Source organism: Pieris napi, chromosome 3, assembly GCF_905475465.1.
Source record: "Pieris napi chromosome 3, ilPieNapi1.2, whole genome shotgun sequence".
NCBI lineage: Eukaryota > Metazoa > Arthropoda > Insecta > Lepidoptera > Pieridae > Pieris > Pieris napi.
The window spans coordinates 3,989,456-4,097,128 of NC_062236.1; the positions used below are offsets into that span (position 1 = coordinate 3,989,456).

The following is a 107,673-nucleotide window of genomic DNA, read 5'->3' on the forward strand; positions in this document are numbered from 1 at the left end:
ATCCTGTCAACTTATCACGAAACACAATTGCGATGTAGTTCTTATTGCGCTGTCTATCAGCGCTTGATATTACTTTATATACAGATCCTTATAATGTGAAACGAATATTCAACATTTAAATCGTAATCATTACTGAATTATTTAGCTTCCCCGCTGTTATTCGTTGAAGCCCATTAGTAAAATATTTTTAATATACAAAACAGACTAATTAAATTTCTAAAATGTTTGTCGAAATTTTCGGTCGAGAATAATTTCTAATAGGATTAATTTACTAATATAGAACCAATCAATTGTAAACTAAGCTATCTCGTTGATTTCGTTTCATGTATTTTCACTCAAATAACGTATGAAACTAACTGATGCACGTGATTTTGTTTTCAAATTGGAATATATTATTTAAATTACCTTTTTAACAGACTTAAAGAAATACCGTTGGAACCCATAGCTTTATATCTTATCACTACGATATGTATTTTTTTTGTATACCTATAGTTTAGTTCCGTGGTCTTTGGACCATTGGGTCTAATGTTTCGGATTTGCAATAAAGATGTGATAGGATATTAATTAAAACTGTCATAACTTGGGTTTCAAAAATTGTAGTACACTCGGTTTTCAGCTTTTAATAACTAGAACGAGAGTTGAGCATCATAAACTACTATTAAAAAGTATCATATAAAGTTTTTCTAAAATTACTTCTTACCGACACTATGCCGCAAACTAGTAATTACAAAACAAATCAAAGTACGCCTTAATACTATTATAAAAGTGATAATTTTACGTACACAAAGATTACTCTTCACTTTTTATTAAAATATGCACTTCGTTTTTACTATCAACGAATGTTTGAAAAGAATAGAAGCGATCTACATTTTGAAGTGATACTTAGCATATAAAAATCCTTTATAACCATTTTCAATGATTTTCGTGCAATAGAATCTTAAATCCTCGATTGTTGCAATAGTTACCACATTTCTTATTGCGGCTGTAAACTAAAACTGATTAAATCTATTATAAATTTAGTGACTGAAAGATAAAGGTTTTGATATATAAGTACATCAAAACCTTTATTCTTTGTAATAATTGTAAAATTATTGGATAGAAGGAGGATGAACCTCCCACCTAAAGAGAGCAGAGGTCATAATACTTTGATAGCGCGATATTATGTAGATGTCACTTCACATTCTTGAATTTGTGGTCCTCGTGTAAATTAAAGACTTACGATTAGCCTCAATAGTTAATATTATTATCTTAATCAGCCTTAATGTTAAGAAATAAAGATTAAAGAATATTGATAGTGCATTTCTCATTTTAACATAAGCTCCATTCAGATTTAACCTAAAAAGTTTCTATTATTCACAACACATGAATGCGTAACATTCATACAACCGCACAATGCTCGACCCCACCAAATTCGTGTTTACGTCAGGAACACTGCAATGAAGTGTTTCATATTACTCCATATTAAAAATTCTTTTCGACTCTATTTTAAACGGCATAACAGCCTTTTTCGATTGTTGTCCTCCAAATACTCGAAACATCAATCTTTCCGACTCATCCATTCAGTCAATTTAATAGAAATAGAATGGAATACATTTGTTGCTTGGTGTCGTGAAGTCTGATGAATACGTTACTAATTGACGTATCGATTTTTTGCGAAATGCGTATAAAAGGTAAACAGTTTTTATTAGCATTTTAAATAGCTGCCACGAGGTTGTTGATAATTTGATTTCTCGGCTGTATATTTTGATATACATGTTACTATTTAGGAACATAATATATACCTACCACAATGTGAGGGCGTAAATTGCATTTATCATCGTTCATAGAGTTGGTTAAAATAATGATGATATTATAGTTTAATAGTTGACCCGACAGATACAGATAGAATAAAAGAATAGTGAAACTAAAAAATATTGTTTATGCTATATACAAATTATTATTATTAAGCCTTTATATACCTACCCAGTATAATATATTAACACTTATTTAAGTTACATAACCTAACTTAATCTAATACATCATATGACTCGTTTTTGATAATCAGCGTGTCCTGTGACACATAGGCCTCTTCCAGCTGCTTCCATTCTTTTCTGGTGTTATATGTGTATGCAAATTATAAACATACTAATATTTCTATTTAAAAGCGGCAATACGTATAAATTATTTAAAAAAATTATGAAGTAGGCTGAGGCCCAAAAATTTACTTAGAATATACATAACAAATTTTAGCAGTCACTTAAGAAACACAATATAAAAATTCCTTTATTATTATTTTTGCTTATAAAATTGAAATCATTATTAGAAGAGCAAGAACTGCGAAGTTTATGAGTTGTTTGATTACTGCGTGTATTTTTTATTCAGTTAGACAATTAAACTTTCTTGTTTCATTATTTATTTCGTAATTCTTAGGCTGTTTTTGTTTTAGTTGTTGGTAACAATTGTGTTCACCGTATTACACATTGACCAACCATTTCTTCTATTCTATCTATTAAAATTAAATACGCCAAGCGTATTTACGTCAAATGATACTAATAATGATAAGGTACAGGAAGGATCTTCGGAGTTATAATCGCTTGACATGAATTTTAGGAAAGGTGCGATTTTTTTGACGCCGAGTGTATTTGGAAAACCATTCTTATCCCAATACATAAGAAACATTTTCAAGAAATCAACTGAAAGTCAATGTTTGTAAAAAAGTTATAAAATCGTGAATGGCTTTATCATAACCAAAAATGTCAGATCATGAAAAATCATTTGCATACTTTCCTCCTATCAACCTATTCAAAAAGGTAATTCATTTGTCGGTGAATAATTGAATAAATCACACTAATGGACGTAGGTTTTAACGGATTTAAGCAAATGGATTCTCTATGAAAAAAGACAGCGTGTCAGCTATAACAACGCCCTATGCGCACGCAAAATTTTAATAATGGTAAAAATTGTAAAGCATAGTTTTGGCTAATTGCTAATAAACTGACTTATTTCTCATATCATCTTCGTAGCTGCTGGTCGTGTTAAAGTTACCAATTATACAGTTTCTATAAAAAGAAACCCTTAGTGCCTGGGTGATAGTAAAGTATGCAAGGATTTACTAGAATGTCTGCAGTGGAGTACACTGGGGGTCTATTAGTCCACTAATTCGCATTTTTCTGTAAATACTTCATATTTCACGATAAATTATCTGTTATATGTATTAAAATTTCATTTAATATATCGAGAGTACAAACCTCTTTTACTAATAACTAATTAAATAGCGTCACGATATAGAATTGATGTTCCACCGCCATATTAAGTCTGATTTTCTGTAGACTGCAACCCAAGTACTCCCACAGCGCAATAAATTGAGTCCACGACTGTAAATATGCCATATTAAGGCTATATCCTGATGTAAAACTGTTGTAAATTACAGTAAAGTAACCGTTTGTTGTTAACAGTGTTATAATTTTAAGTTGTTAGTTCTAACGGTATTTATGTTAATTAATTACTTTTGTAATTATTTTAAAAAATATTGTGAAATTAAATTACGTCCTTAGGATATAATATCTAAATCTCGAATAGACAATAATAGTCATATATTTAGTGAAAGCAATAAGAAGAGCCTGAACGCCCCCCTGCCTCAGAAGAGTACTTATTTATTGCCTGCTTTAGTCATACACCAGTTACATTAGAACATTTATACAATCGCAGTTATGAAGATTTTTAAACTACAATATCACCAAAGTCGTTAAATGGCTATTCTCAACAGAGGTAAGCAACCGTGGCCGAGAATAATCATACAATAAACAATGACAAGTATCGACAGATTAGAAGAAATAGTTTGTACAAAATAATTATCTAATAGTTAAGTTATTTATATATTCCCCACTTAGAAACGCAAAACAAGGCAAACTTAATAAGCTATCAAGAAAACAATTCCGCAGTCACCGTTTCTATTAGCTAAAGAAATAAATAAAGGTGAACTGAAAGGGAAGGGCGTTAATATAATCTTCTAGTGTCCGGATAAATTAATCCACACTGTCAGCACAAAATACCCGAACAATAACTGGATGAAGTGTTAAAGTCAACACTACTGTGTTTACCGTTTAAAATATGTGGATTTTTATTTTATTTTTATTTGCAATAAATAGATATTCAGCTCGTACTCAGGAAATGTTACCAATATACCTTACTTCTATCGTTATAATACTATAAATTTATTAAATTTTTATATATTTTAACTAAGATACATTCATTAAAATTAATAGATTGAATAGATCTTTACCTAACATCTACATACGAATAATAATAAATAATTTAAACAAATAAAAATAGTTTTTTAAACATGTAATTAGATATTAAAAAACACATCAACATTGATGTTAAACTACTATTACAATACAATTTATTAACATATTTTCTAAAGATATAAATGTTTTCTTCCCATATTAGGCAGTATTGATAGCCCATACAAAAAAAAACATTGTTGCACACCCACAGCTCAAACGATTTCAAGGTTGATCGTACATTTTACAGGCTGCAAAAATATATAACTTCGAAATTTCATTTACAACATATTCGCTTAATATAAATGAATACAGTTACTATTGGGTAATATTATTAGAACAAGAGAAAATGAAAAACTGTATTAAGATGTTTCCAAAAGATTGAATTTCACTTCACATCCGTTTAGTCTCATTGCTGAGTAAAAGCTGTTGTGTCTCAAGAAATTGCATTATAAACTCTTTCCTTCTCGTAGCACAGCTACGCGGTGTGGTTGCGTACATGCTACGTGCTACGACTGAAACCAGTACATGTACAAGATAATTGAAAAACTTCATGTGATCTAAAATTTCTCTGTAAAAATGGAAATTACTAGTTTACACTTTTTGCTTGTTGAATCTATTAAATGTATAAGCTTATGGTATAGGATACAAACATCTTGACCTGCAAAGTATATGTGCAGTCTTTCTAATAAGGAAATAATGATATAAAAAATTCTTCATAGAGACATCCGTCGATAATGATGTAAAACTAAACTGTCATTGTCAAGTGGGCTTTTGATTTTTGATATGAAACATCTATAGCCGCACGTAAAACCGATGTCTGGCGTGGCGACGCATGCCGTGGCGACGCGACGCAGATACGGAACAACAATAGATGCTGTATTTATTAGATATCTTGATAATGTCATGTCCAATACTTTTGTAATATTTTATTTTATCATTATGACATATTTAGTTCCTATCACAATCTGTTCTTTTCTGCATATTACTTTTACAAAATTATGTCGATGTTTCACATCTGCCAGGCGTCCCGTGACGGCTCAGATTTTTTTTTCTATTGAATAATTTTGTTGTTACCTATAAACGTGTTTTACTTATAAAGAAATTATCCAAATCATTGCAGGCGTCTTCACTTAATTGAAACGCTTAGCGAATTGAAAAAGTCCCTTTTGTTGATTGGAATTATAATTTATATTTATTTATATTTTTAAAAGGGGTATATCCCTACAATTATTTCAATAAGACGTCGCCGTATCCTCTTAATTTGTAGACCGTATCGTTTAATATCCTAGCATAAACATCAAATATCCAAAGGACTCCTAATATCCATGAAATGTCTCTGTAATTCTTATTGCTACCGAGTTTAACGTGCTTAATATTGTGAAACTGGTGGGATTGGGAATAGTTAGACCTCAGATAATTTGATCAAAGTTTTGATCAGTTTGGGATTTCAGTCTTGAGAATTGTTAATTCATGTAATCAAATCGAAGGAATTTGAGTCTTGCAAGTTTAAACACTTAATTAGCAAATCATTAATCGATGTTTTATTAATACTTTTGTTAAAAGAGTGAAAACGTAAAAAAACATCTTTCTGTCTAGTTAGACCAAACATTTGCCAACTTGTAATTAATAAATTATTGTTAGAAACAATATAACATTGGTCGATATTCAAACGCATGACTTGACATGGCTGATAGTCTCATGCCACTAGGCCTATTCAACTCTACAAAACAACCCTTTAAAAAGTAAGCAGTAGGGAATAAATTATTTATAAAAATATGTCTCATCTTAATAAAATATTTTTATTACAAGGCAGTTTAGGTAAGAGATTTTTTTAAGATCAAAGAGTTTCTTAAGCAGTTTTATGAAGCAAAAGCAGTAAAATAAAAACAATAATTTATTAATTATGCTTGTATAAAATACTTTCTTATACAAGAAAAGCGGTTCAGTTATATTTATGTAGACACTTATAATTTGTTGTAGAAGAAACGTTTCGGATCCCTTCAGCGAAATCAGGGCGGCAAAGTTTTAAAGTTACAGTCGGTTCCGAGCTGGACTTTGTGGGATTAAATTAAAATGTAGCAATTTATGGGAAAGGAGCCGTCATAAATTTCAGCTTCTAATTGGCATTGCACGGTAAACTGTTTGACGACTAGCGCGTTTTATTGAAAGATCGCGTTTTGTGCGTGATAATCTCAAACCTTGAACTCAAAGTAATGGGTACGAATAAACATTTACCCTTACATAAATGTACTATAGCTAGCAGCCCAGCTAGCCTCAAGTATCTACTGAATATGCTATCCTTATCACTTTCGAGCCATTGTAATAGGATTCCTTTCATTCAAGACATTTATGGTTAGGTTTCTACCTTCTTGTCCATTATTATCATAATCATCTTCGAGTTAAAGAGTATATTGTGCTAGTTTAGAACGTTTCTTGAATGTACGTCACGGAACAACAAAATATTTGTTGCATCCTACAAAAAAATCGACGTTTGTTTTAATACTTTATTATAATAATTGAATTATAGAAATATGGAATGTATTACTTTTATTCGCATTCTTTAATTTCATATTTAAGTATAAAAAAATATATTTAAGTAAAGTAGGCACATTTTCATAGCAAATACTTTAATTACTGCGTTAAAGCTATGCGTTTATAGTTGGAATTGTTCCAAAAGTTTTAATTAACTGACCAAATTAGGTTTCCTGCAAAAAATCTATATTGAACATGTGACATTTTTTTAACCATTTCGTATTTATTATACAAAGAAACGGTACATATAAATATAAAAAATCATTTATATTTAAGTGTATGATAATATAAATTAATGATAAGTATATATAAATATTTATGATTACAAATATTAAATATATTTTTCTATAAAGGAATGTCTTCATACGGCAATGAACAGACCTTTTACTCTGTTACTTCCGATCCCAAGGATACATCAGTGCTACGGTTATTGCGAGAATTAGATCGAACTTGCATATAAAAACGTCGGCCCAAATATATAATAACTTATTATGTTTATACATAAAACTTATAACCTTAAGAATTCCAAATTCAAATTTCAATTTGAAATTTTCATTAAATTTTGTAGCAATCAATTTAATACGGCATTCAATCTAAAAGGAATGCTTTGCATATTAGAAAATGTACAAGGCGATGTTTTGAGGACACTGGTTGAGGTGACCGCATTTTCATACAAGCCTTTTGTGTTCTATACATAAACGGCATTAAATATTTATGTGTACATACATATTTCACTACTGAAATTTCATTTTACGCCACGGCGTGAATGGAGTATCCAAAATAGATTTATATTGACGTTATGTTAGAAATTTCAAGAGTTATTTGCCATTATGTTATGGACTCTATTTGTATATTTTACTTAATTGTATTTTTGAAATAGTTCTATTGACACCTTCATAGAAATGATATGATTGAAGTAGTAGAGGCTTACTGACGTATTGATTCCGCCTTAGTTGCTTAGCTGGTAACGCACAAAATATACCTGTTTATTTATGCTTTGACATGTTCTTTGAAAGATTTTCATTTGTTTGTTTACCTTTTAAAAAATACTTCTTTTTTAATAACATTGCAATATCAATCACTGCAATCAAATTACATTTTTCATTGCCTTTATAAAAGCAATTTGCTTGATAATACAGCCTTAATCAAAGGTTTTAATGAGAAGGTATTTTTTATGGATCACGTTTATAACTTGACCCAAAAATATTTAATAAAATGAAACTTCACTGTTTTTAATTATAATACACTGTAGGCTTTACTGGGATATCGAAATAACTTGATCTGAATGAATGGTGTATAAATTAGGTTTATGCTGTATATAATATTTTAATAAAAAATATCAAATAATTTACGATATATATATTTTATCTTGTTTTCCAAGCTCTTTGAATCTGCCCTGTCCCATAATCTCCAAAAGTATTGACGGCTGTATCACTGATGCGCAGCATAGCATGAATGCCTATGACATAGTCAGTCATGACAACGCCGATACTAATTCAAAATATATCTTGGTTATGAAATTGGAGAAAACTTACTGAACTGGTTTAAGTCATATCTTCATTATAGGCCTCAGTCAGTAATTATTTCAGTTGCTGAGTCTACTCCCTACATTGCGTAATCTGGTGTTTCCCAAGGATCCCATTTGGGGTTGGGGTAACACCCATAATTACTTATTAATAGAAAATTAACATTTATATGTTAAGTAAATAAAGTAGTAATTTCATTACCAATATATGGAGACCCTTACATGCGATCGATTCGCTATGCATCGAAAGTATTTAAAGAACATTCACTCCACACCTTGCATTCATTAGTACAGGATTTTCTTATAAGCACCTGTACCATCAGCGACTTAGAAAATTTAAAATGCTTTCACTGTACGATTGGAGACGTCTAGCCGGTATTACGTTCTTTAAATCAATTCAAATGTATATGTATTTACAAAAATCAACCAAGGAAACAATGACGTCACTACTAAAAATAACTGGAAAAATCCAAAGTTATTAAACGAACCAACAGACCATAATCATTAGTCCCCTCGTTAGTACTAATCATATCAACGTCACTTGTCAGCACGGAATGAAATTCAGTCACCATTATTACCCATCAGCCATATACAAGTCGCGGCGTCAATTATGTTCGTTATATACAAGTAGTTGAAGCCTTCATTTGTCAAAATATTTGAAAGCCGTTTATTAAATCACTGGTAGCATTAATTAATTTTGAGGCTCGCACAATAGTAAGTAGGCTAGCGTATGTAAACGCTACGGCGTAGCACCTCTACGCTCTGAAATATTCTTGTTTATATTTCGAACAATAAAACGTAAAGCAAACTATGTAAAATAACGATGTTGTTGGTATTGTTTAATTAATTGTATAAATCTTCATGTGTTTTAAATGTAACATTGAGTAAGCCTGTTGAAGAGTACAACTTATAACCCGATACTCAAATAATCGTTTCCTGTATAACAGCTTAAGCATCTTGTTTTAACACAAAAATAAATTGAGGTAGTTGTTTGTTCATCTTCTTTGTTGTGTGCAATAGGTATTTAATACTAAACTACAGTTCTTTATCACAGTATAGTTAAAAATACAGATATTAATATTCAAATTATTAAAATACATCATATATTATTTACTGAAATGGCACTTAATATATAATATGTAGTTATGTACTTCGTATATAAAAATATTTATGGTTATTATATACATTGACATTAATATTAAATAGTTAGCCTAGTGGCTAAGCATGACCGTGCGTGGGTTTGAAGCCTAGCCGCGCGTCAACTCAATATTTTCATGTATGCGGCCAATTAATAAGGGAATAAATTGGCATGTTCCACACCTAAGGCGATGAGTCGCGTGAGACACAAACACTGAAGAATTTGGGGAAGGCCTTTTTGTTTTTTTTATAGAAAAGGGGGCAAACGGGCAAGCTCACCTGATGTTAAGTGATACCGCCGCCCATGGACATTCTCAATGCCAGAGGGCTCGCAAGTGCGTTGCCGGCCTTTTAAGAATTGGTACGCTCTTTTCTTGAAGGACCCTAAGTCGAATTGGTTCGGAAATACTTCAGTGGGCAGCTGATTCCACAAAGTGGTGGTGCGTGGCAAAAAGTGCCATGAAAAACGCTCAGTTGTGGAACGGCGGACGTCGAGGTATACGGGTGGAATTTCGTATTCTGCCTCGACGTCCGATGATGAAACTCAGCTGCAGGTATTAATCCGAACAACTCCTCTGAACACTCTCACCTATTAAAGGTGTAGCACAACTACATTGTTATTTACTATATTTGATATGCTCCTCGAAGCGAAAAAATTGATTCAACGGAAAATCGAAAAAACGCTCCAAGGCTTAGCTAAATTACTTCCTAGTTCAATGGCCAGCTGAATGTTATTTGAATGTGCGTTCCATTCAACCGTTTTGTGAGCGACAATGGAAAAAATGGCTGAAACGGGAAAATGCAACAGCATTGAAGCATCGCACCCGCTCGCCCGAGATCGTGTTACGCCAATGCCTGGCTAAATCGATTTTAATATTGTACAGATCGACACGGCTTACATTGAATTGTTTTACTAAATTGAGTATTGTTGCTGCATAGGACCTTAATAAGACGCGTTCAATTACGAAAACATTCGAAATTCGTATTACACATAGGTATATAATTATTTTCTAATACGTTCGAATTTGAATTCGTGTATTTATTTATAGTATTTCAGTAATAACTGAGAGATATTTTGGATGATTGCTATGAAATTTATGCAATCATATTAATTAAAATTAATAAAATAATTCTATTATTTCGTTGGTACCTCGCGTTAACAGAATATCGTTGAAAGCGAGAAATCCGGTCATAATCCGATTATAATAAATTGCATGAGGGTTTTCAATTTTATTTAAAGGTTTACTGTCCTTGATACAATACCGTTATTTGGAGATATTAATGAATTCAAAATTAATACATTATTAGGGGATAAATTATTTTTATAAGAACAAGCTACCGCCTGTTATACATGAATGATAAGACTTTTTAGCTGATTTTAGATCAACTTGCGAGAGACCAAAAAGAATATAATATATCTATAAGTACCTAGCACCCATACCTACCTACACCTATACTATACATGAATGTACATGAAGTTTTCTATTATTTGCCTCAAAAGACATGAGATTTAGTTGAAATTTCTTTCTACCTTACCTTTATACCTAAAGAATTATTATTATATATTTTTTTACATATGTAATAGGAGGCAAACGGGCAGAAGGCTCACCTGATGTTAAGTGATACCGCCGCCCATGGACACTTACATTGCCAGAAGGCTCGCAAGTGCGTTGCCAGCTTTCTTTTTTTAAACAATCGAGTTTACAGTAATATCTAGCTACTATGTATGTTAGTAAAGTTTTGTATCTATGAAATATTAAGCATTTCGTTTATTAAAGTCACACTAGAGCATGTCTTCATTTCTCAAATATGCTTTAGTATTGCAGTATTGTACTCCGACTCTTAATACCGATCAATGGTTTGATTCTCGTATTTCAACAGCGATAGAACTTCGAATTCTAGAGATTAAACACTAGATTTTGATATTTATGCCATACGTGATAAGGCCTATATTTGAACGCAATCTAAGGACCACAAGTGCCGATTTCAAATTGTTGAATTGCACCAAGTTGTTTACGAATGTGAACTTTATGTTCACCATATACAGTTAAATTTTTATTATCGTCGCTCTTACAAACCTCACAATCCTATCGAAGTTGAGTTATTAGAATCTAGACACAATTGTACGTCAAAGTAGCTCAAAGATCATCTCGGTTGAGAAATGAAACCAAAATGAGAAAAGTTTTTCGTCGATACTCTGCACTGGGATTCTATTGACGTTTCTTGTTAAAAATAAATTAATATTTCCCTTGAGATAATAAAATTACGATTGTCAGTTAGCAGTTATAATCTAATCGTTGTATTTAAAACTCGTTATATACATAACGACAAGTAGTATGCGAAGGAAGGTAAGGGAAACTGTTTTTTTATGAATGTTTATGTAAAATTTATGAACACAAGTGGAGCGTAAAGTGGTAACCCACCAATGACATGAAGACTACATATCGGTAGACTTTTGTGCTTTGTAGACAGCAAATTATTATATATTTAGTAAGATATACATTGATATATATGCATTATGCATGGTGTAAATGAAGCCACACTAAAAATTGTTCCACGTCTCTCGCTGATCGCGACTGCTGTACTAAAAGAGTTTATATTACCTGTTTATTTTAGCCCGATTGGGCTTTAAATAAAAGTATAAAATTCCACCGTTCTTTAAATGGGAATATAGAATAGCATATAGTTAACTAACTGACAAGAAGAAAGATTTTTGTTACTGCCCTGATTGCAGCTGTGAATATAGCTCTGGAAGAAATATTATCTAAAGCCTAGTGGTATTTGTAAACACTTATCATTATAAGCGAAGTAGTCTTTGGTGTAAGGAAATTATTATAATTATATGATAATAATTAGATTCAATTTATAATATCAAACAGTGACAACTTGGTGTGGCTCTCTTGGTAACCACGATTGCTGCAAAGTACTCGATGAGTTATGTGAATAATGTGATTTGCATTAAAATAAAGCAGCTTTATTTTAATTATAGACATTCTCAAATATGTTTTACATCCAATTAAAAGTATGGTATTCAATTATTTGATCATAACGTTGTGTAATTAAATTCTTCAGTGCGTGATGCATGTAAAATTGCCTATTAAACAAACAACAATATACCGAATTTTTATGTTACCACGTTAAAGCACCACAAAGTTAAACACTAATAAAGTTTTAAACTATAATAGAAATGGGATCGCTCACGAGCGAGGCTTAGACGAGAAAAGTTGAACGGGTCGGCCATCGCGTATGAGGAAACAACAACTTTTTAATTGTTACTACTTAAACTGGCTTATTTCTCTACACATATCTCTTGAAATAATTGAGTTTTACCCTTGTTTATTTACACTTAATTGAAAAAGAACTTATTGTTTTCATGATAAAAAATTTAATACAGGGAATAAAGCTTTATAATTTTAAAATGAATATAATGGACATATAGATATATTTAGGTACCTACTTAAAAATAATCGAGTGGCAATATATTGCCAACAAGAAAAGTGATGATGATAAGTCTTGTTCATAGATTGCATCAGTTTCTCTGATTTTTTTTCATGTAGCCTGAGCCTGAGCCTGAGAGATGCTGGTTTAATTTTGATGTTTCCCTTTAACGTTTGAGCAAGTGTTAAATGCGGACATAGAAATAAAATGTCCATTGGGTGCAACCGTCTTTTGAACGCAGCAGCTAAGAGTTGTAGGCCTAGGTCAACAATGCAATGCAACATAAGTAGATAGATGCTTAATATAATTTGTTTGTTTACGAAACAAAAATAGATGGCGAACATGTTGCACGGGCACGTGGGGCATACCTTGAGTTTGGATAAGTACTTAATTTCCATTAAGAACCACTTAGTATGTTTTGCAATATTAAAAACGTTAATAGCTTGTTTAAATATTACATGTTAAATAACTAGACAATGTTTGACTTTTTATCAATTACTAAAAACAACTAAATAATAGTGAACGCTACAAAACTGATGAATAAGATGACCTGTACCGAGTTATAATTTTTCTTGCAATGGATTCATAAATTGTCGTCCAAGACATGACTGTATGTATATGACTAATAGTAGACACTACAAAGCCTGAGAAAATAACCAAAGCCCCTTCAGAGATATTACCGTAAATAGAACCAGTTATTTTTAATTATATAACTATAGATATATGAAAAATGTCGTTATTATAATAACTTATTATTTAAATAAATACCCATTTTAGGTGAGCTTTAGAATTATTATTTCAGCGGAAGCAATATGCAATTTCTAGATTACAGATTAACACACGGTTCAAAGTGAGGACTGTTTTGAAACGCAGACACTTTTCAAAGCAAATCACAGAAAACCGACAATTTCATATTCGCATGATTACGTCCGCGTCGGCCATATTGTTAATGGGATTCTAATTTGGATTTCGAATTTGAAACTAACATCGGTAAATCCCGCGCGACCGTTGAATAGTTGGGCTCTACAGATGATTAATAACTCGATATTAATCAAAGCATTATTCTGTCGGACGTATTAAATTCCCAAACGAATGGTTGGTACTTTCTAATTGTACCAAGTAGGTTTTGAATTTTAGGTGCTGATCTTATTTACGAAATATCTTTTTAGAACGAAAGTTGTTTTGTTGCCCGGAAGATATCGTTTATTAGCAAATTTATTCATATACGAAAACACATAATCAGTTGTGAATGTGACTTAACTTAAATTATATGACTTTTTATCTATTGTTATTTATAGTCTGTGACTTCCAATAGCGATTTCATATCGAAGAGGCATTCAAAAACGTCGGGATCGGTATCGCTATTAGATTAGTTCGCGCTGGTTTTAGAAGGATTAGGAACTACACTCCGGGTTTTTATTTATTCTGATCATGGTAATAAAATATTTAGGATCGTGCCCAAACTATATTTGCATCGAAAATCAGTTTAAAAATATGTTCCTATTTCTTTAAATTCAAAACCCTTCAACGTTAGTATTACCTACCCATATATTAGCCATTAAACATTTTCTCTGGTAGATACAGTTCAGGGTAAAAAGAATGTTATAGTGTATATGGCAAATGAGATAGATGTCTACTATTAAAATATAGTGTGTGTGTGTGTGTGTGTGTTTACAAAGTCCTGGTATGATTGAGCATGAGCATGACAACTTCCACTACCAGAATGCTCGCGAGTGCGTAGCCGGTCTTGAAGTTATGTAGATATATACACATATTTTTTGATAATAACCTCTCGCTTTGGACGTTTCGTTTCAAAACTGAAAACAGTAACGCTTTAAACCTTGATATTGACCTCAGATTTCTGTATCTTATTTTATCTTAATTAAATAATAATTGTTATTCTTAATAAGAAAGTAGGTGATCCACCTTGATCCATACAATTAATTTCCGGCATGTCAATTCACTAAGTTTTCCATTATCGTACGAACGAGTTCAAAAGCCCATTGGTGCACAGCAGTGATTCGAACGCACGACTTTACGGTTGAGAGCCGCATGTTCAAAAGGGCTTAACTGCTTACGAGAACTGCAATAAAGAAAGATTAATAGGTATATTCGTTTCTTTATATTTTAAGCGGAATCAAATCCAATTTAAATGAAATTTAATTTCACCGCCGAAAATGTCCTATTTAATACCGCTTATTACTCTTGTAAAAAATAAAATGTAATGGTTGAACGTCCGGGGTCCTCACAGGGGTCGCTAATTCGCTTTTTATTACAATCGTTATACGAAAAAAATATTCAGAGTGAGCATATTCTCGCTATAAAAGGTTAAAATTTACTATAATGTTATGAAAACGCTGAGTATGCTAAAATTTAAGATTACCCTCTTGTTATGTGTGATTTTTGAGAAATTTTTTTTTATGGACAATTACTAAAATTTAAAATGTATATAAATTGTCACATGGCTTACACAGAAATTAGACCAGTGCCGATAATTTTTGAAACCTAAAAAAATTACAGTAGGATGAAACCCATTAGAAAATCAGGGGAATATGATCACAATGAAAGGAAAAATAAATTACGGTCGATCTGAGGTCGGGAAGGGGTCGGGGGGGGAGTTTTAAGGGTAAAAAACGGTTTATCTCGATTTCCGGCAAAACTAAAAGTCCTATCGAAGAAAGTTAAATGGCAAAGTTGTAGGTAATAAAAAGATTTACAACTTTTGTATTCACACATTTTTCACATAACCTCAAAATTTATGTGAAAAATTCAAAAAAACAAGTTTTTGGTTTTTTATTTTTATCTTTTACAAAAATATTTTTTTTTTAACGAAATTTGGTGAAAACTTACCTTTCTATGTCCCAAATACGCTGTAATTTATTTGATTAAAAATATTTATTTGTTCACCTTATTTTGAATTAATATCGAAAAAACACCCTAATTTTCAATCGAAAATTCTGACGTCAAAATTTCAGCTTTTTTCAAAAAGTTGGTGTGCTTTCAGTTCGTTGAAATCTCTACTTTCCTATGGTAAAAAAATATATATATATTACCATAGTAAATCTTCTCAGAAAACGCAAAAAATCGTATGCAGTTACGCCCAGACCTGTCATCCCCTTCCTTACTTCGAGATAAACCGTTTTTTACCCTTAAAACTCCCCCCCCCGACCCCTTCCCGACCTCAGATCGACCGTAATTTATTTTTCCTTTCATTTTGATCATATTCCCCTGCTTTTCTAATGGGTTTCATCCTACTGTAATTTTTTTCACTTTTTATTTATTTTAAAGGCTATCTGCACTGGTCTAAATTAGAATTGCTTTCAAATCGCAGATAATTTTTTTTTTACTTTGACAAATGAATTAAAAGAACATGACATATGCTACATGTTCTTTTTCAAACATTATAAGATTAACAAGCTAACGTCTATACTAGGTACCTAGGATTAATAATACTCTCTTAAACTAAATGTTCCTTCTCAAATTTAATTAGTAAATACTTACTTTTTTTAAATCATTAAAACATAAACGAACATGTAATAGAAAAACTACTTGTGAGCTTTTAGTTTAATAACTACACGTGTTGTGACACATTAATGATTAACGCAGAATAAAAAGGCAAGGAGTTAAAACTAAGCCTTTTCAATCGACAGATTAATGGAGCATTAAATTCTTTATACATTTATTATATAGATAGATAGGTGTGATAATTTATATATATCCCGATTAACGATATAGTGTCATTGACACGACGTATATATTGCAAATTTTCATCAAATTAAATTGATATTTGCGATAGAATTCTCCTTTTGCAGCATTCACTGAATGAATAATTAGTTTCTGAAATATGTATTTATGGAAAATAATTGTTTGTGAAACACACGAGTACCAATTTGTATTCAAGTTGCATGTTGCAGCGTGCGTGGAGCTTACGTGATGTAATTCTAATAATTCAACTCTCTTGTTTGGGATTTTGATCGTGTAATACATACTGTTCGATTATTTTTATCTGAACTTCGATATGATTGAATACAATTAATTAATAAGTTCCCAGTGAGACATGACACATACATGTTTCGATTTCACTAATAAAAGTAGTGTTGGCCTAGTGGCTTCAGCGTACCACTCTCATCCCTGAGGTCGTAGGTTCCATCCCCGGCTGCGCACCAATGGACTTTCTTTCTATGTGCGCATTTAACATTCGCTCGAACGGTGAAGGAAAACATCGTGAGGAAACCGACATGTCTTAGACCCAAAAACCCGACGGCGTGTGTCAGGCACAGGAGGCTGAGCACCTACTTGCCTATTAGAATGAAAAATGATCATGAAACAGATTCAGAAATCTGAGGCCCAGACCTAAAGAGGTTGTAGCGCCACTGATTTATTTTATTTTAATATTTCTTCTTAATAGCCAAGTTGCTCAGCAACAGCCTTCCAACACAATACAAGGTTTCACTAGAAGCCTAACGCTGTTTACATATTGATGATTATAGACTGACCATGAACACGGTAGATGGTAGAATCTTAAGTTTAAGCTTACAGAGAAACACATTCCTGTCTGCATTTACCTCTCTTCTCCTTAGGTCTTGGCCTCAGATTTCTGAATCTGTTTCATGATCATTTTTAAATCTTATAGGCAAGTAGGTGATCAGCCTCCATTGCCCGACACACACTTTTTGGGTCTAAGACATGTCGGTTTCCTCACGGTGTTTTCCTTAACCGTTCAAGATAATATTAAATGCGCACATAGAAAGAAAGTCCATTGGTGCACAGCCGGGGATCGAACCTACGACCTAAGGTATGAGAGTCGCAAGCTGAAGCCACTAGGCCAACACTGCTCGTATTTACTTAGTATTTTTTATTAAAATTTAAGATATAAGCAGTAAAAGAATAAGCACTCGCCCTGTGAAATCTTTAATAGTATTAAGAAATTTAAAAAAAACATTTTTATGTATCTACGTTAACATTCAAGACCTTCAGTTTATTATATATTGTGAAGTGATATAACTAAGCCCACCCCGCGACAGCTGACGTATATTCGCTAGAATAATTTATCTTAACATGTGGATTACGTGTGGGAATAAGCTCGGCAGATACGCTTATACATTTGTGACAGTTTTGATATCTTTCCCTGCGTTAATTATGACCTTAATTAACGATTGCTTATTTAACATTAAAACGCAAAGATATCGTTTCAATAGTAAACTCAACTCATGAAAAACCTTGTATTTGTAAAAAGCCTTTTTATTTTGCGTCCTGAAATGTTTCTATTTGACTAAATTTGTAACCGAATCGCGATTCTTCTAGTTGAACGCTTGATTAAGCAACAACTAAATCACTTTCCTGCTCCTAATGTTTGGAAAACAAAACATTATTGCACATAGTATTGTCTTTTATTGACATAACTTTTAGACATAGAAAAACACTTTTTTAACGGATTTGAAGTTATGTTTTATTATAAAAAGTATCACTGCTGTAGAAAAAGTTGTGTTATCTATATTTATCTCCCTGGAGTTGGTATCGACTAAAAGATTGAGGGTTTTGGCAGAAATAGCTCACGGTGTCCTCTATTTTCGCGGATTGTTTATCTTGAGATTTTAATTTGGATATTATTGGAACACCTGGGGTGTTTGACAATTTTAGGCCGTCTTCTCTATTGAAATCAAAAAAGACCCCAATTTTAATTTATGACATTCAACACCTTTTGTCTTCAGTCCCGTATATACGATGTAAAATAATTGTAAATTTAAAATCAAACATAACTTCAAATCCGTTAAAAAAGTGTTTTTTTAATATTATTGCACATTTTAGGATAAAAATCTTTTAACATAGTAATTAATAGACCAATTTTTGTGCTTAAATCACAAGTTCATATTAATTACTCGACCTCTTTAATTAGACTCCCACTTAATTTTGACATTAATTCCATTAGCCGTAATTTGATTCGTAAGTCTTTTGTTTCTTTAAGGAGTCTAATTTAATTCATGTTTGGGTTTGTAAGGCTCGCTTCTATGAGTGTGTCCTATCTGAGGTAGAAGTTACATACTAGGTATCATGTCATACTCGTGAACTACTTGTGGTGACTTGAACTCGATTGCGGTGATGTTAGTTAATTTGACTATGTATTTGCGTGTTGTTTCCACGATAATGTAAATGCATGATCCTATTTTACCTTGCCTCCTGCTGATACAGGACAAATCTTTGTCTTCAATTTATTTTACTATAATTAATTAACTATTAAATACTTAAGATGTCACGTGGAACATGGTGTAATGGTTGCAGCTCCTTACAAACATTGTGTAACACAACCAACTTGGTGATTCAAAAGATTGGAGGAGAGTTTATTGCCATATTGCTTCTCTTCCGTTCTACGCCCTTGATGTATTTCTTTTTTGACTTTCATAATTGTACGTTGTGTTACCTTTATGAATAAATGATTTTGATTTGGAATATATCAAATAATGTTACACATTATAATTAAAATGCTAATTTAATTAATAATAATACATCATGTGATGTGCGTTAGCTTGTAACGACATTGTATATTATCCAATGGAACTTTCTTGGGTCTAAAGACTCGCATGTCTTCACTATATATGCAACTCATATACACATAGACAGAAATATGGTTGGTGCACAACCAGAATTTGAACCGGTGCCGTGGCTTAAGAATCGCACTCTTCTTGAGCTAACGCTGCGTTTTTTATGGAGATTTAAAAATGCGATAAAAAGGGGTTAGGCGCATTAGGCATCAAACTTTAGTTCAGTTCAAAATCTTACTCACACTGAGTTAGATAAAGTTTTTGATTAAAGTCTTTGAAGTAAGATAAGTCTGAGGCGAATGCAGCTGACGGCAAATGTACATAAATATTCATTACGTATTTTATGAGTTATTCAATTTATCCTCGCTTTTATGCCAGTATCAAACATATGGAAGGATACAAGTTTTAATTTGATTCTTATTTAAATATTACTTGAATTGATATATGTTTGCTGCCTTTAAAGAATTAGCTAATAGTAACAATTCTACTAAGAATTTAAAATAGTAGCGTTTTCCACAGGACGTGAAATCATCTTATCACCTTAGCCTAGTATTTATCATATTAAGTCATTAAATAAATAACAAAAAAATAACTAACCTTAAAATATAAAAACTAAAATATATTATTAAAGGGAGTCCCTTTAGGCAAAGTTCCGAAGATACTGGCAGCGTTCCCCCTTTGAATAGCTAGACTAAATCTTTGTCCGAGGTAACTGCCAGCTCTTCGGTCTCCTGTGTCGCCTAACCTTTTTGCTATTTCCTTAAAAAGCCTTATAGCGCTAGTACCCCACGGACCAAGGGTCGTGTCCGAATAGGAAAAAAACATATTTGGAGCCTAGACCGCTGTATTCGCATGCTTTAGCTTTTTCAGCCGCTTCACAAGCCGCACCAGCTCTGTTTTTGGTTCTATTTTGATGGGAAGGTGCCGGCGTGTCTGAACAGGTTGCATCCCATACCAGAACCCGGCCCATCTTCCATGGAATCAAACTCATATAAGTATGGTATACTCATACTCATATTGATATATTTATATGTATATGCTTACTGCTTATATTTAAATAGCAGACATTATTTATATGACAGAATATAGTTCTATAATTAAGGTAATTAATAACCCGAATAGCTTAATACAATTTATCACAATTAGTTAATTTCTCGCATACTTGTTATTTTAACGAGTATCGGAGACATTATACTTTTAAAATAACTTGATCTGATAGTATCGATACGTACCATGAGCGCATTTATAATGTGCAAAGCAACTCAAGTTAACGCGGATAAAACCAAGGAAAACAGGTAATTATTGATATTACCAAATTCTGTTTTGTCTTTAATCAGAGATGTTGTTACACATGATCATCAAAATATCAAATCAAATCAACGTTTATAATAAGATATGTAGATAAGGTATAATTTAATAAGATAATGATCATAATTATCATGATTAATGTTAGATTAATTTGACAAGCGCCACATTTTGCGGTCACGCGCGCCATCAACGTCGTTTTAGACGTGATTAATAGATCTTACGATTAATATTTAATAGCTTTCAATGAATTATATAAAAACGGTAATATGTACATGCTATAAGTTTATATAAAAAAAATCCTTTGGCCAGATTTAAGGCCACTTAAAAATTTACAAAATATGATGTTTTTTTTAAATAAACTATTTTAGTAAAATTCGTAATTTGCAATTCAAGCTACTACAAGCTAATGTACGGTTGATACTAGCAAAATAAAATATCCTAAAATACTATAGTAGATCAGTAGTGTATCAAATGTGTGTATGTCTTACACGAATAACAAGATATCTGTCTATATATTCTACTTCTGAAAACAAGTCGTTATTCAAATCAGGACCTACGGAAAAATTAACTAAAAATAAAAATTTATTAATTATTTTATTGATGTTAACAGAGCAATAAATATTTCATTTATTATTAATACACAAATATTATTAGGACACGCAAATTGAAATGAATTAATATTCAAAAAGTACCTTTTGTTTATCAGGACTTTTATCACCTTTCGCTTTAACTTCCGTTCAATGATAAATACAGTAAAAACAAACCTTTGAAAATACCTCATTGACGCTGGTGGAGTTTACAAAAACAAATTGCAATTTGTATGATAATGAAGTATAAACAGGTATGCTGAGGACAATATATTCGAAATACCATCGTAATCGTCTTTTGTCATGTTGAAGTTGCTTCATTCTTAACTTCGACAACAAAGGAAATTACTAGTTCAGAGCGCATATGCGATGATATAAGTCACTGCGACTAAGGGTAGCCAGGCAACAAATTACTCTTTCAGCTGCATTTTATATTTGTTTATATATGTTAACGTAAAATTGTAAATACCGTCAGATTGTAATCTATCTTGCGAGATTATAAACTGTCGAAAGATTGTGAACCTCAGCGTACTGCATACAGCACAGCGTACTTTACGCGTTTTTTATTGAAGAGAGCAGTGTTGGCCTAGTGGTGTCAGCGAGCGACTCTCATACCTGAGGTCGTAGGTTCGATTCCCGAGGTGCACCAATGCACTTTCTTTCTATGTGTGCATTTAATATTTGCTCGAACGGTGAAGGAAAACATCGTGAGGAAACCGAAATGTCTTAGACCCAAAGAGTCGACGGCGTGTGTCAGGCACTGGTCACCTACTTGCCTATTAGATTTAAAAATAATCATGAAACAGAATCAGAAATCTGAGGCCAAGACCTAAAGACCTATTATTTTTTATTTATTCATTTTTTTATTGTAAAGATAAAATGTTCGATGATATGTCGTAAAATACTAGTCAGTAATAGGTAGTTAAGTACCCTATATTACTCGCCTAAGATTACTACTATTATTCTAAATAGACCCATTTCTAGTATATTTAAATTGCTTTAAACTAAATCTAACAGGAAACAAATCCTTATCAGAAAACAGATTGTGATTACGACGTAGCCGACTTTCTTGTTTCCACTTATAGAAGCATGTAAATAAAGACATAAAAATTAGGCGTGTTTGAGATTCAAATTGAGATTAAGTTAAAACATGTGATTAAAGGAATGTGTTCAGTCTCATTTATATGAGTTTTTGAAATAATATAAATACATACTGTGGCGGTAAAACCTTCAAAGGACCGCACATTTTTGTATTTTGCAGTTTCATTAACAATTTAGCAATATAGGCAAAGAAATTATTACATAATTATATTTCATATTCCAGCGCTGTCTGAGTGGAGCTCTCGAATAGTTCTCCGCAAGCAGTCACCAATTCCGCTTATGATATTGCTGCTGAAGCGTTTCCTCAGTTCTGTACCAAAACTCGATATGTTTGTGCCAGGTTTGGGAAGACAGAGATTTTGGTAGAAAAAAAATATTGGTTGTTTGTAAAGTAGGTTTACGATCGAGATGTTTACGTGATAACGTCTTATTGGTGATATAAGTTTTTGGGAAGTAAGGAATTAATGAAGATAACAATTTTTTCAAATTTTAAATTACATCTATCGTTTTATTCACACTTTTGATGATGAATTTCGGGTGTAAAATGACAAGTTTACTTATTCGACTATGATATACATTTTTCTTCATACATTCACGGAATGACTGGCAGCGCTCGAGATGAGACGGGAGATCGGTCCGTCTCTCTCTCGTTATACGTGCGATCGCGCTCGTGAGGTTTTGGTGTGACACAAGTTTCTGAACATTTAAAACGATTTTAAAGACGTTATCACGTCAAAAATAAGTAGAGTAATATAACTGTAAAAATATTACATACTGCACTATAATAATAATAATTTATTGCAAGAATATGGAACAAAAATGTGTAAGCTGGTACAATCGTAAGCTCGCATATTATGCCACATACAATGGCGCGCAAATTTGTCTTTAATTCCTTTCACATTATTAAACATATGAATTGGTCAGTTCTTATATTATTTCTATCGTACATATCATGTCATACGTTATTAAATTTATATCAACTACAGTTTCTCACGCAAATAATCATTTATTGAATAGTAGATTTTTTACAAAAGCAATGTAAGTATTATTAATATTATTTGGCATGTATGCTGTAAATAAATAAATACTTCATGATGAATACGTCGAAGATTTGGATTCCTCGCGATTTTTTCACCATAAGGTTAATAAGGTATTAATTGTGCATATGGAAAAAAATATTAGCGCAAAGGAGAATAGACGACATCAAAAACGGTTAATCCAAATCAATAACACAAAGCATTATATTAAGCATCTAACCACACTGCAGTACCAAATTTCCTATTAAGTTTATTATAATTAAATATAAGTACAGTTCGTTGAATATAATACACTAGACGTCTAATCAGAACCTAAATAATTGATCAACATAAGCCTACTATTCAAATTGATGTCATCTCCATACGCCGGGATTACGAGCACAATCGTAAACTGAGTGTAATTTTCACTTGGCCCATAAAACCTCCCGCTGTATGAAGCACTTGACCAGCATAATCATGTCAGTTTTTATTACCGCCATATTATTTCACGTATACCCTCATACAATATATTTTCCTATTTATTTTACTGCAAACATCTCTACGTTAATGCGTACCGACATTGCTACGATGCTACGGGCTACGGTCCTACGAAATACTCGTAGCACGGTGTTTTATTTGTTAATCAGTCTAGGCTGGATTCAATCACAGACAGGATCACGACGAGAACTACAGATTTTAATCTGCCCCAATGCTTTGTTGGTCTTGGTTTATTAAAGTTTTATCGGATTTTAAACCCAATTCGTGTTCTGTTTTGACGTGAAAATAAAATGGAATTGTATTTCTTCTATACCCAATTTCTTTCTTACCCCATTAATGTTCCACATATCAAAGATATTGGAATGGACAAAAACAATAATGATACGCCTCCGAATGTAATGCGAGACAAATTGATATGGAAATAGGACCCCTGAATCGAATATCATTCATGCTACATAACGCTATCTAGAGTGATACGAGTGAGTAAAATAAAAATAACGAGTTATCGTAAGTGTTTATCATATTCGTTTATCATTTTATTCTATAGCAATCGTAAATAGACCGTAGATGATTCAATGTTTTTTACAATTTAGTTTAGAATATAGATTCCAATACAAATCAAACAAAATATTTGTATTCTTAAATATTGGTTTAGCTACCAGTTTGTAGCTACAGTTTGTAGATTTACACCAATTTGAAAGGACAGAGCTCAAACCATGATGTCCATTAGCAACTTGTTTTTACATTAAGAACGTTTATTTCGCCTATATCCTATTTTTAAAAACCTTTAAGTACCAGTACCAGTATTGATTTGACAATTATATATACCCATGACTCCAGTGGCTTTTAAGATAACATTAAATCCTAGCCATTCTAGCTAAAATATGACTAATTTTGAAATTCAGGATCCAAAGGGTGATTTCTAGAACATTGGAACCATTTCAAGTATATATTGTCTTATCTCCAGAACATTAAGTTAAAGCACACTCCCTACGCATTAACAAAAGTCTGCAATCAATTCCTACATACATATATACTCTTTGCGCATGACGCGACATACTGAATACACATTAATTAATGCTAGTATACCTTTTAATTATGCGTTACTGTTAGAAATCAACTTAATCGGAAAATAATTATATTATTGAAGTGCAAAGTATTCTGCTTTGGAATTCCCTACCAATTGATATTATTTTTTTTGATCATTTTCTTTCTGCCTCGTAATTAGCTCTGCTTATATATATTATTGTGACTCTGTTAACCTTTTGATTGTATTTTAAATTTTTGTTTATACATATTTTTATTTATTATTATTCTTATTTCTTCGTTAGACTTTACATTATTTTATTTTAGTTATCGTAACGTGTTATTTTGAGTTTTTTTTTTACAAATTTTTGCATTTCTCTGTAGGTGTTTCTTTTTCATTGTTCCACTTTAGGGTTGCCTGGAAGAAATCGCTTGTTAGCGATAAGGCCGCCCGTTACTTCTGTAACCTGCTTTTTTATTATTGTTATGTGTATGTTTTTGAATAAGGTAATAAAGTATACATAAATAAATAATATTGGTCTGTGGTCATTTAACGTTCTTGGCGCGTAGAGCATCGTAGCTTGTTTGAAAGTAGGCAATTTTTTAGTAAAGCAATTCTAAGATTCTAAATATAAACAGTTCAATTAAAAAGCTATAACAATAACAAGCTAATTACTTTACAAGGAACAGAGCTGTGTGTCTCATGAATAATAGTCAATTCCCTTATTGAAAATGTTGGGTTCAAATCTCGGGTGATTAATGTCGAAATCAGATAGCTGTGTTAGCAAGTTTATGCATTAAATCCTACATTTTCTTTTCTATCAACTATATCTTAAAATAACATATTCAAAAACTTATGCCTTATTTACTAAAACTTATCAAACTTTGATTAAACTTATCACTGTTACTTAATAACTAAATCAATCTAGGTGTACACTTTTATCGCACTTGAGTCCTTTAATTGAAATGGTGAACTTGAATGAATTATTTTTTTATAAATAAGGCAGTTATAATTTAACCACTGATTAATAACCTATGTAGTGTAATACTGATTTTGTTTATATTTACATCATTCATTCATAGGTATGAATTCATAACCTATAAATTACATGTTACATACTCGTATATTTAGTGATTCGCACTGATTAATTGATTTCGTATTGAACTTAAAACTTGTTATATATTGACAAAAATATATATGACTCATTCTCGTTTCATTTTATATCTTCTCACATAGCTCACAGAACATTTGGTCTCACAACCGATCTCAGTAATAATTAAAACTATATTGTGGTTTATGTTTATGTATAAATTGACTATTTAAAGAAAACATTTATTAAAACAACTTTATTTAGTAAATAAATAAAATATGCCTTGATTAAAACAAACATTCTCTCTATGATAGTTAGTATTAGTTTGAAATTTTTCTGCTTTACAGCAGGCTTGTAACAATTAATTCTACTTCATAATTATCATATATAAAAATATGGATTGTTATACAAATAATTATTATTTATTCAGTACAATGTTCAGCATTGCATGCAGTTTATATTATGTTTGCAGGATAATGGATAGGTGCAAACCTAATTCGGCTGGGCTTCACTAAATAGTAACCACATTAAGCCTTTCATTGATTGAGCTGATCACTGTCAATATGAATGAAAAAATGGCTATATGCAAATAGTAAATCAATAAAAGTAATTGTAGTTATTAAATTTTAAAATCATCAATAATATCAAATGTCGAAGAACGAGGATCTAGTTGAATTTGGACGGTGAGAGCAATTTCATTGAAATACTATTCGTGAAAAAACGTGCGTTAAGAAACAAAATTCAAATTAAATTATAAGGTAATAATAAATTTAAATATAGTTAAAATTCCAAATGCAAATAATGCTCTACATCTATATAGTAATAATTACTCTACACTAGCGCAGCGACCCAGAGTGAGCCTTGGCTTCCAAAGGTAGAGAACGCAAGCTTTACCGATATTGTGCTACCGCTCTCTAATCGGCTACTTGGAGCTTCAGTTGGTCGTTCGTCGTCTTTCCAGCAATATCTGGGCCGTCGGTATTCCTACTGGAAAATCCTACTTTAAGAGTCGTATTTGGTGTCACTATTGAAATGAAACCCAGAGAATATAAACCAAGTAATTACATGCATCATAAAAAAATTAAAATTTGAAAAAGGTTGGTAAAGTTTGTTCTTGTCAAAAACTTAATCCATCTTTTTGTTTCTGATTGGATTACTTGCGTTTAATACACTTAGAGACAGAATTAAAAATAATGGAGGAGACACGATTATATTTTTTAATATTTATTGAAAAGAATTGAGAAGAAATCACTATTGAAGCAAAGACTTCATCATAAATAAATTAAAGCGGTTTTTCTCCTTCAAGTAGGATTCTGTGCCTGCTAACTTGAAATCGTTTTACCAGAACATAAACCCATGATCTCTGTTATTCATCATGAGAGTTAATCACTAAGTCACCGAGGAGGATGTATGGACACGCAGAAGTTTAAATTGTATGTTGAATAACACTGTTTTACTTTACGCTATATTTTTTGTTTGAGGGCTTATTCAAATCTATGATATTGCAGATTTCGCTATCCAAAATCCGTATTAAAACCACGATACGAGCCATTGTTAAAATTCATGAATGTTGTAATTCTGCCTTTTTTATCTTTATTAAAGTCCGCGTATCGCGACTGTTGTTAAAACGATTGGGAAACATTATTACCACATAGTTGATCTTACGTATATTTTAAATTATATGTACTATGAAGCTATATAAAAATAAAGCTGTCAAGAAAAGAAAAACATAAGATTTTTTTTAAAGATTTCCCTCATTAAGATTCTTTATTTGCAGTAGAACTTTCACATCCTTATACGCTCGCTGGAGAAAAAGTAAAAGAAGAAAAACGGTACTGTATATATTAGAAGTTTGAATATCTATCTAATATATCTTTAAAGACATTTTGAAGGCAAAACAGATTTTAAGTACAACATAGCGTACAAATAGTTCGAAGGCTTTTGTTTTGCAACATTCAAGTTAAAATGTCTATGTTATATACCAATAACATCACGGTGTCTTCATGTACGTGACATCTATATCTTTGATATTCGCATGTGGCCCTTATTGAGCACTCAAGAAAGCTCCCGACTGAGTTGAAGTGAAAACCTTGCACGCAATAAAAAGTACACGCAAACACGCGATCATCGCTCGCGTGATTCATGACACGCTCCCGAGTAGGTTGTGGGAATTATTTGATCAATGGTGCATGAGTGATTGCAACCATCCAATTTTCTCTATCTGATGTCGTAATTAACACTACGGTAAGTTTTTGTTTGACATGGTGAGTTTAAAGAATTGGTGATGTTCATAATTAGGTGATTTGATCATGACATTGTTGACAAGACAGTCTTAACTTACGAGTATATGAGATATCTTTAAAAAAAAATTATCACGATTTTTTATTACAAATTAAAAATATATAGATAAATATAAAATCAAACCAACGCAAAACCTTACCTGTCTACTGTTGAAGCCTATTCTTATTATACATATTTGAATTTTTCTATTCATAAATGTAGCATTAGAAGAGTTGTCAAAACATGAGCTTATTGAAATTTAATTAGTGTAGCAGAGAATGTGAATTGATCACAAAATATCAATTATTTATGTCGGCAACTTCATGTACACTTATGAAAAATAGGATCCTTCTAAATTTACATGTACTGTTCATAATTAATTATTATAATTTGAATATATATTTATAATAGAAAGCATATATCCATATATACCCGCGCTTGTAACTCTTAGGATAGATAATTGATAACGATTATTATTTGATAAAGTATGATGACCGGCAACAACATTTTAGAAATAGCCTAGTGCTTCTTGCATCCAACAATTGTCACCGGGGGGACTTATAGGAATTTATACAACATAATTTTATTCAGAAATCTACTAAAAGCCCCTACAGGTTTAATAAACTGTCGAATATATTTTCCAGAGACGAAACTAAATTCCACCCGTACCGTACCTACTTGTTCAATTATAGCTTTTGCACTGGGGGTTAGATTTTATTACTTTCTAGGCCACGACTTATAAACCCTTTTGATACGATTAAAAGATTAAACGTGTTTTCAATTATGAAAGGTTTATTTACTTTAAAGTGTTATTAAACTTAATTTATTTTTTATATGCCCTTTTAAGTGGACTACAAGAACATAAGCGGTTAATAAACTACAGAATCGTGAATGCAAGAGAAATCAATTTTATCAATAAGATCAATAAAATGTATAAGTAGCTCATTAAGAGTATTTCAATACTTTAAGTAGTATTTGAACAAATCAACAACTAATTAAATGAATAAAAGCGTACTATCAAATCAAACATCGTTAGTTAATCGTAAATCGTAGGTGAGTTACACAATTATTTATATATTTAATATTGTAATTCTGCTCTTACAGATAATATAAAGGACGTCTCGTACTACAACCTAAAGTAAAACAAAACCAGTGCCGCTACAACCTTTTAGGTCTGGGCCTCAGATTTCTGTAGTAAACGAGAGAAAGACCTACCTATGAGATCACAATACGTGATCAGCCTTCTGTGCCTGATAGATCGATATAGATTTTTGGGTCGGTTTACAAAAGCCCTATGGCTGGTTATGTTATGGTAATATTTTAGTATATCTTATTTCAAACATCAGATTATCAGATAATAAAAATTGGACTTAAAATTTAACTATATAATTGAATATTAATTTAATTATTAGTTAGATTAAGTTGGCATCAAGAAGCATCCTTAGGATAAAATTACAATAAATAATACTTTAATTAATTCTAGGAGACACTTTTCGCCTCTGGCTAAGATATCAGGTGAACTATCAGCATAAACTACTTAATGTTTGAAATTATCTTATCATAATCATTAGGTATATTGCAGAATAATTTTAGATATTAGATATACAAAAATGGATAAAGTGTTCCTTTGGTTTTATTGGTGCCAATTAAATACAAGCCAAAAAAAATTATAGCCCTTTTATTTTATGGAACATATATGTGTGTGATCAGCCATACAACGTTATAGAAAACGTAAGTTAAAGCAGTGTTGGCCTAGTGGATTCAGCGTGCGACTATCATACCTGAGGTCGTAGGTTCGATCCCCGGCTGTGCACCCATGGTCTTTCTTTCTATGTGCGCACTTGCTCGAAGGAAAACATCGTGAGGAAACCGACATGTCTTAGACCTAAAAAGTCGACGGCGTATGTCAGGCACAGGAGGCTGATCACCTACTTACCTATTAGATTTAAAAATGATCAAGAAAAAATTATAATAATTTGTTTTCTCCCATACAACATTTGCAACAAACAATAAGATTACAGTTGAGAAGATATTGGGAGATGGTTTCCAAATTAGGTAATAACCTGTGATATGGATAACCAGGCTTCCATTCCACAGCAAAGTCATATATACCCATATATAGGCAAACAAATTTAACGTTTTAAATAAGGAAAGAAAAACAAAGCAAAACAGTCAACTAGTTAACTAGTCTATTAAAGTAATCTCTTTACTGCATAATATTCGCTTCAGATACGGCGATTCCAGTGCTCAAGGAACTACAAATAGTTTGGTTTTTTATTTATAACTTTGAATGTGACTTTTTGTTAAAACCATCCATTACGTGGCATACGACCACACACACAACGTTAAAACCAAAATATACTCGACAATAATTTTGAATTATTAATTTAGTATCTACCATTGGTCACGAAGATTTTTACAGCCTCTGATTCTTGGCTTGATCTGAGGTTCTCGTTCAAAAGGCAAAAATTGTAGATTTCCTAATTGAGTCCAAAGAAACATATATCTACTTCATACCCCAAGATCGCTACATCAGCTAAGGCAGCATAATACAGCAAATGTCTGAAGTAAACATCAATCTAGTAGCTAAACCTTTGACTTGTGCAAACATGCGTTTTCACAGCGCTTATCTTGATTACTACCGGTAGTTTCCTTCGGGACCATTCCATGCATACTCCAAAATATTGAACTAACATTTGTGAATGTTTTGAATTAAATTTTCAACACTATGCACTTCTACTTCCTGATTGTAAGAGCCATATAAAAATAAAGTTATTTTAGAGACAGGAAAGTATATTTATCTACACTACATTTAAATATTGTCTGACAGTACGATGAATCTAATATATAAAATTCTCGTGTCACAATGTTTGTTCCGACCGATTATTATTATCTTTTAATAATTTTACTATTCATATATAATTTTTTTATATATACTATCTATCTTTCAAACCCCTAAATGTTTATATTTATTATCTAGACAAATTTTTTTTTTGTTTTTATTTTTTTATTATACAGAATACAAAAATACAATCACCCCTTAATTTACACCCCTCTACAAACAACCCCTATTTTTTAGTTGTTAATTATGACTTGAACTCTGAAGTTTATATAGAGAAAAATTCACAGATCAACCTAAAAAGTTTTTATTCCGGAAAACCGAACAGTCTCTGGGGTAGCATAGCAAAATGATCCATGTTGGTATGTACTAAAGAGGTAGGCTAAGAAATCCCATTAAGCTAGCTAGTAATATAATAAAAATAGAGACTAGAACATATGCGGTGCATTGATTTACATTGGCAAAATAGCAATTTGAATTTTGCATTTGACATCCGCAAAGCAATCTATTGAGGTCCGCACTGTGCCCTTTGTGATGACATCTATTTTGTGTAATACCTAAGGTATACTTTAGCCAATCAAATTTTCGAGATTGGCAGGCAGAAAGCAATCAACGGATTGCCTCGGAAGTCAAATCAAATGTCTGTTGACGTGGTTTTAGTAGTGCTGCGTCATATCCTGTGATATGCAGACGATAACTAGAGGTTTGTTTTGAATGATTCATTTAATTATGTCCCAAAATATATTTCATAATTATATTCGTTTCATTTTTGACAGAAATCTTGTTAACGAAATACTCACTTTATTCGCGTATTTCTGAATCTGTTCCATGATCATTTTTAAATCTAAAAGGCAAGTAGGTGATCAACCTTCAGTGCCTGACACACGCCGTCGACTTTTTGGGTCTAAGACATGTTGGTTTCCTCACGATGTTTTCCTTCACCGTTCGAGCAAATGTTAAATGCGCACATAGAACGAAAGTCCATTGGTGCACAGCCGGGGATCGAACCTACGACCTCAGGTATGAGAGTCGCACGCTGAAGCCACTAGGCCAACACTGCTCTATTTAAAAGCGTATTTTAAAGCTGGAAATAAAAACGGTACATTGTTTAGCTGACCACTAAAAACGTTAAAGGACGTAAAGTTTTTTTTAACTATTTATTATCATTTTAGGTCTTTCTACACGTTTATTTTATATTTTTTCTATAATCAGTCCACACTCGGGCATATCCAAAAACAAGAATACCGTTTCCTTGAAAATTCTCTTCTCTATATTTGTGTGTAAAATTATACGTCACCATACAATATTAAATCTGACTTCTATCGATTTTGCCCACAATTGGTAATACGTGTTACGTTGACGAACGAAGATTGATGATCCGCTTGACAAATGACTATGAATCGAACACGAGCCTACCAATAGATTCAAAGATATGTGATACAACATAGATAATATAAAACAATACACACCGACAGTATTTAAATAAATATACTATCAAGTGAGAGGAAGGTATGTTTTGATTTTTAGTGCTGTGCTTAGCTTTTTTTTTTTAAAGAAACGTCGGTCTATTTAATGATCTTCATACTTTTATTATATCCTATATAAAAATATAAAAAACGCGTTAGAAAATATACTTCTTTGGCGTGACAAGATAAAAATCGAAAAAAAAAATTCTACGTATATAGAAAAAACGACATTAGCTAAAGCTAAAATGTTAACTATAGCTAACTTCAGGTGTGCTCGCGCATCGTAAAAAAAATATCTCATAATTTTCACTAACGCGCCAAAAGAAGTATAACTTCAATATAAATGATAAATAAATCTATCACATTTTTATTATTTTTGTTAAAAGAGTAGCTGAGGAAGTGCTTACAAAATAATGGATGGTTTTAACAAAGAGCGTCACCTTCAAAGGTATAAATAAAAAACCAAACTATTTGTAGAGTTCCTTGAGCAAGCACTAGAATCGCGTTATCTGAAGCAAATATTATGCACTAAAGAGATTACTTTAATAGATACTGCGCACACAACATACGTTTTCTATAACGTTATGTGGCATCCGACCACAAACACATATGTTACATACAATAAAAAGCTAAAAAAACATCTGGTTAGTATTTAATTGGGTAGATTAACTGAAGGAAAAGGTTATCCATTTATTTTTTAAAATCCATAATTATAATGCCCATGCCTAAAGTACAAAAAAAACAAATGTCTTTGGATTACGCAAGTACTTTTAAATAAAACCTATTTTAAGCGACACAAACGCGGATTCATCATATGGACGACTAGTACTATTTAGCAATGTGACCGCGAGAAAATTGTATAATTTCGTGTAATAAACAAATGGTGTCAAAGACAACTATTATTTTAACTGAACTCGGATGCCATGTAAAAGTATCGCATCTGCGTTGGGCATTAGAGACGTGGGTGTACGTGGTTTTATCAACAGAAGTTTCAGTTTAACAAAAAGCATACAAAGATAGAACTTCAAACAAATAAATTCACATAGCACGATACACTGCGGCCTTGTTATTCGTATTCATATGTATTTTAGAAATTTCGGTTCATAGTTTGTAACTCTCCCTATATAGATTCACTGTATATTCTAAACTTTATTATTATTTAAGGTTGACTCAGATAACTAAATAGATAAAAGTCATTTAGAAAAATATAATCGAGTTTACCTGTCCACATTTATTACAAACTAGCTACCCTCGCGAAATTCGTTTCGCCTTAGAGTTCGAGAAAAAAATATAAAAAAATACTCGAAACATATTTTGCGATTCATGTTTATTTATTTATATTTTGATTACACTTGGACGGTTTCCTAACCTGGAATAACCTTAAATAAAAAAATATTTCGATGAGAAGTGATACGTTTTCGAGTAATTTGTGGACAAAAATAAATACAAAATACACTTATATGTATTTAGCACATTGAAATAAATAACTAAACTTAACATTAACTAAAATATATTATTAAAAGGAGTCCCTTTAGGCAAGGTTCCGAAGATACTGGCAGCGTTCCCCCTTTGAATCGCTAGACTAAGTCTTTGTCCGAGGTAGCTGCCAGATCTTCGGTCTCCTGTGATGTCGACTAACCTTTTTGAATTCCCTTTAAAAAGCCTTAAAGCGCTAGGACCCCACGGACCAAGGGTCTCGACACCGAATGGGACAAAATCATATTCTGAGCCTAGACCCCTGTATTTGAATGCTTTCGTTTTTTCAGCCGCTTCACAAGCCACTAGCACCAGCTCTGTAGTTGGTTCCATGTAGATGGGAAGGGGCCAGCGTGTCTGAACATACATATATCCCAATATGTCAAACCCATAAACCGTATTTTTAAAGGCGGTTAAAATAACTATTGAATAATTAGCGATAAATGCTAAAACAATGTAAATGAAATTAAAAGAACATATGAACAAAACGTCATCGCCTTAACAGAGACGCGAATCATTAGTCACCATTAACATAATTATATGATAATTAGTCTTACTTAAACTAGATCCTAATTTTTAATAAAGACAAACCTTTAAAAGGTTTAAGTGGTTTATGTTTGCTTGATAAAATGACGGCAAAACTTTGCTTGGGTGTTCTGCGGAGCGCGAGGGCTTCTGGCTCATAAAATCTAATTGTAACTTTTTAATACCATCTAAGTAAACTAACTAATGATAGCAAAATGAAAAAGTCTACAATATTAATAAATTAAAACAAAACAACAATTCTAATTTCGAAGCGCGGCTTGTGTGAATTTTAATATTCAGTTTATTTGGAACAACAGAAAATGTTACACATAAGAGATTTCTCAATACCCTCTTTCGGTACACGAGCTCCGAGGTTGAGGTTGTCTTTTAACTAAAATGTCTGGAAGTAAAGCAATCGAAATTGTATAAAAGTTAACCGCAGGTAGTCAACTGTTTCCTTAGATAACATGACTGCACCAGCTGTTTCTCAGAGAGCAACTTTGAATTTCAATCAGGCCTCTGTAAGACTTACAACTATGTTAGTTTGAATCACATTATTTATTTTATAAGAACATTCCTCATTTCTTATATCTTATTTATAATATATTATTTGTAATCGATTATAATAATAACTATCTACGATATGTAATTAGCAACAATATTAATAAAATTAAACTTATAAACATAAACTAATAATAATAAAATAATATACATTGAAATAAATAACGAAACTTAACATAAACTAAAATATATCATTAAAAGGAGTCCCTTTAGGCAAGGTTCCGAAGATACTGGCAGCGTTCCCCCTTTGAATTGCTAGACTAATTCTTTGTCCGAGGTAGCTGCCAGATCTTCGGTCTCCTGTGATGTCGACTAACCTTTTTGAAATTTCTTTAAAAAGCCTTAAAGCGCTAGGACCCCACGGACCAAGGGTCTCGACACCGAATGGGACAAAATCATATTCAGAGCCCAGACCCCTGTATTTGCATGCTTTATTTTTTTCAGCCGCTTCACAAGCCGCACCAGCTCTGTAGTTGGTTCCATGTAGATGGGAAGGGGCCAGCGTGTCTGAACAGGTTGCATCCCATACCAGTACCCGACCCATCTTCCATGGAATCAAACTCATACCGTCCGGTCTCTTGCCATCGTCTCTTGCAATACCACTTGGCTCAAGAAGACTTGGCACGTTGACGGTGGCAAGGGAACGGCGTATGATATCGTTAAGTGCGGCATGTCTCGAGAAGCGGCCTGCACTTTTTTGGCATGACAGGCCGTGATGTCCTAACTTGTCGACATCACTGCCACAAGGACATATATGAGGAGCGCAGACCGGAACCCCAAGCCGTAGACAGGTTGCGATTCGAAGCGTGTCAGGAAAAGTTCCTGTATTTGACGATGGGTAAGCGTAAAGCCAGTAGCCGGCCTCATGCGTACCCACGGCCAAAAGCCTAGCACGCGCCGAACCTGTACTACGACTCAAAAGATCGTCAAAAGTCAACTTGCAGTGTATGTCATCCCAGCTCCTCTGTGAATTTAGAGATAATGGAAAATTTTGACCTGGGCATGCAATCAAGAAAGCGTTTCTAGCTTCTTCCAAGCCAGCAATCTCAAAGTTTGAAGGGGATGCCCTTAAAATTTTACTTATGAGATTTGCTGAACTATGGACAGAAGATAGAAAGGCTGGTAAAGCGACACTGGAAATTTTGCGAATCCCTAAACCACCATAAAGGATGGGTAGGGAAGCTTGGGTCCAAGATTGCTCGTTCAGCTGCATATTAAGAAGTGGTTCTAAGCTAATTTTGATTAAGTCGTCTAATGGTGTTAAAATATCTGGGTGATTCCAAAAGGAGCAGCAACGGAGCACATACGTAAATTTTGGGAGGAAAAGACAGAATTTTAAGATGCAAAGTGCATAATGTGGACTAATTTCAAGGAGACGGTCAGCAGAATTTTGAAATTTAGTAATTGAAGTATGAATATAATCAGAAATAGATTCATTAAAAATTGGAGAACCTAAAAGGTAAAGGGAATTCCTGTTAACTATTTTAATATTTGGAGCCAAAATTTGAAATTTTTTTTTTACAGCATTTAAATTTAAGTCGCAGTTATTTATGAAAAGTTCGCATTTGTTAAAATTAAGCTCCAAACCAATGGCTTCAAATTTATTTTTGATTAAAAGAAGGTCCGAAAACACAGTATCCACATCACCTCCTAGGGTTCCGTCGTCCAAATACCAAACATTGAAATTAGAATTTAAATTTTTGATTATGGGATTTATAGCCAAACTAAAAATTGCAGGCCCAAGGGGATCACCCTGTTGACAACCTACTTCCGAGGAAAGTTCATTAGAACGATATAACAATTTAGTTGGATCAGCGTAACTGAGAAGAAGATAATTGTATATTTCCGGTATATGTTGTTTTATTTCAGTCAGCAGGGTATCCCTAGTATTATTATTTATAATTGTGAAGGTACATTGATAGATCGGTGTGTTTAACCAGTTTCAGTTTAAAAAAAATGTGAGCCGTCACGGGACGCCTGGCAGATGTGAAACATCGACATTATTTTGTAAAAGTAATATGCAGAAAAGAACAGATTGTGATAGGAACTAAATATGTCATAATGATAAAATAAAATACTACGATTTTTTTCCAGATAACAGATTTATTTAATAAACATTTATTTTCATTGAAAAAAAATTTACGAATTTATTTCAAATCGTGACTACTTAATTCGTTTAATTAGTGACTTCGAAATACACACACCGTACACACTACTGCATATAGACTGTATAATAAGTATATATATACCATCGTATAGCGTGGCGACGCGTCGCCACGGCATGCGTCGCCAGAAATCGGTTTTACGTGCGGCTATAGCTGATGTTTCACATCAAAACGGTAAATTGATTATTTAAAACTGTAGTTACTGCAGTCACGTTAAATAAAATATGGAGCATAGAACAATATTTGTAAAACGCTATAGTATTATTATTAGTAAGTCTAAATTCAAACTCATTTAAATGATTTCCTGAATTTAGAATGTTAGATCCTAAGTAAATCGAATACGAGTATGATAAAATGTACATCCGTGTCGCAAATTTGGTCCCTGACACTTCTTGCCAGTTCTCGCTCATCATCATCAGATCTGGTAAATGTATATTTAGAATATATTATTTATGTTCATATTCACTTTGTAACTCATAATATAAATATTATATATAGACGTTTTCAAACATAAATTTACCCAGATGTGTTTTCCGTTTGAGTTTATTTTCCTACTCATGGTGAGTGCAATTGTTGAATAAGCAATGTTAATTAGTTTAAAAACACTGCAGACCCAAGCTTATTTAGTTACAACTCTAACTTGCTACTTTTACAATAGCGAACCCACAATCAGCTCCGCTAATTATTTCTACTATTCACTCCTAGTTTTTTGTTGACAGCCGACTGTATTGTAAACGTAGGCAAAAAACAAAAGGATTTTATGAAGGTGCAACTAATGAATGTTTTTATAGTCTGCCTCTAATTAAAACTATTTGCTTTTCTACATTATTTATAGTCGTTATTTTCATAGTATCGTTTTTATAAAACTACTAGCAGACCGGCCAAGCTTTGCTGTGGCTAAGGTTTTAATTATATTACTTAGTAGTAACCTATTCAAGGGAAACGGTTGGAGAACACCAGTCATGGGGACCACCATGCTTTTTTGGTGGTAATGCCATTAAATTCAACACAGCGCCATCTGTTGGAATTGTGACTATCAGATAATAAACAAATATTTTGCAATAAAATAATAGTGCGGGCATAAATTGATATGTAAGCTATCCTATCTTTTAAGTTGGTTCAAACTACACACGGTGTGTAAATTTGATTGATATCGGTTCGGTAGTTTAGGAGTCCATAGCGGACAAACAACGTGACACGTAATTTATATATATTAAGATTAAAAAGTGTTGTGGTAGAAAGAAAGTCTTCTTTCGCAATTCATCAAGTTGTCTTGTCTAAATTTGGCTTGATAAATAATTTACATATATGAGAGAATATATTGATACGCACTGTTAAAAGTATAATACTAAAAGTTTGTAAGGCAGTTAAACAAAATGCAATCGAATCGTTGGTAAATGTAAACGTAAAGTTTTGAATTTAGAATGACAGTTTATTAAAATACCATACCTCTTCATATCAATTCAATGTATGTAAATGTCAAATACCTACAGAGATTGATTACTTGACGGGATAGTTTGAGGAAACACGTTTCAGAGTGGATTTATGGGATTACTGAGCATGTTATATCATCTAAGTGCAATTGCTCGGAATAATCAATGTTATTATGCTTTGAACGTCGCGTTTAATCACTCCACGAACAAATTGATTGATTATGATATTAACATCTTGATTTTGATTGACGCTAGATTTAGTGCGATCATGTGCAATAATTCGCCTATATACGTAGGCATATTGTAGCTAATCTAACTTCCTTTGTTGATATTTAAAATCTACTTATCACCATTTTTCTATACTTCTTCGCTATATTGTTTGGTTTGTAGGAGATAGATGATACAATATATATAACGGAATAATATTTTATAAATTATTGGTTTTTTTATTGCTGAAGTTGTATGGTATTATTTTTATTCGTAGCATCTCACTGTAGACACACATTTTCATCTTATGGTATCTATACATAGCATCGCTCATTATCTGATATAAATAGGTGTTATTTCACTGCCCAAATAATCCTTCACTTCTACGCAGCCGCACCAACAAGTTCCTGTATTTCTAGCAACGCGAATTTCTAAATAACATGTTTTTTGATATTTCGTGTACTCGTTCCATGACTGAACCCGAATCGACTACAGACTCAAACGGCAGTCATAGGAACAAGTGTCAAAGAAAACTTTAATATTTATTGTCATTTGAAACTAAATGTTTAAAAAAAATTACTTTTAATAATCATTTATAGATCTGGCAACATTGACAAATTAAATAAACCATTCGTATTAACGGTTTTGAACTAATTTGACTTTAATTATTAAAATATAATGACAATGGCAGCTGATACCAGCGCCATTGCTACGACATACAATATACTGTTCGTTATTAAATTCCATTTTTGCCTAAAATTCTCCCATTGTTCCTCTGTAATTCAATATTATTTGGTGTGAACTATTGTCGTAACTTTCCTCGTTAAGGTGTGTTGACAGCACTCGTGTTTTAGTTCACAAACTACTGTTGTCAAAATATATTTGGCTAGAGACTACACTTAATTATATTTATAATTCTGTGATAGTTTCGCCGTGAAACTATGTGAACTAGAAAATTTTTGCTTTAGTTAAAATGTATGAAATTATGTATATTGTGCGATGAGAATTTTTAAAGCAATTAAGTGTCAATGCTTATCAGCCTAGACCATTTCTTGATTCTCCGGAAATTATCTGCACCAATCAAACTGGCTCCCAGTTAGTTTGTGTCGTGTCTTGGCTTATGAGCGCCATGGTGGTTAATGTTTAAACCACTAAGATGGCTGTCACAATAAATCATGTCATTTCATAATATAATATTTAGAACCACTAGTGTTGTTACGTCACATGTCACATGTCAACATCGTTGTCGGCGTGGTAATAATAATGAAAAAGGTACCGAAGGATTTAAAAAAAAAGACACTTTGTTTATAATTACATAATTATTCCATTTCCTTACGAATATTTGACGTTTATTTAAACAATATAAGGTTTAAATTAACTCGTGTTCAATCGGAATCTGAAAGGTCCTTCACTACCTTTTGCTTCATTAAACTGCCGTTAGGGCATTAAACGTTGTACCTGTGACATTCCATTCTAATATATAATTTTAATTAGTTCACTTATCATCCAAGGGTTAATTATCTTTATATATTAATAGTAACTGTATGAGATAATGATATGAGTAAGAGCTGCCGAGTGTGTCAGCGCCTAAACAATTTTTCACTTATGCTTACAAATTATTCACACAAAATATCTCGGCTTTATTGCTTTCGCAAATTGATTTATCCACTTAAAGATTTTCCATTCAAGTAAAGCTAAGATTTAACAGTATTTTCACTTCTGTTATCTCTGTACAAAAAATATTCTTTTACAATTTCAACTTGCTAGCGACTTAAAAGAAACAATGAACATAGAACGTCCTTTATTCATTCCGGAAGAAAGAATCTGTTAATTCAATGAAAAATCCGGAAATCGGCTCCTTAACGAAGTACTTAAATGTTCCATTGTTTTTAAATTTCGAACGATGCTTTTAAATAATTACGAGATTCGAAAATGTTACCTTTTTATCTTTGGAACAGTTCTTAATGAGTGCTGTTTTATGTAAATTATTCTTAAGAATTACGAAAGAATTGGTTTAAAATTGAAACGAAACAAAAGTATAGAAGATCGCATTGAACAGTGCCATCTCTTGCGCGTAATATTTGTGAAGTGCCGCCATTTCTAATAATAAACGAAACTTGTACCGACTATCGACTAAAATATTATTATAGACAGGAAATAAAAGACATTAAATCGTCTGTTTAATAAACTGCTAGACCGACCGGATTTCTACCTCATATACATTATTCACTTGCAATCGGATATCGAATTCAAACCGCTGGGGTCTGAACGGACATATAAATTACCCAAACCTTACATAGGTAAGCCTTACACTATCGTGAATTCTTGATATCTTAGTTCATAACTTTAATGTTTACCCAGATAACTTATAATTTATCAACCTAAATATTAATTATATCCTAATATAATTTAATGTACATTTAAATGGGTGCTCAAGAGCTTTGTGGTGTCAGTATCTTTTGGACACTGGTCACGGTATAGTTTTAATCCACGGGCGAATTATTAAAAAAAACATATTTCGATAGTATTATTTCGTTAATTATTTGGATTTCTTATTTCAAATGTTAAGTTACTAGTACTACTTCATAAGTTATATATATTGATGAGCGAGCTCTGTACGTACGCAACACAAGTGCACTGGAATTTCGGAGTTCACGTTTCTTATTTAAGACATTTTTAGAATTAATTATGAAATACGTTTTTCTCACATCTATTTTTTGCTCATAGATTTTATTTTTTTGTAAAAACCAAGACAAGGTCAAAGTCCTGTCGATAAAACCAGTTGCGGAAGAATTTACATCGCAATATAGATTTTCTTCAATTACAATTTCGTGTCACCAAAATCCAGTGCCGAGTCCAGATTCAGCGAAAAAATCTCTGTGATGTAAAAACATCTTGAGTATGATTTGGCTAGGGTATAATGAAGGGCTCAGATCTCATTCAAAAACCCATCCTAACAGCTATTTTTTGGCTGTAAAATAAATAAATTAATAAAAGAACCCCGTTTCCTCCTGCGAAAGTCAGTGAGGTGCTTTGATCATACTATTGCTCTAAAAAAATTACTATGTGGAGTTAGTAGAAACTTATATATATTTTGTTATTCAATCACATAATAAACTTCGTTAATAGTTTAATTACAAGCCTTAAAATTTAAAAAAAATATTGGGTTTCGTTTCCGATTTTTCTTTGTAATATTTGTAAATAAGAATTTTTGTCTGTAAATTTCAACGACGGTCAATTATTGTCCTACGGATATCTCGAAAAATTTATTCATACGTCTTACGATATGAACGAATACTAATAAATTGGAGCAAAGAATATAACGTCTGTATTCAAATTGAAGGGTCCTTTATATTTCTAGCTTACCGAACCGTATTTTTCTTATGCCCTTACCCTATATTAAATTATTGTAACGAGACACTATTGAAATCCGAAATCATTTCTTTATCAAGGAATTATTGATTTAAAAATGTAGTTTGGTCGTGAAAGAGAAAAATCCAGTGGCGCTACCTTAGATGTAAGAGAAAAGACAAGAAGATGATAAGCCTTCTGTTCTAGACATACGCCGTCGGGTGTAAGACGTGAAACTCACGATGTTTTCCTTTACCATGTGCAATGTTATTTTTGAATAGCTCACATATTTTGAGCAATCCATTTGTATAACAACTTCAGAGTTGAGAGTCGCATGCCTAGGCTCATATTCAACTTATAGATAAACATACTCTTAAAATATAAACTTATTTATCAATAAAAAACTTAAATAAGAAAACATTTTTATTTTTTAACATAGTTGACTTTTAAAGGAATCGATATCAAGTTCTATGATAGCTAGCGGCGTCCATGCGTCGGGTTGTCTCTCTCTTTAAAATATGGCGAGGGGGCCGATGGCTGGCCATGCGTTATACTCGTGAACGGGTGCTACTTGTGGTGACTAGTCGTACTTGAATTCGTGTATGCGGTGATGTTATTTATTTCGACTATGTATTTGCGTGTTGTTTCCACGAGAATGTAAGTGCATGCTCCTATTTCACCATGCCTGCTACTGATAGAGGACAAATCTTTGTTTTCAATTTATTTTATTATTATTAATTACTTAAGATGTCATGTGGAACATGGTGAAATAGTTGCAGCTCCATACAAACATTGTGTAAAACAAAAAACTTGGCGATTATAAAGAGTGGCGGAGAGTTTATTGCCAGTTCATCTGTTCCGTTCTACGCCCTTGATTTGAGAACTGGCAGTAAATGTAAAATTAGAAGCATTAAATATGTATTTCTTTTTTGACGTTCATAAGTGTACGTCCTATATGTGCAATAATATTTAATTTATAGAATGATTGAAATTATTTTAATATGAATTATTTGCTAAGCGTCAATTGTCTGAAGAACGGTAAAAGATTGGTACGTTATCTTCAAAACCTGAAAATGAATTTAAATATAATATATAAAATGGCCCCCAGAAATGCTGTATTTTCAAAGTCAACATAACAAACTTACCAATAGCTGGTATGTAACGCTACTGAATATTTAAAAGAATAATTATCTAAATACATACAGCGGTCATTGTAATTAACGACAAATCATTTCCACTTATGGTTTTTAAGCCGACCTCCTTCGTCATAAAGATTATTATAGCCAAGTAAGCATTCCTATCTTTCGGTTTTAAGCTAGTCCATTCAAAGTCAAGTAGTGCCAATTTTACGTCGTTCGTCTAAAAAAGGATACAATATATATTTCTATGAGAAAAATGTATTTAAAAAAGAAAATTTTCGGTCGCATTTTTTATTCTTTCAATTAACTTGCTCTTGAATAATAGTGTGAGGAAGCCTGTCTTACACAAAAATCGACTACGCGTGATAACCGCAAATCCTTTGTCACCTATTTGCATATAATTTAAGAGTTTAGATGCAATACTAAAATACACATTTAGAGTAAATAAAGACTATTTTACTTGATATTAGATATAAAAGCTTCATCAGTAATATTTTCATTCCTAACACAATTTGTAATTAAGACTAATTATTACTGTAATTGGACTGAATACTTTATGAAAACGTAGTTGGTGATTGAGGAAATCTTCAAATTTTTAATGAATTGCGCGCCAATTTGTTACATTATTAAATATCCGAGTCAGACCTTAGTTTTAATCTGTTCTCCAAACCAATTGTAAACGAAAATCTCAGCGAACATTGGAATCATGTGTGGCGCGAATCGCCAGTTTATTTCCTGAAAACATCGTGCAAAACGGTTAACACATGTAACGTCCGTATACTTTGATATTTTACCCTTATCAAATAAACATTTATTTGAATCAGTCCTATAAACAGCAATATCTCTTTTTTTATAAAAATAATTAATTCTAATTGTATGTTAAATAACATAAGATAAATCAAGATCTTAGGAAATAAACGCATCTAAAGCATATATGTATGATAGGACCTAATTAGTCATATATACATAAAATATATCAGAAGAAATTATGTGTATTTATATTTAGCAAATATTTATGGGTATATACACAAAAGAGAAAACTAGTCACCTAAATGGTAAAATAAATTTATTAAAGGTTGCATATGTACTGAGTTTAATATAAGATTTGTTTTTTTTTCAAATTGAATGCTAGAAAAAATCGGCATTTAAAGATAATTTAAACAAAAAGCCCCTTGACTGGTAAAAATTTCATATAAAAATCGGTTGTCTGTAAAGTCGGTTGTCTGTAAAGTCGGTTTACTGACGATAGTTGAACGTGACAACGTCACGAATCGCTCACTCAAGTAGGAGAGAGACAGATGTCGAACGCTGAAGAGCGCGGAGTCCGATTGTGCCTCTCTGTCGCTTCGCGCTCTCGCTTGCCCTTCAAGCCTTAAATGGAACGCCTCAGAGCAAGGTAACGCCTCAGAGCGAGGTAACGCCTCAGAGCGAGGTAACGCTGCATGAGTCATGTTTTTTCGTGCGTGCAGTTGCATAAAGGTCGATTTACATCAAACGAGCGAATGCTCATTCTATCCCCACTACATCAAATTCTTCTAGTGTAAACAGGCGTAGAGCATTCTTTCGTTGTTCTTAGTGCGTTCGCAAAGATTCTATAGAATATTCTAAGAATGCTCGTTCGCTTGATGTAAACGGCGCAAGAGCGCGCGAACAGTTGCTTGGAGCGTTCTAGCGTGTTCGAACGTGCTCGCGCCACTGAGCGGTCTTTTCAAAGCGTTCTTGTGTTCTAGCGATTGTTTACGTATCTTATCGATTAAATTATGGATTGGTCTCAAGAAAAATGTTTATTAATGATAGAAGCCTACCGCAATTTCAGATGCCTGTGGGATCCGACGTATGAAAACTATAAAAATACAACTTACAAACAAGATGCTTGGCGGGAAATCGCAAAACAACTGGAATGTAATGTTGAAGAGTTAAAAAAAAAGATGGACTCGCTTCTTGCATCTTACCGCCGGGAAAGGCAAAAAACAATGAGTACTAAGTCAGGCAGCAGTGCCGATTGTATCTATAATTCTCAATGGTTTGCATTTAAAAGCATGCACTTTTTGATGGACAAAAAATTATCTAAAATTCGTACTTGATTTTCGAATTTTTTCGATGGTCAGAGATAGTAAATGATCAAAATCCTCCGGCGCCATTCTACAAAAGTTTTGGAATTGTCCACTTTCTTCTTGTTTTCGCATATCCATCATTGTTTCACCTACATTATCCAGTGTCCTTCGATGCATTAAATTTGTAACCCACCAACGTCTCTTCCTTCTTTTATTTTTGAGTTTTCGCGACAAAATAATAAATGCAGCACTTGCAATAATGATATCGCTGTCAGAGTCAGACATAACGAAGCACTACCAATACTAACCACAGAATTGACATGAATGAGCAAAGAACATTCGATCTAGCTTTTGTTTACACTAAAAGATTACGAAAGAATGCACTTGTTCTAGCTCTAGCTCTATGTTCGTTTGATGTAAATCGATACCTCTAGCTGTCGTTTACACTAAAAGATTACGAAAGAATGCTCTTGTTCTAGCTCTAGCTCTATGTTCGTTTGATGTAAATCGACCTTAAGACGTTGTCACGTCAAAACGAGACATAGACTGGTTAATTGTTCGAAGTGTCTAACGATGGTGAATTGAAATTCACCTGAATGAAGTAGCAGCATATGTTTTTAAGTATGCTATATATTTACATATAATATCTTTGCATATTTGCTATTAATAGTTAAACAATATTTAAATTACCTTGCTCATCAATAATAGGTTGAGACAGATACACATAGCAGCATTGCACAGCGGTATTAATGCTGAAACCTTATACATTTTGATCAGTAATGATAGGTACCTAAAACACAAATATAATGTTTTTTTTAATATTGTCTTTTATAAGACTATAACATACTGCAAATTCTAGCAATTAAATCGTTGATGTAAATCAACCCCGGGAAGAATTTTGAAGTATATGCTAAATAATTTTAAAGTTGTAATGTTGAGCTTTTTACTCGGTTAAGTGTATTTATTTATTTCGTAATACTACAGCTAACATAAATCATATAACTCAAAACAATTGTACTAAAGATATAGGCCAAGAAGGATTAAATACAAAAAGTTCAAACATTTACGAAAGGAAAAAATCTATAAAAATTATTAAATACATTTAACTAAGTAATTTAATTCGGCTGTCTTGCTGTGGTGAAAGTGAGGGTGTGCTCATAATTGGGGTGATTTTGATAATCTTAATACTCATTTTGAGCATATTTTAGGATAGCTTAAGTCAATGGTTAAATAGTGGTTGCTGTACGTTCGGGCTGCGTGATACAAAACTGAGTTTTTTGCACAGTTGGTGTTGATATCAGGAACGTGAAACAATGCATAATTACGAGTCTGGTAGACGGAAACATGGGAGTACAATTTTTCTAGAAGTGATTTGCAATAATATTTATTTAATAGTTTTAAATTTTTGGACTCTAAAGATTTTTGTGCTCGATATAAGTGTGAGCTACATAAGTCATAAACTTCTAATTTTTAAGACTAAAAATCTATACAATCATATTTCTATTATAACTTACTTGTTTAATTTAAGATGAGTATAATAAAATTCACGTAACGCTTTGTTTAATCTTTCAGCGTATTCGTCTCTTCCCGTACTTCTTTCAACTTTTAATATACTCACTAACCCCTGACACGCCGTACATAAAAAATATATCAACACAATAAACCACATATCCAGTATCATAGTGCTGCTTATTTCAAACATTAATATCGTATGTAAGAACCAAGCTATTTCATAATACGGACTGGACATTGGCATCAAAGTCATTGTGGATCTGGAGAGAAGGATTCGCGTCCCAGCTATATAATTCCACAAAGTTGTTAGTTCGTAAATCAAAACTGGTGCTATTGCTATACAAAATAAGGAGTATACAATTCTATTTCCAGTCTGAAGTACCCTTTTGATATCCGCAGTGGGGTTTCTTCGTATTACGTCTATAAGTGTGTTCTTTATAGTTGCGTAGAGATCGCGGAATGTGTATCTACTTTTTATGAACAATACCATTTTGACCGGGAACATAGTTATCATGATAATTGTGTAGTATGCCTCTGCTTGCAGATCTTTATCGTCACTTGTTTTTAGGCATTCCACAGTCCCAATAAAAACGTAAATGAAAAGGAGTACATTTAATAGTTGATGGACAAAATGTTTTCTCCAAGACCATCTTGGGTCCAATACTTGCTGTCCGTAAATGCTTTGGTACACCAAGGCTGGGAAAAATATGTCGTCGATTTCATTTCTGGGTCCAACTGTCTGTATGTATTTAAAAATTGTTTTTTTGAAAATGTTAGTCATTTTCTCAATGCGAAGTGATTATTTTACGGTTAGAGCTTATTTATATATTGCAAAGTCGGTACAGTGTTATACAAAAGTCCTTAAGCATCTCGCTTCACAATTTATATTTAGTCAGTTTCAGATAATATTTTAAATTTAATATTAAAGGAAAAATAAAGCTTTTTCTAATTAAATTGCAGACGAAGTCAAATTCAAAGTCAAAAATCATTTAATCATATAGCTAACACAATCTACACTTACGAACGTCAAAAAAAGAAATGTATATGAAATGTTTCTAACTTTACATTTAGTGCCAGTTCTCAAATCAAGGGCGTAGAACGGAAGAGAAGAACTTTCACTAAACTCTCCGCCACTCTTTTTAATCGCCATGTTTTTTTTTACACAACGTCTGTAAGGAGCTGCAATCATTACACCAGAAGGTTCGAAGACCAGTTGGTATGTGGGTATGGTATGGTTGGGTAGTTGTGGATCTTATTCATGGGGAAAGCCTGTTGTAGCCTTAGACAGTTGCAAATTCAGACGACTACATAAAGGTATTCTTAACAGTATATAGACGAGTTAAACAATGATGATGATTATAATAAACATGTTTAAGTATTACAATGTACTCTTATATATTAAAAATTGAAAACCGGACTGAAACGTTCCTAAATACTTAATGTTTGCAAAATTTTCATTAAATACTTTTAGCTTACATTTTACCTTTTATACACGACTGTACTAGTGCAATCAAATAACATACAATATGGCTAATTAATCTTTTGACGCCCAATACCTGTTTCAGCTTTATTATCCGCTATTACCTATTTCACCAATTATTTAATTATAAAAACCGATTGTTCCAATCGAAAGCAAGCCATAAATCTAGCAGTATAGAGCACAAATTAACATAAATAAAAGTTTTGAAGAAAGAAACTAAAATCCATTTCTGTAATTGAACGCTAGCGGTTCTGCAATGATATTTTATGGTCAATAAAACACTCATTTAGAAAACTGATTTATGGAAGGCGTACTTTTAAAGTCATTTAGAAAATTGTTTTTAAATCGACCACGGTTTAAGTACAAAGAAATAGGTGGGGCTTAGTACTAACTATTGGCACTGCATTAGATATAATTTACTTATTTTTCTGCTTGGTACAATACATTTGTTTGAATGACAGACCTAAATGGGTCTTGGCCACAGATTTCATCCCTTTCTTCGATCATATTTATTTTAAAGACAAATAGGTGATTAGCCTTTCGTGTCTGAAACGTATCATCGATTTTTAGGTTTTTCATGTATGCTTGCTATATTTGCCTTCACCGTAGAGGAAGTATTAATGCCGTGGTTCCTACGCATGACCTCAGGGATGAGGATCGCACTCTTAAGCTACTAGGCCAATCCTGCTCTTATGATTCCCTGACATATACGGTACGCAAAACCTGGCCAATTAAATTAAAGTATATGTTCATAAACTCGGAACACCTTGACAAAAATCTGGATTTTCACTATTTCGTGAACTACCTCTAGATAATATTAAAATAAAAATTTCATAAATTATTTTAAAAATTCCAAGGCGTTGTTTGAAGTACTGCAGACTAAATTGGGACATAGAGCAGTCACCGGTGATTAAAATTAGTTTCGGTGGAAGTCATACTCAGAACTTCCAACCCCACATAACTTTTGTCTACTCCAGCACTAAAATATGTTTATACTGTATTTTGTAAATATATATAATAAGCTTGTAAATCAGTTTCTTAAATGCGTAATTTTATCTTTATTATCCTTATTAACTTCGGAAGATGGATGTTTCCACAACTATTCCAAAATGACTTGGTAGAAATTTCAAACATCAATGATCTCTTCATGTATTTCAATTAGATTCGCAAACTTGTATTCAAATAAATAAAAAGAAAACTTTAATACACATAATAAAAAAATGATGTGTTGTTAAAAGAGAAAATCCACTAAGCTAGTCTCTTCCATGTGACAGATTTATAATTTTGGGTACTTGACTGAAAAAAATATTCTTCTTCTTATCCGGTACACTCTTGACAGAGCGGCCGTAATCGCTGTGTAGTAGTAGTATTAGAAGTGGCAGATGTGATGCGTTTCACGACGTTTCGGGTTATCCTGCTGCACTCATCGAGTGAACCTCCTACGGCAGACTTGATCTGGTCAGTCCATCGAGTAGGTGACCTTCCACCTCTTGGACGACAAGGCGTTCTATGGACTGATCACCACGTCGAGATACGTGTCCGAAGACAGTAAGGATGTGAGATTGTACTGCTGAGAACAGGCACTGCTTGCTGTTGAAAAAGTGCTATTGAAGAATAAATTCTACATAACACTTTATCAGCATAGGACACGTTGAGAAAATGTTGCATTGTGGATATTAAGATTGTTAGTGAATGTATAATGTCTTGAAGAAGAAGTCGATAGTAAAAGTTTTATTTTTAAGAAATTGGTTAAAAATGAAAGGGCCTCTGAAAGAGTAAAATTGTTGGGCGAAGAAAGTGCGTTTTTGGGTAGCTTAAAGCTAGCTAAGTAGGTTTGGGTTGTGTATGATGTCATGTGGTTGGTGTTTGTTTCCAAAAAAGTTGGCATGTTGTCAAGTATAGTTGTCTTACCGTTAGAAGTTTTGTTTTGTTGCACAATGGTGAAGTTGGGTATTGAAAGGTTTAATTTATGATATCTTAAGATTAGCGCGTTGGGCACGCTCTATTTTCACCATTGAAGAAGCCGCTCCATCCCATACCGAGATGCAGTAAGATAATATCGACTGTCATAATACAGTAAACACGTGGCGTATCTTCATTGTGTGTGGATCGGAAGGTTTTCTGAGGCGTTTGAAAACATTTATAAGTTTGTGAACTGCAACACAGAGGTAGTTTATTTGAGGGCCCTCGGACAATGTCTCGGATTAATGATTAATCCCAGGTACTTACTTGTTTTTTTAGTGGGTTCCAGGAAAGGACATTTGCAGTTGGTATGTAGCGTCAAATAGGCGGTATGGTTTTCTGGACTTCGATATGTGAAAGCATAATATACAGTTAGAAATACAATATATATATACAATTAAAAATAAATCACGTGTATGTATGGGTATTACATATTTATTGAATTAATAGGTGAACCTAAATGTCTAATTTTAATAAAACTATATTCATAAAATTTGTGAAGCGTCTCCAATGTCTTTAAAACATCTCGTTTTGTTGGAATTTCAATGTAAGTTCATAAAACTATAGAAAACAATAACAGACGCATTTGGTTTGAATTAAGTAAGAATTCCTCGAAATTTAAGAATGAGTCATAAATAGCAGAAGTTAAATGCTTAACTGTCACTTAGATATAGGCAAGTATCATTCTCACTTATAGAGGATCACGCGTGAGAAATGACTGTCACTTATCAGGTTTCATGTTTCACTTATAGAGGTTTTAGGAGGACAAAATGACAGGACCCAGTAAATACTCTCATTAATAGAGGTTTCTCGCTAACCCAGTCGTCACTTACTCAGGTATATGTATTGAGTATACAAGTATTGAGTGAAATGAGATTATTTAAAAGCCATTGAGACTTTTGGCAGATACCTAATTAAGCTGACACTGTGTCTTGTTGCCAAGGGTGTGAGTAAAATTATAAAGCGCAAATTCGGCCCCGCATGAAGTACTGTTATCACCTCTGGGCGGGGGCTCCCCAGTACCAGCTCCTTCCACTTGATCGTATTCAACGCATCGGTTCGAATCGTCGACGATCAATCCCTCTCTAAGCGGCTAGATCCTTTGGCGTTGCGTAGAGATGTGGGGTCACTCTGCATCTTCTACCGCATTTACTATGGAGAGTGTTCAGAGTAGTGGTTCGGATTAATACTTGCAGCTGAGGTTCATCATCGGACCTCGAAGCATACGAAATTCCACCCGTATAACCTCGACGTCTGCCGTTCCACAACTGAGCGTTTTTCAAGACAGTTTTTGCCACGCACCACTTTGTGGAACCAGCTGCACACTGGAGTATTTCCGAATCAAATCGACTTAGGGTCCTTCAAGAAGAGCTTACCAATTCTTAAAAGGCTGGCAACGCACTCGCGAGCCTCTGGCATTGAGTATCCATGGGCGGCGGTATCACTTAACATCAGGCGAGCCTCCTGCCCGTTTGCGTCCTATTTTATAAAAAAAATACTGTTGATGTGTTATGGTAACTACTGCTGATTTTCAACATTTGTATAAGTTTGTTTTTAAAGTCATTTTATTGATTATGACTGAATCCAGTATATGTCCCTTTACTCACCAGCGGTAATAAAGTTAACTTCAATAATTTCTTATACCTAAAAACAAGGAAGGAAGGAAGAAATAAAACAACTCTCAGAAGTATAATAAAAGTTTATATAAGTAAATCATAGCATTGTCGTAGACATAATATAACTAGCACAGTGTTTTAAGTATATAATTTTTATCGTGAGCATATTATAAAGATATACTAGCTTATTATCCAAATGATTTAATGATTTAATAGTACGGATGATACATCAATTCTTCCCCATATTGAAATATCTCCCGTACGCAAATGACCATGATACATTTATCAGTTCAAGTTTATTAAAAATATTTTATAATCTCTAATTTTATTAACTCGCTTGTGCGTTGCGATTATCTAAGCTCCCAATGTGCACGAAGCCTTAAGCCTATGTGTAAACTTCCCCAATTTTACACATTTTTAGAAGAAAATTTAAACTATATCTTTCAACTCCCACTAATTCCAAACTAAATTATCTACCCTTTATTCTATTAGTTTCGAAGCGAAATAGAGGCTTTCCCATCTCGATATTCTCAAAAATAACAGGTCACTCCTAGAAGGAGGTGGTCCCCATAAATATAACTACCTTATAGTTTTTAATAGAATCTAATGCATATCTCATCTAGCGTAAACTTACGTGAAATTCAAAGACTATACCTAAACTCTAATAATAGACTTTTCAAATTATTCACCTACAAAGAAGCTAAAAAGCTATACCTTTAAGCTAAAAAAGCTAATTCTATACCTATATCGTTCTGGTGCTATATACTTTAAAGTGATTGAAACTGTAAAATGTGGTAATTTTAAACTTTATTTATGTGTCTTAATACTAATTTATGTTGGTATATTATTAGATTCAAATTTTAAGCTTTTCGTTAAGAGGCACTTTTTAAAGGTATTCACCACATCAGTGCGTTGCCGAATAGCAGTTATAAAATGCTTATAAATATAAGCGCCTGATAAATTTTATCACAAACATTATAATTTGGACATAATTTGAATTATTGCAACTTTCCTTTGTACTACCTGGCTGTCATTCGACATTCAAGCGTCTGGTGGACGTATTTCGACGGTAACCGAAGTGGGTCCCGTTGTGTTAGGGGATCGAAGAGTAGCTGACCTTAAAGAGGTGCCCGAATGACCACTGCTTGCTTTCGAACCACGACGAGAACCTGTCATAGTAATAACATCAATTCACGCACGAGTTAGCTTAACGCTACAATTCATGCAATGATTCAGCCAATTCCAAGTGGAAACAAGCCGTCAAACTCATGCTTAAACAAAACTTAACTCAGCATGCAGCAAAAGTACTTAAAGTAAACTTATGTCTATCAAATAATGACGTTTCTCCTACTTAGTCTACCTTAATCTGCCTAAAAATGTTAAAACTGTGCTATTATTAAAAACAACTGAATATTTCATTATTATCGTAAGCTAACGATTAATCAGAATCTTACTACTCCAAAATTGTATGGCTACTCAAAATTTAAAACTTGACTTAGACTTAAAACCTATTAGAATTACTAATATAATATATCAGGTATATACATTTTCGTATGTACTACGTTCTTGATTAATCTCACCATGCCTATTTTCTATAGAAAAGCGAAAATTTTAAATAATTTCAAGTAACCTGAGTGTTTTCTGTGGAGCTGATGGCTTTGGTGAGGACGTGCTGTTGGTAGATGAAATAATGTATGAATTACACAATGACTTTATTTATTAAAACCACCAATTAAATATATGTCAAACAAAAATAACGTCCCTATATCGATAGATATTACTGAGTTATATTTTAGTCGTAATGCAATACAAAAAAATAATAACTAAAAGTATTAATTAACAAAATATCTTATATTATGTGTGACGCGTAAAGTATATATTATGTAGTCAGCTTGCCTTACTCAGAAAAAGACATGATTCCACCCAAAAAATTATTTGATGATAATCCATTATTGAATTTTTTACTACTGTATATAAAATCAAAATGTACAAAATAAAATGTAGGTAAGTAGGTAAGTGTAGGCAATATATAGATATACCTATATATTGATAAGATCAAATATAATAGTTGATAACTATTAACTAAGAAAAAATGTGTTTTGTGTTGTTAGTTAATTCCTTAATGACACAATACTTGTTGTTAAATTACATTTTGTACCACATTTTTTACAATATTACTTTTAGAAAGTAAAATTATTTCCGAAGCCTATTCTTACGATTCATAGATGGCGGTTATAACAAATATAGGATAGAAGCATAGCTAGAGTTAAAAAGTGAAGAAACAGCGAGGATAAGAAAGTAGAAAATTTAATTAGTCTTAATGGAGCGCTTTCTTGTTAATTAATGCATAAAAAGATGAAGCATCAATCAATGTAGCAATTAATTGGTTAAACGACATCTAGGGACTACGTCCCAAACTAAAAGACACAACTTGTCAGTTGTGTTTAACGCCATCTCGTGGCAAAGTAAAAACGCCGCATTAAGACCGAGAAGCTTTAAAGGGAATGAACAAAACCTTACTCAAAACAAGTGAAATCTTTCCTTGACGATTCAATACTATTTTTAGAATCTTTAAAAAGTAGTCTAGATTTATTTAAATACGTAATGGTTTTCGTTATTGATATAAGGTACACATTGGATTATTATTAGTTGTGATTTTTAAAAGTTACGTAATAAGATTTGTCTGTAAAAATCATTCCCGGTTCTCTTTCTACGGGAAACACAGTTCTTTTCAAGCTATAAGTGGATGGTTAGAGTCACTACATATTCAGTAAGGTTGTTCGACATTAAACATGAAATAGAAGCTGAAGGAAATAATTATAATATATTAAATTATATGTTCACCTGGACTTGGTGAATGAGGTCTCAGTTCCTGCTGGCTAGCTTGTCGTGACGGAGGTCGAACGCTTACTCGAGAACCGCGTCGATCCTGAAACATTATTCATATACAATTATAAATATTGATAACATCTGTCACATTTACCTGGCGATAAATCAAACTGCTTAAACTACGTACTAACTAGTAATAAGGGCCAAGAATATCGCATTCTATTTCTTCCGATATTATGAAAAAAAAAAAACGTGTGTGTACTTATGTACACGCGTTAGATGTTATACTTCTTTGGCGTAACAAGATAAAAATCTTTCCAAAAATTGTATTCTATTGAAGAAAAAACGACACTAGCAATAGAAAAAACTAAAATGTTGACTATACGTAGCTAACTTCAGGGTGTCGGCTTTTTGTGACGGTGCGCGGGCGCATCGTAAAAATTGACTCTCATCATTTTTCCCTAACTTTGAATTGACTAAATCACTTCAAAACGCTCTTAGTCTAAGGATATTCGTTAGTATAAGCTAAATTAATATACATGAATAAAAAACAAGCCCTTGGTAATTTATGGTTAGTTTAATTATTCAAGATTTAGTTGTATGATTGTTTACAATGTGAAGAATTAAAAAAATCTTATTTGATTATAGCGATTACCTGAGCATGCAAAAGTTTTGAGTCTCTTAGTAGAGACACGTTCATGAGTCGTGGATTAGGGGTGTTAAAAATTGTTCTGTTCTCCCTCCATCGGGCTCTGAAAAAGTTAGATGTATTGCGCATGTATTTATATAGTTTAATGTCTTCAGAACCGATACAATGTAAAGATCGTTGTTCTTTATGGTCTCAATTACATTAGTTAACAAATTATCCTTATTACGTTAAATAACATCATAATATAACAATTTATATAGAGATTTATCAATAGATCTTAAAATCACGCGCTACGGAAAATAATGAAATACATTTTAAAATTACAAAGTAGCACTGTGATCAATATTTAAATTCGCATTAACATGCTTCTCTAAACAGTTTAAGTACCCGTTTTAAAAAAAAACATTTTTTTTTTCTTGTATTTATATTTTTATACTTTATAAGAATTATCGGTCTTAGCTAAAGTGTTACCTGCTAAAGAGCCGCAAAACGACACAAATAATGACGAACATCAGCGCCATACCAACCAGTACTCCAATCATAGCCGGGTCCAGAGTCTTGGTAGAGATTTCTATTTCCTTTTCAGCTAAAAATGAAATAAACTAAATTAAGTGATCGTTATAGAGATAAAAAGCGTAGATATATGTATACTTAATAAATTGATAATATCATGAGAATGAAAATTGACTTTACTTCAAAAACTTTATTTTTTATTGGAGGGCGTTAAGAACGTGTATATCAATATCGTATCCTTATTTATTGGTTTTTTGTAGCGATGCATGTATAATATATATTAAGATTTTCCGTGTATATGAATTTAGCATCCCAAATGTTAAATTGGAAATTGGTGTCTCACGATTTAACATCTGTTCTGGTTGTATCTAGAGAAGTTTTTTCATGATTATTAATGACTAGCGCAGCTTGTACTTGATTTGAAAGAAATTAGGAAACGATAGTTTATCAATGAACTAAGGTTATAAGGAGGTTATAAGGAGCTTTATCAACTGGAGCGAGTGTATCGCTGATCACAAATAATGTGCCTTATGTTTGAAAGAATACTAAAATGAGTAATTATAACCGAACAACTAAGAAGGTTGATAAAAAACTTACGGTTACACACAATGCTGCCATCCACTGACACCTCAGCGATCAATTCATACTTGCACACGCATCGATCGTTCCTACACTCAGTTTTGAACACAACGTCCTCACACTGCTCATTGAAAATACAGCTTTCGTTGATGCCAGCAGCTACAAATTTAAATTATTTAATTAGTAATAAATTGTTCTTTTAATATTAATAAAAGCCTTTTATTTCAGATGCTTTTTACACTTAAACATATTTATATTTCTATCTCATTCTTTTTAGCTATTAGCTAGTGCCCTCTTTTGGCAAAGCCCTTCTCTAAATCCCGCCATTCCTGTCTGCGCTGTGCCACTCTCTACCATATACCACCTGCTGTTTCCTTCATTCGGTCTATCCACCTTCTAAATTGTCTTCGTCTTTTTCGTTTATTGTACCTTGGGCACCAGTTTGGTACTTTCTTGCTCCACTTTTCTGATCCTCTTGCCATGTGCCCCGCCCATTTCCACTTAAGTTTATTTATTTTTGTGATTACATCGGATACTGTTGTTCTTTTTAATTACGTATCTTTTTATCTATTCTTTTCTTCCCTATCATACATCGTTCCATCGATTTTTGATACACCAGGATGCTGCGCTTTAGTGGGCGCCCAAGTTTGAGATATGTTAGTACAGGTTGTATACAAGTATTGAAAAGTTCAAATAAAACATATACATAGACGATATAAAGTAAATTTTAGAAAACTACTAGTGTCGTTCGCAATTATATCCAAGTCAGCCTTGCGATTCTGTAACTCACTTTTCGAACTCACATAGCGGTTTTCGCAGCGGCGGTCACGCTCAAATCAGTCGTCAATCATTTTATGATTTGGCATTTTGATAAGGTTGCCTTGTAGTTTATTGTTTATCAGAATGCCAAAGCGGGCAGTTCTAGATTTTAGGATGAGGTTGTCTAGGAGTAGCGTATGGCGTCTAGGTATGCTGGTTTATAGAAATCTGTGTTATGGTATTACAGTACCCCACATTGCAACTGCTATATGAAATACAAAAATTAACATAGCACGTGAAAATGCATGCCTACAAGTCACCACCAAATTGTCTAGCTTGCGTGTATATATTGACATTATTCAAACAGAGGCAAGACAAAAGAAGGAAACAACAGTTTTTAATAGACAGGTATGCAGGACAACTAACCACGACTGCATTAGATCGATATAAGCCAAAGTTGTAGATGGCGTGTCGTCACCACGTCAGTTCTTTGTTCTAGTAATTACTTGCACAATTTATAACACATTTATTATTAATTTAATTCTGATAATACCTCGCAACAAGGCTGAAAATTATTATAGTTTTTAGTTTCTTGTGCTGCGAAAGAGTAATAAAACAATGCGGCAAAAATACTCGTATACAGAGCCTTCAGATCTCAAATAATCATAATTATTTTCTGAATTTGTATATTTAATGTATACTAATTCTAATATGTCTTCTACATATTCTTCATCTATATTATCATAAATAGTGAGGAGAACTGTTTATTTGTATGTTAATTCTATATGAATTTAGAAAGTTATTCCAATACAAATCTCATGATAAAATATCCAAGCAGTGTCCAAAATCGTGAGTCGAAATGGTTTTGTGTCTACATGATTAATATAAATGCATCAATGTTTTAATATAAATCAGTATTGTACCAACACTCGTATTAAATAGTTGTGTCCTGAAGAGCCTCGTTTCATTACAATACTCAGTACCTTATATGGACATAGGTACTAATATCAAATAAGGAACATTTTCATATCCCTTACATGTGAATTAAAATAGTGTTAGGAAGACGGACGAAATTACCTAAAACCAATTGCTGAAAGAAGTATACTATAATATCTATAAGAGATAGAGAAACTTGAAGTAAGTTAAATATCTCTTGAAAATTTTATAAATGTTAGGCTGATGAAGAAAGTTTGGTTTTTATTTACTAAATTTTTCATTTTGCTTTGAAGCATTTCATTATTTTGCGCAACCATCAAAAAGTTTTATTCTATTTTTACTTCTCTATATTTCAGTTTACACTAGGGTCACTAAACATACAACATTCCCTCCGAAACAGCATACCCGTGTAACAGTTATGGAACCTTTTTATGGTAATAATACATGCTTTCCATACCACTGTATTTCTTTCTGAATAAAGCGTTCAGTAAGCGTTTCGGTTACTTAGGCTAAATAGTAAAAATAAGTCTTTAAATCAGTTATGTATTAGGTAATTGGACAAAACGTTTGTAGCTGATTTGCACTTATATAAATAATTGTTAATCTGTCATCAAATATTTTACATATAAACATTTTTAATAAATAGTGTGTACGTATAGATATTATTTTTATAAAACCGTGGATTACAATTTTAAGCACAACAATTTTACAAACTATAAAAAGAGAGAAATACAGAGTAGTCGATATTTTCCTAAATATCTGACAAAATTAGTTAACACAAATTAATGGATACAATAATATTACCATATTACTGCCACTTACGTTTTCCACATTTATCCACATGATTAGTGACCGGTACATCAGGGTGACAGCGACAGATCTTATGCACCTCATCACACACGGAGTCAGGGTAACCACACTCCATCACCGTTGAACATGTGTCACCATACATCATCTTTCCACGTTTTGAGGGATCTGAAAATTATATAATAAATGTGCTCTTACTGAAAGCTGATTTATACAGTTTTGTATTAACTTTCTAATTATATGCATGTAAAACAATGTACATGGCCTTGGACACAGTTTGGTCATTTTTCTTTATAGATAAGTAGGCCTTCTTTTCCTCCGTCGCATGAACAAGTATACAATGACACAAAAAAGTTATAGAAATTGACCCATTAAGGACCTATCTGGTCGCATACCTATCGTATTTAATGGTAAAATTCACGTGTATTTTTTCTCTGTTCAATTCGATACATATGTTAGTTGATTTTTTCCATAAACAAATATGTTCCTGATTTAATTTCGAAGCGAATTATTACTGAAACATCAACCCCAGTCGTCAAATGTATATTATATAAACCAGCCAACTAAGACTCAGCTACGATTCAGCGTTTAATAGATTCTGAGCGACACAGATGTCTAATGCTAAGGCTAATACCTTATCGGCTATCAGACGAATAATTACGTCATTAATGGCATTAATGTAGGTGAGCTGCTACTTAATTACTACGTTCACAGTTACTGAAACAATATTAGGATACTTAAACAAAACGACTATTAACTGATGTTTGTCTTAAGTACATATTGAACTGTTGAAATATCCAATAACTAATGTAAATATTTACCAAACACAGCGACGGTAGTAACATCCAGCTCGGCCAAGGAGGGCGCGAGCGCCAGCAGCGCTGTGAGCGCGGCCAGCAACGCCCGCCCACACCTCGGGGCCCCCATGCCTCCCGCTGCGCCCGCGTCACATGCCAATACACCTGAAATATAATAATAAATACGTTATAAAAAAACCTGTTTGCTATATAGCATAACTTTGTTACTTGTCTCTCACGCAGGTCACAGTTGAACCGAGTGCGAAAGGTGCGGCGAGTGGGGGTAGGTAGCATCGCTTGAGCGTCAAACGTCACTGAGAATAACATGGAGGCGGGGATGTAAAACAAAAGAAATGATGACTCATTTGTTTATGAGTTTGATAGGTTGGTTAAAAGGAAAGAGGGATCGTGTCGGGTGTCTGAAATTGGAACAGACATGCAGTTGACCAATGATAAGCAAACTTATATTTATTATTATAGATCTTTTTGCATCTATTATCTACGGAACGCTTTGATCTATCGGTCAATAGTTCTAGTTATATTGTAATAATTTATTTTGTTATCTTTGAAGTGTCGTGAATAATGGTAAATGAGGTAAATCACAGAACAGATTTTATTTATTTTTTTACTTATGTAACTTTAATGACGTTGTGGTTTATGAAATTTTCTTTTGAATAATTGTAATATAGAGGAAGGGGAAAACTTGCTGAGTTTCTTGCCCGTTCTTCTCAGAACAAGGCCTCCTGGTAGTTTTGCGAACGGATGGCGTAGTCTTGCTCTTTCGCGAATTTTGTAAACGTTTTTGACATTCATAGGCATGCCCTAAGATGCATCTAAACTGAATAAACGTATTTTGATTTGATGGATTTGAATATTAAAATAAAAATACTAATATCTATTTTACTAATAATTATAAGTTTTCTTAATTTTCAGTAGCATTTTTCGAATAATTTGATTAGCTAATTTACATATAAAATTTAAAAGAATTATTAAAATACAAACTGTAAACATACCCATACTAATCTACTAACGGTTGCTAAGCACCTAGACCTCATAACGTAATCCTTGATGACCACAAAATTTACATAAAGGTTAATTTACTATATAGCATTTATAATCTCATTGACCCTTTGAAGCCTTTACCTGATTTATATTTTAAGTTAAAACAAAATTAAATAGAGTTGTTTATTAACAATATAAATAATAGAATTATGTAAAATATTTCATTATGAATTCATTGCACTTTAATATACCCGTATTTTGTATGTATTTCATCGAGACGTTCTTTAAAAGCAGCCAAAGTCAAGTCAAAGTCAAAAATCATTTAATAATATAAGTAACACAATGTACACTTTTGAACGTCAAAAAAGAAATGTATATGAAATGCTTCTAACTTTACAATTAGTGCCAGTTCTCAAATCAAGACAAACGCCAATTGTTTTTACTTAACATCCTACTAATGTTATAAACGCGAAAGTTTGTAAGTATGGATGGATGTTTATTACTCTTTCACGACAAAACTGCTGAATGGATTTTAATTAAACTTTATAATAATATAGCTTATATATCACAATAACACATAGGCTACAATTTATAAAGATATTGTGTAAATTGTCCAAAATATCAAGTAAGTAAGAAAAAATCTACCAACTGCGAGCTATTCTGGTGTGCGCTGCCAAAACAGCTAGAGTTACACATAATATGTAATGTATGATGGAAATGTTTATCTTAAATAGTCCTACAAAAAGCCCGCCACAGCATATATCCATATGTTATGTTTAAGTCATTATAGCTAAAATAGTGAACCATAACCAAAAATTGATAATTTATTTCAAATACACATTTGGTAGTAATAAATTGATTCCTAAATGAAATTAGATACTTTTATCGCTTCTGGTATTTAAAGTAGATATAATATGTATGCTACATCATTTGGACAAATATTATTTTAATCCTGCGCAGACGAAGTCGCGGGCACCAGCTAGTATAAGACAAAGACGGAGGACGCGCGTTGGAATCGATTTTAAATATTCCACTTTTGTTTTAATCACTATCCGTAAACCTCTCAGAACAGCTAGCTGGACATAAAGTTCTTTCTAGAACTTACTATTTCTTCCTTATATCTGTCTAAGATCACTTTCATACGAGTGCCCTGTGACTACAGCGTGATTCGTTACAACCAATTTATAATAACAAGCGTAGCCTAGCAATATGTTGTCATATCATAATTAAATTTCTCGTATTAAGTGTACTATCTGCTTTATAAATCTAAATTACTATTCTTAACAAAAATATTAAATAATCGATGTTCGATAGCTTCTGCAAATAAGCTTGAACTTTATCTATCACACTCGACACTACGATTATTTATCTTTAATTTCTTAAAGACTTAAATAGAGATTTTTTTAACTCATAAAATTGACTCATTCCATTTTTACTAGACATATTTCTTTCTATCGAATTATACGTATGCTATAATAAAGAGATAATGCTGTACCTAAAAGTGTTATTATACTTAATAAGTTTTTTGCAAATTATTAATATGGAACATATTTATACGAAATCGTACTAATACTATAAAAAAATATAAATATAGTTTAAGTAAATGATACAAGATACATACTGTCTTTAATATACTGTAGAATTTTTTAATACCATCACAAAGTTACGCAGTTTGACACACATGTAATCTCGTTCAGAAAACCCTTTTTTATCAAGGGGTGTTCACTTGCACAAGGGGTTACCTTAGAACCCAACGTTTTGAAATAACCTATGGGCGTCTAAACACTATTTCGAACATAAACTACAAAACTAACTAATGTTACGTTTTGCGGTATCATTCTGCAGTTCACTGTTGATAAATTTTGAGTCATTTCCGTCTCCGTGTTTGACATTTACTATCAAAACTTTATGAACTATGCACACGAAATTCAGTACATCGTTTTGTATTTAATGGGGCTCAAAACCGTGGTGGATCTGTTTTAAAGCGCTGGCATAGATGAAAAGTATTAATAGCATTTTGTGATGCTACAAAAATGATGTATATATGCTATTGTTTCGTTTCAATGCCAAGATTCTCCTTTTTCTTCTTGGTAAAATGGTACCTATCTATATCTTAGATAAGTGTTACAATTCGATTCTTTGTTTATTTACCTTTGATTTTATTAACAAGCATTATAATGCTATAATATATTATAATGCGATTGGTCAACAGGTATTTGACCAACCAAGCATGAGGTTTTACGTTAATATTTATTTATCAAATTCGTGAAGAAACTACAGTAAATTTATTTTTCGACATCTCATTATACGTATTATTTTAAACCCATTTTGACGACGCTATAATTATCAGCCACTTACAAGGGAGCTTCAATCTACAAGAAAAACATTTATACAAATTAAACTCGGTGCTGGAAATGATTCCAGAATACAACATTTTGTTAAATTAAATTTACTGTGGATCGGGAATGTTGCAGCTAAAAGTTCTCTTTAAAATACGATGGTTTTATTTATCATTTTGATATACTTATGAGCTTAGATCACTGGAGAAGATTTTTATCTAAGGATTAAAAGATTTTTAAGGAATTTAAGTATAAAAAGTACGTTTAAAGTATTTTAGTAATTAAAGTATAAAGTAAGCAATAGTATTTGTTTTTAATTTGTTAAGGTTTACATGTTTCACAAATATAAGATAAAATATTACAAATATTCTTAACCATAATGTAAGTTTATTAATTAGACTTTTCAAAGAAAAAGGTGTTTATTTGTCCATTACTAAGATTGTTTGAAAAGCGGCTTCTCCGCATTACTTAAAAAACAAACAAAATATTACGCGTCGAAGTTTTTCGTCCAATTAGATTTGAGAATTTGGCATCATACTAATGGAATTTTAATACCACAAATGCAAAAATAATTCTATAAAATTGCTTCATCAATCACTCGCAGAAATAAAATCGCTACGTAGTTGGCTAGCGACAGCTTTGTTACAATTTGCCTTGAAATCGATATAGGGATACATTAGGAAATGTATTTTCTCACAAAATCAACAGTACTTACGACAGAAGTAATATGATCACTATGAAAAGTCTTGCACTATGGCCTAGTGACCCTTCTAACGAACACATAATATATTATAATAACGTCCTATCACAATAATTTTTATCTGTGTAAATTTAAAAAATCAAATAAAACTTACTGTAAAATGCGAATTTATTACAGTACTTACATAATACTAGGTTTCAATTGCGTTTCAGCAATCCTGGTCAGGGCCATACTGCCATCCAGTTGACAGATAAGAAATTGATATTACAATTAGAGTCTGAATGTTGTCATATTTACGCAGTCTATAACCGGGAAATCGAGACAAACATGCAGCGAACTTTGAAATACCAACTGAACTAATAGTAATTTGCGATATCATTGGAAAGTATAAAAACTATTCTAAATATAGACGGTTCCGATTTGAGTAGGTCGTGAAGATAACTAAACTAGACTGCGTGTTTTATTTTTATTTGCTATAAAATACAGAGTTCAATTTTTTATTAGGCATTTAATAAGAACTTTTATTCTAGTATTATAAAGGTCTTAATGCGTTTGTGCCGTGTGAGCCTTTTAAATGTGTCTCTCCATACAATGATTTAAGAATGTGTGGAGGAAGAATGTTGTGAGCTTCATTCGACCTAAAGGAAGGATCTTCGACTTGTCTAACAACAGACTGGCCGACCCAAATGACCCAATGGTTGAGTCGAGTTGTACTCGTACGTATTCTTAGCGGTCGGAATAACTTTGATAGCGCGATGCAGCGTGACGTTTCGTAGTGATTTGTAGCCATAGATAAACTTGTAGGTGTCGCTACAAATGGTTAAAAATGTCTAAACGCTAGATTTGATTTGGTTGTTTCGTCTAGCATGGGTCTCTCGGTAACGTGATGCTGTAGCAATATTTTTTAGACATATTTTAATAACGAATAGGAGGAAAATGCATATTGCTACCAGAACAATGCTTTTCGTGCATTGTTTAGTGCAAGTTCTCATTAATTAGTACAGAATCGAGCTTGGCCCGTGAAAAGAGTATAATAGTATGGAACGAAATAATTAAAACGTTGTGCGTGCGACACGCTTGGAAAACCCCATTTTAATCAATGCGGATTTTGCTAACAATACAGATTAACATATTTTGTAATTGTTAAAAATTCACAATATACGAGAATGAATGTTTTCATATTTGCGTCGATGAAATAATTAAAATGTTCATCAGCGTAAAGCGAGCCTTTGTTTGAATGAATGAAAAAATAAAATACTTTTGAAATGAAGCGTAACTCTACAAATTTCTGTATTTTACGTTGCTATTTAAATGCTAATCAACTAAATTGAGCTTTGTGAATGTTAGTTTATATATCACGCGTGTAATTTAGAAAAGTACACTGTGCGCTGCATTCAGCACAGTTTACCAAGTCACTTCAGACCAAATTACATTCTGTGACAGCTATTAAGAAATATGACGTATTGCATTGCTCTATGGTTGTGTTTTGTTTGTCAACGTCACGCATGCGTAGTAGTGGTACCGCAGTGCGCGGCGCCTTACCGACGAGCTTAAGCGTGAGCTTCCATCATTAAAGCGGAAAACCGTGACGTATGTACAAATGTTTGCAATGTTACAAACATTTGATCCAACTTGCACTACAAAAAGCCTGCAGCCTGGGTGTAAATGACCGAGTGACCTATAATTCGTTATTCACGTGAATATGTTGGTTTTTACTGGCCGTGGGCATCGAATCGTTGTACTAAATATATTATAATTATTTTATTCTAAAAAGATGACCTAGTTTTATGATTCATTATTTGTGTAATATTGAGAGAATGAAGAACCCAATTACGACGGAGCTTTGATTCTCAGTAATTAAAGTTTAACGGTTGATGAACTCGAGAGATGTGATCAGAATATCAGAAATTCTATGATTACTATAAAATATTGACTGGTCTTTCTCATGGTATTGATATTGACACTTGACAACGGGTTTGCACTGTATTCAAACACAATATGCAAATCTATATATATAAAAATGAAACCCGTTTTCCGTTGTCACGACATAACATGAAAACGGCTTGACCGATTTGTCTGATTTTTTATATAATATTCCTTGAAGTACGAGGATGGTTTAACTTTTCTATATTCCCATACAAAATATGCGTAATAATACTTAAAAGTCAATTTGAACTTTAATTCCATATCATAGACTTCAAGTGTTAGTGGAGGGGTTCCGGGAAGGTAAATTTTTATTTTTGCAAAATGTATTTGTTGTCTTATCAACCCGAATAGCAGAATAAGTATTTAAAAAAAAAAGAATAGACTGTTAGGCGGTACGATGTTCGCCAGGCCAGCTAGTACACAATAAAAATTTATGAATTATTTTATTTTATTAGCTAATTTTGATACGTATATAAAAAGTACATATAGACTCAAGTTAAAGAATAAAGGATATTAAATAAATAAATCCATTAATGTACAAATCGGTTTTGAACCGACGACTCAGAGATGAGTCGAGAGACATTATATTAATTCAATATATTCAATTCACATTAATTGCTGAAGAATTTTTTGTTCCACTTTTAATTCCACAAAATGTAATATGGCCTTGCAAATGTATAATATTACTGCTATTAAGTCATTAAAACTTTCTTGGTACAAATTCTCGAAAGATGTATACAGTTTTCAGTATTACACTTAGGAAAGCTTAATGGATGGTTGTTATAAAGTTTTTAATTCTACAGACATGCGAATGCAAGCTAAATCATTCCACTAATATCCAATGTTTAATATGCATATTCTAAGTGCAAAAGTATGTATACAAAGAAATTTACTGGCTTATTGAAGTGAAACTTCTTTATCGGGGTTGGAAAAAAATTTAGTGTAACATTTTTTCGTTACGCGTCACATTTTTCTTGTCCCTACCACGGTTGATCCGAAGAGATTCGAAGCCATTAATAACAAAAATATATAATAACGATAACAATGATAGTAATAATTCTATTACAATTAATGAAATTCTGTAATAATCTTAGTAGTAATAAGGTAAAATGAAATAATTGTATTTGTATTCATGTCTATGATAATAAAAGCCTTTTGTTAAACTTTATTTAACTAATTTCGATAAGTCGCATATAGTAGATCATTTTTCGAAAAATATGGTCATAAAGAAGTTTCACTTCTTACGTGTGTACACCTAGTACACGCACACATTTTTTTTATTTTGACATGATTTTTCTAAGAAATTGAAATTATATTCAACTCTATTTTAGGAAGTTGGCGGTTGAAACCCTCAGATAACTTCATAAAGCCGTCTAGTGTCAGGTGAATTTCTCTGGCCGTGTCGGACATATGTCACATCGGGCTAAGAGTTGTGGAATATAAATGTACGTACACATTTAAATGTTTGTGTCATGCCCCCGTGACCGAATGAGGAGAATTATTATTTTTAACATTACAAACGAGCAGCGAGCAGTGTTGCCCTAGTGGCTTCATACCTGGGTTCGTAGGTTCGATCCCCGGCTGTGCACCAATGGACTTTCTTTCTTTGTGCTCGAACGGTGAAGGAAAAATACATCGTGAGGAAACCGAAATCTCTTAGACCCAAAAAGTCGACGGCGTGTGTCAGGCACTGGAGGCTGATCACTTACTTGCCTCTATTAGATTTAAAAACTATAATGAAACAGATTCAAAAATCTGAGGCCAAGACCTAAAGAGGTTGTAGCGCCACTGATTTATTTATTATTTAATATTACAAAGGTTCATGGAAAATTTATTTCCTTAGTAATTAGATTTTTTTAAACCTATGACAAAAGGCTACTTTCTTTCTTATTATTATAAGCTGTCTTGAAGTATCTGCGTACAAGTTATACCACCATTGCGTTCCCAATAAAAGCTTCAAATTGGCTTGATTTTGCTCTTATCACTGTGGTCTTGTTTTTAATGTAAATAAATGTAACGAAACATTGGGAAACCATTTCGAGGTTGTTGTAGGTACCATTACAGCCTTCTTCTGGTGCCACTTTAATGTTAAATGTCTCAAAAGTTCCTCGGCGAATGTAGGTATTGCCTGTTTATTTAAACCTTATCTTTATATTTTATTTATTTAATTTTAGTTATAGTTGCATGTTATTTTTAGTATCTTTTTGTTAATTAATTATGCATCTCTTGTACTTTACCCTCTGTAGGTGTTTCTTTTTTTTCTATTGATCCATTTTAGGGTTGCCTGGAAGAAATCGCCTGTTAGCGATAAGGCCGCCCGTTGCCTAATAACTTATGTAACCTACTTACTTTTTGATTTTTTTCTATTTGTATAATTATGTGTATTATGGCAATGAAGTATAAATAAATAAATAAATATTGCCGATCCACTTCGTTCGTTCCGCAACCACGACTTCTTCCTTCTACCAGCCCGTCTCTGTCACGGTTCGGTAGCCAGAGCCTCGTCAGTGAGCCTCCTTACTCCCCTTACCCAATTTAAATATGTGGAGAACAATTTCTTCCAATACTCCGTAGTTATTTTCCTTCTCCGTAATTCAAAATAATCAGACAGCCATTACAGCCCGAAATCCATAAATTACATTTTACTTTTTGTCAGTATCAGTAAATTATTCACTCAATAAAGATGTTTAGTAAATGTACAATCTTTCGCATCTTATGGAAGAAGCTGTCAACTTGAATAAATGAGGCCCAGTCGATTTTTATTCATGATTCGGAGTCAAGCGCCGCTGAAATTAGCGTTTCCAAAGCGCCGGTTTTTTATCACGGCCTCCGAGTAATTATCTTTTGTCAAGAAAAATCAGAAGTGCCACTTATCATTGTCTTTTTCTGTTAACATAAGCTGAATTATATCCGTGTGCTCTTTAGGAAATGTCAAAGATCTTTTTTATTTTTTTCTTAATTTCAAGTTGATTCTATTTTCGTCGATTGTGTGATAAATCGTATGAAATTCTTGATATTTAGTAAAGTGATACGAGTTAAAATACAATACGGAGCAGTATGTCAAATCTAAAACGTAATAAGCACTCCGTGTGATTTGGGACTAGCGATAGCATCGCCACATGCATCGTTCGAATAGAATACGTCTAGGAAATAATATAAACACAATTGAAAATCGTGCTTTAAGCTGACGAAACCTGAAATTACCGACGAATCTATGGTAAAATTCGTGCTAAGGCCTCTGAAGATTTTATGAGTAGTGTCATCCAAAAACCAAAAAAAAATTTGTATGACCGCTATAATTGTTGTATCGCTCTCGAAGGCAACTATATTGAATAATCAAATCAAATGAAATGTTTTCTGTTAGCGAACTTATCAGCCCACAGAGAAGTATTTCTCCCATATGCTATATCTAATACATTTTAACTTAAGGGTGTTATATTTTATAATCGTCTTACCTCTTATTAAAAAAAAGTCTAATTGCGCCGTTTTAACTAAAGTGTCTTCATCACAGCGTAAACAAATGTAATTAGATTGATTAAGTTTCTACGGAAAAGCAGTTTAATCTCGACTCGAATCTTACCCTAAAACGAGCGTTATCTATATGAGAGATACACAATAGTGAGAATAAGTTATAGAAGTTTGGATATTGCAGATAGTGTATACTACAAATACATATGATATAAAGTGTTACGACATAATTGTTTGCTTATATGTATACTAGCTGACCCCGCGAACTTCGTTTCTCCTTAATGTGATTTAACTTTGCAAACCTTTTTAGTACATGACAACATGGAACATTTTGCAATGCTACCCCAGAGACTGTTCGGTTTTCCGGAATGAAAACTTTTTAGGGTTTTCTGTGAATTTTTCGAAAAGTTTTTAATAATCAAATGAAAATTAGGGGTTGATCGTAGAGTGAAATTTAAGGGTTGTGTGTATTTTTGTACGCTGTATCATAAAAAATATAAACAAAAAATTTGGTCTAAAAAATAAATTTAGGGGTGGACCACCCTTACCATTTAGGGGGATGAAAACTAGATGTTGTCTGATTCGCAGACCTAACCGATACGCACACAAAATTTCACGAAAATTGGTCGACCCATTTCGGTGGAGTTTAATTACAAACACAATGATACGAGAATTTTATATATCAGATTTAATATGTTTTGCATGTTACATGTGAGCATAGTGAGCTACGACCCACATTGAATCATCGTTAAAAAAAAAAATCATTTCACAAGAAAATTATAGAAATAAGTACATAGTATAAAGACAGTCACAATTTGTAACCAGTCCTGCTATTTCAACGCAATCTATATCGGTTTTTCCATTTGGAAAGTCCTGGAATCAATAATACATTCTAATACGGAATTCTATTCTTGATGGCTCGGATATCGTCTCGGCTATTCACGTCGTAGAATCGAATGGTTATTAATATTCTTGTCTCAACCATTCCTTGCATATTATGCATACTTGTTTAATGTAAAACGTGAACTCATTGGAAATATTAGGACGTTTACCATTAGTAGAATTTAATTATTTTCACGAGATATATAATCTTAATACATTGAACTTAGCGTCCTTCAAGAAAAGAACGTACCAATTCTTAAAAGGCCGGCAACGCACTCGCAAGCATTGGCATTGAGAGTGTTTTTTCAACATTATTCATTAATTTAAATGTTTTCTTTATGAGTTGCTATTAAGATCCACTGTATACATATATATTAATTTATTTTATTTTATTAACATATTATTACAAAATGCTACTGTACTGCGGCAGTATCCTGCCGATGAATGCATTACATAGAAACTGGTTTGTTATTATTATAGAACAACATTATACCGGTTGTCCATAAATAAACCTTTCGTGATCACTCGAAGCTTAAAAATGCTCACCTAAAGCAATCGCAATGTACTATCAAAATTAAAATATCATTTATTCATGTAGGTAACTTAATGTTCGCTTAACGTCAGAAAAAATAACGCCCGGTTTTTTTTTTTAAATAATAATAAACAATAAGCACTAGCCAGTGGCGTAACAAAAGGGTGGCAGAGCTGGCAAAAAGCCACGGGCCCCCGAACCAAGAGGGCCCAAGAGATATTATGTTCTATGAATGAATGTGAAGTCTCCAATACGCATTGGGCTAGCGTGGGAACTACAGACCATTCCCTCTCGCCTGTGAGAGGAGGCCTATTGCCATTAGTGTGACATATACAACGTGTAATTGAGAACGCTGAAAATCTCGAAGTTTATTCAAATTTAACTGAGTAGGGCCCCATCAAAAGAATTGCCACGAAGGAAGATTTTCCACGGGCCCCAGATGGTATAGGTACGCCACTGACATTAGCTTGTGCGGTGAACATCATGTGTATAGTTGGTTGGTTAAAATTCAAAATCATTTATTCATTCAGGTAACACAATGCACGTAAATAAAGAAATACATATGAAATGCGTCTAATTTTACATTTAGTAGCCGGACAAGAAGAACCGGCAAAAACTCTCCACCACTCCGTCACTCCTACCTATTTTATTATCAGTGTTGTATTAATGATATATAGCAAAATATAAAAGCAATCGCTTTGATATTAATATTTTAGCTTCCAATTAAATAGGTAGGTTATTTGTGGGAAACTGCACGTGACTTCTACTACTATTGCTTTGAACATAAATAATGTAACATGGTTTTATATTTAATATGCAGTTCTTGAAAGCTTGTTTCGCTAAATTGTGAGAAATAGAACAAATGACGCTTCAAGTACAGAATAATGTATTAATCCTGGTGTCGGAAAACATGAGTAAGCGTTATATTTTATATTCATTATTTTATCAAACTATATAATATAATAACTAAGTAATAAATTTAATTCAAATTTCTTCATGTAGCCTTAAAACGAAGTTACTGTATATGTATTTTATGCCGTATTACAGCTTTACAATGGAGGTGTGTATATAGTATAACTACGAGTATGCTATGTAATTATCTAATATATAAAATTCTCGTATCACAATGTTCGTTCCCATACTCCTCCGAAATGGCTCGACCGATTATTATGAATTTTTTAATGCAAATTCATTAAGTCTGAAAATCGGACAACATCTATTTTTCATCCACCTAAATGTTAACGGAGGTCCCATCCCTAATTGCAGCATCTTAATTGTCACCCCTCTACATCTCATCAACCCTAATTTTTTATTATAGTAGATAGTTATTTTTATTGAACTAAAAATATGTTTCCTAGAAATAATATGGCATACATGGCAAAACGACGTTTGCCGGGTCATCTAGTACCAATATAAAATGAAGACGTAGATAAAATCAAGAATATCTCAACGCAATATTATATTACCAACAATTCTACCTTTACCATACAAACCAACTAATAATATGAATTATAATGTATCATAAAATCATAAATATAAATTGACTAAAATAAAGAGACCGTTTTCCTAGCTACATTGTTAAGTATATATTAGTATATATCTACCTCGATATAACTACCCAACAGCATTTGAATGAAGACGACAAGGTCTTATCGTGGTAGTCAGAGCGTTTCCGTTTAAAGATAACGTAATATCCGTTGCTTAGTGCGTATATCCGCTGGAGAGGTTTTAACTTCATAGAGTCTGTCTAATAATTACGTATCTTTAAGAGTTTCACCTTTCAGCCATGGACGTTGGACGCAATTTGATAAATCAAATCCAATTGTATCTTATCCGTCTTTTATACTTATCCCCCTGAACAAATAAATCATAAATTTATTTAAAGGAAACAATTTTTTTACCGGATTGAAGTTATGTATTATTATAAATTTACAATTATTTTACATAATTTTAAATAACGCGTGCTTTACAGCGTGCGTGGTCACGGTGACTGAAGACAAAAGGTGTTGAATGTCAAAAAGTATCACAGCTGTAGAAAAAGTTGTATTATCTGTATTTATTTCCCCGGATATGGTATCGACTAAAAGATGGAGGGTTTTAAACTCTAAACTGTCCGTCAAAATTTAAAATTATGAAAAAATAATTGTAAATTTATAATAATACATAACTTCAATCCGGTAAAAAAAAATTGTTTCCTATAAATGTGTAAAAGTTATGTCAATAAAAGGACAATACTATGCACAAGTTTATTATTATTAATTTGGATACCACCTCACAAAGGAGTCAAGCTACTTTAACTAACCATTATGAACAATAGCTAATCTAGAATTACTACTTAGTAAAACAATTATACTAAAAAGGTAATCAAATTTTATTGGCCAACGTTTACGATGATTTACACAAAATAAAGATTTATTCATACTCACATTCACTTTTAGGTACCTAATATGAATCATAGAACATAAACGAACTTGTCAAACCTATGACAGACGATAGATACCATTCTATAACCAGTTTGAATTTGGAAATTTATAGACGCAATCTCGAACGTGCAATCTGTGCATCGCGGTTTTGACATTTATGAACGGTTTGGTGAGGATAGAATATTGAGCTTATATTGAGCCGTTAAAATGATAAATAGAAGATCTACACGTCTATTATAAAATGCAGTTTTAATTTGTCTGTAATACATAGTCCTAAATTATTTAATTATTAAGTATACAAATATAGTGATAATTAATTACTGATTGGTGACCATTGATACTTTGGTGAAATTTTCAAAATGGGACTTGACTTCTTTCTATTGTACTGTTAAAAAAGTATTTTTAATTCTGGGAATAAATGAATATATACGAATTCTCATGGGCTTGAACAATTTAGGGGATAATGAAATAATAAAAATTATTTTGCGAATTGATTATTTATTTATAATCTATTTTCAAATATCAAATGTACTCGTCACAAGCCGTCTCGGGTTTTTAATAAATTGTAAAACGTCTATAAAAATATCGTAGAATTTTACCAGTAAAAATACATCAAAAGCTGAAACGTTGCAAAGCTTCAAATACGAGTCGATTTTCTCTTAGCTTTGAATTATTATATTGAAAAAGATTAAAAGTGTCGAGATAGAAACCGGTTTTGTTGGAAGTAATACGCGAATAACCGGTGTCCTATTTGCAATCTATGAATAGCGACTCTTACAAACACAAAGAACTACGTTTAGAAGAGGTAAAGCAGAATTTTCTTTGAAAAGGCTTAATCTTCGCTTTTCTAGAAATTTCATATTGTTTGTTGTAGCTTAGGTAGACTATTGTTACATATTATTTGTAGGCAACCCTCAGCAGGATAAACTTCCAAGGTAATATAAGAAACGTTTTGTAGCAGTTTATATTTTAATTATTAATAAAATAAGTGTATAATAAACTTAACATTATAGCGTGCTTTGATTTATCTTACAAATTAAACGTGTTGTATTTTTAAAAAAACATGTACACGCGTTAGAAGTTTTACTTCTTTTGGCGCGTTAGGGAAAATATGGAGAGAAAATTTTTACGATGCCCGCGCACACCGTCACAAAAAACCGACACCCTGAGTTGTGGTGTTAACACATTTTAAAAAAGATATTGTATTTGTGATAGCTTGGAAGTAAAACAATCCCATTGATGTGACAACAACTCTAGTGCCGATAATTTTTATCTAAAAATTATTGGCATACTCTTCGAGCTTGATAACTATAAAAGGATAATAAAGTTTGTTATAAAAAATATTCTATATAGAGTACTAACAAACGGACTAAATTCAAACGACTACTTCTTAGACGTGTTACAGCTTGCAATATTGATAATCATTTGTGATGATTTTAAATGAATTTTGATATTCGTAATTAAGTTAATTAATTCGTTTATTAAGTTTCGATATTCGTAAGAAGTTCTCCAAAATACAGAATTCGTTTATTAAGTTTCGATATTCGTAAGAAGTTCTCCAAAATACAGATATATAGAAATACGCAACGAGCGAGCTACTAAGCTTTAAATCTAGTATTCAGTAGTGGTAGAAAAACTAGTTCTACTAGTGATTTTTTTAGACCATGTAATAAGACTTATATATTAGCTGTGTTTCTTGTTTACCTCGTATTCTTTAACTTATTTTGGAACGTGCCATTCATGTATATTTTATAAAATAACCTTCGCCAATTTCAAAAACTCGGTTAAAATTTGACAATGAGTTCTAAGTCTCGCTTCAGAAAAGTCTTTCAATTTGGAAGCTGATCTCTAGAATGTGTTCAACTTGGCCCAAATTTATTGGGTACAATAGAACCTTATTCAGTTTAAAAGGACTATTGTAACTGTATTGACTCGATGGCGAATTGTTCGGCGAGTGACCACGCTTTACTATTTTACGTCATGTAAATCAATTTTTTTATTGAGTAAAAAAAATACCGAGAAAGCATTCTTTCGACGCAGTGAATATCACATATTTACATATAAAATTAATAATTCATAAAGCAAAATGTTTTACGTTTAGAAGAAATATATATCAAAGTGTCTTACAAATTTTTAAATTAAAGAATCTTTTTATAATGATAAATATACTTGCTTGCGAATTCTTCAATGTGTAATTAAAATAAATATTCTTACTAACGTGTATTTCGTAAGGGATATCAGAAGATAGTAAAATCTAAAAACCACACTGTTTCTCATTTTAGTAGTCAATTAAAATGTCTTAGAATGTCTTAGCATGACTAAAATGAACTTTTGAAAAACGAAGCTGTTTTCTCTAAACTAGTTTCGTTATTCAAAAGTGTATAAGAATACAGCGATTTTTTTTTCACCAGCAACGTAAAAGCCTGATTTTAAAAAAGATTTAGCCATAAAGTTCAAAGCAAGGTTAATTGCTCAAATTCATTAAAACGTAAGCTTTTGTCTTTACTAGCGCATGATACCAGCTGGCACAAGCCTTCAAGTATTAAAATATTCACACTGATATGGGTTCAGAACTCAAACCGATTCTGACTAAATGGCTTCTTTATATTCCTTCTGTGCAGCGAAAATGTAAAATAGAAACAAATATTGGCTCTATTTTATAGCATACTAGTGGAGTTTCTTCATTTCATGTACATATATAAACGAATTAATTTCATTGATTTTTTTACCTTTTCATTTGAACCCAGAACTTTAATTCATGACAAACTTTCTTTTAATGTACTATGAAATTTTGTAGTACAATCATTAGTAATTTAAGAAGGTAATCATAGTCTTTTAGGTATAAATATCAATTAGTTTAATAAAACATATTTAGCCTAAAGTTGTATTTAGTATTATGTAACCATATTTTAGACAACAACTTGTTTATTACACTAATTAAATATTCTCCTTAATACTATATTAATTTTTAATACTATATTGTTATATATTTATATATGCTTACCAATCGTTATGACTAATGAGTACTATATAAATTGAATCGTAAACCCTCAAAATTACTATTTTTTTTAAATTACTTTATTTTACACAAAAATAGTATATAATCATAATAAGTTACATTAGCAAACCGCTGTGGTTTATATTGATATAACCATAACAGTCTTGTTTAGAAGCGCGACAAATGCATATAAAAGTAGTTTTTTAATTTGCTGTTTATATTAGTTGGCGTTAGGCAATCTAATATGTGATACTTAAAATGCATGCCATTTAACTATTAAAATGATTTTAAATTGCAATTTAGTATTCCACAGAACTTGGCAGCGATCGTAAAACCTTTTACATCTACCTGTATGAAACTTGCACGAGGTGAATTTCGATGCGTGACCCGAGTGCGATATATGAGAAATATTATCTCAACAGAAACACGGGCTGTTTTGCCCTGAAAACATTCAAGAATATATACACGATATATACAAAGAAAATTTTATAAGCCAGTAATGCTTCTTTAAGTAAGTAAGCGTCATAATTGCAAGCGTTCAACATATTACCTATACTCAGCAATCAATTATATAAGTAAACTAGCAAACTCGGCGAACTCCGTTTCGCCACCAGATGGCTTCGTTTTATGTAACATTTCGTTTGGTGATCCCGTTTTTCTGTTGAAATTTTTCCTGAATTTTCTATAAACCTCACGGAGCCCGAAACCTTTCCAACGAATGCAAAACCGTAGAAATCGGTTCGTGCGTTCTGGAGTTATAGCGTCAGGAAGGAAAACCCGACTTATTTTTATATAGTAAACTAGCTGACCCGGCAGACGTTGTTTTCCCATGCAGGTATATTATTTCTAGGAAACATTTTTTAGTTCAATAAAAATAACTATCTACAATAATAAAAAATAGAGGTAGATCGTAGAGGGATTAAAATTAAGGGTCGTATGTATTTTTTAATGCCACAAAAAAAATGTTATGCAAAATATATATATTTTTTTGGGTGGACATCCCTTATCACTTATGGGTATGAAAAATAGATAGTAGCCGATTCTGAGACTTACTGAATATGCATGAGAATCGGTCGAGCCGTTTTGGAGGAGTATGGGAACGAACATTGTGACACGAGAATTTTATATATTTGATATTACTTTATAAAGCCTTTACTTTACTTTATAAAACACAGAGTAAAGTTTTCTCTGATTTACAAACGAATACATATATTAACTGTAACTGTACTGAAATAATAAAATCGATAACACTTTAATAGCGGCCTTCACACGTACAGTTCGATCCGTATGAAACAGTCCGCGCCATTCCGATCTGTCGTCCAATCCGTCCGTGTAGACGTGACAAGCGCGTGGTGGTTTGACATTTCGATTCGGCGCATTGGTGTGTACGAACGTTTGTACAGTTTTATGCGGGTGCCTCGTGTGGATGACAATTATTTCAAAATGGCAGTTTGGAGCGTGGAAGCAGTGACAGGTTTTATAAGGATATATCGGGAACATCCATGTTTATGGCAAGTTAAAAATAAGTCGGCTTATACAAACCGTAATTTAAAACAAAAAGCATACGGCGAACTCATAGAATATAGCAAAAATGTTGGTTTTACAACGGCGAACAGGGATTTTGTCACGAAAAAAATACAAAATCTAAGGGGAGCATTCCGCAAGGAGTTAAAAAAAGTGTCTGAAACCAGAAATAAAAGCGGAAGTGCACAGGATGATATATATAAACCAAGTCTTTGGTATTATGATCAAATGTTATTTACCAAAGACCAAGAATTGCCGACTCCAAGTATTTCCAATATAGACATAGAAAATGAAAATTCCCAATACACAAACGTCGCTTCACAGTTATTTTCTCGAACTAACTCAGTATCACCTCCACGAGATGTCTCACCATCACCACTACAGGATACTACTAATATAGCATCGCTACCAATTAATGCCGAAAATACAAATACTAAGGTAAGATAATAAATACACGTTTTTCACAGAAAACCTTTTTATTACGTATAAGTAAGTGATTATTATCATTTTAAAATTAAATTAAATGATTATTACATAAAAATTAAAGGTTTGTCCATATTAACAGCTATGATCTACCAGCGTTTATCATAGTTTCTTGCCAAGAAACCTTACCTATTGTATTGAAATATGTTTTGTATTCATCTCTACTCTGTTTAGCTAAGGAAGGCACATTTCTGGCCGAATATCTGTCCAATGGAGTTAGTTCAGAGCTGTTTTGGCGCCAATCTCCGTCTAAAACAGTACTCGATTCAATATTTTCTCTGTCCACGGTTGATGCTGACATATAAAAATTACTTCTCTTTCTTAAAAAATTATGAATACTACATATTGCTAGTACTATGTAACATATATTTTCTGGTTTCATGTTAATAGGTGTACGTAGTATCTGAAATCTAGAGGCAATTATGCCAAAAGTATTTTCAACAACATTACGAGCACGTGAGAGTCTGTAATTGAAGATTCGTTTTTCATGATCAAGTTCTCTTTGCGGGTAGGGGGTCAAAAGGTTTTCATTCAATGCAAAACCTTCATCACCAATGAACACGTAATTTAAATAATGATCATTCTCGCTTCTCTCGGGTAAATTTAATTGTCCTCTTAATAATTTGTTGTAAAAGGTTGTGTATTCAATAACACCCCCATCGGACATCCTGCCATTTTTACCAACGTCAACAAAAATAAACTCATAGTTTGAGTCTACCAGAGCCATTAAAACCATACTATAAAAGTTCTTATAATTGTAATATTTTGCTCCAGAATTGGCAGGAGGAATAATTCTTATATGTTTTCCGTCCAGTGCGCCTCCACAGTTAACAAAGTTCCAATGATCATGGAAACCTTTAGCAATTTCCAGCCATTCTTCTTTGCTTGTAGGAAACTGTAAAAAATATTCATTTTTATTACATTTTTTTCAGGAATCAACCCCTACTCCACGGGGAACGAAGAGGAAGTCAAATATAATTGACACTCAAATTAAGTTCATTAATGTATGCACAGAAGCACTTCAAAAAAATAGCAGACAGATGACAGAATATGAAGCTCTAGGAGTGACAATTTCAAAAAAATTTGAAAAAATGGACAAAGTCCAAGCTCTATATGCAGAATCAATTATACATACAGTTATGCGCAAAGGCATTTTAAAACAACTAACAGAAACGTCAGATATATGTGATAAACAATGCAATAAAGTTGTATTTCATACTAACATTTCTGGGCCATCGTCATCGTCTACCCCACTTCAAGAAAACTCTGATATAATTTTATCTGAACCTCAACATACTCATAACACAGAAAATACAGAATCTATTCTCAAAGAATACTACCATAACTATGATGACGCTAACTTTTGAATTCATTTAAATTTGATTAAAAATGATTATGTTAATTTTGTCTCGTATTCGTAATTAAAAAGGTAAATTAATTAAAATTGTGTTTTAATACTTACCCTCATGTAATCTTTCCTCAACGTTTCGTAAATCGCTTTACACGTTTCCGGTATTATCTTGCTTAGAGCTGATGTAGAAATGCCAGAAGAAAATTTTAAATCTTCAAATGAACGTCCAGTTGCCAGATATCTTAATGTTGCGGAAAGACGTTCTTCTGGTGTTATGCATTTTCTCATAACTGTATCTTGCTTAGTAATTCTGTGACGGATAAGTTCCAATAAGCAATCAAAATTATCGCCGTCCATCCGTAGGTAATTTTTAAAATCTTCTGGATAGTTTTCTCGTATTTCTTTTAACATGGGTAAATGTCCAAATTTTCGTCTATATTTCTTAACCCATACACGTCTCCTTTTTAGATTATTAAAACCAACCACAAAACCAGCTAACGCGATCACTAGACGTGTATCCATTTCTACTGTACCGGTTAAAACTGAAAGAAAACTTTTAAAATTGGTCGACATTCCACGCGCCATTCCATACTGCGATCTAAACTCTCGAAAAGCATTTATACGTACAGTTTTATCTACAGGAAAGCGAAATAGACAGTTTGAACCGCAGTTCAAATTGTTATTACAATTGAAGCGTAAAGTAGAAGCACAGATCAGCGCGCGGTCTAGTCTGCACAGATTTATCTGCAGATTGGTGCGCAGTTCCAGAAATGCCATTCCGAACTGCACGTGTGAAGGCCGCTAATGTCTTAGAATAGGGCATTCTTGTGTGTGTGCCTGTAAACATAAAACCTATAGCGAAACCTACCTGTCAAAATCCCATGATCACTTGACAAATGTGAGACATTGTTCACCTTTAATGTAACTAGCTGTATTCAGAGTCCTCTTTAGAATTGTCGGTTACCTACTATTAAGTATGGAAGACTATCACAATAGATTTAATTGAAAGCTAACAAAACTATACTCCGTTGATGAATTAGACTGTATTTGCTTTAGCTAAATTAACAATTATATATGTAACATTAAACTTAACATTCACGGATGGCGTACAGCTGCCAATCTTGCTAACTTGCTAACTTGCCTTGTGTAATTTTACGTACATATAAATTAAATTATATTCACTTTTAACGTTATGGAGAGTTCTAGTGACTAGTAACCTACTTTAATTCGAATACCCGAGTAACGCCATAAGTGAAAATGTATGTGCAAAGTCGCTTTAATGGGTTATGAAGGGTTCAGTAACATTTCATATATTATAACAAATTGTCATACTCTACAACGCCAAGTGCATTGAGCAATTTGGCACGTTACTTAAGCGCTGTAGCCAACTTAAAAAATGTATCCTTTAATGATGCAAGACGGATTAAAATCTTGATGAAAGTTTGTATGGTTAATTAGCTTCAAAGCATTCTCTTGTATTTTATCAACTTTGATGCAATTCTTAAACAATATTTGTATTTTTTGAGCAACAACAGCTCATGTAAACTAATTAGAGTTTCTAAATTGAAATAACATGTTTGTGATGACAATGCGTGCGTTTTGTGTTTGGTATGTCGCTTTCTAGCCAACGACAGCGCATTAATCTCATGACATGTAAAGTGGATTTCACAATATACACGTCATCATTTTTATTATTTAATTGAATTGTATTTGTACGCAAAATCAATCGCGATAATGTAACATAGTTTGAAAAAGCGAGAAGTGAAATCGCCTTAACGACGCGACTGGTTTTGCGGTTGACGTTTTATCGTCGCATTACGTGAGTGATAAAAACAAAAGACAAAACGCTGTTCTTCTTTACGTATTCTGATTGGTCAAATGAATCGATGGATGGAACTACTGGTATTCTGTTAAGGCTAGTGTTATATAGATAAGAAATCATTTTTATTTATAATTTAGTTTTCAAACCGTTTAATTTATGCGCTATATTCCGCCTGCAAGTATTCACTAAACAAACAACCATGTCAGGTGAGCCACTTCAATGCGTATAACGCCAATTATTCTGGCAAAAGTACGAGAAACAATGCAGTGTCAACATGACCTCCAGTTAGACATGACAACATCAGGAATACTTTATAAATTTTATATAAACCTTGATAAAGTTTCCCATTTTCTAAATAATAAAAATAAACTAATGTGGTTTTTATAATACCGTATTCATCCGATAGGGCATGAGTCGTCATTTTTGATAGTAATATTGCAATTTAAAAAAAGAGACCCAAACAATTCGTTACAACTATCATAGTTTTTGTATCTACCTTCCCGAAGCCATAATTGTTTCGCCCGAAATCGAAGACTAGGTTTTAACAAATCCATTGAGGCCAATAGCAGTAACATTTAATTTGGTGACACGAGAACTATATTATGTTATAACACGCGACAAAAATGTACAGGTATTTGGGGCTTATATTGTACACCATAGACTTACTTATGTAAAAATTTATTTTTCTTTATTTCTAATTATTACTTAATGTAGGTATAGAGGATTGAACAAGGTGCATATACATGGTTCTTAAAAAAATAATTATAAATGTTAAATTTGTAGTTAAAAAAAGATAATATACATTGAAAAATAATATTGCATCAGAATATTCGCATCAATACTGGCGAGCAGTGGCGTCCGTTTGTCTACATATATATGGCTTAGTTATAACCAAACCACGCAAATAACTACGCATTGTAAACGCTATTAATTAAATCTTACTTTATTTATATAAAAGGGTTAGCCGTTAAATTATGATTTCTAAGACAGAAAACGTAAGAAGTCACAATATAGCGTGCTTATCTGTGATTCTAATCGAGTTTTCCCGGAAGCTTACGCGACGGAAGTGCTTGGTTTTCTTTGTATATAAACTTTAAGTATAATCTTTACACGTTATAACACATTTAATACTAAATTGGTTACTAACACCAAGCTTAAGCTATTGCATAATCGTTAAAAAGTAATGATAAGTGTATAATTTCTTGATTTGAATTCCAATATTTATTAATATATGAATATTTCTTTCAAAGCTAAACTACGCTCACATAACGACATTTTAATACTGTTAAAGCGTAGTTCAAAGCCCCTTAACCGATTTTATCATAGTGAAACAAGGTTTTACCTGAATTACAAAGAGGGCTTATTAAAATAAATTATAACCCAGAAAGTGACTTACCTTGTCATTTTACCGCACAATCAACCAAACACGAACTAGTCCGGCTTGTGCCACGCTGTATTGAACCTTATACCTCCTTGCCACATGTGTCAAAATCTTGCCACGCCAATACTCCTGGGGAAACACTTGATTTTACAATCTACTGGTCCATTTTGTTACGAATGGGTGATTCTATATTTAAATTTTTAACGTCGCAATCGCTCCGCTTTAAAAGGCGTAGTACGGGCGTAGCCGCATAGCGTAGACTACGGTCTACGACGAATATATTTTTAGTGATGCTATTAAAGCTATCGAAACTTTAAGCATTATCAATGTGTTGAGGAATCGATATAAAATATACAAAATCGTAATTTCAGGTTCAGCCGAAGCAACAGTAAAATCCAATCAAGCGCAAAGCATTGTGCGTGTATGTATATGTTTATTTCCCAATTTATGTAGAAAATATGAAATAAATTGTATTTTTTTAATAAACTTATACAAATTTATGAATTAAATATTTAACAATGAGTTAACAACATGTGTTGGTGACCCAAAACTTAACAGTTGTCTAAAGAAAAAACTTTTTAACCGGATTGAAGTTATGTATTATTATAAATTTACAACTATTTAACATAATTTTAAATTTCAATGTGTAAAGGTTATGTTAATCAAAGACAATACTATTAACAGTTGTCGTCGGAAAATGAAGACAGAAAAACATGGTTAATTTTAAATACGTCGATAGCTATATGTGGAGAGACATCACTAGCACTTACAGTAGCCGGCACATGCGCAAAGGTAACGCTCACACAAAGAATATTGAGAAGAAAGTTCGGTGCAAAGATCGGAATGAGCCTCCCAATTAAGGCTTTGTTTAGATTGATTGCGGTTACTTTCAAGTGGAACGCGTTTTATATGTCTACGAGTTATGTTGTCTATTAAAAATAAATAGGCTATATGCAAGACTGTGGCGTGATATAGAACTATATGTCATAACGAATATTATTGACAAAGCACACTTCTGCATCTGTTCTGATTTTTCGTTGTATAGCAAGTAGGTGGTTCATCTCAGCCCAACAAACGTTAATGAGTTTTGTATTGTATAACGGAAAATAGACGTTGCGAATTAATAATGTTTATATATTTCTGTGTAATAATATAATAATACAACCAAAAAAAAGGGTGCGTGTAATTATGTACGCGCGTAAGAAGTTATATTTCTTTGGCATTATTACAAATAGTTTTTGATTGCATGCAAATAATTAATTACAATTAAATAATCAAAGACTGGAAAAGGAGACATTATAGTCAATAAATTTCAGTTTACATTTGAAAAATTAAATAAATAAATATTTAATAATATTCTCTTACATTAAGTGAAACATAAATTCTATTATTCGAATGTTGTTTTTAAATTATGACCAATGCCGTAGCATCTTCCGTGGGCAACTTCATTCTGTTAATTTTGTGTCACGGTGCGCGCGCATCGTAAAATTTCACTCTCATAAATTTTTCATAACGCGCCTAAAGAAGTATAACGTCAAAAACTATTAATTAAAATAAATAATAATTTTCTTAACATTACCGAATTTGAATGTGTAAATATCGCGCATAAAAATAATATTTTATTGACTGGAGTCGTCGGGGTTGAGTCGCACCCTTAACCACTCAGCTAAGAGTGCGTTGAAGCGTAATATTTTATTCCTGTTTGGTATTTTATATGGACCCTATTTGGGTAAAAGGCTCTTTCAGAAGCGTAACATATGTGCGTAATTTAAGTATCTTACTAATTGAAAGAATCTGGACACTGAATAATTTAAAATTTTATAGACCTTTAAAGTTGATTCATTTGTGTGTTCTAATCGATATTTTATAAGAACTAGTCTTTTTTCAACTAGGACTATTGTTAACCTATGTACGTGACTCACAACTCTGAGGTCGTGCGAACCCCAGCTACGCAGAAATAGATTCTATATTCGGAAATGCTTACTAAGAGTGCGAAGGTGAAGAGAGAAGGACAATAAGTAAGAAAAATTTACAGTTGGTTTATGGCTACTTACTTGCTTTGAGAAAATGATGATGGAAATACAAACAGAAATCCCTTAATTTAACATTCTATATTGAAACTAGCTAACCCGGCAAACGTCGTTTTGCCATGTACCTATATTATTTCTAGGAAACATTTTTTAGTTCAATAAAAATATCTACTATAATAAAAAATAGGGGTTGATTGTAGAGGGGTGATAATGAAGGGTTATATGTATTTTTTGCAAAAAGTTTTGTCTAAAAATATAAATTAAAATTTAGGGGTGGGACGGACCACCCTTAACATTTAGGGGGATGAAAAAGATGTTTTCCGATTCTCAGACTTACTGAATATGCATAAAAAATTTCATAAGAATCGGTAATGCCGTTTCGGAGGAATATGGGAACGAACATTGTGCAACAATTTTATATATTAGGGATGATACTGTGCATACAAAAAAACCTCCTACTAAAATTGGTTCTATTGAGGTTCATAATAAGAGATTTTACTATGACTAATTAAGCCAGTACTGTCCAGACCACAACGAAGCAAGGCTTGCCTTCATCTAAACAAGGAGAGTGAAATTTGTCAGTGTGACGAATAAAAAACTAATAGAATTTTTAAGTTTTTGATATGTTTTGATATATTTATGTTATGTTTTTGTATACAAAATCTGCATTTAAAATGTTATAAAACCTGTAGAAATTCATATAAAGTGAATCTAGGACGAAGCTCGGAAAACTGTCCCTACAAATTGTGTATGAATACATGCAATCGATAAAATTCTACTGCAATAAGGCACAGCCATCGCATAATTGCCCTCACTGTGGAAAATTGTTTATTTTACCCACGCTTATTAATTACTAGCCATACAATTTTATGTGGACAAAAGAATAAAATAATACTTTTATAAAACATAGGTCTTACTAATAAAGATTTATGCACATCGTATAAGCCTGTTATAAGAAAAATGTTACTAATAATTCCTGAATTGACAAGTTTGATGTATACGGCTGTTATAACAGGGGTTTTGGTTTGTATGAAGACTTGTACAATGCTTATACAACGCAGAGGCCTAGTTTGACGGGTGTATAAGACAAAAATTGCGTCATTTGATGTGATTTCTCGTTTGATAGCATTTTTTGACTGTTTAGTTCAAGGAAAGATTTAAGTTAGCAGGTATTTGTGATTGTTGAAAATGGATTTTATATATCAAATGGAAGATTTAGATAATACAGTCGACTCTCGATAATTTGAAACTCAAGGGACCAGAGATAAATTTCAAATTATCAAGAGTTCAAAATAACAAGTGTTTGAATAACCACGACTGAAGGAAATAAGAATTTGATAACAATTTGTTACTTATTATTTCTATATTCTTATTATGTATTAACAATTATTATAACAATTATTCACAAATTTTTATTTCGAAAAGAAGTCTGTTATCTTTTTTTGAGTGAGTGACTTCAGTTTATCATTGTCCAATGAATTTTCGATAGTGGTGAGAGCTGCAAAGCAATCGTCACTTGTCAGTTGTCACCCAATTATGTAAACAATTGACAAGTCTGTGCCTGATACAGGTATGTGCATGATAAACGCTTCAATTTATAGAGAGTAGAGAAGACCGGATTTCAAATTATTGCATGTTGGCGAGCAAGATAATACTTTTTCAACTTCATATTACCGAAGGGACCAATTATCATTGATTTTATTCAATTTATCGAGTATTTTTCAAGGGACCAGTAAAAAAATTCAAATTATCGAGAGATTCAAATTAACGAGTGTCAAATTATCGAGAGTCGACTGTATTGATATGCAGCTAATACATACGATTGAAGATTTGCCAAGGAAAGTCAAAACATACCAAACTCGGTGCAATCCGTTATTACTTTCGGATGGCGATTTCAAAACAAAATACCGCTTTTCAAAGAAGTATGTTATGAAGACCTGTGGCATAGTGCGAGCTGATGTCGAAAAGCGTAATATAGGTGGAGGGTTTTCGATTTAGGTTTCTTCTTCATGGCTTCTCAGAGTCATTAGAAAATGCCAAATTATATATAGTAGCACTGGCAATCCTCCACAATATTGCTATTGATATGAAAGAAGACCTGGATGTTACGTATGATGACACTGAGAATGCTCCAGAAGAATCAAGGCCAACCTAGACGCCCCCAAGCAATCAGGCTGGACAAGCTGCTAGAGCTGCTTTTATTGAAACATATTTTTAAGGCTGTTTTATTTACATAGGTGTGGTGTGGATATTTAAGGACGTGAAATAAATAAAAAGTTATATTTCATTTAAAACTTTCATTTAACTGCTGCTGTAATAATTTGAGCCTTAGAAGATGCTCCTGTCTAGCCCGTTCGTGAGCTTCGGCAAGTTGCTTCTGTTTGAGCTCATGTGTTTCAGCTATTTGCCTTAGTTTTGGTTCGTGCTCTTCCTGCAAACACTAAAACACTGCCGTGTTGCGGAGTTTGGCACTTATCACCATTTGAGATGCCTAAAAAATTTAAGTATGATCGTTGAGGGCTTTTAATGAAATAGTCCTTTTCTCTATCACATTGGTATTAACCTCTCCCAACTTTTGTACTGCAGAACGCGGCTTTTTATGTAAAATTCTAGTCCTCTTTGTCTGAGGTTTTGGAGTTTCTATTAGCTGCAAATAATAAAATGTTATTGGTATATTAAGTAAATGTGTATATAATTGCTTTGGTTGATAAAATAAATACAACTTACATTAGAATTATGAGTTGTATCAGAATTATTAAATCAAACGTCAATCAAACACGGCGGGTTGCCAGGGTAACAATAAATAAGGGTCGTTTTGTTATTCAACTAATACACATCGATTATTGGTCAAAGAGGTGTTTATGCCCTGTACAAGCTCTATTCACTGAATTACTATCACCTTGTTATAACGCATGTTTAGTGATTTTTTATTAGTAAGACCGCATGTGTATAGCCTTCATTGAGAAGTAATTATTTACAATAATAACTACCTTAACAAGACGCGATGAGCTGATGACGGAATGGTTGCAGATAAATACATTTAAAAAAAAAGGGTGCGTGTACTTATGTACGCGCGTAAGAAGTTATACTTCTTTGGCATTATTAAAGTTATAGTTATAGTTTTTGATTGCATGCAAATAATTAATTACAATTAAATAATCAAAGACTGGAAAAGGAGTCATTATAGTCAATAAAGTTCAGTTTACATTTGAAAAATTAAATAAATAAATATTCATTATTATTATCTTACATTAAGTGTAACATAAATTCTATTATTATTCGAATGTTGTTTTTAAATTATGTCCAATGCCGTAGCATCTTCCGTGGGCAACTTCATTCTGTTCATTTTGTGTCACGGTGCGCGCGCATCGTAAAATTTCACTCTCATGAATTTTTCATAACGCGCCTAATGAAGTATAACTTCAAAAGTATGAAAATTCTGTTAAGTAAATACGAAAATTGTATCTTAAATTTTTCATGCGACTATCAATATAATGCATTTTCAAGTTTGCATAAAGATATGTAATAATATATTTACCTTTAGAAGCCAGTAGGAGAGTCTTATAGAGATATTCTTGAATACATGCAACTGTGTCGGGAATCAGGTTATTAAATAAAATAATGTACAAAGTTCTTTCTTCTTTCAAAAGAATACATATAAATCGTTTTTTCAGTGACGTTATAGATGTTTTTGGAATTGTGCATGATGTTGTTAAAATTAAACACAAATCGCAGAATTGTAACTAATGCACAAAAACTAGACGTTTGTTTCGTCATCTGGTGTGACGCCGACATATCTTGCATAGAGAAGTGTTTTAGCGGGTTCTTAAAATTATGAATGTTTTATCAGGTTTTTTAAATTCTTAACATAAATACTTAATAATAACACTCTTCTTAGGTTCTATAGTCACTTATTAATAATCTGAAATCGTCTTTAAAATTGTACGGTAACGATCTTAAAATCTGTCGCCCGAATCTGATGATACTGATTATGCAGGAGTCTCGGGGCACCTTAATTGGAACACCTCCAAGTGATTTTTGCTGCCGGAAATGCGTTTAAGTATTTAAAAAAAATTAAAGTTTTGTGAAAGGTATTGAAATTTGTAAACAATCCGCCATTTTCTACTTTTCTATTAGTTATAAGAGATGTGACATTCTCGGTAAATTAATCGATTGTTTATCATGCATGAAAGCAAGAAAGCATGAAAAATCGATGATATATTTAGTACGAATAATATAAGTAAAGTATAACTTAGACATATTGTGGGGGCTAATGCACTTTATTTTACCAAAATTTCTTTGTTATTATGTATAATAAAGATTTTTCTTTTCCTTTTTTTTCTTTTACATTAATTGTATTTATAAAAATGTGTCAGAGAGGTGAGAATCATACATTAGTTGGTCACATTAAACCTTATACTATACATAATAATATACACTAATTTATTATTGCATCCTATTATAATTTATATATAAATTAAAATAAGACGTTAAAATCAAAAATGAACTCTATATTCATCGCGATTCCTGTACCCAATCAGAGCGCGAGGTGCGTTGCGTTATATCATGACTATGCTATAAAAAATTACGTAGATACAATTTTTCTCGATGTAATAATGTTTTTATTTTATCAATGTCTCATTGTTTATGGTTTTTGACGGTTTTATCACTTCGATCGCAGTGTTGATACACCAAATAGGGGCTTGTCTTTCGTCTATAACTTGAAACATTATAGGAACATACGGGACCTGTACGAACAAAAACATATTTAGTGCAAAAACATAATCTAGTTCAAATTAAAAAATGTAACGTTTATGGTATTTGATGATCGTGACTATTACATATTTCATGGCTTCTAGATTACATTATAAGCCGAAATAGGAATATATTGTAAACAACACAATAAGAATTTGCAACTTTGCGGCTATAAATTGCATTAATATCATAATGCGCTTACGCAAATTGCCACTTGTAAAGTCGTGTGCTTCTCGAAAAACTAAAGCTTTAATCAGTCAGTCCGTGCAAAAGATTTTTAATAATATAAAGATACTTACAGCTGGAAACCACGACTCTACGTGCATACGAAGGGTATATTCAACTACTTCATCTCTGTAAACTGGGCAATATGTGTTCTGAAGAAAGTTGCATGTTATTGCATACTCCTCAAGATCATAAGGTCTCAATCCAAAAACTAATGCTCTGGTAGTCATTCTGCGAGTTGTACGAGCTAAAAAAAAATATTAGGTAATAGCTTGAATAATTTTTAACACCGAATAGCTGTCATAATAGAAAAGTAACTACAGGTTTTGTACGAAATACTTTAGTGGCGCTCACAAATTTGGAACTAATCGGAAGCACGAAGGCGTTTAAATAGTATAGATTTGTGGAAAATAGAAGATTACAATGTATTTAATATATAAAACTAGCCGAAGCTGTCGTTAATTTCGAGATTTACTTACGAACTTTAAAGATAACGTTGACCACCACATCCCCACCCGTCACCACTAGGCAGGGTGGGTCAATGCAGCCATCTATATATATATGAAGAGGTAATCCACCATCATTTTGACGACCTACAAAAAGAACAGACAATGACTAATAATAATTATAACAATATTTTTTTTCTAAAGTAACGAGATTTTTTTTACATTATAAGTAAAATTAATTGTATAAATGTTAAAGTTTAATATTTCAGCAAGGAAACAAACACACTGGCACCGATATATATTATGTATTCCGTGGGCTAAAAAGTCCGTAGGCTGACACATAGATGGTGCTACTAGTTTTACTAACTATTAGTTTGTGTGATATAGAATTTTGAGCGACCGAACTAAAAAATGGATAAAAAGGAATTTCGTGTGTTAAGAAAGCATTTGTTTTTGGCAAAAAAATACTATTGAAGCCAAGGCTTGGCTTGACAAACATTATTCGGACTCTGCACCAAAATGAACCGTTTAGTAGTGTTTTGCTAAGTTTAAACAACTCGAAATGAGCACTGAGGACGATGCAGTAGACGCTCCAAAAAGGCTGTTACCGTCGAAAACATGAAAAACTCCACAAAATAATTTTGTATAACAGAAAGTGAAGTTGATTAAGATACCTGAAACCCAACCTCAAGAGAATGCTCGCTGGACGGAAATTTTGCGCTGATCAAGAGATTTTTTTGTTGATATGAATAATCATATCAACAAAAAAAAAGGGTGCGTGTACTATGTACGCGCGTAAGAAGTTATACTTCTTTGGCATTATTAAATATAGTTTTTCATTGCATGCAAATAATTATTTACAATTAAATAATCAAAAACTGGAAAAGGAGTCATTATAGTCAATAAAGTTCCGTTTACATTTGAAAAATTTAATAAATAAATATTAATTATTATTCTCTTACATTAAGTGTAACATAAATTCTATTTGTTTTTAAATCATGTCCAATGCCGTAGCATCTTCCGTGGGCAACTTCATTCTGTTAATTTTGTGTCACGGTGCGCGCGCATCGTAAAATTTCACTCTCATCAATTTTTCATAACGCGCCTAAAGAAGTATAACTTCAAAAACTATGTAAGCCTACCTGTATATATATACTTTGTGGTCCATTTAGGTAAACCACACAAAGCGCGCGCAGAAACGTAACGCGCAAAGAAATCCAAATCCAGAAATATTTTACTAAAAGTATATAAAATAGCTATTTCATTATTAACTTACATTGATTTACGTTAGTAGTCGGTTGTCCATTAACAAATATGAATACACAAGCGATGACAAACAGTCGAAACATGTTGAGAATTTGAAAAAATCTGATCAATTCTGATTTATTTATACAAACAATTATCTCCTGATTAGTAATTATCTAATCAAGAATATGTCATGAGTTATTCAGGAACAAATTTGTGTCTGATTGGTATAATATTTAAGGTGATATCAATACCAAACCGAACCTATCCAAGGCCGTTAGGAAACGGAAAAAACGGAGGACTACGGCGTAGAGACGAGCTATCGAAGAGTTTTGAGTTTTTTTTTTTGTTTTTAAATAGTTTATACTTGTTCTGTATATATAATTAGTGCAATTCAGTTGAAATAAATAATTTTAAAATCAATGAATTTTATTATCATTTGATACTTATTGTTTTATATAAGTTAATACAAATAATTTGTTTTATATTCCTGTAAGTACATACCTATATGGTACCCAGTTTACTAATACGACAAACTGTTACATAATATTATATTGCCATGCCTTTTAGTCTAAAATGTTCGTTAAACAATATGATTACAATTAATAATAATTAATTATCTTCTTACAATTATAATAATTATAGGATAATTTGTACACACTAGACTGACAAAGACATCTCTGATATCATTAAGTTGTGGGTACTTTTATACATATTGGTTACTTCAAATCCAGTGTGAGTCAAGTTGCTTGCTAGAATGTTATGCTTCGTCTAGTTCTAATACTGTTTTGAAGTTTACTTTCGTCGGAGACTCTATTTTGTTGGTTGGAAATATTTATTTACGATTTTATCCTTTAAAAGTATGATTTATCAACTAAGCAAATACGATAACTTTATCTTAAATTTAATTAAGTTTTTAAATTAAATAATGTACCTACAAAGTTGCTTCTTCATTCAAAGTATTATGACATTCTTTGGAATATATATATAAATAGTTTTTTCTTAATTTTTAATAATAATAATATGTATATCAGTCAAAACCGGTTATAACGACATTGAAGGGACCGTATAGTTGCCGACGTTATATCCGATAGTCGTTATAAGCAATGTCATGTATTATATATACACAAGTATAGTTAATATTTATGTACACTATCTACAAGTTATATTTTCATAGTTATCTATCTAGAATAGGTAGGTATGGGTTATAATATGGTATGTTAATATTATAATATGTAAACGAGTCAAAAAAGAAACAAAAATATTTATTACGAAATAATTAGGTACAAAAGTAATCAATCATTAATAATTAATTATTTTTTGCATTTTACGTTTCATACTCCTCAAGGTATGAGTATCACCAGTATCAAACTGTTCGTTAAAGGCAACAAATTTTTGCAAAATTGTTACAGCGTTAAGAGCCTCCGAAATCGTTGTTGGCTGAAACTGTTCGTTGGGAGAAAGTGCGTAGGTAATAATATGCCTAAATATTCATTCAATGCCTTTAAATAAGATTTAAAATCGTTTGTATTGTTTTGTTTTGCTGAGATAAGAAGCGGTTGGTCGTTATAGCCGATGAATATCGATAAAATTTCGTCGTTGTAAGCGATGTGTCGCTGTATCCGATGTTGTTATAAGCGGTTTGTTTACTGAATAGTTTACTAGGGATTCGGACGGGACCATACAATCTGGTTGTAATAACCGATAGGTCGTTGTAAACGATGTCGTTATAAACGGTTTTGACTGTATATATATATAATTAAATTTGTTGAATTTGTAGAAAATTCAAATTTAAACCAACCCTTACTTTCTTGCCATGCCGAAGAATCTTGCGCACGGATCCCCGTGTACGTTTCACAGTTCTATGTGAATGTAGACGTGATCCTACAAACCTTTACAAGTCGCTTTTATTACTATCCGTGATTGGGCTATCCAGAATCCTAGGCTAAAGCAAAGCGAAAGGTATGAATGTCATTGGCTTCTTATCATTGCACTGCAACTTCCTCCACCCTTCCTCTTTTCCGTAATTTCTGTATTTTCATAAACAGAATTTATTCATAAATAATATACACTTAATAATAATTCAAAACGTTTCATTTGTACTACTCGTAATATAATTTACGTTTAAATTTATACATCAAACTATATGTTTCTACTCATAAAACCTCATTTCAGCTATGAAAATATTAATATTTATTTTCATATTGCTACAACTAGTAATCAATATGTCAATAAGTGAACCGATAAGATTCGATCAAGTGTAATTGCCTATAAATAGAATAGGGTCGCACGATACTTATAGAAAAGTGCATCCCTTTATACTTTGTTACAAGATAATGTGAAACTATCACTGTATGATGTTTTATTAAGTTGTATATGTAAAATGCGTATAGATCACAGGTGTTAACGGAAAAAGAAATAAATATTTTTGATTCATAAATTTAGTAAATCTAAAAATTATATTGATCCAAGGCGGTCGAGAAACTTTAGCGATAATTGTTTATCATCATTATCCTGACGCATCGCGCAGGTGTGAAATTATTGCCTCCGATAAATGATTATTATTTTACTAAACGTACGGTTATGCTATATATGTATATTTTTATAATTTGTGCTATTTACGTTTTATTATAATTAAGACACATGAGTAGTAGTAGTAAGCAACCTTGTGAAGATTAACGCTACAAAGACTCAGTTTTGTTCATTTTCTGCCAAGAAAGATCCTTTCGTCGTGTCTTCTCAATTAGTAGGCGCTCTCCTTAGTACTTCACACAGCCTCAATATGCTTGCGGTTGACCTATCAAAAGTGCAATTCCGCAGTCATCTGAAAGAAAAAGCCAAACTGGCTATGTTCACCGCGCTGCCGCCATTTCAATTGATACAACCAATCAGGGCGCGAGGTGCGATGCGTCATATCATGACATTGTATAATGTGTCATAATATATAGGACTTAATATTAAATATTGGTCTAAGATCCCGATATACAACGACCTTCACCGAGATGCTTATTTAATGAAACGTATTTTATATTTAATTTAATATGTCAATAAATATAATCCATATGGGTTGCCTAGCAAATTTCAGTCCAGAGTATTTTAATTAATATTTTAAAAAAATATCGTTGAAGGTCGTTGTATATCGGGATCTTATACTATATTAATATAATAGGTTAATAATATAATGTATAAAAAAATAAAGCATTAACTCAAATTTTCGGTTATTAAACAGTATTAGTTGTAATAGTAATTAATATAGGACAATAATTAATATAATTTGTACACATCTGACTGACACAAGACATCCCTGATATCATGAAGTAGGCTGCCTTGTCTACTTCATATTATACATATTAGTTAGTATATAGATACGTATTAGTTAATATATAGTAATTGTTTTTGCTACACACAAAGAAGTACATTAATTATTTATTTGTACGTTCCGTTTATATTTCCTCTTTTTCCTTTAGTTAAATATCTGCCTCCCTGGCGGCTACTCTCTATTGAGACTGGCATTTACACAATGTATTTTAAAGAACTTGAGTGTGAGACAAGTTTTCCTCTATTCCATAATTCTTAGTTTAGAGTGAATGTTTTATGTTTATGTCAATTACATTCTGGCTAATCGAGTATGTCAATCAAAGTATTATTTAAAATATTATATTTAGGTTTGACGATATAAATATTTTACTATCAATATTAAATAATTAATCACCGCCGTAGATCAAAAGGATTTAAAGTGATTCAATTAATTCCGTTATGATTCGATTCGACCGCTGATAAATATTATTGTATACTAGCTGGCCTGGCGAACACCGTACCGCCTAACAGTCGATTCTTTATTTTTTTTAATACTTATTCTACTATTCGGGACACCGGTCTAGCTAGTAAGATAAAAAAAAAGAAAGTTGATAATATGTACAACAAATACATTATGTCAAAAAATAAAAATTTACCTTCTCGGAACCCCTCCACTAACACTTGAACTTTATGATAAGGTATTAAAGTTCAAATTGCCTTTAAATATTATTACAAATATTTTGTATGGGAATATAGAAAAGTGTTGTTTTTAGACTTTTTCAGTCAATTTTTTTTAATTTTTCTCTCCGTAAGAACCATCCTCGTACTTCAAGGAATATTATTAAAAAGAATCAGACAAATCGGTCAAGCCGTTTTGATGTTATGTCGTGACAACGGAAAACGGGTTTCATTTATATATATAGATGAACGCTAGTTCTTGTCTACACAAGCACAAGCAGTAGAGAAGACATGATCCTCCTGTAAATATACACAAAATGTAAAATAGTGGCATCTATCGGGATTTATCAAAAATAACTTGACGTTTATTCGTTCAGTCAAATAAGCATAGTGTCTCATACATTCAACAGATGGCACTCAAGAAATATTTTTGATTATGAAGTGTGTATGTTAACGTAAAATTGTAAAAACCGTTAGATTGTAATCTATCTCGCGAGATTATAAACTGTCGAAAGATTGTGAACCTCAGCTTACTGCTTACAATTTAACGTATTATTATTCGGTAGATTGCACTATACTAACTTAGTTATCATTCAAACTTCTTTGGTCAATTACAGATTAATTTTACGTTCCAACAATTTTATATAACTACCGAATAATAATACGTTAAATTGTAAGCAGTTCGTTGAGGTTCACAATCTTTCGACAGTTTATAATCTCGCGAGATAGATTACAATCTAACGGTGTTTACAATTTTACGGTGACATGTATAATGTATATGTTAACGTAAAATTGTAAAGACCGTTAGATTGTAATCTATCTCGCGAGATTATAAACTGTCGAAAGATTGTGAACTCAAGGTACTACTTACAATTTAACGTATTGTTATTCGGTAGATTATAATCTATCGGAGTGAAATCGTCAAATTGTTAAACGGTACGCACCTCGCGCGCTGATTGTTATATGTCCATAGAGTTAGGAATTAAACAAGGGTATCGGTCAAATAAAATGAATGCACTTCAAAAATTAGTATTTATTACTTAGTAGGTAATCAATAATTCTGACATCACATGATGAAAAAAAAATATATCACAATAAAAAAATCAGAAACGTAACATTATTTTCTCTTCAAACACAAATTAAAATTGAAAAATTAATGAAATTTTCTTTTAGAAAAAAAACGATCACAAAATAAAATCAAAATTAAAAAAAAAACAAATCGAAAACATATGAAATGTTTTTGAAAAGAACAAAATTGTCTATTATATAAAAAATAAGAAAGTAAATTACACCAATAAAAATGTTCAATTATTGTTGCACGTCAACGAGTTGTGGCACCTGGAGTTACAAAGCACATTAGCTTTCTTTTTATTTTTTTGCAATTACATTTTTTACTATTTTCATTATGCCCGCTGTAATAGTTTTGTAACTCTATGGTAAATTCTTCCTTATTAACAATACCTAATATTTCTTAGTTTTGTTGATCGACAGGCTCAATCTCCGACATTGTAAATACGAGATCACAAAGATTCACGCGAATAAAAAATATTAAAACACGGAAAATGTATGTAATTTGGACTATGTTTGGAGACCAACACTAACTTAATTATCATTCAAACTGCACTTCTTTGGTCAATCACAGATTAATTTTACTTCCACAACAATTTCATATAACTTTTCACGTTCACTTTCAACATTCTAAAGCTGTGAGTTACTTTCAAGACGACATCAATTTACATTTACCAAAACACCGTTTGTTTACATTCGACAACAAACGAATTAACAAACAAATATGGTCCGGGTCGCCACCATGGCATATTCCGTTCAACCAATCAGCGCGCGAGGTGCGTACCGTTTCACAATTTGACGATTTCACTTCGATAGATTATAATCTACCGAATAATAATACGTTAAATTGTTAGCAGTACGTTGAGTTCACAATTTTTCGACAGTTTACAATCTCGCGAGATAGATTACAATCTAACGGTTTTTACAATTTTACGTTGACATGTATATTTGATATGAAGTGAAATAGAAAAAAGCTATTAGTGTCATTACCTTGCTGACAATACATAAATATTATCGAAAAGATACTATCACCGAATAATAATACTCAACAACGAGCCTCGATTTGTTGTACGATGGATAGTTTAGGAGATATAGCCTAAAACGTGTTTCACCCCTTTTTCCAAGATGGCGGCCGGGGGACAAGGGTTCCCCACAAACCCCACTTGGGTTTAAGCTTGTATCGACCCCCCCTACATGTACCATAAATAAAATTGCATCCTCTAACAAATGTTCAGCAAATGTAGCATTTCAATGGACTGATATATATGTACTAATGTATATTGATAACGTCAAAGTGCAGTTCCACAATTCAGCTAAGTACCTAGGTATGAATCTGGATACATTATCTTTAGATTTCCGAGACTTAGAGGGAGGGAAAAAGGAAGATACGTTAGGAATTTTTTATTAATTATTTAAATTTACTTCGTCGATGATAAAAACACGTGGCATTTCAATTTACAATTTGTCATTTGAGATTTCAATAAATTATTTTGCATAAAATATAAAATACTAATATTTCATAAATTCTCTTTGCGAAATTTTAATTTTAAAAATAGAATTTCTATAAGGTAAATCGCCCTTCTTACTCTGTCTCAATCGCTCTCTCCCTTTTCTTCGACAAAAACGCTCCACATCTTCGTGACGCTAATATTATTTTTATTGCGTTTCATCCGTAAAAATGTTACCCTCATGCGCCTAAAGAAGTTTCACTTCAAAAAGACTACTGGAGCCCACGAACATAGGCTCCACCATCACGTGAATATCGAGGCTAATCAACTCCTTGACACCACGCGCCTAGTGAGAAGACTGAAAAGGACAAAACCATTTGAACTAGTTAATTAGTGTTACTGCACGTAACGTTTTGACGCACGAAAAATGTCGGATGGAATCCATTGTGCCCGGATATAAGCTGCGACAGTCTGCCACATGACGCAAGGTGGGGCCGCACAGTGTTGCCCCGGTGTAATATAGTCTTTACATACCATGTTTCATTGGCTACTTATTAAATCAAAGATGCAGTGCACTACCTCTACTTCACATTTCCGTGATTTCAGTTTTTTTATTTCATAAACAGAATTTATTAATTTATAATATAGACTTAATAATAATTCAAACCGTTTAATTTGAACAACTCATAACATAATTTTATATTTCAAACAATATTTTTCTAGTAATAAAATCTGAACCTATTATTATTTATTTTGATATTGCTTCAACTAGTAATCTCTATGTCAATATGTGACTGTACCTACTTATAAGATTCGATCAAATGTTATGCCCAAAAAATAGAAGAGGGTCCCACAATATTTATAGAAAAGTGCATTCCATGATACTTTGTTACAAGATAACGTGAACGTATCAATATTTGATGTTTTATTAAGTTGTTTCAAAGTCAAAGTCAAATCATTTATTTCAATTAGACCATCTAAAATGGGACTTTTGAACGTCAAAAAAAATACAAAGAAGATTCAGTTTCGTGTGGAGAAGAATGGGCAAGAAACTCCACACTTACTCTTTTAAAATAGGTTTACAATATTTTCTTACAATTGTTAAATAATTATATGTGAAGATAATGTATTGCAATTTATTAGGTATGTATAATGCGTATAAATTACAGTAGTGAAATTACAATAGGAAATAAAGATTTATGAAGAAAAGAAACAAACGTTTACGGTACCCAGTCACAAGTTCATTGTTTAAATATTTTTTTAAATTGTAAAATTTAGTAATGTTAAAAATTATACGTATAAATTATGCCATAGATGTCAATGAAAATCGTATTTACATACTTAGAGTAGCGCTACGTATAAAGGCCGATTTACATTATCTTAGTGTTTAGGATAGTGCTTTAGGATAGTACTTTAGTTGAAACATGTAAACGCTACTTGCTTTAGTACGGTTCTACTTGACTTTCAAGTTGAATCAAAATAAAATCGCTTTTTATTTTTGTTTCAAGTGATACCCCTCCCGAGCCCGCGCACCCCCCGAGATCTTCCCTCGTTGTGTGTAAACACGTAATTTAGTCAAATCTTTAGGAGAGTGCATAAGTGCCGTGAAACGCGTGCGTGTTTTTTTAATTTTTAAAGATGGCTACATGGTCGGAAGATAAAACTATCAAATTTGTGTCTGAATATGTTGTTCACGAATGTTTGTGGAACGTTAAAAACAATTTATACAAAAACAAACCGGCTAGGCATTCGGCATACACTGCCTTAAAAGAAGCTATTTTGTTTATTATTTATATTTAGTTTATTTATTTCGAATAAAATCTCGTCTTCTATTTGTTCCATAACTACAGTTAGTATTTTGCGTAGAATAGAGCGTATTTGCCGACGTCGTTGCCCGTTCATTCTGGCGCTGTAATGATACTCTACTGGAAGAAATGTAAACGTTCACTCGCAACGCACTAAAGCACTAAAGAACTTGCCTTTCAACTTGTACTAAAGCACTCTCCTAAACACTAAGATAATGTAAATCGGCCTTAAAGGATTATAGGTTTTTTATTATTGTTTCTATTTTAGACTATTGTATAGATAGTCGAATCTAGAAAATTTTATAACTAGAAAAATTTTATAACTTTCATAACTAGAAATCTACTTAATGAAGTTGATATCGCTTGAGTAACGTGGTACTTACCAGAATTCAAAGATCGGGACTGCTGTATAAAATTTACGTGGTAGATTAATAGTTTGATACAATTTATAAAAATTAAAAATTTAATTAATATTTAAAAAGTTTTTATTTGTTCAATGTCTCATTGTTTATGGTTTTTGACGGTCTTACGACTTCAATCGTAGTGCTGATACACCAAATAGGGTCGTCTTTTTCGTCTACAACTCGAAACACTATGGGAATAGATGGGGCCTGTACGAACAAAAACATATTTAGTACAAAAATCTAAATCTAGTTTAAACTGGAAAATTTAACTTATATAGTCTTTAATGATCCTTACATGGTCTATAAATTGCGTTAATGTAATAATGCGCTTACGCAAATTGCCACTTGTAAAGTCATGTGCTTTTCGAAAAACTTAATTTTTAGTAAGTGCAACCGATTTAAAATAATATAAAGTTACTTACAGGTGGAAACCACGACTCTACGTGCATACGCAGGGTATATTCAACTACTTCATCTTTGAAAACTGGGCAATATGTGTTCCGAAGAAAATTGCATGTTGCTGCATACTCCTTAAGATCATAATCCAAGAATGATAAGGCTATTGCTTTGGTAGTCATGCTGCGAATTATACGAGCTGAAAAATTAATATAAAATCCTTAGGTTTGATTTCCGTCCCCGTTGCGGTAGCGACAACATTAATGGTTGTATCTATTTACTGATTTAGTTCATAGATCCTTTAGAAAATAATGTAAAGAAAAGAAATAAGAGCCAGACGCGCAATTTTTATCTAACGATTACATTATAAAATTACAACATACGGCGAAGCAAATACTTAAGAGAGCGGCCACACTATGCGGTAACGGTGCGGTGCGGCGCCGCACCACAATTCCTTGGAGCTATAGGGTGCCACACGGCCTTTGAGGTAGGGATGGCGATCTGAGATCGATTAATCGAAGAATCGATTTTTCGAGCAGAAAATATCGATTTTTTAAATCGATATGAAGTACTGTGTCGATTCACTGAATCGATATATCACCCTTGAAAATCGACATTCGATTTTTTCTGTTTTGGTATAAACCATACAATTACATATTTGCATTTAGTTGAATGTGCCTGAATTATAAGAGTGCTGCCGGTTAAAGAGTTAACTACTCATAAACTCGCGAGATGGCTGTATGTTTAGTATCCTTTACTCGCCTCTCTTTAATAAAAAAGTTACGTTTGTAGTCTTTGACTTTATGTATTTATAATCTGTGACGATTGATATTGCATTATTCATTTGTTGTTGTCGTTTAATGAATACTGTTATTAGCGTAATATAAGTATTTTCATGATTGATTTTCATCAGATTTTCATGTAGTGTTTGTTGCGAAATAACTAATTGAGAGTAGGTAAGTAAATAAGTAAAGCGCTTCTTATTTTTTACTATGACGCTATTATTTTCAGTTTGTTCTGTTAGTTGTGATTATCATTTAAATTTACTTTTACACAGGAATAATCAGCATTGAAATAACTAATAAGTAATATGTGGAATTCTTATTGATGGAAGTGTTCATACTTCATTCACGATTACTTTATGTCCAATTATCTATTTATTGATAAGATATCGTTAATTGCAATATTAATCTTGTTTTTAGTAAAATTGATACAAATTTACATTGTAAACGCAAACTTGAAAAAAAGATCGATTTTTTAAGAATCGATTTTGTAGGCCTCGATTTTTTCGTGAAACGATTCATTAGACTACGATTCGAATCGATTTAAAAATCGATCTTTTTCGTAAAGAATCGCCATCCCTACTTTGAGGTGTGGCAATATATTTTCCCCTCCCCGCCTCGTCTCGCAGGTCACAAGTCCGGCGCGCTTGCGGTGCGACGCCGCGCGACGGCGCAACGTGTCGTGTGACATGGTATAGTAATTTGTATGTAGGATGACGTTGCGACACCGCTCCGGCGCCGCACCGCACCTTTACCGCATCGTGTGGCCGCGCTCTGATAGTCATACATTTTACTTAAATATAATTAACTACTTAAAACTAACAACCGCATGTTCTTTAACTAGCACTCCTAAATATGTCACAAATATATCATTTGCAGTGCTAAGTCAAGCTTTTGTTGCCGTAGGCTTGTTCGTGAACGCACCACATTTTACAGTAACTGACATTCTAAAGCCCGTCACAGACTTAGCTATAATATATATTAATATACCGTACTATAATATATATTATAGCAAGCTACCACACACTGAGAAATATATATTTTGCCTTCATTTAATTGATGTCTTGCTATACCATAATATACAGTAATATGCAATAATGTATATTACGGTATCGCTTGGTGACGTCACAGAAATATATATTATAGCTGAGTGTGCGGTCACGCGAAAATTAGTATAGAAAATATATAGTAATATGCCTAGCCATAAAAATATTAATATATATTATAGCTAAGTCTGTGACGGGCTTAAATGTGAAATCTGTCCTTAGTTACCAATTTATTTACTTATGTCACACAGAGTAATCGAAAACTAAGTTTGTATTCCAACAACGAACCAACTAGTCATAAAAACGTGAATCTATTTTGTATGTCACTTTTTACATGTCATGTGACAATTTTTAAAACAGGCAAGGAGGTTTCGTATTATCTAAAAAAACTAGGTATTAGCTTGAATAATTTTTAACATCGAATAGCTGCCATAATATAAAATCCTATTGTGATTTTTGTACGGATTACTTTAGTAGCGCTAACGAATTTGACACTAATTGGAAGCTTCGTCCTTTAAACAATAAAAATTTATAGAAAATCTTATGGAAAATCGACGTATACAATATAAATATACATATAAAACTAGCAGAAGCTATTGTTAACTTCGAGATCTACTTACGAACTTTAAAGATAACGTTGACCACCACATCCTCACCCGTCACCACTCGGCAGGGTGGATCAATGCAGCCATCAATATATATATGGAGAGGTAATTCACCTAAATTTTGATTACCTAAAAAAGAACAGATAATGACAAAAAATAATAATACAATTTTTTTCCATATTCACAAGAGCTATTTTTATATTGTAAGTCAAATTAATTGTATAAATATTTCAGCAAGGAAACACACCAGCATCGGTATATATTATTATTTAATCGGTGTCCCGAAAAGTTCGTAGGCTGACACATAGATGGCGCTTCTAGTATTAAATTATTATGATTATTAGATTTTGACCTACAAAAGATACGTGTAGAAATTTGAGTGAAGGAACTTTTGTTTGTTTAAAAAAAATGGAATTTCGGTGTTAATACTAATTGCTTTTTGGCGAAAAAAATACTATTGAAACCAAGGCTTGGCTTGATAAACATTATTCGGACTCTGCACCAGTAATTGTGTATAACAGAAACGTGAAATTGATTAAGATAGCTGAGACCCTGCGTAGGCTCTGTTCAAAGTGGGCACCCGCAAACTCACGATCGATCGAAAACAACAATGAATTGATAATTTTTGAGCAGAGTTTGAAGCTATTCAATTGTAATAAATCCAAATTCTTTTGGAAATATTTGGCCCCCAGCGACTTTTCCCTGTTCTCAGAGAGAGTGCTTGCTGGACAGAAATTTTGCGCCGATGAAGAGGTAATAGCCGAAACTAAAGCGTAGTCTGAGGCTAAAGACAAATTGTATCTACTATAAAAATGGTATCGAAATTTTTTATGACCGCTACAATTGCTGTATCGCTCTCGAAGGCGATATCGAATAATCATACCAAATTTAATAGAAAAGATGATTTCCTATAATAGCCTACGAACTTTAAACCCCACCATTAAGGTAAAGCCTAAGAAAGTTGATGCATTTCATGATGTACACATACTGGTATACTACAAGGATGTTGAATCCGATACATAAAGAAATCGTTTAGTGCGCAACAAGAATAATTGCACGCGGATTTGTTTATCCGCAGAAATAGTTAACTAAAAGTATATAAAATAGCTATTTCATTATTAACTTACATCGATTCACGTTTGTAGTCGGTTCTCCATTAACAAATATGAATACACAAGCGATGAAAAACAGTCGGAACATGTTGACAGAGTAAAATCTGATCAATTCTGATTAATTTGTATAAACAATTATCTACTGATTAATAATTATCTAATCAAGGCTATGACATGAAGTATTTAAAAATGAATCTGTGTTTAATTTGTATTATATTTAAGGTAATATAAATACCAAACCTTACCTAAAAAAACTTAACTAAATTGGCGTAACAGGAACAGCATTAAAATTATTTAGCTCTTATCTTGAGAACCGCCAGCAGATAGTCAAGATAGGAACGTTTATTAGCGATGGTACTCCAATAAATTGTGGTGTGCCCTAAGGATCTATACTAGGACCACTTTTATTTTTGATTTTCATCAATGATATTACCCATTATAGAGCTAAAGTCAAAGTCAAAGTCAAATCATTTATTTCAATTAGACCATCTAAAATGGCACTTTTTAACGTCAAAAAAAAATACAAAGAAGATTCTAGTTGCTAAACGGTGATATTACGCTGTAACAATATAATAATAACACAAACTTGTTTTACTATGGTAGTACTATAGATTCAATCGTCAAGGATGTACAAAATGATTTAAAACTGCTTAAGTAACTGGTTAACAAATTTTTTTTTCAGTATTAATACCGATAAATAAATTATATAATTTATGCGGCCAAAATAAGAAAATATGTGATTTTGTACCTCTTACTTCTATTATATTTATATTGTACATATTGTTAGCAACTAATATTATTATTATATATATGTACTTATTTTCAAATAGTGTAATAACACGATGTGCATAACTAACCTACTTTAAACTCTTTCTCACTTAGTGAATGGAATTCTTTGAGGAATAAGGGAACGAAACGAAAGAAGAGTTATATAATTTTATTCTTCAAACTATATTTTTCTATTATTAAAACCTTTTCAGCTATGAAACTATTATTATTTATTTTGATATTGCTTCAACTAGTAATCAATATGTCAAAAGTGACCCGATAAGATTCGATCAAGTGTAATTGCCCATAAAAAAGAACAGGGTCGCACGATATTTACAAAAAAGTGCATCCCATTATACTATGTTACAAGATAATGTGAAACTATCAATATTTGATGTTTTATTAAATTGTAGTATATGTATAATGCGTATTGATTACAGGTGTGTACGGAAAAATAAATAAATAAGTATAATGAATAAGCAATAACAACGTTGGCATTCATTCACTAGATCATTGGCTAAATATTTTTGAGATTGTAAGATTAAGTAAAGCTAAAAATGATACCTACTGTTGCAAGGCGGTATGGTCGTAACTTTAGCGATAATTGTTTATTATCATTATCGACGCATTGCGCAGGTGTGAAATTGTTGCGTCCGATGAATGATTATCATGAGGAGAAAGATTATTATTTTACTAAACGTACAGTTATGCTATGTAAATTTCATTGTACTATTTACGTTTTAAGATAATTTAGACACATAAGTAGTAGTAGTAGTATAGTAAGTAGTAGTTTCTGTGTGGGGTAGTAACAACCTTGTAAAGTTTAACTATTATATAGGACAATTAATAAAAAATTTACACATCTATACTGACACTAGACAATTATCATAAATTAGGCACCCTGCCTTGTTTACTTCATAGATACGTATTAGTTAATATATAGTTGTTCTTGCTTTATTATTAATTTATTTATTTATTTGGGAAACAAAACAGATACAGCTCTATACAATAAAAAAAAAGTTAAAAAATAAACCATAAAATAAACACATTGTATCCACATAAAGTTTCAAAAAGAAGTGCATTAAGTAGTTATTTGCACGTTCCGTTTATATTTCTTCTCTGTCCTTTATTTAAATATATGCTACCCTGGCGGCTACTCTCTGTTGAGACTGGCATTTACACAAGAGATATTATAGAACTTGAGTGTGAGACAAGCTTTCTCTCTATTCCATAAATCTTACTTTATACTTAGTTGATTTTTGTGTTTTATGTTTATGTCAATTACATTCTGGATAATCGATAAGTAAATATACGTATTATTAAAATATTATTTATTAGGTTTTACGGTATAAATTTTATTGTCTAGTCTACACACGCACGATCAGAAGAAAACGCATGATCCTCCTGTAAATATACACAAAACGTAAAATAGTGTCATCTATCGGGATTTATGAAAAATAAAATTCTTGACGTTTAGTCAAACAAGCTAGTAGCTTAGTATGTCATACGTTCAACAGATGGCGCTAAAAAATATGTTTAATGATGAAAAATTAAATAGTAAATAGCTATTATTAACTATTTGACCAGATGTTTGAACTTAACTTATGATTTAGTGAACATAATACATATATAAATATTAACGAATAAATACTATCACCGAATAATAATACTGAACAATGAGCCTCGATTCGTTGTCTATTTAAGTAGCTTAATATATTATTCATAGTAGGTATACACAAAATAAATTTCTGAACGCATGCATAAATATTTGAAAACTAATTCAAATCCAAAATTCTAAAATCATTTATTCACGTAGGTAACACAATGTAAACTTGTGATTCGTCATTAAAGAAATATTATTTGACGTAGATATATATTTGACATCCAAGTGACAAGTTTTTATAAAACAAAAGACATCAAATGTTTTGAAGCTAGAAAGGAACTATATTAGAAAATTAAAGTTTCCCGTGCTTGAACACCCCAAGCCTTCGATGGATACTTAAAACTGACTTTGTTTCACTATACTTCCCGTATGAGAGCAATAAATAGGGAGTCCACAACATTACAATTTATAGAATGGTACAGAGTATAAACAGAAGATGGTTACAGTATATATTTAATGGAATCAACTATCTGTTTACTATCAAGAGGTCATTAATTACACCCGTTGGGACATTAGGTTTCGCTTGACAAGATTTATTGCAGGCGCCTGTCTATTTGATCTAGTATCACTAATCACTTGCAAATACCAGACATGTTGTGAAACGATAGGTGTCGATAATTTTGTCGCCTCTTACTTCTTGTATTGCGTTGATATTTAATACTATAGTATTATATTAATATCGTTAGCCCTTTTACCAAAATATTATATTACGCCCGTGAATGTGAGAAACTGTTGGTCTCGTGCTTAGGCGGGTGATTCTTAAGCCAGAGGTGAGTTCGAATCCCGATCTCTCCGTTCTTACGCCCGAACCCAATAATCAATCCACAATCTCAGATTGAAAAGAATCCGAGAGCAGATCGCGAAAGTCGATCGATCTCCTATCTGCATCCCAATAACCAAACCCTACGAAGACAATCCATTTTTGGCGACGGATAAAATGCTCTTTGTCGTTCCATTTTACCGAGTTTAAAATAACTAAATCTTAATCTAATAAAACTGTTAAAATCGAGCTTTCGTCAACTGTCATTTTCATACAAAGGTCTATCCACATACACCGATACGACCTCCCTT

The 107,673-nt window shown here is 32.4% G+C and overlaps 5 protein-coding genes across 8 annotated transcripts; all 5 read right to left on the reverse strand.

The window, feature by feature from the left end:
• Window positions 1-43,320: 43,320 nt before the first annotated feature.
• Window positions 43,321-47,852, reverse strand: LOC125063794. The gene is made up of 5 exons (XM_047670435.1): window positions 47,074-47,852; window positions 46,250-46,349; window positions 44,151-44,240; window positions 43,570-43,725; window positions 43,321-43,433 (listed from the first exon to the last, which is right to left on the reverse strand). The coding sequence occupies exons 1-5, from the start codon at window positions 47,850-47,852 to the stop codon at window positions 43,380-43,382; spliced, it is 1,179 nt and encodes a 392-aa protein (XP_047526391.1). The 3' UTR covers window positions 43,321-43,379.
• Window positions 47,853-52,197: 4,345 nt separating this feature from the next.
• LOC125063543 lies at window positions 52,198-83,097 on the reverse strand. 4 transcript variants are annotated; one of them, XM_047670040.1, is made up of 9 exons: window positions 82,845-83,097; window positions 60,023-60,163; window positions 59,217-59,369; window positions 56,718-56,858; window positions 56,079-56,193; window positions 55,614-55,710; window positions 54,974-55,058; window positions 53,760-53,801; window positions 52,198-53,277 (listed from the first exon to the last, which is right to left on the reverse strand). In XM_047670040.1, exons 2-9 carry the CDS (start codon window positions 60,126-60,128, stop codon window positions 53,171-53,173), a joined length of 846 nt encoding a protein of 281 aa, XP_047525996.1. In that variant the 5' UTR covers window positions 60,129-60,163; window positions 82,845-83,097; the 3' UTR covers window positions 52,198-53,170. The 4 variants fall into 4 exon arrangements, with proteins under 4 accessions (XP_047525996.1, XP_047525995.1, XP_047525998.1 ...); XM_047670039.1 differs by having other exon boundaries at window positions 52,198-53,298; XM_047670042.1 differs by lacking the exon at window positions 53,760-53,801.
• On the reverse strand, window positions 78,250-80,257 carry LOC125063542 (protein ALP1-like). The gene is made up of 2 exons (XM_047670037.1): window positions 79,738-80,257; window positions 78,250-79,170 (listed from the first exon to the last, which is right to left on the reverse strand). Exons 1-2 carry the CDS (start codon window positions 80,209-80,211, stop codon window positions 78,358-78,360), a joined length of 1,287 nt encoding a protein of 428 aa, XP_047525993.1. The 5' UTR covers window positions 80,212-80,257; the 3' UTR covers window positions 78,250-78,357.
• A 6,023-nt stretch (window positions 83,098-89,120) lies between the features above and the next one.
• On the reverse strand, window positions 89,121-91,634 carry LOC125063421. The gene is made up of 4 exons (XM_047669850.1): window positions 91,562-91,634; window positions 90,319-90,432; window positions 89,914-90,086; window positions 89,121-89,607 (listed from the first exon to the last, which is right to left on the reverse strand). Exons 1-4 carry the CDS (start codon window positions 91,632-91,634, stop codon window positions 89,482-89,484), a joined length of 486 nt encoding a protein of 161 aa, XP_047525806.1. The 3' UTR covers window positions 89,121-89,481.
• Window positions 91,635-100,293: 8,659 nt separating this feature from the next.
• Window positions 100,294-104,297, reverse strand: LOC125048466. Its single transcript, XM_047647119.1, has 4 exons — window positions 104,187-104,297; window positions 103,075-103,188; window positions 100,653-100,825; window positions 100,294-100,437 (listed from the first exon to the last, which is right to left on the reverse strand). The coding sequence occupies exons 1-4, from the start codon at window positions 104,257-104,259 to the stop codon at window positions 100,312-100,314; spliced, it is 486 nt and encodes a 161-aa protein (XP_047503075.1). The 5' UTR covers window positions 104,260-104,297; the 3' UTR covers window positions 100,294-100,311.
• Window positions 104,298-107,673: the final 3,376 nt, after the last annotated feature.

Excerpts from the sequence above, each read along its gene's own strand:
- LOC125063543 (XM_047670039.1), bottom strand. The coding sequence starts at position 60,128 with ATGGGGGCCCCGAGGTGTGGGCGGGCGTTGCTGGCCGCGCTCACAGCG. Across the intron at positions 55,059-55,613 it reads CAAAACTTTTGCATGCTCAG|GATCGACGCGGTTCTCGAGT; the intron begins GTAATCGCTATA and ends ATAATGTTTCAG. Across the intron at positions 53,802-54,973 it reads ACCTCATTCACCAAGTCCAG|CACGTCCTCACCAAAGCCAT; the intron begins GTGAACATATAA and ends ATCTACCAACAG.
- LOC125063421 (XM_047669850.1), bottom strand. The coding sequence starts at position 91,634 with ATGTTTCGACTGTTTGTCATCGCTTGTGTATTCATATTTGTTAATGGA. Across the intron at positions 90,087-90,318 it reads CAACGTTATCTTTAAAGTTC|CTCGTACAACTCGCAGAATG; the intron begins GTAAGTAAATCT and ends ATTTTTTTTTAG. Across the intron at positions 89,608-89,913 it reads TAGAGTCGTGGTTTCCAGCT|GTCCCGTATGTTCCTATAAT; the intron begins GTAAGTATCTTT and ends TTGTTCGTACAG.
- LOC125048466 (XM_047647119.1), bottom strand. The coding sequence starts at position 104,259 with ATGTTCCGACTGTTTTTCATCGCTTGTGTATTCATATTTGTTAATGGA. Across the intron at positions 103,189-104,186 it reads GACTACAAACGTGAATCGAT|GTAATCAAAATTTAGGTGAA; the intron begins GTAAGTTAATAA and ends GTTCTTTTTTAG. Across the intron at positions 100,438-100,652 it reads TAGAGTCGTGGTTTCCACCT|GCCCCATCTATTCCCATAGT; the intron begins GTAAGTAACTTT and ends TTGTTCGTACAG.
- LOC125063794 (XM_047670435.1), bottom strand. The coding sequence starts at position 47,852 with ATGACTAACATTTTCAAAAAAACAATTTTTAAATACATACAGACAGTT. Across the intron at positions 43,726-44,150 it reads GAGAACAGATTAAAACTAAG|ACGAACGACGTAAAATTGGC; the intron begins GTCTGACTCGGA and ends ATCCTTTTTTAG. Across the intron at positions 43,434-43,569 it reads CGTTAATTACAATGACCGCT|GTTTTGAAGATAACGTACCA; the intron begins GTATGTATTTAG and ends ATTCATTTTCAG.
- LOC125063542 (XM_047670037.1), bottom strand. The coding sequence starts at position 80,211 with ATGGCGCGTGGAATGTCGACCAATTTTAAAAGTTTTCTTTCAGTTTTA. Across the intron at positions 79,171-79,737 it reads TGAGGAAAGATTACATGAGG|TTTCCTACAAGCAAAGAAGA; the intron begins GTAAGTATTAAA and ends TATTTTTTACAG.